This window comes from Bombina bombina, chromosome 4 (genome assembly GCF_027579735.1).
Source record: "Bombina bombina isolate aBomBom1 chromosome 4, aBomBom1.pri, whole genome shotgun sequence".
NCBI lineage: Eukaryota > Metazoa > Chordata > Amphibia > Anura > Bombinatoridae > Bombina > Bombina bombina.
The window spans coordinates 345484833-345629011 of record NC_069502.1 but is presented as its reverse complement, the minus strand read 5'-3'; positions in this window follow the sequence as shown (position 1 = coordinate 345629011).

Sequence of the window (144179 nt, the reverse complement as noted above, 5' to 3'; positions counted from 1 at the left end):
CGTGTTGAAAGAATTTGCAATTTGTTTACTACTTTTCAGTGTTGTGCCATCAGGGTTCTGGAGACTGTGGATATATGTTTTGAGTTGTTTTCCACGGGTCACTCTGGCTAGCAGTTTCCCCGGTTTATTGCCTCCCTCATAGTATTGTTGTTTTATTGCTAAGAATTTGCGCTGGCAGGACTCTCTTAGGTGGGTCTGGAGCTCCCTCCTAGTGTCTTCCAATCTAAGTTTAGCCTCCCTGTCCCACGGGGCTTTTTTATGTGCAGCTTCAAGTTGTGTAACCGTGTTCAAAAGTTGGGTATGTTTTAATCTATACTGTCTATTAAGGCGGGCTCTGTGTTTGAGAAATTCTCCCCGGATAACACACTTATGAGTCTCCCAGAAGTTTATTATTGAGGTCTGTGAGGGATTGTTATGTTGTAGATAGTCTGTAAGAGATTTTTGGATTTCAGAGCTTATTACAGGGTTGTCTAGTAGTGTATCGTCTAGTCTCCATATATATGTCGTGGGTTGGAGATCGGGCCATTGAACTTCACATGTGATTGGGGCGTGGTCTGACCAAGTAATCGGGCCTATAGTGCAAGATGTTACCATGTCAAGTCCGATGGAATCCGTAAGAAAATAATCTATTCTAGAGTATTTGTTATGTGGGGGAGAATAATATGTGTAGTCTCTAGTTGATGGATGCAATGTTCTCCATATATCGTGTAGAGCAAGACTTGAGATAGTGGATTTAACTGATTTGAGAGTTTTAGTAGGGGTACTGTCTAATCCATTGGATGTGTCTAATGACGTTTCCATGGATATGTTAAGATCACCTGAGAGGAACACTGTTCCTTTCGCGAAGTCTAATATGAGCCTCGCAACCTTTTGTAGGAATAGATGCTGTTCTGTGTTCGGGCTGTAGAGAGTAATAAGGGTGATCGGATGGTCATATAATGTTCCCGTTATCAGCAGGAATCTACCCTCTGTGTCCTTTTCTACATGTGCAATTTTTAGCGGGACTGAGTGGTGTATCAAAATCCCTACTCCTCCCTTTTTAGAGAGGCCTGACGCGAACAGGGCAGTGGGGTATTGGGCATTAAACCACTTGGGTTCCCTGCCTCTGCGGAAGTGTGTCTCTTGAAAAAAGAGTATGTGGCTATGCAAATTTTTTAGGGCTCTGAAAGCTATAGACCGCTTACCTGGGTTGTTCAAACCTTTGGCATTAATTGAGGTTAATGTGAGGCCATGTGATCCGAACTTTCTATGTTGGTGGTTCATTCTGAAAAAAAAAAAAAAAAAAAAAAAGGGGGAGGGAGGGGGGAAAGTTTTGAAGGGGGAAGGTGGCTAGGGGGGATAGAATAAAGTAGGAGTTATAGATTAGAGATATAAAGTAAATGAAGAAAGTGTCTTGTAGCGAACAAACAGAACACTGAAGGTCCGTAAATGGTTGTCTACATAAATTTAGTAACCTTCTAAATAACAAGTAACAAACAAAAGAAATTGGGGTTGTAATCCCCAGGCAATAACAACAAATAAAGTATGTAGAAACTCTTGGTGGCAAATTTGCCACATGTTCAAGAGTTGACGTAAATTTGGCACAGAACAGTGATGTATGATTGGAGGGAGGTGAGTTAGGGTAGAGAGGGTTGGGTCAGAGGGGTAAAGGAGGGTGGGGGGAAGGGATGTGGTGTAAAAGGGGTCCACAGATAAGAGGACACAGGAATTTTAGAAAGTTATATAACATTGAATCTACAGGTTGAATAACATTTTGAATAGGCTGGCTGGGTAAAGGAGTTAAAAAGCATTAGACAGATACTCATTGACTACAGGTATGTCTCCATACCGATATGTAGTTATTTTTATCCTAAAAATCATACAGAGGCATATATCAATGAAAACATAAGTGTAAAGAGGAGCTTACCCAGTGTCCCGGAAACTTCAAACGAAAATTTAAACTCAGCAATTAGCTTTTCTAAACAATATTTAATCTATGAGTTGAGTAACATTTTAATTAAACAAATTGGGTGGTTAGTCCAGATATCAGTCCATGGCTAATAATAAGCCGGAGTCACATAGGTTAAAGGGCCCGACTGGAGGATCCAGGGGTTACTTCTTGGGGGTGACGCAGATTTTCTAGTGCTAAGCATTCGTAGAATGATTGGACATCTTCTCCTGCTTTGTATATTGCTGTCTTGTTGTTATGAGTTGCCACTATGGAGACTGGGAAGCCCCAGCGGTAAGGAACCTTGTGGGCTCTCAGGTTAGATGTTATGTGTCCTAAGTCTCTCCTTTTCTGTAAGGTTGTTGGAGATAGATCTGAGAATATCTGAAGCTCCTCACCCGCATGTTGTACCGGGTGATTGGTACGGGCGCACCTTAGAATTTCTTCCTTGTCTTTGTAGTTTAGGAAACGGACAATAATGTCTCTAGGGGGCGCTTTGGGGGGTGGTTTCGCCCTAAGCGCTCTGTGAGCGCGTTCTAGCATTATGTCTGGAGAGGAAGGGGTGTTTTTCAGGGTGCGGAACAAACTCTGCAGGTATCCTTCTATAGCAGGGGGGTGTACAGATTCTGAGGCCCCCCTGATGCGCAGGTTGTTCCTGCGCCCTCTATTGTCCAGGTCCTCTAGCTTGTCAGATAGTTGCTGCAGCGCATCTGCTTGGTCTTTGATTTCAGTATCCATGAGCTGAGTGGTGGCCAGGGTTGAAGCTTGGGTGGTTTCAACCTGAGTGACTCTGGTGTCCAGAGTGTTAATGTCCTTTTTAAGTTCATTAAAGAGGGTGCGCATTTCTAAAACAGCATTTTTTATGTCATCTTTTGAGGAAAGGTGGCGCAGATCCTCTTTTGTGATTTGTTGTGATGCCTGCATCTCTATTTCTTGTGTTGTATCCCCTTTATCAGGCTTTGTAGCTCCCTCTGTGTCAGATGGGGGGGTAGTATTCAGACCCACTTGTTTCAGGTATTTGTTTAAGGTGCGCACTGGGGTATGTGTGGTAGCCTTGTTTTGCTTCTTACAGGGCATCCCTCAGGTTACTCCCTATCAGTGAATAGGGGTTTAGGAGAACCAGTTGTGCAGGCCCACTTTTGGCAGTTTTGCTAGGGAAAGCAGTAAGATGTGAGAGTAATGAGGCAAATTAGTGGCAGTCTGGGCCCTGCTCAATGGCAATTTTCAGATGCTGCTGAGGTGCAGTGAGCAAAAGGAAGATGCGGTATAAAATTATCCTATGCTCCGCTAGCAGAAATAGTGATATTATGAAAAATTTGTTGAGAAGGGGTGCACTAAAAGTGGCGTGGGAGTACTATCGATGTTGTGCAGGATGTACTTCAGCTTAAGTTTCTCATATTGAAACCTTTTATGGCCTTTCGTGGGTAGATCTAGTCCCAAGCCAGTCCTGGCTTCTGATTGCGTCTTTAAAGTTCTATGAGTAGCGTAGCAGGTATGAGTGCAGCGGGGCCTACCTCTCTGGGCTGGATGTGGGCAGGTGATATCTGTGCGGTGTATCGCTGCTTAGGTTATATGGAGCAAGGTGGGGTTAAAAGGTCCGAGCACTTGGCGATATGTAAGTTCCCAGATCTCTAATCAGGATTAATACCTCTACTTATCCCTCGGTCGCCGTGGCCATGCAAAAAAGTGTGCAAGCAGAGGGACTATTTGCTTACCGGGTTTACTCTGTATCGCGGCACCCGATGTCCCGAGGCCGGGGGGCTTGATATCGGCGATCCTTTACTTGGCAAGCACTTGGGCGTGCAAGCGGTAGGTGATATGGTCCTTGTAATCCACCCGGTCTCCGGTGTTAAGAGCTCCGTATATTTATGTGTCACTGACGGCCTTCACGCTGCCAAGTGGGAGTAGAAATGGCGCGGTTGCGCTCTCTTCGTCTGTCCCCTATAAGATGTCCAGAATCAGGATATTGGGGATTGTTTTCGGTTGTGGGGTACTTTAAGATGTAATATCCTCCTTTATGGGTCTAATTTGAGTCGTTCTGTGCCTTTTATTTTAGTTGTTATGCCTGAGGGTTTAAGAGCTCTCCTTCTACACAGCCATCTCCCAGCGTGGCTTGGCTCCGCCCCCCTGTCTCCACATTATTTAAGTCTCATTATTTATTGCTTCTGGTTGCTAGAAGCTTGTTCACTGGCATTTTTTCCCATTCCTGAAACTGTCATTTAAGGAATTTGATAAATTTTGCTTTATATGTTGTTTTTTTCTATTTCATATCGCAAGATGTTCCACGTTGCTACTGAGTCAGAAGATACTTCAGGAAAATCGCTGCCCGGTGCTGGAGCTACCAAAGCTAAGTGTATCACTTTTGGTATCTGTTCCTCCAGCTGTTGTTTGTATTAAATGTTATGACAAACTTGTTAATGCAGATAAAATTTCCTTTAGTACTGTTACATTACCTGTTGCTGTTCCGTCAACATCTAATACTCAGAGTGTTCCTGATAACATAAGAGATTTTGTTTCTAAATCCATTAAGAAGGCTATGTCTGTTATTTCTCCTTCTAGTATACATAAAAGTCTTTTAAAACTTCTCTTTTTTCAGATGAATTTTTAAATGAACATCATCATTCTGATACTGATAATGGTTCTTCTGGTTCAGAGGTTGATGCTGATAAATCTTTGTATTTGTTCAAGATGGAATTTATTCGTTCTTTATTTAAAGAAGTATTAATTGCATTAGAAATAGAGGATTCTGGTCCTCTTGATACTAAAACTAAACGTTTAAATAAGGTTTTTAAATCTCCTGTAGTTATTCCAGAAGTGTTTCCTGTCCCTGATGCTATTTCTGAAGTAATTTCCAGGGAATGGAATAATTTGGGTAATTCATTTACTCCTTTTAAAACGTTTTAAGCAATTATATCCTGTGCCATCTGACAAATTAGAGTTTGGGACAAAATCCCTAAGGTTAATGGGGCTGTCTCTACTCCTGCTATATTTTTAGCGGATGTTGCTGCAGCTTCAACTTTTAGGTTAGAAGCTTTAGCGCAACAAGTAACAGATCATAATTCTCATAGCATTTATTATTCTATAACATGCTGATTATTTTATTTGTGATGCCATCTTTGATATCATTAGAATTGATGTCAGGTATATGTCTCTAACTATTTTAGCTAGAAGAGCTTTATGGCTTAAAACTTGGAATGCCGATATGTCTTCTAAGTCAACTTTGCTATCCCTTTCTTTCCAGGGTAATAATTTATTTGGTTCTCAGTTGGATTCTTTTATTTCAACTGTTACTGGAAGGAAGGGAACTTTTTTACCACAGGATAAAAAATCTGAGGTAAATTTAGGTCTAATAATCGTTTTCGTTCCTTTCATCACAACAAGGAACAAAAGCCTGATCCTTCATCCTCAGGAGCGGTATCAGTTTGGAAACCATCTTCACTTTGGAATATATCCAAGCCTTATAGAAACCCAAAGCCAGCTCCTAAGTCCCCATGAAGGTGCGGCCCTCATTCCAGCTCAGCTGGTATGGGGCAGTTTACGTTCTTTTCAAAGAAATTTGGATCAATTCCGTTCACAATCTCTGGTTTCAGAACATTGTTTCAGAAGGGTACAGAATTGGCTTCAATTTAAGGCCTCCTGCAAAGAGATTTTTTTCTTTCCCGTGTCCCAGTACACCCAGCAAAGGCTCAAGCATTTCTAAAATGTGTTTCAGATCTAGAGTTGGCTGGAGTAATTATGCCAGTTCCAGTTCTGGAACAGGGGCTGGGGTTTTATTCTATCTCTTCATTGTACCAAAGAAGGTTAATTCCTTCAGACCAGTTCCGGATCTATCAATATTGAATCGTTATGTAAGGATACCAACATTCAAGATGGTAACTGTAAGGACTATCCTGCCTTTTGTTCAGCAAGGGCATTATATGTCTATAATAGATTTACAGGATGCATATCTGCATATTCCGATTCATCCAGATCACTTTTAGTTTCTGAGATTCTCTTTTTTAGACAAGCATTACCAGTTTTGTGGCTCTACCGTTTGGCCTAGCATCAGCTCCAAGAATTTTTACAAAGGTTCTCGGTGCCCTTCTGTCTGTATTCAGAGAACAGGGTATTGGTATTTCCTTTTTTGGACGATATCTTGGTACTTGCTCAGTCTTCATATTTAACAGAATCTCATACGAATCGACTTGTGTTGTTTCTTCAAGATCATGGTTGGAGGATCAATTTACCAAAAAGTTAATTGATTCCTCAGACAAGGGTAACCTTTTTAGGTTTCCAGATAGATTCAGTGTCTATGACTCTGTCTTTGTCAGACAAGAGAAGTCTAACATTGATATCAGCTTGTCAAAACCTTCAGTCACAATCATTCCCTTTGGTAGCCTTATGCATGGAAATTTTAGGTATTATGACTGCTGCATCGGACCCAATCTCCTTTGCTCATTTTCACATGCGACCTCTTCAGCTCTGTATGCTGAACCAATGGTGCAGGGATTACACAAAGATATCTCAATTAATATCTTTAAAACCGATTGTACGACACTCTCTGACGTGGTGGACAGATCACCATCGTTTAGTTCAGGGGGCTTCTTTTGTTCTTCCGACTTGGACTGTAATTTCAACAGATGCAAGTCTTACAGGTTGGGGAGCTGTGTGGGGGTCTCTGATGGCACAAGGGGTTTGGGAATCTCAGGAGGTGAGATTACCGATCAATATTTTGGAACTCCGTGCAATTTTCAGAGCTCTTCAGTCTTGGCCTCTTCTGAAGAGAGAGTCGTTCATTTGTTTTCAGACAGACAATGTCACAACTGTGGCATACATCAATCATCAAGGAGGGACTCACAGTCCTCTGGCTATGAAAGAAGTATCTCGAATTCTGGTTTGGGCGGAATCCAGCTCCTGTCTAATCTCTGGGGTTCATTTCCCAGGTATAGACAATTGGGAAGCGGATTATCTCAGTCGTCAAACGTTGTATCCGGGCGAATGGTCTCTTCACCCAGAGGTATTTCTTCAGATTGTTCAAATGTGGGAACTTCCAGAAATAGATCTGATGGTTTCTAAACAAGAAACTTCCCAGGTATCTGTTCAGATCCCGGGATCCTCAGGCGGAGGCAGTGAATGCATTATCACTTCCTTGGAAGTATCATCCTGCCTATATCTCTCCGCCTCTAGTTCTTCTTCCAAGAGTAATCTCCAAGATTCTGAAGGAATGCTCGTTTGTTCTGCTGGTAGCTCCAGCATGGACGGATTCTTTTTCGGATGGCCTCTTGCCAACCGTGGGCTCTTCCATTAAGACCAGACCTTCTGTCGCAAGGTCCTTTTTTCCATCAGGATCTCAAATCTTTAAATTTAAGGGTATGGAGATTGAACGCTTGATTCTTGGTCAAAGAGGTTTCTCTGACTCTGTGATTAATACTATGTTACAGGCTCGTAAATCTGTATCTAGAGAGATATATTATAGAGTCTGGAAGACTTATATTTCTTGGTGTCTTTCTCATCATTTTTCCTGGCATTCTTTTAGAATTCCGAGAATTTTACAGTTTCTTCAGGATGGTTTAGATAAAGGTTTGTCCGCAAGTTCCTTGAAAGGACAAATCTCTGCCCTTTCTGTTCTTTTTCACAGAAAGATTGCTAATCTTCCTGATATTCATTGTTTTGTACAAGACTTGGTTCGTATAAAACCTGTCATTCAGTCAATTTCTCCTCCTTGGAGTTTGAATTTGGTTCTGGGGGCTCTTCTAGCTCCTCCTTTTGAACCCATGCATTCATTTGGACATTAAACTTCTTTCTTGGAAAGTTTTGTTTCTTTTGGCCATCTCTTCTGCCAGAAGAGTCTCTGAATTATCTGCTCTTTCTTGTGAGTCTCCTTTTCTGATTTTTCATCAGGATAAGGCGGTGTTGCGAACTTCTTTTGAATTTTTTCCTAAGGTTGTGTATTCTAACAACATTAGTAGAGAAATTGTGGTTCCTTCATTATGTCCTAATCCTAAGAATTCTAAGGAGAAATCATTGCATTCTTTGGATGTTGTTAGAGCTTTGTAATATTATGTTGAAGCTACTAAGTCTTTCCGAAAGACTTCTAGTCTATTTTTCATCTTTTCTGGTTCTAGAAAAGGCCAGAAAGCTTCTGCCATTTCCTTGGCATCTTGGTTGAAATCTTTAATTCATTATGCCTATGTCGAGTCGGGTAAAACTCCGCCTCAAAGGATTACAGCTCATTCTACTAGGTTAGTTTCTACTTCCTGGACGTTTAGGAATGAAGCTTCGGTTGATCAGATTTGCAAAGCAGCAACTTGGTCCTCTTTGCATACTTTTACTAAATTCTACCATTTTGATGTGTTTTCTTCTTCTGAAGCAGTTTTTGGTAGAAAAGTACTTCAGGCAGCGGTTTCAGTTTGAATCTTCTGCTTATGTTTTCATTAAACTTTATTTTGGGTGTGGATTATTTTCAGCAGGAATTGGCTGTCTTTATTTTATCCCTCCCTCTCTAGTGACTCTTGCGTGGAAAGATCCACATCTTGGGTAGTCATTATCCCATACGTCACTAGCTCATGGACTCTTGCTAATTACATGAAAGAAAACATAATTTATGTAAGAACTTACCTGATAAATTAATTTCTTTCATATTAGCAAGAGTCCATGAGGCCCACCCTTTTTGTGGTGGTTATGATTTTTTTTTTTTTGTATAAAGCACAATTATTCCAATTCCTTATTTTATATGCTTTCACACTTTTTTCTTATCACCCCACTTCTTGGCTATTCGTTAAACTGATTTGTGGGTGTGGTGAGGAGTGTATTTATAGGCATTTTAAGGTTTGGGAAACTTTGCCCCTCCTGGTAGGAATGTATATCCCATACGTCACTAGCTCATGGACTCTTGCTAATATGAAAGAAATGAATTTATCAGGTAAGTTCTTACATAAATTATGTTTTTTCAAGGATTTTTGGATAAAATCTGTCAAAAATCATTGGATTCAGAGCATTGTCTCTCAAGGGTATCAAATAGGATTCAGAGTAAGACCTCCTGTGAGAAGATTTTTTCTCTCATGTATCCCTGTAAATCCAGTAAAAGCTCAGGCTTTTCTGAAGTGTGTTTCAGACCTGGAGTCTTCAGGGGTAATCATGCCAGTTCCTCCTCACGAACAAGGTTTGGGGTTTTATTCAAACCTATTCATTGTACCAAAGAAAGAAAATTTATTCAGACCAGTTCTGGATCTGAAAATTTTGAATCGTTATTTAAGAGTACCAACTTTCAAGATGGTGACTATAAGGACTATTCTGCCTTTTGTTCAGCAAGGACATTATATGTCCACAATAGACTTGCAGGATTCATCCAGAACACTATCAGTTTCTGAGATTCTCTTTTCTAGACAAGCATTACCAATTTGTTGCTCTTCCATTTGGCCTAGCAACAGCTCCTAGAATCTTTTCAAAGGTTCTGGGTGCCCTACTATCTGTAATCAGAGAACAGGGTATTGCGGTGTTTCCTTATTTGGACGATATCTTAGTACCAGCTCAGTCTTTACGTACTGCAGAATCTCACACGAATCAACTAGTGTTGTTTCTTCGGAAACATGGTTGGAGGATCAATTTATAAAAAAGTTTCTTGATTCCTCAGACAAGGGTCACCTTTTTAGGCTTCCAGATAGATTCAGTGTCCATGACTCTGTCTCTAACAGACAAGAGACATTTAAAATTGGTCGCAACATGCCGGCACCTTCAGTCTCAGTCATTCCCTTCAGTGGCTATGTGCATGCAAGTTTTAGGTCTCATGACTGCAGCATTGGACGCGATCCCCTTTGCTCATTTTCACATTAGACCTCTACAGCTTTGTATGCTGAATCAATGGTGCAGGGATTATACAAAGATATCACAATTAATATCCTTGAATCCCAATGTACGACACTCTCTGACATGGTGGATAGATCACCATCGTTTGGTTCAAGGGGCTTCTTTTGTTCAGCCAACCTGGACTGTGATCTCAACAGATGCAAGTCTTTCAGGTTGGGGAGCTGTTTGGGGATCTCTGACAGCACAAGGGGTTTGGAAATCTCAAGAGGCGTGATTACCAATAAATATTTTAGAACTCCGTGCAATTCTCAGGGCTCTTCAGTTCTGGCCTCTGCTAAAGAGAGAACCGTTCATTTGTTTTCAGACAGACAATATCACAACTGTGGCTTATGTCAATCATCAGGGTGGGACTCACAGTCCCCAAGCTATGAAAGAAGTATCTTGGATACTTGCTTGGGCGGAATCCAGCTCCTGTCTAATCTCTGCGGTGCATATCCCAGGTGTAGACAATTGGGAGGCGGATTATCTCAGCCGCCAGACTTTACATCCAGGGGAGTGGTTTCTCCATCCAGATGTGTTTTTTCAGATGTGGGGTCTTCCAGAGATAGATCTCATGGCCTCTCATCTAAACAAGAAACTTCCCAGATACCTGTCCAGGTCCAGGGATGTGCAGGCGGAAGCAGTGGATGCACTGACACTTCCTTGGTGTTATCATCCTGCTTACATCTTCCCGCCTCTAGTTCTCCTTCCAAGAGTGATCTCCAAGATCATCATGGAACAGTCTTTTGTGTTGCTGGTGGTTTCAGCATAGCCACACAGGTTTTGGTATGCGGATCTGGTTCGGATGTCCAGTTGCCCGCCTTGGCCACTTCCGTTACGGCCGGACCTACTATCTCAAGGTCCGTTTTTCCATCAGGATCTCAAATCATTAAATTTGAAGGTATGGAAATTGAACGCTTAGTTCTGAGTCATAGAGGTTTCTCTGACTCAGTGATTAATACTATGTTACAAGCTCGTAAATCTGTCTCTAGAAAGATTTATTATAGAGTTTGGAAGACTTACATTTCATGGTGTTCTTCTCATAAATTCTCCTGGCATTCTTTTAGAATTCCTAGAATTTTACAGTTTCTTCAGGATGGTTTAGATAAGGGTTTGTCTGCAAGTTCCTTGAAAGGACAAATCTCCGCTCTTTCTGTTTTATTTCACAGAAAGATTGCTATACTTCCTGATATACACTGTTTTGTACAGGCTTTAATTCGTATTAAGCCTGTCATTAAGTCAATTTCTCCTCCTTGGAGTCTTAGTTTGGTTCTGAAGGCTTTACAGGCTCCTCCATTTGAACCTATGCATTCTTTAGACATTGTGATATTCTGTGTTTACTCTGTTACAATTATGAATATAGTTTTGGATCTCAATTGCAGTGTTGCATAAAATGAGTTTGTTCCACCTAAGTCTCTGTATTCAATGTGGATGAATACAGATTAACTATCAGTGAAAAGTTATTAAAGGTTAAAGTTCAACTGGGCACAATGTAACAACACAAAGGCTCTGTTGTTATAGTAAACAAAGTTTCTTTCATGTAATTAGCAAGAGTCCATGAGCTAGTGACGTATGGGATATACATTCCTACCAGGAGGGGCAAAGTTTCCCAAACCTTAAAATGCCTATAAATACACCCCTCACCACACCCACAAATCAGTTTTACAAACTTTGCCTCCTATGGAGGTGGTGAAGTAAGTTTGTGCTAGATTCTACGTTGATATGCGCTCCGCAGCAGGTTGGAGCCTGGTTTTCCTCTCAGAGTGCAGTGAATGTCAGAGGGATGTGAGGAGAGTATTGCCTATTTGAATGCAATGATCTCCTTCTACGGGGTCTATTTCATAGGTTCTCTGTTATCGGTCGTAGAGATTCATCTCTTACCTCCCTTTTCAGATCGACGATATACTCTTATATATATACCATTACCTCTGCTGATTTTCGTTTCAGTACTGTTTTGGCTTTCTACAACATGTAGATGAGTGTCCTGGGGTAAGTAAGTAAGCTTATTTTCTGTGACACTCTAAGCTATGGTTAGGCACTTTTTTATAAAGTTCTAAATATATGTATTCAAACATTTATTTGCCTTGACTCAGGATGTTCAACATTCCTTATTTTCAGACAGTCAGTTTCATATTTGGGATAATGCATTTGAATCAATCATTTTTTCTTACCTTAAAAAATTTGACTTTTTCCCTGTGGGCTGTTAGGCTCGCGGGGGCTGAAAATGCTTCATTTTATTGCGTCATTCTTGGCGCGGACTTTTTTGGCGCAAAAAATCTTTTCTGTTTCCGGCGTCATACGTGTCGCCGGAAGTTGCGTCATTTTTTGACGTTTTTTTGCGTCAAAAGTGTCGGCGTTCCGGATGTGGCGTCATTTTTGGCGCCAAAAGCATTTAGGCGCCAAATAATGTGGGCGTCTTATTTGGCGCTAAAAAATATGGGCGTCATTTTTTTCTACACATTATTTAAGTCTCATTATTTATTGCTTCTGGTTGCTAGAAGCTTGTTCACTGGCATTTTTTTCCCATTCCTGAAACTGTCATTTAAGGAATTTGATCAATTTTGCTTTATATGTTGTTTTTTCTATTACATATTGCAAGATGTTCCACGTTGCAACTGAGTCAGAAGATACTTCAGGAAAATCGCTGCCCGGTGCTGGAGCTACCAAGCTAAGTGTATCTGCTATAAACTTTTGGTATCTGTTTCTCCAGCTGTTGTTTGTATTGCATGTCATGACAAACTTATTAATGCAGATAAAATTTCCTTTAGTACTGTTACATTACCTGTTGCTGTTCCGTCAACATCTAATTTTCAGAGTGTTCCTGATAACATAAGAGATTTTATTTTTAAATCCATTAAGAAGGCTATGTCTGTTATTTCTCCTTCTAGTATACATAAAAGTCTTTTAAAACTTCTCTTTTTTCAGATGAATTTTTAAAAGAACATCATCATTCTGATACTGATAATGGTTCTTCTGGTTCAGAGGTTTCTGTCTCAGAGGTTGATGCTGATAAATCTTTGTATTTGTTCAAGATGGAATTTATTCGTTCTTTACTTAAAGAAGTATTAATTGCATTAGAAATAGAGGATTCTGGTCCTCTTGATACTAAATCTAAACGTTTAAATAAGGTTTTTAAATCTCCTGTAGTTATTCCAGAAGTGTTTTTTCTCCCTGATGCTATTTCTGAAGTAATTTCCAGGGAATGGAATAATTTGGGTAATTCATTTACTCCTTCTAAAACGTTTTAAGCAATTATATCCTGTGCCATCTGACAGATTAGAGTTTTTTGGGACAAAATCCCTAAGGTTAATGGGGCTGTCTCTACTCCTGCTATATTTTTAGCGGATGTTGCTGCAGCTTCAACTTTTTGGTTAGAAGCTTTTAGCGCAGAGCTTTCCAAACTTTTCATGTTGGTGACACACTTTTTAGACCTACATCATTTCGCGACACAGTAATTAATTCAGTTGTACTAGCAAAAAGGAGGTTAAACTAACTTGTTTTAAGATATACGTACACATACATAAATTATATAATAATTAAATGTTTTTACAAGTAACAGTATATATGTGCAAGAATTAAAAATAAGTTTAATATCACCAATAGCTACTTACTATTTTAATGGGATGTATGAGGTTGATAGGATGAACACAGTTTCTGAATATTTAGTGAAATATTAGATAAAGACACTCGCATTTTATCAGCAAGCATTTTTAAGCTTCAACTTCCTATCCATATATCAAGAGCAGGAGCAGCAATGCACTACTGGGAGCTAGCTGCAAAAATACCCCACTGTGACTTCTGACTTCAGCTCAGCGTTTAAGCTGCCGCCCTCAGAGCTCCGTGTGTCTGACTGAATACTGCCCACGCTGCAAACACACTGCTGTCCCACTCACTAACTATACATGCAGTCACGAGCCAATTAATGAGACTTCACGTGCAGTCAGGAGCCAATGTCCCGCCAAAGCCGCCAATGGGAATAGTTTCAGTTCCCACTGAGCTGCGCCAATTGGTTAAGATGATCTGTGACCCACTAGGTATCAATCACGTGTCAACCATGTGATATGCGTAGCAGGCAGGCAGAAAGTCGGAAACCAAAAAAATAAAAATTTAAAAAAATTTGTGCTGAAGCAGGGACACACCTACACACTGCTGCCGACACACTAGTGTGTCCCGACACACAGTTTGGAAAGCACTGTTTTAGCGCAACAAGTAACAGATCATAATTTTATAGCATTATTATTATTCTATAACATGCTAATAATTTTATTTGTGATACCATCTTTTGATATCATTAGAGTTGATGTCAGGTATATGTCTCTAGCTATTTTAGCTAGAAGAGCTTTATGGCTTAAAACTTGGAATGCTGATATGTCTTCTAAGTCAACTTTGCTTTCCCTTTCTTTCCAGAGTAATAAATTATTCGGTTTTCAGTTGGATTCTATTATCTCAACTGTTACTGGAGGGAAGGGAACTTTTTTACCAAAGGATAAAAAATCGAAGGTAAATTTAGGTCTAATAATCGTTTTCGTTCCTTTCCTCACAACAAGGAACAAAAGCCTGATCCTTCATCCTCAGGAGCGGTATCAGTTTGGAAACCATTTCCAGTTTGGAATATATCCAAGCCTTATAGAAACCTAAAGCCAGCTCCTAAGTACCCATGAAGGTGCGGCCCTCATTCCAGCTCAGCTGGTATGGGGCAGATTACGTTTTCTTCAAAGAAATTTGGATCAATTCCGTTCACAATCTCTGGTTTCAGAACATTGTTTCAGAAAGGTACAGAATTGTCTTCAAGTTAAGGCCTCCTGCAAAGAGATTTTTTTCTTTCCCGTGTCCCAGTAAACCCAGCAAAGGCTCAGCATTTCTGAAATGTGTTTCAGATCTAGAGTTGGCTGGAGTAATTATGCCAGTTCCAGTTCTGGAACAGGGGCTGGGGTTTTATTTTATCTCTTCATTGTACCAAAGAAGGTCAATTCCTTCAGACCAGTTCCGGATCTATCAATATTGATTCGTTATGTAAGGATACCAACATTTAAGATGGTAACTGTAGGACTATCCTGCCTTTTGTTTAGCAAGGGCATTATATGTCTACAATAGATTTACAGGATGCATATCTGCATATTCCGATTCATCCAGATCACTTTTAGTTTCTGAGATTCTCTTTTTAGACAAGCATTACCAGTTTTGTGGCTCTACCGTTTGGCCTAGCATCAGCTCCAAGAATTTTTTCAAAGGTTCTCGGTGCCCTTCTGTCTGTAATCAGAGAACAGGGTTTTGGTATTTCCTTATTTGGACGATATCTTGGTACTTGCTCAGTCTTCACATTTTCGCAGAATCTCATACGAATCGACTTGTGTTGTTTCTTCAAGATCATGGTTGGAGGATCAATTTACCAAAAAGTTCATTGATTCCTCAGACAAGGGTAACTTTTTTAGGTTTCCAGATAGATTCAGTGTCTATGACTCTGTCCTTGTCAGACAAGAGAAGTTTAACATTGATATCAGCTTGTCAAAACCTTCAGTCACAATCATTCCCTTTGGTAGCCTTATGCATGGAAATTTTAGGTCTTAGGACTGCCGCATCGGATGCGATCTCTTTTGCTCGTTTTCACATGCGACCTCTTCAGCTCTGTATGCTGAACCAATGGTGCAGGGATTACACAAAGATATCTCAATTAATATCTTTAAACCGATTATACGACACTCTCTGACGTGGTGGACAGATCACCATCGTTTAGTTCAGGGGGCTTCTTTGTTCTTCCGACCTGGACTATAATCTCATCAGATGCAAGTCTTACAGGTTGGGGAGCTGTGTGGGGGTCTCTGACGGCACAAGGGGTTTGGGAATCTCAGGAGGTGAGATTACGATCAATATTTTGGAACTCCGTGCAATTTTCAGAGCTCTTCAGTCTTGGCCTCTTCTGAAGAGAGAGTTGTTCATTTGTTTTCAGATAGACAATGTCACAACTGTGGCATACATCAATCATCAAGGAGGGACTCACAGTCCTCTGGCTATGAAAGAAGTATCTCGAATTTTGGTTTGGCCAGAATCCAGCTCCTGTCTAATCTCTGCGGTTCATATCCCAGGTATAGACAATTGGGAAGAGGATTATTTCAGTCGCCAAACGTTGCATCCGGGCGAATGGTCTCTTCACCCAGAGGTATTTCTTCAGATTGTTCAAATGTGGGAACTCCCAGAAATAGATCTGATGGCTTCTAATCTAAACAAGAAACTTCCCTGGTATCTGTCCAGATCCCGGGATCCTCGGGCGGAGGCAGTGGATGCATTATCACTTCCTTGGAAGTATCATCCTGCCTATATCTTTCCGCCTCTAGTTCTTCTTCCAAGAGTATTCTCCAAGATTCTAAAGGAATGCTCGTTTGTCCTGCTGGTAGCTCCAGCATGGCCTCACAGGTTTTGGTATGCGGATCTTGTCCGGATGGCCTCTTGCCAGCTGTGGACTCTTCCGTTAAGACCAGACTTTCTGTCGCAAGGTCCTTTCTTCCATCAGGATCTCAAATCCTTAAATTTTAAGGTATGGAGTTTGAACGCTTGATTCTTGGTCAAAGAGGTTTCTCTGACTCTGTGATTGATACTATGTGACAGGCTCGTAAATCTGTATCTAGAGAGATATATTATAGAGTCTGGAAGACTTATATTTCTTAGTGTCTTTCTCATCATTTTTCTTGGCATTCTTTTTGAATACCGAGAATTTTTCAGTTTCTTCAGGATGGTTTAGATAAAGGTTTGTCCGCAAGTTCCTTGTATGGACAAATCTCTGCTCTTTCTGTTCTTTTTCACAGAAAGATTGCTAATCTTCCTGATATTCATTGTTTTGTACAAGCTTTGGTTCGTATAAAACCTGTCATTAAGTCAATTTCTCCTCCTTGGAGTTTGAATTTGGTTCTGGGGGCTCTTCAAGCTCCTCCTTTTGAACCCATGTATTCTTTGGTCATTAAATTACTTTCTTGGAAAGTTTTGTTTCTTTTGGCCATCTCTTCTGCCAGAAGAGTCTCTGAATTATCTGCTCTTTCTTGTGAGTCTCCTTTTCTGATTTTTCATCAGGATAAGGCGGTGCTGCAAACTTCTTTTGAATTTTTTTACCTAAGGTTGTGAATTCTAACAACATTAGTAGAGAGATTGTGGTTCCTTCATTATGTCCTAATCCTATGAATTCTAAGGAGAAATCATTGCATTCTTTGGATGCTGTTAGAGCTTTGTATTATTATGTTGAAGCTACTAAGTCTTTCCGAAAGACTTCTAGTCTATTTGTCATCTTTTCCGGTTCTAGAAAAGGCCAGAAAGCTTCTGCCATTTCTTTGGTATCTTGGTTGAAATCTTTATTTCATCATGCCTATGTCGAGTCGGGTAAAACTCCGCCTCGAAGGATTACAGCTCATTCTACTTGGTCAGTTTCTACTTCCTGGGCGTTTAGGAATGAAGCTTCGGTTGATCAGATTCGCAAAGCAGCAACTTGGTCCTCTTTGCATACTTTTACTAAATTCTACCATTTTTTATGTGTTTTCTTCTTCTGAAGCAGTTTTTGGTAGAAAAGTACTTCAGGCAGTGGTTTCAGTTTGAATCTTCTGCTTATGTTTTCATTAAACTTTATTTTGGGTGTGGATTATTTTCAGCAGGAATTGGCTGTCTTTATTTTATCCCTCCCTCTCTAGTGACTCTTGCGTGGAAAGATCCACATCTTGGGTAGTCATTATCCCATACGTCACTAGCTCATGGACTCTTGCTAATTACATGAAAGAAAACATAATTTATGTAAGAACTTACCTGATAAATTCATTTCTCCATGAGTCCATGAGGCCCACCCTTTTTTGTGGTGGTTATGATTTTTTTGTATAAAGCACAATTATTCCAATTCCTTATTTTTTATGCTTTCGCACTTTTTTCTTATCACCCCACTTCTTGGCTATTCGTTAAACTGATTTGTGGGTGTGGTGAGGGGTGTATTTATAGGCATTTTAAGGTTTGGGAAACTTTGCCCCTCCTGGTAGGAATGTATATCCCATACGTCACTAGCTCATGGACTCTTGCTAATATGAAAGAAATGAATTTATCAGGTAAGTTCTTACATAAATTATGTTTTCTGTTTGTTAGTTCAGGCAAGGTGTTACCTTATATCAGATAGTGTAGAGATGAACAATCCTATTCAGACTTGCTGACAGGCTGCTGACACACTGAATCAGAGTAGGCTGCACTGAAGCTGAATGAACAGACAGTGATGTCACAAAAGGGGGCGTGGCTAAACTCCGGTTTTACAATCCAGTTTTCCTCTTTGTAATTGCTTTGGTTTTCTTCTGGTTAGTTGACTTGTACTCAGGAAACAACCACTAAGTGCCAGTGGAGTTGTGGCAAGAAGGAAGCGCAATATTTTGTAATAGGAAGGTGTGCTGTGAAATATGTTGCGGTCCAATGTAGCTTCAGAAACTGCAGGGACAATAAATGCTGCAGTAGTAGAGAGGAGTTTTAATCCTTAGTTTAGATGTCCAAGTGGCTTAGAGAAAGGAGATTATGTTAGGTTTGTATCCTAAGAAACAACTGCACATACACCTGCTAGGAAACAGTTTCAATACTAAGCACCTGTTTACAGGAAACAGGATACTCTTAAAGACAAAGTGGGAAGGGCTATGAAATGACTGACAGGAGACCTGACAGACATTAAACTACTTTCTTGGAAAGTGTTGTTTCTTTTGGCCATCTCTTCTGCTAGAAGAATTTCTGAGTTATCTGCTCTTTCTTGTGAGTCTCCTTTTCTGATTTTTTCATCAGGATAAGGCAGTTTTGCAGACTTCTTTTCAATTTTTACCTAAGGTTGTGAATTCTAACAACATTAGTAGAGAAATTGTTGTCCCTTCCTTACGTCCTAATCCTAAGAATTCTTTGGAGAGATCCTTACATTCTTTGGATGTGTTAAGAGCTTTGAAATATTATGTGGAAGCTACTAAATATTTCAGGAAGACTTCCAGTCTATTTGTTTTATTTTCTGACCCTAGGAAAGTCAGAAGGCTTCTGCTATTTCCTTGGCTTCTTGGTTGAAACTTTTGATTCATCAAGCTTATTTGGAGTTGGGTCAGGCCCCGCCTCAGAGAATTACAGCTCATTCTACTAGATCGGTCTCCACTTCGTGGGCTTTTAAGAATGAAGCTTCAGTTGATCAGATTTACAAAGCGGCAACTTGGTCCTCTTTGCATACATTTACTAAATTCTACCGTTTTTATGTATTTGCTTCTTCGGAAGCAGTTTTTGGTAGAAAAGTTCTTCAGGCAGCTGTTTCAGTTTGATTCTTCTGCTTTTGATTTAAGTTTTTTTCTTTCAAAAATGAAAATAAACTTATTTTTTTGGGTTGTTGATTAATTTTTTCAGCGGAATATGGCTGTTTTTATTTTTATTCCCTCCCTCTCTAGTAACTCTTGAGTGGAAGATCCACATCTTGGGTATTGATATCCCATATGTCACTAGCTCATGGACTCTTGCCAATTACATGAAAGAAAACATAATTTATGTAAGAACTTACCTGATAAATTCATTTCTTTCATATTGGCAAGAGTCCATGAGGCCCACCCTTTTTATGGTGGTTATGATTTTTTGTATAAAGCACAATTATTTCCAAATTTCCTTTGTTGATGCTTTCTATTCCTTTCTTATCACCCCACTGCTTGGCTATTCGTTAAACTGAATTGTGGGTGTGGTGAGGGGTGTATTTATAGGCATTTTGAGGTTTGGGAAACTTTGCCCCTCCTGGTAGGATTGTATATCCCATATGTCACTAGCTCATGGACTCTTGCCAATATGAAAGAAATTAATTTATCAGGTAAGTTCTTACATAAATTATGTCTTTCTTTCATAAAGGTGGTGAGAGTCCAGAATCTTGGCGAGACCAAACATACTATTCAATTTGTTTTCTCTTGTTTTATTTTTTTAAATATTCTTTATTTTCTTTATTTTTAAATATTTTTCTTTTATTGAGGATTTTAGAAATTACATCAATTGATATTTGCCAGATTGCAACAAAAATTTATGTCAGACTTACAGAATACTTTCCAGATAATATAGCAAAAATATGGATATAGACATACGATTTTGATTACAGCCACTGTCTTTAAATACTGTGAAGAAACAGCCAACTAGTAAACAATGTAAATAAAAATAATTAGCTTAATATCTTGGCAAACTGAGAAATTATTAATGCAGACAGTGGTTATATTAGCAAAACAGTAATGGTCCAGCACAAGAATACACAATAAAGATATTATCAGTGAAGAAAGAAAAGACAATGGGGCCTATTTATTAATGTGCGTGCGGACATGATCTGATATTGCAGATCATGTCCGCTGCACATTGATAAATGCTGACAGTATACGCTCTCTGCATTTATCATTGCACCAGCAGTTCTGGTGAACTGTTGGTGCAATGCCGCCCCCTGCATATTTGCGGCCAATCAGCCGCTAGCAGGGGGTGTCAATCAACCCGATCGGGTTGATTTCTGTCCGCCACCTCAGAGCAGGCGGACAGGTTATGGAGCAGCAGTCTTTAGACAGCGGTCTTTAAACACGGGGCATCAAGCTCCATACAGAGCTTGATAAATATGCCCCAATGCGTCTATAACAAAAATATACCGACATAAATGAAACCTCAGTTTTTAAAAAAATGAGTTTCTCCAAATGATCAGTGGGTCACTCTTGGACCCCAATATTCTCATATGAGTTGGTAGAGGAAAACTAGTAATTCTCAAAGGTCACTCTTGGACCTTAGCATCCTATAAAATAAGAACACAACAATATTTGATATATGAAAGAATTGGACCTTAGCATACTATAAAATTAGAACACAACAATATATTAAGAGTGGAAGAAATGTAAAAACCGAGCTGGCTCAAGACTATATGTAGGGGAAAATAGATGATATCTTATTTAGCTAAAAAACAAGTTTACCCTATCAGTAAATTATATTTTCTTCATACTTTTGTAAAATAGATTTAGGCACAATAGTACTATAAAATATATATAGCCAATATAGGGGATACAATATATAAAAGCTTTGCAGGATGTAGTCATTAGCAGCCAAACATAAGTATTTCAATAATCTGCATAGTTAGGGCTACTTTATCAAGCTTGAGGGGAGAGCTGGTCACTATCCCAAATACCAAAGCACCAGAATAAGGCTATATTAAGTGTGCAGATAAGGTGCTAGATTTAAGGGGAACCTTGTAACTAGGGCCATTCAAGCTGTAATTCTTGACTACAGGTGACCTAAAATTGTATTATAGGTCCTGTCACATATGACGTTTTATGCTAATCAACAGCTAAACATGTCCTTGTTGCCTTGGCCACAGACAGCTAGACAGCCGCCATATATATCTTACAGAAATGAATGACATCAGATGACTTATAGAGTATATTAAATAATGCTATTCAAACCAATTATGAGAAATTAGGTCAAAGTCAAGAAAGCAGATGAAAAGTAAAGCAACTAAGAGCTTCAGTGTAACTAAACTTGACTGAAATAGTCATATCTGATATCAATATTTAACACATACAAACTGTTGTGATTCTGCTATTCTCTAGAATTTTCAATATCTAGGTAAAAAGGTTCCTCCTCCAATACAGTGAAAAAGAATAATTAATTATAAAATAGTGCCTCTACAAACCTCCAATCACAAGTAATCTTATAAGAATAAAAGATAGGGGACGCCCTTGGTTGATATCAAAACAGGTGATAAATATCTCAGAGTAACTGACAATGCTTAATAGGCAATAATACTATCTGTCTGGTTTTAGACAATGTAATACATTGCAATACAGTGTGTCAACAAACAAATGTAGCAAAGTCCCATATGATGAGATAGGGTAGTGAAAAAATCCTCAGAAACAATTATTAATGGCAGGTCCAGGCAGCTATCTGTGGATGGATCAAGGTCTCAATCCAAGTTCAGCAATCTGTGAATAATATAGGAAAACAGAAGAGCCACATGGCCTAGTATTGCATAACTAGATGAAAAATCATATATAATATATAGCACTCACATTTAGTGGAGCTCGCCTTCAGTACTAGAAAAACAGGCTGGGATCAAACAGTCACCCAGCAGACTGGCCTCCGGTGTTGGAACAGCAATTTCTAGGTGAAAATGGAAGCACAAAAACGCCAATATGGCCTAGTACTGTATGACTTAAACAGAGAGTAATAATAAAGATAAGGTTGAACTCACATGTGGTAAAGCACCCCTCTTGGTGCAGATGTAGCAGGCTGGGATTAAACCAGTCACCCAGCAGACTGAGCTCCGGTGTATCAGGAAGCTTCAGGATACTTTCAAAGGCTCAGATGGTAAGTCCCGAAATGTAGTACATCAATAAGATGTCAATTAAAGTATGGCAGCAAGTGGTAAGTAAAAACTTACTTTAATAAAAATAATAAAAACATGCAACGCGTTTCTCAACCAAAGAATGGTTGTTTCATCAGGCTTAATTTCTTCGACAGGCTAATAGACTTATGGACAGACTGATTGCTTGGGGTATGATTCACAAACACTATAACATGTTCTGAAAGAAGTCAAAAGAGGTCCTTTACAAGCAAACACTAATCTAGACAATAGTTCAAAGCAGAGGAACTCATTTAACAATGAGAGAGTTGTTTTTTCAACTGAGTTTTCATTTCAATATAGCGATCTTTGCAACATTGTTAGAAATAACTTTTTCCATATTGAAGGGAGATGACTTGTTGGCTAGTGTGGTTGAAAATATTAGATTTGTACTAAAGAAAGCAACCACTCTTGCTAATAGGTTATCACCCAGCTTAATTACAAGCAATACAAGGAAACTAGATGGTAACATTTAAAAGGGTACTTTTAAATGTGGGTCACAGAATTGTGTTACTTGTGAAGTAATGTCATCGGGAGAAGAGTTTAAAAGCACTGTTACTAATAAAAAATTGAGCACTATGCTAATTGCAGTACGAGCTTTGTGGTCTATCTCTTGGAGTGTGAATTTTGCAAAGATCAGTATGTAGGACAAACCTTGCATTGCCTACGATCAAGAATAGGGGAACACAAGAGAGAGATTAAGAATTACAGCAAAGACTCAAGTGTAGCAAGGCATTTTTATGGTATTCATTTTACTAAAAAGTCAAAATTCATTGTTAGGGTTATAGATATTTCAAGAAAACCACTGAAGGGTGAAAATATATATAAAATTCTCACCAGGAAAGACTAGATTTGTAAACTAGATACTAGGGTACCCTTAGGACTAAACAAGAAATGGGATATTAGTTATTTTGTGGAGTAGGTCCTTTTTTTAGATTGTATTGATCCTTTTGCTTAGGTATTGGTATTTTCTTTAAAGGGAGTCCTATTGTTCAATGATAAAAACTTACAAAGTGATATCTCCTACCATACTTTATATATATATATATATATATATATATATATATATATATATTTATTTATTTATTTTTTAAATATTTTTATTCAGATTCATTCAGGGTATACAAAACATGTATGTCAATATAAGTCATATAGGCAAGGTTACACAACGTAAAATGAATGTCATGAAACAAACTATCTTGAAACATGGACACAAGACAACTGCAAACGTTGATATGCACAATTAATACCCACCAAACTGTACGCCTTCTAAAAATAAACCTTTTAAGGCCACTCTTGGACCTCATAATATCATAGAATAAAATGTAACAATATAGAAGGCAACTATAATCAGTAAGAGACCACTCTTGGATCTCAGATTGTGAATCTGTATTTTTTAACTATATATAATAGGATTATATGAAACTAGTAATATCAACACTTTATCAAGATTACTGGGACTGAAATGATGAAACAAATGAATATGTTGGGAGCCAAATTATCAATGTATTATGGAAATTATAGAGGGAAATGTGCTGGGGGAGACTACATATAGTCAGATCTCTGGAAGGGTATACCCATTTCCTGAGAGGGTCGACAGTAAGATATCAGCAGTACTAATAAGAACTGGTCATCCAGTGGTTTAAGGGAGGACCCACTATAGCCAGGTGGAGTATTATATATCTTGAAACAAGCATCTAAGGAGAACTAATATGCTATAGGGCTTGACCATATAGTACATAAACAAGTTTTTGTAAATTGTGCCACAGATTCATGGAACATATCTCATAAGAAGAGCTTAATTCTGTTTCCAACAACAGGAATAACTGACTTAGCTCCACAATACCCCAGTATGATAAAAAAAAAGTAATAACATTCTAATGTTAAGTAGGTTACAACTAATAATATCTTCATTAGGGCCCATCTATCAGATCATACGTTCGACAGGGACACTTTCAATAAGAGGCATCAGTTTAGGGCTTTTGGGCATAAGATTTGAGGCATTATAAACTATGGTGTAGAAATTCCCCAAAGGACGCTATCAATTAGCGAGTCACTTTTCTTAAGTTATCTATGACCCTTATGTCAGAGATAGCTAGGGTAAATGTTCATTAGTATAGTATTTTGTTGGCTAAGAACTGTGCCAGAACCATTGTTAGTAAGGAGCCTTCCTCTACATTACCATGTCTCATACTGTCTTACTGGGGGATTAGGTCTACTTAATACAAATGCAGATAAAGGGGGTCAGTATATTACTAAGCGGGTAAATAGTCGCCCTACAGGTATATCTTAGATAATTTATATATATGTAGGGGGCTTATATCGCTCAGATTAGAAAAGTGGGCATCAAAATGGGCATCGTATAAGGGGGCTCTACATCACAGTCGGGAAAAGGAAGTCGTGTTAGTGTAGGTTACTCTGCAGGGATATATTCTAAGAAGTTGCAAACAATGTTTGCAGGTAACCTAGATTACTATAGAAGACTCATGTCTAGCAAGTTACAACTAAGCTTTGAGGTGGCCTTATTGTGGATGTGCTTCTGTTATCTGAATCCCCAAACAATTTTTTATATACTGGAATTAAATCAAAGGGCTTACATATTAACTGCCTGTATGTTGACCCCTATGCCATACCATGCCACCACGGCCGCTGGCAACACAGTATAAGCACAATGAGCAAACTGGAAAGTATGAGTAATATTAGACACTGAACTGAGCGCCCCCTAAAGGAAAAAAAAAACAAGACATACTATAAAACAATGGTGTAGACTAGAAAATAAGCAGTACTATGCCGGTATACTCATTTAGCACTGGGGAAAATTCTCATAAACCTAATTTGCCCTACATGGCATGTCACCACTGTAAAGTCTTAATCGTGGATCAAAGGCCAATATGGCTATAACTCTCAGCCATGTCAGACCAAGTCTCTCCCCCTGGATCAAAAAGTCTCCGCTGCTGTTCATAGTTTATTATGGGAGGCATTAGGCATAATCCTTCTTTTAGCTTGCTACAGTCCCCTGGGGTAAAGTCCGGTATCCAACTAACTAACATGTAGCCCCCATAGCTGTAGGTGTGGGACCTCTTACCACTCTTCAGGTATCTCTTTGCAGCCTTAAATGAAACTGGGATCCCCCTGTTCAGAGTAGGGGACCTTGCATCCCCAAGAAGAGACTCAACCCGTTTCCTTTCTGCTCTCAGCACTTGGGTGTCTAGTGAAGTGCCCAGTGCCTCCGCTAGGAACTGCTGTGGACCTCACATCCGCTTCTGTCACCGGTCCGCTCTGCCAACGGTGATGCGCTAGCACCCAACTGCATGTCGGATCATCCTGTGCAATATGTCTTCCTTGACAGCCATCCATGACAGGTGAGGGTTCCAAAGAGTAGGGATCATCTGTTGGACTGTAGCGGGTAGGCGACGTTGAGTCAGACAAGCCGGAACTAAAAGCAACAGGGTCACAGTAAACATGTCTCTTAGAAACTATAGTGACTCCTGAGCTGAACAGAATTTTGCACCAGGCTCCGGAAGTGGTGATTTAGAAGCTGCGTCACTGTGTGTTCCCACTTATCCAGGGCCTCCATTTGTGGGTCAATGTTTGTGCAGTGCCCCCCAGCACACGAAAATCTTGTAAGTGTTTGGCAAGTTGGCCCCCTTATGCAGTATAAAGGACAGTCTGTAGAAGACTGCTGTACCCCAATCACGGGGGGGGGGGTTGTCAGGATCTTGTGTAGAGGCCGCCACCTAAGATCTCAACGGGCCAGATGTGGGCCCCATAGACCATTAGCTCTGCTGCGTTAAGGCAGTGATATGTAGTGCTCTTTAATCTAGTGAAAGATGGGCTATTTACCTTTATACGGTGCAGAATTACTGCCTAAATCGGCGGATTAAGCAGTTCACTTTGGGAGCCTCAGATGTTGCGACCATTCATGGCCGCTGCCTAGCCACGCCCCCCTTTCATATATATTTTTATATATATATTTTCTCCTTTCCAATTCTGGGATTGATATTTATATGTATTTATGTCTCTTGCTTTCTAAGATTAATTCCCTACAAAACTCCTAAAATTCCTAAAACAAAGTTCCTAATAGTAATTCCTTATTACGGATAAATTAAAAATGTATTGGTCAACAATTTTAAATACTCATTATCAGTGGTTTCTCTTTATCCTACTGATGCAGTTTTCCTGTTTTGTGTTTTGATTAAATTGGTATTAGAATTGATAAGAACTGATATATAATATGAATAACAACAAAAACATTAAGTATAGAATATGTATTATCGCTATGATAAACTGATTTAATTTTTAAGATCAAATTGAACGGCATGAAACATGTTAGGACTCCTCCTCCTCCGGACGATTTTTTAATCAAGATTCCTTAAGTGCTGCCGGCATTTTTTCTTCTCTCTCCAGTCGAACCTTATCGTAATTTCTCCACCGGAGCATTAAACATCACCTCAAGAGTTTGCTGCTAGAGACCTTCAGATCCAGTGAAGGTGTTCAACTGATTGAGTGCTTTGCAGGAGGGAGAGCTATCTGGACGAATCTTAAGGGTCCAGGAGGCACTTGTAGCTCTTCTCAAGTGCTTGATACTCAGTGATTATAATGGTATCTGCGTGTGTGCGTTACCTATCCCACTGATTGTGCACTATTGTGGTGCCTTCTTCTTTTTGCTATCTTTTAGATTTATCTCCCTTGGCTAACCATCAAGTTTTGGAAGGAGTGGACTGTGTTTGTGAAGAGTTTTAGAACCCTTTGAACTCTTTGGGACTTGTCACATTCCTTATTACAAGTTTATGTAATTATATAAGAGATTCATTTCTTAGTGTGGTTTGTTATATATATATATATATATATATATATATATATCTTTTTTTCACTGCATTTTTGTATTTTTTTCACTGCCACATTTACACTTATCTAGTGTTTGATTTTTCATAGGTTTTGTTATTTCTCTTTAGGTGATATTAACACAGTTGAATAACATAATTTATGTAAGAACTTACCTGATAAATTCATTTCTTTCATATTAGCAAGAGTCCATGAGCTAGTGACGTATGGGATATACATTCCTACCAGGAGGGGCAAAGTTAACCAAACTTTAAAATGCCTATAAATACACCCCTCACCACACCCACAATTCAGTTTATCGAATAGCCAAGAAGTGGGGTGATAAGAAAGGAGCGAAAGCATCAAAAATAAGGAATTGGAATAATTATGCTTTATACAAAAAAATCATAACCACCACAAAAAGGGTGGGCCTCATGGACTCTTGCTAATTTGAAAGAAATTAATTTATCAGGTAAGTTCTTACATAAATTATGTTTTCTTTCATGTAATTAGCAAGAGTCCATGAGCTAGTGACGTATGGGATAGCAGATACCCAAGATGTGGAATTTCCACGCAAGAGTCACTAGAGAGGGAGGGATAAAATAAAGACAGCCAATTCCGCTGAAAAATGAATCCACTACCCAAATCAAAAGTTTCAATTTTTATAATGAAAAAAACTGAAGTTATAAGCAGAAGAATCAAAACTGAAACAGCTGCCTGAAGTACTATTCTACCAAAAACTGCTTCTGAAGAAGAGAAAACATCAAAATGGTAGAATTTAGAAAAGTATGCAAAGAAGACCAAGTCGTTGCTTTGCAAATCTGATCAACAGAAGCTTCATTCTTAAAAGTCCAGGAAGTAGAAACTGACCTAGTAGAATGAGCCGTAATCCTCTGAGGCGTGGATTAACCCGACTCCAAATAAGCAAGATGAATCAAAAAGCTTTAACCAAGATGCCAGAGAAATGGCAGAAGCCTTCTGACCTTTCCTAAAACCAGAAAAGATAACAAATAGATTTCAGAAAGACTTCTAGTCTGAGTAGCTTCAACATAATTTCAAAACTCTTACCACATCCAAAGAATGTAAGAATCTCTCCAAAGAATTCTTAGTATTAGGACACAAGGAAGGGACAATAATTCCTCTACTAATGTTGTTAAAATTCACAACTTTAGGTAAAAATTGAAAAGAAGACAGCAAAACCACCTTATCCTGATGAAAAATCCGAAAAAGGAGACTCACAAGAAAGAGCAGATAATTAAAAAACTGTTCTAGCTGAAGAGATGTCAAAAAGGAACAATACTTTCCATGAAAGTAATTTAAATGTCCAAAGAAAGCATATGCTCAAACGGAAGAGCCTGTAAAGCCCTCAGAACCAAATTAAGACTCCAAGGAGGAGAAATTGGCTTAAATGACAGACTTGATATGAACCAAAGCCTGAACAAAACAATGAATAACAGAAAGATTAGCAAATTTTTCTGTGAAAACAGCACAGAAAAAGCAGAGATTTGTCCTTGCAAGGAACTTGCAGACAAAAAACCCTTATCTAAACCATCCTGAAGAAACTATAAAATCCTAGGAATTCTAAAAGAATGCCAAGAGATTTGAGAAGAGCATCAAGAGATGTAAATCTTTCAAACTCAATAATAAATCTTACTTGACACAGATTTACGAGCCTGCAACATAGTATTAATCACTGAGTCAGAGAAACTTCTATGACTAAGTACTAAGCGTTAAATCTCCATACCATCAAATTAATAATTTGAGATCCTGATGGAAAAAATGAATGTTAAGATATAAGGTCTGGCCTTAATGGAAGTGACCAAGATTGGCAACTGGACATCCAAACAAGAACCATATACCAAAACCTGTGCAGCCATGCTGGAGCCACCAGCAACACAAAAGATTGCTCCCTGATGATTTTGAAAATAACTCTAAAAAGAACAACCAGAGGCGAAAAAATATAGGCAGATTGATAACTCCAAGGAAGTGTCAATGCATACACTGCTTCCCCCAGAGGATCCCCGGACCTGAATAGGCCCCTGGGAAGTTCCTTGTTTAGATGAGATGCCATCAGATCTAGTTCTGGAAGCCCTCACATCTGAACAATTTGAAAAAAACATATCTGGGTAAAGAGACCATTCTCCCGGATGAAAAGCTTGATTGACAGAGATAATCCGCTTCCCAATTGTCTATACCTGGGAAATGGACCGCAGAAAATAGACAGGAGCTGGATTTAGCCCAAGCAAGTATCCGAGACACTTCTTTCACAGCCTAAGGACTGAGAGTCCCACCCTGATTTTTGACATACGCCACAGTTGTGACATTGTCTGTTTGAAAAACAATAAACGTCTCTTTCTTCAAAAAGAAGCCAAAACTGAAGAAAAAATGCACGGAGTTCCAAAATATCGAATGGTAATCTCGCCTCCTGAGATTTCCAAACCCCTTGTGCTGACAGAGATCCCCAGACAGCCTCCCAACCTAAAAGACTCGCATCTGTAGTGATCATGGTCCAGGTTGAATGAACCGAAGAGACCCGTAGAACTATATGATGGTGATCTAACCACCAAATCAAAGATAGTTGAACATTGGGATTCAAAGATATAAAAAGTGATATCCTAGAATCCCTGCACCATTAATTCAGTATAAAAAACTGGAAAGGTTTCTTATGAAAATGAGCAAAAGGGGAATCAAATCCAATGCTGCAGCCATAATACCAAAAACTTCCATGCATATAGCAACTGAAGGAAATAATAGAGACTGAAGGTTCCGACAAACGGAACCCAATAAAATTGTCACTTGTCTGCTAGAGACAAAGACATTGACACAATCTATCTGGAAACCTAAAAAAAAAAAAAAAAGGTGACCCTTGTCTGAGGAATCAAGGAGCTTTTGATAAAAAGATCCTCTAACCATGTCTTGAAGAAACAACAAAAGTTGAATCATATGATTCCGCAGAACGAAAAGACTGAGCCAGTACCACGAGACCGTCCAAATAAGGAAACACTGAGAACCTTGAAAAGATTCTTAGAGCTGTCGCTAGACCAGAAGGAAAAGCAACAAATTGGTAATGCTTGTCAAAAAAAGAGAATCTCAGAAAATGAAAATAATCTGAATGAAAACAGAAAATGAAGATATGCATCTATTGTATCTATTGTAAACAAATAATGCCATCACTGACCAAAAAGACAGAATAGACCATATAAACACCATTCTAAAAGATGGTATACTTATATGACAATTTAAAAAGATTTTCTATCTTTGGGATAATGAATAGTTTTGAATAAAACCCCCAAACCCTGTTCCTGAAAAGGAACTGTTATAAATACCCCAGAAAACTCCAGGTCTGAGCAGCGCCTTGAGCCCCAACGGGTGACCAGCCGTGCTTCACAAGTACCCAATACATACAGGACTGAAACACACTTCAGGAAAGTGTGAGCCTTACTGGAATAGCTGGAATATGTTAGAGAAAAAAAAATACTTCTCACAGACGGTTTTACTCTGAATCCAAATCTAAGAAGTTCGGACCGAATTGAACCAAACAAATTTTTAAAAAAAGTCTTAACCTGCCCCTTACCAGCTAAGCTGGAAAAAGAACTGCACCTACATGCAAATTTGGGGAGCTCACTTTGATTTTTTAAATGGCTTAAATTGAATGAAGAAAACTTCCAATTATAAACATGTTACTTGGGGAAGAATTTAGAATTCCGTTCCTTAGTAAGAACAAAAACTAATAAAGGCTTAAAATTTAGCCTTAGAACTCAATCTTGAAGCCCAGAGTAACAGTTGAAGAATTGAATCCAATTGTGAACCAAATAATTGATTACCTTGGAAAAAAAGAAATATGGAATTGAAATCAAATTAGCATTCCAAGATTGAAATCACAAAGTTCTTCTAGCTAAAATAGCTAAAGACATAGATTAAATCTCATTTGCAAAAATATCAAAAAAATGACGACACAAATGAAATTATTAGCATGTTGATCAACTTAACAATGCTAAACAAATCATAATCCGATACTTGTTGCACTAAAGTATCCAATCAGAAAGTTGAAGCAGTTGCAACATCAGCCAAATAAATTACAGGTTTAAGAGAAGTACCTGAAAATAAATAATTTTCCTTAAATAAGATACAAGTTTCCCAAGGAAAAAAATAAATACTATTTGCTATAGGAATAGTAGTATGTTTAGCAAGAGTAGAGATAGCCCCATTAACTTGGGGGATCTTCCTCAAAACTTAAAACTAACTGCCGGCAAAGGATACAATTTAAAAACCTTAAAGAAGGAATAAAAGAAATTCCCGGCCTATTCCATTCCCTAGTATCAGGAACTGGAAAAAAACCTCTGAAGAAACCACAGAAGGTTAATAAGCAGAATTTAAATGGTAGCTAGTCTTAAAATCAAAAGAACTAGTTACTTCAATATCCAATATAATCAACACCTTTTCAACAAAGAACGAATGTACTCTATTTAAAAATAAAAAAGTAGATTTGTTAGTGTCAATATCTGATGAAGAATATTCTGAATGAGAAAAAACACCATCAGAGAAGGATAATTTAGTATGTTGTTGGTCATTTGAAACTTCATCAACTAAATGAGAAGTTTAAAAAAAGACCTAAAAATTTTATTAGAAGGCGGGATAGCAGACAAAGCCTTTATAATAGAATCAGAAAAATATTCTTATAAATTCCTAAGTATATCTTGTACATAAGATGTAAAAATAATAGCAATAGATAATGCATAAATACTAATGGACTCTGCATGTAAAAGTTTATCATAAAAACTTATTACAAAGCATAGCTAAAGATAAACATTCATAACAATAAAATAAATGAACTTTGGTAGGACTGATATCAGTCATCAGGAATCCCTCAGTATTTTCTAATACAGGAACAGTTTTTGAAATATCTTGCAATATGTAATAGAAAAAAACAACATATAAAGCAAAATTATCAAATTCCTTAAATGACAGTTTCAGGAATGGGAAAAAATGCTAAACAAACAAGCCTCTAGCAACCAGAAGCAACAAAAAAGTGAGACTGAAATAATGTGAAAAAAACTGGCGCCAAGTATGACGCCCACATTTTTTGGCGCCAAGTATGACGCCCATATTTTTTGGCGCCAAAAATGACGCCCACATTTTTTTGCGCAAAAACGTCTAACACACATGCGTCAAAAAATGACGCAACCACGTGAAAAATTCCAGCGTCAACTATGACGCTGGAAATGACGAAATTTTGCGCCAAAAAAGGTTGCGCCAAAAATGACGCAATAAATTGAAGCATTTTCTGCACCCGCGAGCCTGACAGCCCGCAGAAAAGTCAAATTGAAATTTTTAAGGTAATAAAAAATATTTATTCATATGCATTTTCCCCAAAAAATGAAACTGACAGTCTGAAAGAAGGAATACTGATTATCCTGAATCATGGCAAATATAAGTTTAAAACATATATTTAGAACTTTACATATAAAGTGCCCACCCATAGCTTAGAGTGTCATAAATAAAATAAGACTTACTTACCCTAAGACACTCATCTACATATAGTATATAGCCAAACCAGTACTGAAACGAGAATCAGTAGAGGTAATGGTATATAAGAGTATATCGTCGATCTGAAAAGGGAGGTAGGAGAAGAAATCTCTAAGACCGATAACAGAGAACCTATGAAATAGATCCCCTAGGGGAAGACCATGGTATTCAAATAGGCAATACTCTCTTCACATCCCTCTGACATTCACTGCACTCTGAGAGGAAAACCGGGCTTCAGCCAGCTGCGAAGCACATATCAACGTAGAATCTAACACAAACTTACTTCACTACCTCCATGGGAGGCAAAGTTTGTAAAACTGAATTGTGGGTGTGGTGAGGGGTGTATTTATAGGCATTTTAAGGTTTGGGAAACTTTGCCCCTCCTGGTAGGAATGTATATCCCATACGTCACTAGCTCATGGACTCTTGCTAATTACATGAAAGAAATATATTTTTACACCTATATTGTTTTTTTTTTTTTTTTTTAAATAATTTTTATTGAGGTGGAACAAGACAATAACAACAATAATAGGTACAATGAATAAAATAGTAGACATATTTTAAGTTAGACTGGCTATGTCACTTAGACCTGAAATAAAACATGGCGAAACTGCAAAGTTAACAGAGTATATAAGGTCAGGTCATCTTAATTACAAAAGGTGTGTACCCAACTGAGTGAATGAAACCTCTCTTTTAATTTATCTAAGGGATAATACTATTATTGGATCCTCTGAAGACAATATGGGTCGCTCATGGACCTGGTAACACTTTGTGGTATAAAATAGAGGATTACTGGCTTATGGAATGGCCGCTCATGGGCCTAAATTATTATAGGTGAAAGTATAACTGATAACGAAATTCGCATGCAAACTGTGGAGTGGGTTAGGTGTTAGAAAGTACAAGCTGCTTATAGCTATTGTCAAAAATACGGGAGACATACCCTGCGTATGAGAGCAACTTGTGATTGACTAGGTAGGTCAGGTTGGAGCAAGCATAGTAACTGCCTAACAAGGGAATAATACCAATGAGTCTCAATGTATATGAGTATAGTAAGATAGTACTTGCAGCGAAGGGTTACATATGTTAAAAACAGTAAACAGAAGAAACAAAGACAAAACAGAGAACAAGTTATGGGTTAGGCAGCTCATTTTTTAGGACCTGGAGACTTAATAAGATATATCAGGATGAGGGCAACAGGATCATAAAACTTGGCAAGGAGCAGTATTTAGGTGTGTTGTTGTTCCCAGCCAAATGTAAGTTAATTAGATAGATCTCTTATGGTAACTAGTGAGTGTCACATTGCTGCCGAGACACTTCTGGTGGGTTAATTAATTACAGTACACACATCACAATAAACAGCATAGGGAGAGAGTAACAAGCTATAATCAGTATACAATATGCCACTCTTCCCGACAGTATCCATGTAGTTTCCCTCAGGGCTGCATTACAAAAAACATGACATTCCCGAGGAGTAAAGGGGTTCTCCGGCAGTTATTGTCATAAAGCATATCCCCAACACATATTTCAGTGTAGAGTCTCATCCGGCACCTATCTCAGTGTGGCTAGTGTCCTATTGAAAAGTTATTTGGACATTTGTATTTAAAACGGCCCCCAGCCAAGTATCTGATCTCTCCTGATATACACAGTGTAACAATTCAGACATAAACATTTCAATATTGTTGTCTTGATATACATGAATAGCTGAAGTCATGCAGTAAATAAATATGTTATCCAAATTTGCACATATAAATAATGACTTGTATATATATGTATAACATATCGGGATGTTAATATAGTTAATGATAGCCAAGCATATAGGTCTATAAATATGATTGGCTATCTGGTAACTTTAGATATAAATATGTAAAACAGTATGAAATAGGTAAATATTAGGTAAACGAATAATGCTAAATCGTATGTAATTCAAATAGGTAAATGTTACAGGACAATGAAGCAAATGGAGACGCTTACCAAGCGTAGATAAAGGATATGTAGAAATGTTGAAGTTTGTTTTAGTAATAAGCAGATACTTGCAGAGCTGGTTTAAGCAGCGGTAGCGGCAGAGAGGAAGTCAGTAGCGTGGCGTGAGCGGAGGAACACAACAGCCGTCGGTGACGTCACCCGCCTGTCAGCTGAGATCTCGGAAGCTTGTACAGAAGAGCCGGGAGAAAGGAGAGTCGGATTAGGATGCAGCAGAGGAGAAGTTTCAAGACACTGACAGATTCAGTATACACGGAGTCCTGGAGGCAGAAACTGAGTGGCTAGTACTTAGAGTTAGATCATCAATACCAAGCAAGGAAAAGATGCAGAGGTGTGCCTTATAAAGCATAATGAGATTGAGAGAGAGGCTACAGACGTTAACCCTATAGTGCAGAGAAAGGATGTTACAGAGGGCCCCCTTAAAATGAACCACTCCGAGGTTCAAGGATGAGGCCGGTCCGGATTCCGACGATGGAACAGTGACACCAACCTTGGTGCAGACAGGTTAACAGCTGGCTCCCAAGAGTCATCATCAGACGAGTAACCCTTCCAATGAATCAGGTATTGTAACCTGCCAGATACTATCCTAGAATCCAGTATCTTCTCAAACTCACAGTCCGGGACAATGGGTATCTGAGGGTAAGAACCTGATGAACTTTTCCTAAGTTCTTTATAAGGTTTGAGTAAGGTAACATGGAAGGTGGGATGTATTCTATATTTATCAGGTAGGTCCAAAGTGACAGCATTGGAATTTATAATCCTTTTAATTGGGAACGGACCGATGTAATACCTGTTCAGCTTCTTAGTCGGTGTACTGAGACGAAGATTCTTTGTTGACAACCATACAAGATCTCCAATCATATAATTAGGTGCTGGTCCTCTTCTGAGGTCGTAGCATACCTTTTGTCTGTCTTGGGCTACCTTGATGTTGTCAGCAAGAATGGAGAAAGTTTCTGAAATGCTGTTAGTGGTGTCGTTGACGACAGGGCATTGACTGTCATGTTGAGGGTTAACATGAAAGATTGGGTGAAACCCATAATTCGCAAAGAACGGGGTGGTCTTGATCGTGGAATGATAGGCATTGTTGTGAGCGAATTCTGCCAGAGGTAACAGAGATGACCAGTTATCTTGATTTTTTGTTATGAAGCATCTGAGATATTCTTCCAACCACTGGTTCGTCCTCTCTGTCTGACCATTCGTTTGGGGATGGTAAGCAGTACTCAAACGTTGTTCGATATTTAATGAGATACGGAGCTCTTTCCACATCCGAGACGTAAACTGGGTACCCCTATCCGTGGTAATGGAAAGAGGTAACCCATGTAATTTGATGACATTGTTGATCAATAATGTTGCAGTTTCCAAAGATGTTGGAAGTTTGTGAAAGGGAATAAAATGTGCTAATTTCGTGAATAAATCAACGACTACCAGAATAGTGTTATAGCCAGTTGATTTAGGTAGTTCCACTATAAAATCAGCAGCTATGTGAGTCCAAGGTTTTTCAGGTATGGGTAATGACAATAGATAACCTACCGGCTTGTTTCTTCCAATTTTACAAGTAGTGCAAATCTCACAAGATTGTACATACTTTTGTATATCAGTGATCACATGTGGCCACCAATAATACCTCTTAGTTAATTCTAGGGTCTTTTGTATTACTGGATAACCTGTGAGGCATGACTCATGCATAGACTTGAGAATGTTCGGTCTCAATGAAGGTGGTACATACAAATTGTTCCCCTTATAGTACGTTCCATCAGTGCCTTTGGTTAGCAGTGATTTTGGTAAGGTATTATCACTGTTTTGTTCCTTTTGGAATTGAAAATCCTCATTAAAGGCAATACCTAGAGTTTCTTGGAAACAATGTTCAGGTATTATGGTACCATAAGGAGTCGGTTGTTTAGGTTTTTCAGGGAGTCTTGAGAGAATGTCAGCTTTGGTGTTCTTTGATGCGGGTCTGTAGGTTATGTTATATGAAAACCTTGAAAAGAAAACACTCCACCTGACTTGTCTGGAAGTTAGTGTTCGGTGAGTCTTAAGGTATTGGAGGTTTCTATGGTCTGTATATATTTGTATGGGTAAGTCAGTACCCTCTAATAGGTGTCTCCAATGTTCCAGAGCTGACTTCATTGCAAGCAGTTCCTTCTCCCCTACATGATAATTGAGCTCTGAAGCTGTTAAGACTCTGGAGAAAAATGCTATAGGATGAATAGGTTCTTGGAGTGATGGTCTTTGTGAGAGTATGGCACCGATGGCATAGTGTGATGCGTCAACTTCTAAAATGTATTGAAGATTGGATTTGGGAAAAGACAATATAGGTGCAGTAGTGAAACATCTTTTTAAGTATTGGAACACCTCGTTTGTTGAGTGTGTCCAAGTGAAAGAAGTGTTGTTTTTCGTCAATTCAGTTAGAGGCTTTGCTATGCGTGCAAAATCTCTTATGAATTTCCGGTAAAAGTTGGAAAAACCGAGAAACCTCTTTCTTTGATTTAGGAGTCAGCCAATCCTGAATAGCAGAGACCTTATCATTTTGCATGGATATGCCTTGTGGAGTTATGTGGTAACCCAAGAATGTGATATCCTGTGAATGAAAAATAAATTTTTCTATTTTCACATACAATTGATGTGCTTGTAACCTGGAAAGTACTGTTCGAACTTGTCTGACATGGTCTTCCATATTGGATGAATATATCAATATATCATCTAGATATATGACCATAGAGGTATCAAGTAAATCTCGGAATATGTCGTTAATATATCTTTGAAAGGTGGCAGGGGCGTTACAAAGCCCGAAAGGCATCACCGTATATTCATACAGCCCATATCGGGTTCTGAATGCGGTGAGCCATTCATCACCAGGTCTAATTCTGATAAGGTTATACGCCCCCCTTAGGTCAAGTTTTGTAAATATTGTTGCACCTCTAAGCCTTTCGATTAATTCAGGGATCAAGGGAAGGGGGTAGCGATTCTTTATGGTTCTTTTATTTAATTCCCTATAATCCACAATCGGTCGTAAGGAATGGTCTTTGTTCCTAACGAAAAAGATACCTGCCCCAGCTGGAGAGGTTGAAGGTCTTATAAAGCCTTTTCGCAGGTTATCATTGATGTATGTTTTTAAATGTGACAATTCTGATTCAGATAGCGGGAATATGTGCCCATAAGGTATGTCAGAACCAGGAATTAAGTCAATTGGGCAATCATATGGCCGATGAGGTGGAAGAGATTCAGCCTCTTTTTTACAAAAGACTAATTCAAAATCTGTGTACTGTTTTGGAATTTTGGTTTCAGTGAGTGCAAGCAATGGTATATGTGGAATACATGTGGACTTACAGTAACTGGATGTAAAATGTATGTTATTAGAATCCCAGAATATCGTAGGATGATGGAGTCTAAGCCATTTTAGCCCTAAGACTAGGGGAAATATGGGAGAGGACAACACATCAAATGTGATAAATTCATGATGGTTATTTTGTGATGAAACCTTTATGGGGATAGTTTGATGTGTTATAGGTCCAGATTCTAATGGTTTACCATCAATGAGACGCACTAATACTGGCTTTTGCTTTTTAACAAGTGGAATTTTATTTAACAATACAAGTGCTGAATCAATATAACAAGAATATGCCCCAGAATCTATGACAGCTTCAGAGCAGAGGCGGTGGTGGTCCCACTGTAAAGAGAGAGGAATGAGACAGTTTGTTACCTGAGTATTAGTAAATTTCAAAGTTAACTCAGTGTCTGTTTCCTTACCCCTTTTAGCTCTTTTGAGTATTGGGCAAGTAGAGACATCATGGTCATTTGAAGCGCAATACAGACATAGATGATTAAGTCTACGTCTGATCTTTTCCTCAGGGGTCAAAAGTCCTTTGATGGCCCCTATGTCCATAGGCTCCTCTGCTCCCTTTGCACTCTGAGTTGTTGTTCTTGCGTCATGATATCTGATGTTAGTGTCATGGGAAACTTTTTCCTGTTTTCTCTCTCTGATTCTGTGATCTATCTTAATACTCAGGTGCATTAAAGCTTCTAAGTCATCAGGCAAATCCAGTCTGGCGAACTCATCTTTGATAGGTTCAGATAAACCTAATCTGAATTGACTCTTTAAGGAAACCTGATTCCAACCGGAGTCCAATTGCCAGATTTTGAACTCGGAGATATAATCCTCCACAGCCCTCTTATTTTGTCTTAACCTTCTAAGTTTATGTTCAGCAGTACTTTGCCTGTGGGGATCTTCATAAAGGGAAGAAAGTGAGCTAAGGAAAGTTTCCAAAGAGTTAATTACAGGGCTGTTTTGCTCATAAAGAGAATCAGCCCAGACACGAGGTTCCCCTCTTAAGTATGATATCATTGTTAAAACCTTGATCTTATCATTAGGGAAGGTTTTAGGTTTTAGAAAAAAAAATAAAGTGCATGCATTTATAAATTGTCTGAATTGCATCCTGTCTCCACTGAATTTGTCAGGTGGACTAACAGGTGGTTCTGGATGAGACTCAGTGTTTTGTGGTGCAGGAGTCAGGCCTTCTTTGATTATATTTTTTAAGGTCTGATTTTCTACCTGTAGATCTCTGAGGCCTTGATTTAGCTGATCTACCTTTTGGCCTAATGTAACCACATAATTGGAGAACTCCACAGGGTTCATCACACCTTTTTTGTTTGGCTTGGTATTCTGTAACAATTCAGACATAAACATTTCAATATTGTTGTCTTGATATACATGAATAGCTGAAGTCATGCAGTAAATAAATATGTTATCCCAATTTGCACATATAAATAATGACTTGTATATATATGTATAACATATCGGGATGTTAATATAGTTAATGATAGCCAAGCATATAGGTCTATAAATACGATTGGCTATCTGGTAACTTTAGATATAAATATGTAAAACAGTATGAAATAGGTAAATATTAGGTAAACGAATAATGCTAAATCGTATGTAATTCAAATAGGTAAATGTTACAGGACAATGAAGCAAATGGAAACGCTTACCAAGCGTAGATAAAGGATATGTAGAAATGTTGAAGTTTGTTTTAGTAATAAGCAGATACTTGCAGAGCTGGTTTAAGCAGCGGTAGCGGCAGAGAGGAAGTCAGTAGCGTGGCGTGAGCGGAGGAACACAACGGCCGTCGGTGACGTCACTCGCCTGTCAGCTGAGATCTCCGAAGCTTGTACAGAAGAGCCGGGAGAAAGGAGAGTCGGATTAGGATGCAGCAGAGGAGAAGTTTCAAGACACTGACAGATTCAGTATACACGGAGTCCTGGAGGCAGAAACTGAGTGGCTAGTACTTAGAGTTAGATCATCAATACCAAGCAAGGAAAAGATGCAGAGGTGTGCCTTATAAAGCATAATGAGATTGAGAGAGAGGCTACAGACGTTAACCCTATAGTGCAGAGAGAGGATGTTACACACAGGAATACTCAACTGTGTTATAATGGGAGACGAGGAGTCTAACCTATTCCAGTCTTTTGGAGCCTTATGACCAATGTTGCGGTGCTTATATAGCCGTGTGGCCGCAAGAGGTTCCGAGCCAAGTTCCCGTCTGTGAGAACAGTGTCAGGTTTGCGTAGGTGTAGGGAGTATTGGCTACAAACCCCCGATGTGTCCCGAGTTCCCAAGGAAGCTGTGTTTAGCAGCGCGGGTGTCGGCGACCCATATTGGGCTCCTCTAAATGAGATCTGAGTGTCCGCTCCCCTCTGCTTCCTCGCAGTGCGGCAAGAGCTATGGACTGGGTTCCTCCATAGCAGTGGTGAGAGGGGAGTAGCCCGGGCCTGTCTATGCGGGGGTCGCTGCTGCGTTGTCGCGGCTCCAGGAACGCCTGATGCGGCCTCTGCAGCAATGGTGCAAATTCTCTGCCCATATTGGCACGAATCATCCTTGGTCTCCACACCATTGTCGGCAGCCGCAGCATCACTCTCTCCATCCATGAAAGTCTCCTGAAGACAGCAAGGAGGGCTTACTGCTTGCGAGTGCTCCTCTGTATTTACGTGGCAGTCAAAATCGGCTCGGAGTGCCCTCTCTATATGGTCACAAAACTGGGTCCGGTAGGTCTCCAAAGTTGAACTGAGCATGGCAATAAACTGCTTATTCATCAATGTCTGCATGGTGCTTCGTGGTAGTGAAAGTTTCAGTGATATGACACTGCGTACCCGGCTTACAAGATACCAAGGGGGGGGGGGGGTGTTGAGAGCCTCTCGCTATGGAGCCTGCCTTTAGGCCTCAACGTTCCGGATCGGCTGTTCAGAGTGATATTCCTAATACTGTGGTACCATTCAATTCAGCTTGATATGTATTTCTTAGGTATTAGGATGAGGTAGTTGGATGAACTTCTTAGACACAAATAAAAGGCATATTATTAGTGTTTCACCCAGAGCAACCAATATTGCATCCACTTAAGGTGCTGCCCAGAGACACGCCCCCACCTATATTGTTTTTTATCACTACCACACAGATTTTTGGCGCATCCAACATTTTTTGCATTTTATAAATCCCTGGTAAGACCTCACCTTGAGTATGGAGTGCAGTTCTGGGGACCGATCTCAAAAAAAGACATTGCAGACCTAGAAAAAGTTCGTAGAAGGGCCACAAAGCAAATAAGGGGAATGGAGAATTTAAGCTATGAGGGGAGGTTAGCCAAACTGGGTCTGTTTTCTCTAGAAAAAAGGCACTTGAGAGGTGACATGATTACTTTATATAAATATAATCAATCTGTAAAGAGAGGCAGAAGTTAAATCCCTACGACCGAATTTACAGAGAGCCCATTAAAAGATTTCCCGTGAGGCGAAAGATTTCCCGTACTCCCTTTACATCCCTCTGACAAGCACTGTATTTTGAGGAGAACCAGGCTTCAATATGCTCTGAAGCACCTTTCACTTTCTGTTAGATTTAGTGTCCATGACTCTTTCCCTATCTGGAAACCTAAAAAGGTGATCTATGTCTGAGGAATCAAGGAACTCTTTGGTAAATTGATCCTCCAACCATGTCTTCGAAGAAAGAGCAATAGTTGTTTTGTGTGAGATTCTGTTAATTTAAAATATTGAGCAAGTACCAAGATATTGTCCAAATAAGGAAATACTGCAATACCCTGCACTCTGATTACAGCTAAAAGGGCACCGAGAACCTTTGTAAATATTTTTGGAACTGTTGCTAGGCCAAACGGGAGAGCAACAAACTGGTAATGCTTTTCCAGAAAGAGAACCCGAGGAACTGGTAGTGTTCTGGGTGTATCTATGTGAAGGTAAACATCCTGTAAATCTGTAAATCAAAAAGTGACCTTGCAGAATAGTCCATATAATTTCCATTTTGAAAGTTGGTATTCTTACAAATTTGTTTAGAGTTTTCAGATCCAGAATTGGTCTGAAAGAATTTTCTTTCTTTGGAACAATGAAGAGATTTTAATAAAATCCCATCCCTTGTTCCTGTAAAAGAACTGGAACACTTACTCCCATATTTTCCAGGTCTTAGACAAATTTTAGAAAGGCCTGATATTTTTGGAATATGGGCGAGAAAAAACCTCCCCATTGGAGGTTGTATTCTGAATCCAATTCGATATCCTGGGAAATAATGTTTTGAATCCAGGGATTTTGGACAGATTCTAAGCAAAATTTTAGATTATTTTTAAAATCTGCCCCCTATCAGTAATACTGGGTTTGGGGCTCCATGAGGCCTAAGAGCCAGGATTAGGTTTCTTATTTTGCTTGGATTTATTCCAGTTTGAAGATGGTCTTTAGACTGGGCCAGAGGGTTTAGGGGAGGACTTAGTTTCAGGGATCAAGTCGAGCGGGAACGCATGGGATCGGAGTTCCTGCACTATTTTTGCAGGAGGAACTAAATTTCCTCTGGACAAAGAACAGAAATGCTTCAGTAAACACTACTGCTGCTGATGGGAGGAACTAGAGGATAGAATTTTATCAGCCAATCGGAATTCAAGGAACGCCATCTTGGATGATGTCCCTTAAAGTAACCTTCATTCTTCAGTCGCCGTGGAATGTCTTGATGGATGAAGATAGAAGATGCCGTCTGGATGAAGACTTCTGCCTGTCTGGAGGACCACTTCGGCCCGCTTGGATGAAGACTTCTCCCGGCTTCATTGAGGATGGATGTCCGGTCTTCAAAAACTGTAAGTGGATCTTTGGGGGTTAGTGTTAGTTTTTTTTAAAGGTTTATTGGGTGGGTTTTATTTTTAGCTTAGGGTTTGGGCTGAAAAAGAGCTAAATGCCCTTTTAAGGGCAATGCCCATCCAAATGCCCTTTTCAGGGCAATGGGGAGCTTAGGTTTTTTTAGATAGGATTTTATTTGGGGGGGTTGGTTGTGTGGGTGGTGGGTTTTACTGTTTGGGAGTGTTTGTATTCTTTTTTTACAGGTAAAAGAGCTGATTTATTTGAGGCAATGCCCCGCAAAAGGCCCTTTTAAGGGCTATTGGCAGTTTTGTGTAGGCTAGGTTTTTTTTATTTGGGGGAGGGGGGGCTTTTTTATTTTGATAGGGCTATTAGATTAGGTGTAATTAGTTTAAAAATTTCTTTTTTATTTTCTGTAATTTAGTGTTTTTTATTTTTTGTAATTTAGTTAATTGTATTTAATTAATGTACTTTAGTTAACTTTATTGTAATGTTAGGTGTTAGTGTAGGGCAGGTTAGGTTTTATTTTACAGGTAACTTTGTATTTATTTTAACTAGGTAGTTAGTAAATAGTTAATATCTATTTACTTACTAGTCTACCTAGTTAAAAAAAATACAAACTTGCCTGTGAAATAAAAATAAAACCTAAGATAGATACAATGTAACTATTAGTTATATTGTATCTAGCTTAGGGTTTATTTTATAGGTAATTATTTAGTTTTAAATAGGAATTATTTAGGTAATAATTGTAATATTTATTTAGATTTATTTTAATTATATTAAAGTTAGGGGGTGTTAGGGTTAGACTTAGGGTAGGGTTTAATATGTTTATTATAGTGTCAGCGATGTCTTGAGCGGCAGATTAGGGGTTATTAAGTGTAATGTAGGTGGCGGTGATGTCGGGGTTGGCAGATTAGGGGTGTTTAGATGTGGTTTTTATGTTAGGTGTAAACATAACTTGTTCTTTCCCCATAGGAATCGATGGGGCTGCGTTCCGAAGCTTTACGCTGTTTTTTTTGCAGGTGTTAGGCTTTTTTTTTTAGCCGGCTCTCCCCATTGATGTCTATGGGAAAATCATGCACGAAGACACATAAAACCAGCTCTCAGCAGCGCTGGTATTGGTGTGCGGTATGGAGCTTAACGCAACCATATTTCCAGCTAACACAGGCTTTTTATAAACCTGTAATAGCAGCACAAGAGAAAAATGAGCGGTGCAATAACATGCAAGTTATTACCGCACCGCTCATAAAGCAAAACTCGTAATCTAGCCAAATCTTTTTTAAACATTGAAGAATGGTTAAAAGAGACACCTGGTTTAGACCATTACTTAACAATCATGTCAGAGACAGCATCAGGTATAGGGAAAATCTCAGAGAGATTAACAACAGTTTTATATACTGAGTTTAAACGATTGCAGGGTTTATCACCAGAAGGTTTAGCTTCTTTAATCCCTAATGTGACTAAGACTTCCTTTAAAAGAGAAAGAATATGTTCAATTTTGAAAAAAAGGAGGGATTATCAGGTTCTACGTCCAATGAGGAACTGTTAGAGGAATCTTCATCAATCAAAGATACTTCAGTATTTTGTTAATCAGTACTAATATTACTAGTAGAAGGTACAATTTAAACTGACTTTTCAGTTTATTTGTAGGCGGTAGTGCAGCGATAACCTTTGAAATGGCAGTAGCAATAAACTATTTTGTTGTTGGGGGTATGCCATCTGCATCCATTTGTAAGGAAAAACACAGTAGGTGCATCAGTACGCATAGAAACATTATTAGATTGATCAACACACGATAAGTAATCTAAGCATGAGTCACATAAATGAGCTGAAGAAGCTACTTCAGTTGTTTTACAATAAGCACACTTAGCTGTGGTAGAAAGGTGCTCAACAGACTCTGTTTCTATGGTAAATTTAGAGATAGATTGGTGCTGCTCCATTATGGCAAAAATAAAAATAATGCAATAATACTATTATCCCCCCCTTAAGGCAAGCTTTTGAGGAAAGGAAGAAATTGCCGCCTTTTATATAGCGTTGCAAGGACATTAAAAGCACTAAGCATAATGCCTAGGAAAGCAATTAATGTCAGTTTGCGCAAATTTTACAAGTGCAAATTTATAGTGAAAAAAAGGGTGCATTAAAGGATGCATCTATGATGCACCGCCTCACCTGACAGCACGTCCCTTCTTTAGAGTACAGTGTTTGTCAGAGGGATGTATTTGGGTTATGGTTTGTGACTCTCTTTTTCACCTCATAGGAAATGTTGTCACAAACCTTCCATAGTGCTCGTAGAGACTTGTCTTTTGCCTCGTCTTATGGATCTACAATATATTCCTATTCCATAACCTCTGCTGATATGTTTTAGTACTGGTTTGGCTATATACTTTACTAGTAGATGAGTGTCTGTTAGTAAGTATCATATTTTTAATGATATGACACTTTGTATCCTATTTGGGCATTTATAGTTATAGATTTATTTTTTTAATGTTTTTATTGAGGTTCAGTTCCAGGCATACAAATTGCATATTTTCAAGAAACATACAAAAAAAATAATTTGTCTTAGTATACAACCAGTGTAGATGAACAAAACAAAGTAAAATTTAATCCTGTGTAGTTTAGAACTAGTCATATTGATGCTAAGTAATCTTATTTGCTCGATACATTTCATATCTCTAAGTCAGGCTTATTATTGTAAGTAAATCTCTCTGGTGTTTATTAAGTTATTTGCAGCTATTGTGAGATATTTTAAAATGGGTTATTGTATTTAAATCTCTGATTGTGGTAAATTAAGCAGAGTAAGTTTGTAATCAATATTGGGCATTGAATTAGAGTTATTGGCTAATTATAGAAGATTCTGGTATTTTATTGTGATATTTTTATGTGATTCATTGTAAGTAAGATCCATTTTAGAGATATATTTTTGATTTACTTTGTAAAGAATATTATAACAGCATAAGCGTGTTTAGTTGATTCATAATCTATTTTAGTTTATATAAATATATTTCAATGTGTTTATAAATTTAACTAATTTTAAGAATTTAGGAATACATATTTTCAATTGTTTTGTATATATACTTTTTAATTGGAGGTTATATTAAAGAATACTAATAAATTGTATTATAACCCTGGTATATACTGACAAGCCTTCTTATCCTGAGGCAAGAAGGCACCCGTGACCATAGATATAATGGAATCCAGGCCCGGGCCATACAAAACTTTTCCCTTGAACGGGAGGGAAAGCAGTCGAGACTTGGAAGTCATGTCAGCAGACAGAGAGCCCTGCGAGCTAAAACAGAAAAACCTGATGTCTTAGCATTCAGGCGACTAATCTGCATGTTAGCATCACAAATGAACGAATGCGCTACCCTTAAGGCCTAATTCTTTCTAGAATCTCGTCGAGGGCAGTCTCCACCTTGACCATTGCGGATAGAGTGTCACACCAGTAGGTAGCGAACCCCGTGAGCTGTAACATCTTCCGCAACATGGACATCTTTTTATTCATGGGTTGCTTGAAAGAGGAGCTATCCTCTAGCGGAATAGTCGTTCTCTTAGCGAGTGTGGATATAGCACCATCCACCTTAGGGACGGTTCCCCACAGTTCAAGCTGCTCTTCTGGAACGGGGAATAGCTTTTTTTTAAAGAAGTAGTGGGGGAAAAGGACGTCTGTAACTGATCGGTGAAGTCTAGCGGCCAAAGAGCCCCTCCCGCGGGAGGATTAGTAGTGCCCTGGGGAACTGCTTGTGTAATCGAAGATGATTGCAGGGAACGCACCTCGCAGGGCGGAGAACCCTCAGAGGTGGACGGCTCAGTCGTACTAAATATTTTATTCTTCTTAGATATAGCAATATTGTCAAAGCATGTGGAACAGAGTTGAACAGGCGGTTCAACTGGAACCTCCTCACAATATACACAGTTAATAGGTTTAGATAAAGAGGGAGTATCTCCAACATATCAGAGTCCTCCATAGCTTGCGCCTTTATTGCAGACTTGATTAAAAGTTAAATGGCACCTTTTTATCCCAATAGCTTGGGCACTCACCACCTCCTATGACCCGGACTACAAGAAACAGCTTTTGTCTCCAAACGCAGTTCGAGAAAGAGGAAGTAACAGAGGCTACAACCGGTCACATGGAGTGCCATGCAGGACCGCCCCTGCACTCGAGAAACGTGCCAAAAAAGCCCGCCTCAAACTCTCGCGAAGTGAACTGACTGTTCCACACAAACAGAGCCTCATCTCACACAAATGCAGCAGAAACACAATAAACAATATTATTTACCATAAAATCCCCCTGTTCAATAACCCCCTTCCGAGGGTATTACCCTAGATTATATAAAGATAAAGGAGCCACACTGCCACCCTGTCTTCTTACGTTATCAAATATATATATATATATATATATATATATATATATATATATATATATATATATGAAAAAATCTTACCACAATCAACACCGTGGAACAGGAACACGGCCTTTAAAGTGTGACAGGGTAGTAGCATCACTCCTGACATGGACTTGAGAGAAGAAAAGCAGACAGTGAAACTCGTCAACGCTGATTGCTAATGAAGCTGTTAAACTGAGTTGGGATGGGTTTGCAGAAAGACTCTCCCTGCATCTCCGGACTCTAACATTCACCCATGCTCTCACTGAGAGGCTGACAGGGCTACTTAAAACTCCAGTCCCATTTCGAAGAGTACTACCCTCCATAAGAGACTATCGAAAACTTCTGACACTTCTCTGCCAACCTCCTGTGATGAAAGGCAAAGAATGACTGGGGGATGAGGGGAGTGGGGAGGTATTAAAGCCTTTGGCTGGGGTGTATTTGCCTCCTCCTGGTGGCCAGGTTCTTAATTCCCACAAGTAATGAATGAATGAAGCAGTGGACTCTCCTCCCATTAAGATGGAAAAACTTAAATTATGCTTACCTGATAATTTTCTTTTCTTCAGATGGAAAGAGTCCACAGCTGCATTCATTACTTTTGGGAAATAAGAAACTGGCCACCAGGAGGAGGCAGACACCCCAGCCAATGGCTTAAATACTCCTCCCACTTCCCTCATCCCCCAGTCATTCTGCCGAGTAACAAGGAACAGTAGAAGAAATACCAGGGTGAAAAGGTGCCAGAAGAATAAAAAAGAAAGGACGCCCCACAGAAAAAAATACGGGTGGGGAGCTGTGGACTCTTTCCATCTGAAAAAAATAAAATGATCAGGTAAGCATAATTTATGTTTTTCTTTATAAATGGAAAGAGCCCACAGCTGCATTCATTACTTTTGGGAAAACAATACCCAAGCTATAGAGGACACAGAATGCAAAAACGGGAGGGTACAGTAGGCGGCTCATTCTGAGGGCACCAGGCCTGAAAAAACCACAACCCAACCAAACCACGCTTCGCCAGAGCCAGGCAAAACACAAACTAGAAGGAAAAGACTGCAAGCAGACGCACTTCAGGAGAACCATCGCCCAGCAGTCGGTCCTCACACAACCCTTCCTAGTACAGTACCAAAATCACAAAAAGGGAGAGAACAAGGGTAAGCCAAAAGGATACCCAAGGTACAGCAAAATCCCTAAAGAAAAAAAAAAATCTTCAAAGGAAGGCAAAGTCCACAGAGACCCGAATGGATCCCAAGAACAAGTGGAGACGACGCCCAACCCACAAAGAGCCACCGGCATCATCAGGGAGAACAACATCTCCCGAATACCAGGCAACAGCACCGAAAAAAGACAGCTGAATACAAAGTCCTCAGACGTCAGAACTCAGAATCTGAGTAAATAGAATTACAAGTAACAAACTCAGAATAAAGATCCGAGTCCAGCAATACGCTGCCATCCGTAGGAGGACAGGGAGAAAACACTATCCGTAAGGAAGAAGCGGCCCAACTAAATTTTAGCAAATTGCCCAACCTCCATAGACAGAGGACACTCTCCAAGCAATCCAGGCGGCCAAGCCTACTCACAGACCACAAAGGGGGAAAGGCACAGAACCTCTAAAAAAGGTCCACAGTCATCCCCAAGACCTGAGGATGAACAACAGATCTCAGATCTTATACCTAGCCGGACCAGCCCAAGCAGCGGCAGATCTGAAAACAAGGGAACCCCAAAACTGGCCCCCAAAAGGGCAGAAGAATGGACACAGTCACTTCAATCTAAAGACAATCGAGCATGCGATAGACCCAAGGAATCTAGCAATGCCGCCTGACTAAGTCTCAAAGTGAAGCGAGCAGCTCCCCAGATGGAAAGGAACAACTCAAAGGGCAGACCAATCCCCGAACCAGAACACCAGAGAGGCCCCTAAAAAAGGAACCACACCTCTGCAAGTAGGACAACGAGCCCCCTGAAAAGGAGAGCGTTGATAAACACCTGTCCATAAGACAGGAAGTCGTAGAAAGAACAGAGAACACAAGGCCACGTCACTGACGAACACGGAAGAACCCCTTAAAACACCATCGTGCTAGCACACATACAAGGGGCAAAAGTGACAGCTGAGCAACTGCAAAACTTCCATTTGCTAAGCAGGAAAATCCACCATCAGGTCACGTATGTTGGCTGTCCCCAGGGAACCGTATCGTCCGGCACAAGACAAGCCCCAAGGAGCCCCGGCTCTCTGTAAATCTGGCCAAGTTGTAAAACAGAACAGCCAGAACAAGGGCTAAGCCCAAGTACCACAGAAACTGGAACCCCCAGGCCAGTCCTAGGATCATAAGGTCCGGTTACATCCCACAGCGGGATCCTCACAGAGAAAAATGCAGAGTAAAATCCTCGACAACCGGAAGATCCGGACAAGAAGCCCGGGCCCCACCAATGTTTAGATTAAACAATCTTCCAGGAAAATAAATCCCTTGTCTGGTATAAAAAAACAGACATCCCAGGGAAAAATCCAGAATAACCCGGATAACAAGAGCAAGAAGCCCTTGCAAGTTCTGACCCAAAGGGAAGAGACCACCCCTAGCAGAAGCCCAAAACTTCAAAGAGCCAGGGTCATAAAAGGACACTAGAGCTAACAGGTGTCCAAGCAACATTAACATGATTGTGCTTGAAACGTGCAGCTATTCCCCCTTAAGGGACACAAGGCGCTGCACCCTTTATTAACCTCGAAAGGAGGAAAGGCTAAGTAGACCTCGCTGGGGATCGAACTAGCAACCCTCGGTTTGCTACAGTACAGAGTAGCCACAGAGCATTAGTATGCTGAACTAGCTGTCCAGCTAGCCCGAACTCCAGACACAAGGGGAACAGTAAGGATAAGTCACCCGAACAGAGCAACATCACGCCTCCACATCACCTCAGATTCAAAGTCAGAGGACAGAAAAGACATGGGTTTGGATGCCACCTGAATGGCAATACCTGAACCATATGAGTGGAAAACCACTAGGACCTCTTCTATCCCAAGAAGGAGATGCAGAGCATTCCCAACACTGGGGAAGGACCCCTAACCGGAGCCCAAAAAGACCTCACTGTCTAATGTCCCAAAAAAGGAACAACCAACTCCCGAAGGGAATCCAAGTCCCCCGAAGGTGCCCCATCCCCAAGGAGAAACGGACAAAATCCAAGAGGTCTCAATGAAGAAGAGAACAACTAAAGGAACAAGTCCAAAAAAGGACAATTTCCTAATGTAACACCACCCCGACCGGCGGAAAAGAGGCGCTAAACCCTCTAATTTTCCCACCACGTGGGAAGGAGTACTATAGGTTCCGAGGTTATCAGAAGCAACAGAGAGTGACGCAGCAAAATTCACTGACCCAGTGAGAGAGCCGCACAAACCCGCAAGTCCTCTTGAGAATGCTTAGCTGAAACTTGTAAAACAACAAGAAACATAAAGAATGTTAAGAACACTCTGCACCCCAACCTGATCAGCAAGGTATATTAGGCGCCACGTGTCTCAATAAGCCATGAGACAGAAGATCTGAGCCCTAGCAGGACCAGCCTGCAACTAGGGTCATAACTGCCAAGCTGGCTAAATCCGCACTCAGAGAGGGAGGAAGAAAAACAGACAAACATGGTACTAACGTGTCCCGAACAACTTCCGTAGAAGCAAACAGCGAGTATCGATCCCAGAAAAATATAAGTTGCCACAGGAAATATAGTATGAAAAAGAAACTAAGATTCATCCTAACCGGATAAAATAACAGGCAATCCGAGGGTTAACGCCCAAGACCAGCCTAATGGAAACCTATTCTTCCAACAAAACTGGGAAGGCTCTCGATAACAAGACTTAAAGGAGATTACTTCATCCCCCCATGTCTAGCAAAGTGAGCCATTCGAAAGGAGACTGATGAGTCCCATAACCGAGAAGTATAGGGTCCCCAAACAGCTTGAAAACGTGCCTGAGTAAGAAACAAAGGCAAGCCTGTCTGTTCCTGAGTGTTGTGCCTTTCGTTACAGTTACACCCACAGGGAAATGCACATGCCCTCCAGTGGCCGAGGGACCTGGGGCAATCGGGCACGAGCACAGTCGCAAACATCTGGACTTTGTAGACGCTCAAGTGCCAAAAGTATGTAAAAGCGAAAACGTGCCACAACCTCCGGGGAAACAATCCACCCTCCGAGGAGGAAAACACATAACCTGGGTTATCAGCATGTGTAGTAGTAGTAGTAGGGAACGGTAGGGAGCAGTCCTTTACATCCCCAAACCCGTAGGACAGCCCAAAGAACATAACTGACTGACCTGAGTCAATGAAGCCAATTCGCATTCTTCACAGGACGAAGAATCTGAATCAGAAAGTTGAACAATCTCAATATCAGCATCCTCCATAACTGGATAAAGGATACCCCCCCAAAAAATGGACTATATATATAAAACAATTTAAACGGCACCTGACACCCACAATGGCTGGGGCACTCACCACCTCCTAGGAACCAGACACCAGTGGACTAGAATTCTCCGTTGCCAGACAGTCAGGAATGCGAAATGGGAGACCAAAACATAGACACACCCGGTCACAAGGTGAACCGTACAGTCCAAAGAAAGCGCGCCCAACCGTAAGGTCGTGTCACTTTGAAAGGCCGTTATGTTCCAAAAGCCACGAGCCCAGTTAACACTACACATAAGCAAATTGAATCACATAAACATGATTAAAACAAATCTTGTTCAATAATCCCCCTCAGGAGATATTAACCCTTGATTCCAAGATACTAAAGGAGTCCCACTGAGACCCTGAAACAATCTTACCGGAATCTACGCCGTGGAACAAGAACACGGCCCTTCAAGTGTGGTGAATAGTAGCCTCGCCTCAGCCATGGACGTGAGAGAAGAAAGCAGGCAGCGATGCGAAGTTCGACAACGCCGATTGCTTGTGGAGTTGTTAAAATGAGTCGGGATGGTTTCGCAGAAAGACTCTTCCTGCATCTCCAGACTAACTTTCATCCAAACCATCACTGATAGACTGACAGGATTACTTAAAACTCCTTTCCCGTGTCGAACAGTACTACCCTCCATAAGAGACAAAAAACAAGCTTCTTACACTTCTCTGCCAACCTCCTAGGACAAAAGGCAAAGAATGACTGGGGGATGAGGGAAGTGGGAGGAGTATTTAAGCCTTTGGCTGGAGTGTCTTTGCCTCCTCCTGGGTGCCAGGTTCTTATGTCCCAAAAGTAATGATTGCAGCTGTGGACTCTCTTCATTTATGAAGAAAAACATAATTTATGTAAGAACTTACCTGATAAATTCATTTCTTTCATATTAACAAGAGTCCATGAGCTAGTGACGTATGGGATATACATTCCTACCAGGAGGGGCAAAGTTTCCCAAACCTTAAAATGCCTATAAATACACCCCTCACCACACCCACAAATCAGTTTAACGAATAGCCAAGAAGTGGGGTGATAAGAAAAAAGTGCGAAGCATATAAAATAAGGAATTGGAATAATTGTGCTTTATACAAAAAAATCATAACCACCACAAAAAAGGGTGGGCCTCATGGACTCTTGTTAATATGAAAGAAATGAATTTATCAGGTAAGTTCTTACATAAATTATGTTTTCTTTCATGTAATTAACAAGAGTCCATGAGCTAGTGACGTATGGGATAATGAATACCCAAGATGTGGATCTTTCCACACAAGAGTCACTAGAGAGGGAGGGATAAAATAAAGACAGCCAATTCCTGCTGAAAATAATCCACACCCAAAATAAAGTTTAATGAAAAACATAAGCAGAAGATTCAAACCGAAACCACTGCCTGAAGTACCTTTCTACCAAAAACTGCTTCAGAAGAAGAGAATACATCAAAATGGTAGAATTTAGTAAAAGTATGCAAAGAGGACCAAGTCGCTGCTTTGCAAATCTGATCAACTGAAGCTTCATTCCCAAACGCCCAGGAAGTAGAAACTGACCTAGTAGAATGAGCTGCAATCCTCTGAGGCGGAGTCTTACCCGATTTAACATAGGCAAGATGAATTAAAGATTTCAACCAGGATGCCAAAGAAATGGCAGAAGCTTTCTGGCCTTTTCTAGAACCAGAAAAGATGACAAATAGACTAGAAGTCTTTCGGAAAGATTTAGTAGCTTCAACATAATATTTCAAAGCTCTAACAACATCCAAAGAATGTAACGATTTCTCCTTAGAATTCTTAGGATTAGGACATAATGAAGGAACCACGATTTCTCTACTAATGTTGTTGGAATTCACAACCTTAGGTAAAAATTGAAAAGAAGTTCGCAACACCGCCTTATCCTGATGAAAAATCAGAAAAGGAGACTCACAAGAAAGAGCAGATAATTCAGAAACTCTTCTGGCAGAAGAGATGGCCAAAAGGAACAAAACTTTCCAAGAAAGCAATTTAATGTCCAATGAATGCATAGGTTCAAACGGAGGAGCTTGAAGAGCTCCCAGAACCAAATTCAAACTCCATGGAGGAGAAATTGACTTAATGACAGGTTTTATACGAACCAAAGCTTGTACAAAACAATGAATATCAGGAAGAATAGCAATCTTTCTGTGAAAAAGAACAGAAAGAGCAGAGATTTGTCCTTTCAAGGAACTTGCGGACAAACCCTTATCTAAACCATCCTGAAGAAATTGTAATATTCTCGGAATTCTAAAAGAATACCAAGAAAAATGATGAGTAAGACACCAAGAAATATAAGTCTTCCAGACTCTATAATATATCTCTCTAGATACAGATTTACGAGCCTGTAACATAGTATCAATCACAGAGTCAGAGAAACCTCTTTGACTAAGAATCAAGCGTTCAATCTCCATACCTTTAAATTTAAGGATTTCAGATCCGGATGGAAAAAAGGACCTTGCGACAGAAGGTCTGGTCTTAACGGAAGAGTCCATGGTTGGCAAGATGCCATCCGGACAAGATCCGCATACCAAAACCTGTGAGGCCATGCCGGAGCTATTAGCAGAACAAACGAGCATTCCCTCAGAATCTTGGAGATTACTCTTGGAAGAAGAACTAGAGGCGGAAAGATATAGGCAGGATGATACTTCCAAGGAAGTGATAATGCATCCACTGCCTCCGCCTGAGGATCCCGGGATCTGGACAGATACCTGGGAAGTTTCTTGTTTAGATGAGAGGCCATCAGATCTATCTCTGGAAGCCCCCACATTTGAACAATCTGAAGAAATACCTCTGGGTGAAGAGACCATTCGCCCGGATGCAACGTTTGGCGACTGAGATAATCCGCTTCCCAATTGTCTACACCTGGGATATGAACCGCAGAGATTAGACAGGAGCTGGATTCCGCCCAAACCAAAATTCGAGATACTTCTTTCATAGCCAGAGGACTGTGAGTCCCTCCTTGATGATTGATGTATGCCACAGTTGTGACATTGTCTGTCTGAAAACAAATGAACGATTCTCTCTTCAGAAGAGGCCAAAACTGAAGAGCTCTGAAAATTGCACGGAGTTCCAAAATATTGATCGGTAATCTCACCTCCTGAGATTCCCAAACTCCCTGTGCCGTCAGAGATCCCCACACAGCTCCCCAACCTGTGAGACTTGCATCTGTTGAAATTACAGTCCAGGTCGGAAGAACAAAAGAAGCCCCCTGAACTAAACGATGGTGATCTGTCCACCACGTTAGAGAGTGTCGAACAATCGGTTTTAAAGATATTAATTGAGATATCTTCGTGTAATCCCTGCACCATTGGTTCAGCATACAGAGCTGAAGAGGTCGCATGTGAAAACGAGCAAAGGGGATCGCGTCCGATGCAGCAGTCATAAGACCTAGAATTTCCATGCATAAGGCTACCGAAGGGAATGATTGTGACTGAAGGTTTCGACAAGCTGTAATCAATTTTAGACGTCTCTTGTCTGTTAAAGACAGAGTCATGGACACTGAATCTATCTGGAAACCCAGAAAGGTTACCCTTGTTTGAGGAATCAAAGAACTTTTTGGTAAATTGATCCTCCAACCATGATCTTGAAGAAACAACACAAGTCGATTCGTATGAGACTCTGCTAAATGTAAAGACTGAGCAAGTACCAAGATATCGTCCAAATAAGGAAATACCACAATACCCTGTTCTCTGATTACAGACAGAAGGGCACCGAGAATCTTTGTGAAAATTCTTGGAGCTGTAGCAAGGCCAAACGGTAGAGCCACAAATTGGTAATGCTTGTCTAGAAAAGAGAATCTCAGGAACTGAAAATGATCTGGATGAATCGGAATATGCAGATATGCATCCTGTAAATCTATTGTGGACATATAATTCCCTTGCTGAACAAAAGGCAATATAGTCCTTACAGTTACCATCTTGAACATTGGTATCCTTACATAACGATTCAATAATTTTAGATCCAGAACTGGTCTGAAGGAATTCTCCTTCTTTGGTACAATGAAGAGATTTGAATAAAACCCCATCCCCTGTTCCGGAACTGGAACTGGCATAATTACTCCAGCCAACTCTAGATCTGAAACACAATTCAGAAATGCTTGAGCTTTCACTGGATTTACTGGGACACGGGAAAGAAAAAATCTCTTTGCAGGAGGTCTCATCTTGAAACCAATTCTGTACCCTTCTGAAACAATGCTCTGAATCCAAAGATTGTGAACAGAATTGATCCAAATTTCTTTGAAAAAACGTAACCTGCCCCCTACCAGCTGAACTGGAATGAGGGCCGTACCTTCATGTGAACTTAGAAGCAGGCTTTGCCTTTCTAGCAGGCTTGGATTTATTCCAGACTGGAGATGGTTTCCAAACTGAAACTGCTCCTGAGGACGAAGGATCAGGCTTTTGTTCTTTGTTGAAACGAAAGGAACGAAAACGATTGTTAGCCCTGTTTTTACCTTTAGATTTTTATCCTGTGGTAAAAAAGTTCCTTTCCCACCAGTAACAGTTGAAATAATAGAATCCAACTGAGAACCAAATAATTTGTTTCCCTGGAAAGAAATGGAAAGTAGAGTTGATTTAGAAGCCATATCAGCATTCCAAGTTTTAAGCCATAAAGCTCTTCTGGCTAAGATAGCTAGAGACATAAACCTAACATCAACTCTAATAATATCAAAAATGGCATCACAGATAAAATTATTAGCATGCTGAAGAAGAATAATAATATCATGAGAATCACGATTTGCTACTTGTTGCGCTAGGGTTTCCAACCAAAAAGTTGAAGCTGCAGCAACATCAGCCAATGATATAGCAGGTCTAAGAAGATTACCTGAACACAGATAAGCTTTTCTTAGAAAGGATTCAATTTTTCTATCTAAAGGATCCTTAAACGAGGTACCATCTGACGTAGGAATGGTAGTACGTTTAGCAAGGGTAGAAATAGCCCCATCAACTTTAGGGATTTTGTCCCAAAATTCTAACCTGTCAGGCGGAACAGGATATAATTGCTTAAAACGTTTAGAAGGAGTAAATGAATTACCCAATTTATCCCATTCTTTGGAAATCACTGCAGAAATAGCATTAGGAACAGGAAAAACTTCTGGAATAACCGCAGGAGCTTTAAAAACCTTATCCAAACGTATAGAATTAGTATCAAGAGGACTAGAATCCTCTATTTCTAAAGCAATTAGTACTTCTTTAAGTAAAGAGCGAATAAATTCCATCTTAAATAAATATGAAGATTTATCAGCATCAATCTCTGAGATAGAATCCTCTGAACCAGAAGAGTCCAAAGAATCAGAATGATGGTGTTCATTTAAAAATTCATCTGTAGAGAGAGAAGATTTAAAAGACATTTTACGTTTACTAGAAGGAGAAATAACAGACAAAGCCTTCTTTATGGATTCAGAAACAAAATCTCTTATGTTATCAGGAACATTCTGCACCTTAGATGTTGAGGGAACTGCAACAGGCAATGGTACATTACTAAAGGAAATATTATCTGCTTTAACAAGTTTGTCATGACAATTATTACAAACAACAGCTGGAGGAATAGCTACCAAAAATTTACAGCAGATACACTTAGCTTTGGTAGATCCAGCAGGCAGTGATTTTCCTGTAGTATCTTCTGGCTCAGATGCAACGTGAGACATCTTGCAATATGTAAGAGAAAAAACAACATATAAAGCAAAATAGATCAAATTCCTTATAAGACAGTTTCAGGAATGGGAAAGAATGCCAAATATCAAGCTTCTAGCAACCAGAAGCAAATGAAAAATGAGACTGAAATAATGTGGAGACAAAAGCGACGCCCATATTTTTTAGCGCCAAATAAGACGCCCACATTATTTGGCGCCTAAATGCTTTTGGCGCCAAAAATGACGCCACATCCGGAACGCCGACATCTTTGGCGCAAAATAACGTCAAAAAATGACGTAACTTCCGGCGACACGTATGACGCCGGAAACGGAAAAGAATTTTTGCGCCAAAAAAGTCCGCGCCAAGAATGACGCAATAAAATGAAGCATTTTCAGCCCCCGCGAGCCTAACAGCCCACAGGGAAAAAAGTCAAATTTTTGAGGTAAGAAAAATATGATAATTCAATGCATAATCCCAAATATGAAACTGACTGTCTGAAAATAAGGAAAGTTGAACATTCTGAGTCAAGGCAAATAAATGTTTGAATACATATATTTAGAACTTTATAAATAAAGTGCCCAACCATAGCTTAGAGTGTCACAGAAAATAAGACTTACTTACCCCAGGACACTCATCTACATGTTTGTAGAAAGCCAAACCAGTACTGAAACGAGAATCAGTAGAGGTAATGGTAAATATAAGAGTATATCGTCGATCTGAAAAGGGAGGTAAGAGATGAATCTCTACGACCGATAACAGAGAACCTTATGAAATAGACCCCGTAGAAGGAGATCACTGCATTCAATAGGCAATACTCTCTTCACATCCCTCTGACATTCACTGCACGCTGAGAGGAAAACCGGGCTCCAACTTGCTGCGGAGCGCATATCAACGTAGAATCTAGCACAAACTTACTTCACCACCTCCCTTGGAGGCAAAGTTTGTAAAACTGATTTGTGGGTGTGGTGAGGGGTGTATTTATAGGCATTTTAAGGTTTGGGAAACTTTGCCCCTCCTGGTAGGAATGTATATCCCATACGTCACTAGCTCATGGACTCTTGTTAATTACATGAAAGAAATTATGCTAGCTAAACTTAACCAACTGGTGTCTTCAGTGCCCAAAAGCTTAGCAAGTGTTATTAAAAGGTGATGTTACACAGTGTGTCCCAACATTTTTGGAGTGTGTTGCAGTGACCAGATTTGAAAAAAGTGTATATTTTTAAAAATACATTAAACTCTCAAAGTAAAATATCAAATAATGTGTTTTCAATATAGTACAGGGTGAATTGAATTTTCAAATGTTTCTTTCATGTAATTGGCAAGTCCATGAGCTAGTGACGTATGGGATATACAATCCTACCAGGAGGGGCAAAGTTTCCCAAACCTCAAAATGCCTATAAATACACCACTCACCACACCCACAATTCCGTTTTACAAACTTTGCCTCCTATGGAGGTGGTGAAGTAAGTTTGTGCTAAGATTTCTATGTTGACATGCGCTTCTCAGCATTGTTGAAGCCCGATTCCTCTCAGAGTACAGCGAATGTCAGAGGGACGTGAAGTGAGTACCACTTATTGAATACAATGATTTCCCTAACGGGGGTCTATTTCATAGGTTCTCTGTTATCGGTCGTAGAGATTCATCTCCTACCTCCCTTTTCAGATCGACGATATACTCTCAATTTACCATTACCTCTGCTGATAACCGTTTCAGTACTGGTTTGGCTATCTGCTATATGTGGATGGGTGTCTTTTGGTAAGTATGTTTTTTATTACTTAAGACACCTCAGCTATGGTTTGGCACTTTATGCATTTATATAAAGTTCTAAATATATGTATTGTACTTATATTTGCCATGAGTCAGGTTCATGTATTTCCTTCTGCAGACTGTCAGTTTCATAGTTGGGGAATATAAACATTTTTTTTAAGAAAAATTTTTCTTACCTGGGGTTTAGTCTTTTTTTTTCAATTGACTACTTCTTGCAAATTGCGGGCGGTATTAAGCCAGCGGGTGCGCCAAATGCTAAACTTTATTGCGTCATTCTTAGCGCGAGAATTTTTTTTGCACGAAAAAACAGAATTTATGCTTACCTGATAAATTACTTTCTCTTGTGGTGTATCCAGTCCACGGATTCATCCTTTACTTGTGGGATATTCTCCTTCCTAACAGGAAGTGGCAAAGAGAGCACACAGCAGAGCTGTCCATATAGCTCCCCCTCTAGCTCCACCCCTCAGTCATTAGACCGGAGGTTAGGAAGAAAAAGGAGAAACCATAGGGTGCAGTGGTGACTGTAGTTTAAACAAAAAAATCTACCTGACTTAATAGCCAGGGCGGGCCATGGACTGGATACACCACAAGAGAAAGTAATTTATCAGGTAAGCATAAATTCTGTTTTCTCTTGTAAGGTGTATCCAGTCCACGGATTCATCCTTTACTTGTGGGATACCAATACCAAAGCTTTAGGACACGGATGAAGGGAGGGAACAAGACAGGTACCTTAAACGGAAGGCACCACTGCTTGTAAAACCTTTCTCCCAAAAATAGCCTCCGAAGAAGCAAAAGTATCGAATTTGTAAAATTTGGAAAAAGTATGCAGCGAAGACCAAGTCGCTGCCTTACAAATCTGTTCAACAGATGCCTCATTTTTAAAAGCCCATGTGGAAGCCACTGCTCTGGTAGAATGAGCAGTAATTGTTTCAGGAGGCTGCTGGCCAGCAGTCTCATAGGCCAGACGGATGATGCTTTTCAGCCAAAAGGAAAGAGAGGTAGCAGTCGGCTTCTGACCTCTCCTCTTACCAGAATAGATGACAAACAATGAAGTTGTTTGTCTGAAATCCTTAGTTGCTTGTAAATAGAAGTTTAAGGCACGAACCACATCAAGATTGTGTAACAGACATTCCTTCTTGGAAGGATTAGGACACAGAGAAGGTACAACAATTTCCTGATTAATATTCTTATTAGACACAACCTTAGGAAGAAAACCGGGTTTGGTACGCAAAACTACCTTATCTGCGTGGAACACCAAATAAGGTGAGTCACACTGCAAAGCAGATAACTCTGAAACTCTTCGAGCAGAAGAGATAGCTACCAAAAACAAAACTTTCCAAGATAAAAGCTTAATATCTATGGAATGTAAAGGTTCAAACGGAACCCCTTGCAGAACTGAAAGAACTAAATTCAGACTCCATGGCGGAGCCACAGGTCTATAAACAGGCTTGATTCTGACTAAAGCATGACTAAACGCTTGAACGTCTGGTACCTCTGCCAGACATTTGTGTAAAAGAATAGACAAAGCAGATATCTGTCCTTTTAAGGAACTAGCTGAGAATCCTTTCTCCAATCCTTCTTGGAGAAAGGACAATATCCTGGGAATCCTAATCTTACTCCATGAGTAACCCTTGGATTCGCACCAACAAAGATATTTTCGCCAAATCTTATGGTAGATTTTCCTGGTGACAGGCTTTCTAGCCTGAATCAGGGTATCGATAACCGACCCAGAGAAACCACGCTTAGATAGAATTAGGCGTTCAATCTCCAAGCAGTCAGACGCAGAGAAATTAGATTTGGATGTTTGAAAGGACCTTGAAGTAGAAGGTCCTGCCTCATTGGCAGAGTCCATGGTGGCAACCAGACGAGGAAGGAGAGGAAACACATAGGCCAGATTGAAGGACCAAGGCGCTGCTAGAGCATCACGCCATCAGATCCAATTCTGGAGTGCCCCATAGCTGAGTCAGCTGGGCAAATACCTCCGGGTGGAGTTCCCACTCCCCCGGATGAAAAGTCTGACGACTTAGAAACTTAGTTGTCTACTCCTGGGATGTGATTGCTGAGAGGTGGCAAGAGTGATCCTCCGCCCACCTGATTATTTTGGTTACTTCCATCATTGCTAGGGGACTCCTTGTTCCCCTTGATGGTTGATGTAAGCTACAGTCGTGATGTTGTCCGACTGAAATCTGATGAATTTGGCCGCAGCTAGCTTGAGGCCATGTCTGAAGAGCGTTGAATATCGCCCTCAGTTCCAAAATGTTTATCGGGAGAAGAGCTTCTTCCCGAGACCATAAGCCCTGAGCTTTCAGGGAGTCCCAGACAGCACCCCAGCCCAACAGACTGGCGTCGGTCGTTACGATGATCCACTCTGGTCTGCGGAAACACATTCCCTGAGACAGGTGATCCTGAGACAACCACCAGAGAAGAGAATCTCTGGTCCCCTGGTCCAACTGTATTTTAGGAGATAAATCTGCATAATCCCCATTCCACTGTTTGAGCATGCATAGTTGCAGTGGTCTGAGTTGTATCCGTGCAAAAGGGACTATGTCCATTGCCGCTACCATTAGTCCAATTGTCTCCATGCACTAAGCTACAGACGGCCGAGGAATGGAATGAAGAGCTCGGCAAGTAGTTAAGAGTTTTAACTTTCTGACCTCCGTCAGAAATATTTTCATTTCTACCGAGTCTATTAGTGTTCCTAGGAAGGGAACTCTTGTGAGGGGGGAGAGAGAACTCTTTTTGATGTTCACTTTCCACACGTGAGACCTCAGAAAGGCCACTACGATTTCCGTGTGAGACTTGGCTCTTTGGAAAGTTGACGCCTGAATTAAGATGTCGTCCAGATAAGGCGCCACTGCTATGCCCCGCGGTCTTAGCCCCGTCAGGAGGGACCCTAGCACCTAAAAGATATCCCTTGGATACAATCCCTACGGCCCAGGGATCGTGTACGTCTCTTGCCCAGGCCTGAGCGAAGAGAGAGAGTCTGCCCCCTACTAGATCCGGTCCCGGATCGGGGGCTACCCCTTCATGCTGTCTTGGGGGCAGCTGCAGGCTTCTTGGCCTGTTTACCCTTGTTCCAGCCCTGGTAAGGTTTTAAGGCTGCCCTGGGTTGTGAAGTGTTACCCTCTTGCTTTGCAGCAGGGGAGGATGAAGTGAGACCGCTCCTGAAATTTCGAAAGGAACGAAAATTATTTTGTTTGTTCTTTGTCTTAAAGGACTTGTCCTGAGGGAGAGCATGGCCTTTTCCCCCAGTGATTTCTGAGATAATCTCTTTCAATTCAGGCCCGAAAAGGGTCTTTCCTTTGAAAGGGATGTTCAGCAGTTTGGATGTTGACGACACATCGGCCGACCAGGACTTGAGCCATAGCGCTCTGCGCGCCAGAATGGCGAAACCTGAATTCTTTGCTGCTAACTTAGCTAGTTGGAAAGCGGCATCTGTGATAAAAGAATTAGCCAGCTTAAGATCCTTAATTCTGTCCATAATATCCTCATATGAGGTCTCCGTCTGGAGCGCATCTTCTAGCGCCTCGAACCAGAAAGCAGCTGCAGTAGTTACAGGAACAATGCACGCTATAGGTTGGAGAAGAAAACCTTGATGAACAAAAATTTTCTTAAGTAAACCCTCTAACTTTTTATCCATAGGGTCTTTAAAAGCACAACTGTCCTCAATTGGTATGGTTGTGCGTTTAGCAAGTGAAGAAACAGCCCCCTCCACCTTAGGGACCGTCTGCCACGAGTCCCGCGTGGTGTCAGATATGGGGAACATTTTCTTAAAAACAGGAGGGGGAACAAACGGAATACCTGGTCTATCCCACTTCCTAGTTACTATATCCGCAATCCTCTTAGGGACTGGGAACACATCAGTGTAAACAGGAACTTCTAGGTACTTGTCCATTTTACACAATTTCTCTGGAACCACCAAAGGTTCACAGTCATCCAGAGTAACTAATACCTCCCTGAGTAATAAACGGAGGTGTTCTAGTTTAAATTTAAAAGCCAACGTATCTGAGTCTGTCTGAGGAGCAACCTTTCCCGAATCGGAAATTTCTCCCTCAGACAGCACCTCCCTCGCCCCCATTTCAGAGCGTTGTGAGTGTATATCGGATACGGCTACTAAAGCGTCAGAATGCTCATAATCTGTTCTTAAAACAGAGCTATCACGCTTTGCAGGTAACACGGGCAGCTTAGATAAAAATACTGAGAGGGTATTATCCATAACTGCCGCCAAATCTTGTAAGGTAAAAGAGTTAGACGCGCTAGAGGTGCTAGGCGTCGCTTGAACGGGCGTAACTGGTTGTGACACTTGGGGAGAGGTCAACGGGCTAACCTCATTATCTTCTGTCTGAGAATCATCTTGGGCCACATTTTTAAGTGCAACAATATGGTCTTTAAAATGTATAGACATATCAGTACACGTGGGACACATTTTGAGAGGGGATTCCACCATGGCTTCTAAACACATTGAACAAGGATTTTCCTTGGTGACAGACATGTTTAACAGACTAGTAGTAAGACAAACAAGCTTAGAAATCACATTAATCAAGCAAAAAAACGTTACTGTGCTTTTAAGAAATAAAAAAGGCACACAATTTTCCAAAACAGTGAAAAATGCACCAAACTTTCTGAAATTTTCACAGTATGTACCTAAAGCATTGGTAAGATTGCACAACTAGTAAAAAAATTGATTAACCCCATAATGCCCAAACCAGATCAATAGTAAGCCAACAGACCGGTTAAAACAAATTTAGCACCTTGCCACAGCTCTGCTGTGGCCCTACCTTCCCTTAGGAGTCGGATTTATGGGGAAAAAGCTTCTTATGGGTCCTCAAACTGTAGCAGGAGCCACCATGTGAACACAGCCTGAAGATCTAGTCAATCTAACTGCGCATCTGAGGCGCAAAATTAGGCCCCTCCCACCTTACTCTGGTGCTGTGAGGCCTAAAGAAACACTCCTAGGAGTTATAATATTAGCCATGTGGGTAACAACCCCTGAAAGAAACCCAAAGGGACCTTCTAAGTGTCTCAAAAACGATATTTATAAGTAAAAACCGTTTGCCATAAAAAAGTGTCAACCCATAAAATAGTGTCAACCAGCATAAATTAGCCCTGTCATGTAAGCTTGTAATTCCATACTTAGTCTCTGAATAAAGCTTACCCTTCCCTCATGGGGATCTTATCAGTCCTTTTCTAGCATTATCACAGTCTTGTCTAGAAATAAATGACTGAACATACCTTATTGCAGCCTAATCTGCAAACCGTTCCCCCCAACTGAAGTTTTCTTGTAGTCCTCAGTCCTGTGTGGGAACAGCAGTGGATTTTAATTACAACATGCTAAAATCATTTTCCTCTCTGCAGAAATCTTCATCCCTTTTCTGCTGGAGAGTAAATAGTACAAACCGGTACCATTTAAAAATAACAAACTTTTGCTTGTAGAACAAAAACTACAAATCTAACACCACATTCACTTTACCCTTCCGAGAGAGACCCTATTGCTTAGAGCCGGCAAAGAGAATGACTGGGGGGTGGAGCTAGAGGGGGAGCAATATGGACAGCTCTGCTGTGTGCTCTCTTTGCCACTTCCTGTTAGGAAGGAGAATATCCCACAAGTAAAGGATGAATCCGTGGACTGGATACACCTTACAAGAGAAATACGTCTATGACGCAACTTCGTCATTTCCGGCGTCATAGTTGACGCCGATGCCTTACACACGGTTGCATCATTAGTGATGCGAGTGTGTCATTTACAGTTATTATTGGCGCCAAAGAAATTTTCAGTTACGTTGTGCGTCATACTTGGTGCCAAACTTTTTCATTATTTATTATGTTTGCCTCTTGCCTTTTTCTCTATCAGAGGGCTATGCTATTTGCATTTTTTCCCATTCCTGAAACTGTCATATAAGGAAATTGATCATTTTGCTTTATATGTTGTTTTTTCTTTTACATTTTGCAAGATGTCTCAATCTGATCCTGACTCAGAAGTTTCTGCTGGAACATTGCTGCATGACATCGGTTCTACCAAAGCTAAGTGCAATTGTTGTAAGATTGTGGAAATTATTTAGCCGAATGTCATTTGTAATAGTTATCATGATAAACTTTTACATGCAGATAGTGTGTCCATCAGTAATAGTACATTGCCAGTTGCAGTTCCTTCAACTTCTAATGTACATGAAATACCTATGAATTTTAAAGAATTTGTTTCTGATTCTATCCAGAAGGCTTTGTCTGCATTTCCACCTTCTAATAAACGTAAAAGGTCTTTTAAAACTTCTCATTCAGTTGATGAAATTTCAAATGACCAAAAACATAATAATTTATCCTCTTCTGATGAGGATCTATCTGATACAGAAAATCCTTCCTCAGACATTGACACTGACAAATCTACTTATTTATTTGAAATAGGAGTATATGCGTTCTTTATTAACAGAAGTGTTAATTACTTTGGATATTGAGGTAACCATTCCTCTTGACGTTCAGTCTAATAAACGTTTAAATTCGGTTTTTAAACCTCCTGTGGTTTCTCCAGGTGTTTTTCCTATTCCTGAGGCTATTTCTGATATGATTTCCAAGGAATGGAATAAGCCAGGTACTTCTTTTATTCCTTTTTCAAGGTTTAAAAAATTGTATCCTTTACCAGCAAATTCTATAGAGTTTTGGGAAAAAATCCCCAAAGTTGATAGGGCTATTTCTACTCTTGCTAAACGTACCACTATTCCTATGGAAGATAGTACTTCCTTTAAGGATCCTTTAGATAGGAAGCTTGAATCTTATCTAAGGAAGGCCTATTTATTTTCAGGTCATCTTCTCAGACCTGCAATTTCTTTGGCTGATGTTGCGGCTGCATCAACTTTCTTGTTGGAGAATTTAGCACAACAAGAATTGGATTCTGACATATCTAGCATTATTCGCTTTCTGCAATATGCTAATCATTTTATTTTTTATATCAAAATTGATGTTAGATCCATGTCTTTAGCTATATTAGCTAGAAGAGCTTTGTGGCTTAAATCTTGGAATGCTGATATGACATCTAAATCTAGATTACTATTTCTTTTTTTCCAAGGTAATAAGTTATTTGGTTCTCAGTTGGATTCTATTATTTCAACTGTCACTGGGGGAAAGGGAGTTTTTCTGCCTCAGGATAAAAAACCTAAGGGTAAATCTAAGGCTTCTAACTGTTTTCGTTCCTTTCGTCAAAATAAGGAACAAAAACTTAATCCTTCCCCCAAGGAATCTGTTTCCAATTGGAAGCCTTCCTCAAATTGGAATAAATCCAAGCCATTTAAGAAACCAAAGTCAGCCCCTAAGTCCGCATGAAGGTGCAGCCCTCATTCCAGCACAGCTGGTAGGGGGCAGATTAAGGTTTTTCAAGGATATTTGGATAAATTCTGTCCAAAATCAATGGATTCAGAGCATTGTCTCTCAAGGGTATTGAATAGGATTCAGGGTAAGACCTCCTGTGAGAAGATTTTTTCTCTCACATATCCCAGCAAATACAGTAAAAGCTCAGGCTTTCCTGAAGTGTGTTTCAGACCTGGAGTCTTCAGGGGTAATCATGCCAGTTCCTTTTCAGGAACAAGGTTTGGGGTTTAATTCAAATCTGTTCATTGTCCCAAAGAAGGAAAATTTATTCAGACCAGTTCTGGATCTGAAATTTTTGAATTGTTATGTAAGAGTACCAACTTTCAAGATGGTGACTATAAGGACTATTCTGCCTTTTGTTCAGCGAGGACATTATATGTCCACAATAGACTTGCAGGATGCATACCTTCATATTCCGATTCATCCAGAACATTATCAGTTCCTGAGATTCTCTTTTCTAAACAAGCATTACCAATTTGTTGCTCTTCCATTTGGCCTAGCAACAGCTCCAAGAATCTTTTCAAAGGTTCTAGGTGCCCTACTCTCTGTAATCAGAGAACAGGGTATTGCGGTGTTTCCTTATTTGGATGATAGCTTGGTACTAGCTCAGTCTTTACGTTCTGCAGAATCTCACACGAATCAACTAGTGTTGTTTCTTCGGAAACATGGTTGGAGGATCAATTTACCAAAAAGTTTCTTGATTCTTCAGACAAGGGTCACCTTTTGTAGGCTTCCAGATAGATTCAGGTGTCCATGACTCTGTCTCTAACACACAGGAGACGTTTAAAATTGGTTGCAGCCTGCCGGCACCTTCAGTCTCAGTCATTCCCTTCAGTGGTTACGTGCATGAAAGTTTTAGGTCTCATGACTGCAGCATCGGACGCGATCCCGTTTGCTCGTTTTCACATGAGACCTCTACAGCTTTGTATGCTGAACCAATGGTGCAGGGATTATACAAATATATCACAATTAATATCCTTAAATCCCAATGTACTACACTCCCTGACGTGGTGGATAGATCACCATCGTTTAGTTCAAGGGGCTTCTTTTGTTCGGCCAACCTGGACTGTGATCACAGCAGATGCAAGTCTTTCAGGTTGGGGAGCTGTTTGGGGATCTCTGACAGCACAAGGGGTTTGGAAATCTCAAGAGGCGAGATTACCAATAAATATTTTATAACTCCGTGCAATTCTCAGAGCTCTTCAGTTTTGGCCTCTGTTAAAGAGAGAACCGTTCATTTGTTTTCAGACAGACAGTATCACAACAGTGGCATATGTCAATCATCAGGGTGGGACTCACAGTCCCCAAGCTATGAAAGAAGTATCTTGGATACTTGCTTGGGCAGAATCCAGCTCCTGTCTAATCTCTGCGGTGCATATCCCAGGAGTAGACAATTGGGAGGCGGATTATCTCAGTCAGACTTTACATCCAGGGGAGTGGTCTCTCCATCCAAATGTGTTTTCTCAGATTGTTCAGATGTGGGGTCTTCCAGAGATAGATCTCATGGCCTCTCATCTAAACAAGAAACTTCCCAGATACCTGTCCAGGTCCAGAGATGTTCAGGCGGAAGCAGTGGATGTGCTGACACTTCCTTGGTGTTATCATCCTGCTTACATTTTCCTGCCTCTAGTTCTCCTTCCAAGAGTGATCTCCAAAATCATCATGGAACAATCATTTGTGTTGCTGGTGGCTCCAGCATGGCCACACAGGTTTTGGTATGCAGATTTGGTTCGGATGTCCAGTTGCCAGCCTTGGCCACTTCCGTTAAGGCCAGACCTACTGTCTCAAGGTCCGTTTTTCCATGAGGATCTCAAATCATTAAATTTTAAGGTATGGAAATTGAACGCTTAGTTCTAAGTCACAGAGGTTTCTCTGACTCAGTGATTAATACTATGTTACAAGCTCGTAAATCTGTCTCTAGAAAGATTTATTATAGAGTTTGGAAGACTTACATTTCATGGTGTTCTTCTCAAATTCTCTTGGCATTCTTTTAGAATTCCTAGAATTTTACAGTTTCTTCAGGATGGTTTGGATAAGGGTTTGTCTGCAAGTTCCTTGAAGGGACAAATCTCTGCTCTTTCTGTTTAATTTCACAGACAGATTGCTATACTTTCTGATATTCACTGTTTTGTACAGGCTTTAGTTCGTATTAAGCCTGTCATTAAATAAATTTCTCCTCCTTGGAGTCTTAATTTGGTTCTGAAGGCTTTACAGGCTCCTCCATTTGAGCCTATGCATTCTTTGGACATTAAATTACTTTCTTGGAAAGTGTGGTTCCTTTTGGCTACCTCTTCTGCTAGAAGAGTTTCTGAGCTGTCTGCTCTTTCTTGTGAGTCTCCTTTTCTGATTTTTAATCAGGATAAGGCAGTTTTGCGGACTTCTTTTCAATTTTTACCTAAGGTTGTGAATTCTAACAACATTAATAGAGAAATTGTTGTCCCTTCCTTATGTCCTAATCATAAGATTCCTTTGGAAAGATCCTTACATTCTTTGGATGTGGTAAGAGCTTTGAAATATTATGTGGAAGCTACTAAAGATTTCAGGAAGACTTCCAGTCTATTTATTTTATTTTCTGGTTCTAGGAAGGTCAGAAGGCTTCTGCTATTTCCTTGGCTTCTTGGTTGAAACTTTTGATTCATCAAGCTTATTTGGAGTCGGGTCAGGCCCCGCCTCAGAGAATTACAGCTCATTCTACTAGATCAGTCTCCACTTCGTGGGCCTTTAAGAATGAAGCTTCAGTTGATCAGATTTGCAAAGCGGCAACTTGGTCCTCTTTGCATACATTTACTAAATTCTACCGTTTTGATGTATTTGCTTCTTGAGAAGCAGTTTTTGGTAGAAAAGTTCTTCAGGCAGCTGTTTCAGTTTGATTCTTCTGCTTTTGATTTAAGTGTTTTTCTTTTATTTATGAGAATAAATTTATTTTTTTGGGTTGTGGATTATTTTTTTCAGCGGGAAATGGCTGTTTTCATTTTTATCCCTCCCTCTCTAGTGACTCTTGCGTGGAGTTCCACATCTTGGGTATTGCTATCCCATACGTCTCTAGCTCATGGACTCTTGCCAATTACATGAAAGAAAACAATTTATGTAAGAACTTACCTGATAAATTCATTTATTTCATATTGGCAAGAGTCCATGAGGCCCAGCCTTTTTCTGGTGGTTATAATTTTTTGTATAAAGCACAATTATTTCCAAATTTCTTTTGTTGATGCTTTCTACTCCTTTCTTTATCACCCCACTGCTTGGCTATTCGTTAAACTGAGGAAAGAAAGGAACAGATGACCGTCCTATGACATTTATCCACATTTGCTTATTATTTACAACATATATATATTTTTTTTTTTTGACTTTTTGATTGATTGCCTCATTTTGTTATGGTGTTATAGTTATCAGGAAGTGCCCCTTATGAGTGTGGTATACGTTTGTGTACACCACACTCTATATTTTGCTATTCGTTAAACTGAATTGTGGGTGTTAGGGGTGTATTTATAGGCATTTTGAGGTTTGGGAAACTTTGCCCCTCCTGGTAGGATTGTATATCCCATACGTCACTAGCTCATGGACTCTTGCCAATATGAAAGAAATGAATTTATCAGGTTCTTACATAAATTATGTTTTTTTTTTTGCATTTTTCAATACTATCCCAACTTTACCACAATTGGGGTTGTAAATTAAAGGGACACTGAACCCAAGTTTTTTATTTTGTGATTCAGATAGAGCATTACATGTTAAGCAATTTTCTAATTTACTTCTATTATCAATTTTTCTTCATTCTCTTGGTATCTTTGAAATGCAAGAATGTAAGTTTAGATGCCAGCCCATTTCTGGTGAACAACCTGGGTTGTTCTTGCTGATTGGTGGATAAATTCATCCACCAATAAAAAAGTGCTGTCCAGAGTTCTGAACTAATAAAAAAGCTTGATGCCTTCTTTTTAAATTAAAGATAGCAAGAGAGCGAAGAAAAATTGATAATAGGAGTAAATTAGAACGTTGCTTAAAATTGCATGCTCTATATGAACAATGAAAAAAAAATTGGTTTCAGTGTCCCTTTAAGAATTTAAGGAGGAGATATAACAGGTTTAATCTGGATTAAAGCCTGAACAAAACAATGAACACTATTTTCCTATGAAACAAAAACAGAAAGGGCAGATATTTGGCCTCTCAGAGAACTGGCAGATAAACCTTTATCTAAACCATTCTGTAGAAATTGAAGAATCCTAAGAATTCTAAAAGAATGCTAGGAATAATCATGGAAATACACCATGAAATATAAGTTTTCCAAATTTTGTGATAGATCTTTCTAGAAACAGGCTTGCGGGTCTGAATCATAGTGTTAACCACAGTGTCAGATAATCCTCTATGACTAAAAACTAAGCTTTCAAATTCCATGCCAGTAAGTTTACATGGAATAAGGGACCTTGAAACAGGTCTAGCCTTAGAGGAAGAGGCCACGGCAGGCAACTGGGCATTCGGACCAGATACGCATACCAAATCCTGTGGGGCCATGCTGGGGCTGGCTATTAGGATTACAAATGACTGCTCCATTTTTTATTTTGGAAATTACTCTGGGAAGCAGCATCAGAGGGGGGAATATATAAGCAGGCTGGTAATACCAAGGAAACTGCTAAAACATCCAACACCTCTGCCTGAGGATCCCTGGACCTCGCAAGGTACCTGGAACGTTTTTTGTTGTAAACAAGAGGCCATAAGGTATATTTCTGGTAGGCCCCAAAGTTGTAAAATCAGATAGAACACATCTTGGTGAAGAGACCACTCTCCTGGATGTAGCGACTGATGACTGAGGTAATAGCAGTGATGAGGCAGGAATGGGATTCAACCCAATAAAGGATTTGAGATACCTCTATCATGGCTAAAGTTCCACCTTGATGATTGAAATAAGCTACTGCTGTAATATTGTCTGTCTGAAAACAGGGATAAGGCTCCCCCTTTTAAATAGAGGCCAAGCCTGAAGGACCCTAAAGAGAGAATGAAGTTCCAAAATATTGATTGGTAACCTCACTTCCTGAGGATTCTAAACCCCTTGTGCTGTCAGAGACCCCCAGACAGCTCCCCAACCTGAAAGACTTGCATCTGTGGTAAGCACAGACCAGGCAGTGTGAACAAATGAAGCCCCCTGAATAATAAATTGGTGATTTAGCCACCAAGTCAGAGATAGTTGTGTGTTGGGAACCTAAGAATATCTGTTGAGATAGAGTATAATCCTTACACCATTGGTGCAGCTTACAAAGCTGGAGAGGTCTCATATGAAATCGAGCAAATGGAATTGCGTCCGAAGATGAGGCCTAGTACTTCCATACCCAGAGTCACTGAAGGGAATAAAGAGAAACTGAAGGTTCAGACAAGCTGAAATCATTTGTATTTGTCTCTTTTCTGTTAGGGAAAGAGTCATGGACACAGAATTCATCTGGAAACCTAAAAAGGTGACCTTTGAGGAATCAAGGAACTCTTTGGTAAATTGATCCTCCAACCATGTCTTTGAAGAAACAACAATAATTGTTGTGTGAGATTCTACTAAATGAAAAGATTGAGATAGTACCAAGATATTATCCAGGTAAGGAAAAACTGCAATACCCTGCTTACAGATAAAAGGACACTGAGAACCTTGGTAAATATTCTTGGAGCTATAATTAGACCAAATTGAAAAGCAACAAACGGATAATGATTTTCCAGAAAAAAGGACCTCAGGAACTGGTAATGTTCTGGGTGTATTGTAAACAATGAGGACATCCCTCTGTCCAGACTATAGCCCTCTGAGGGGCAACTGGGCCTCAAATCAGTCTGAGAAACCTTCTTACAAACACCGGACAAAGACAAGACTAGTTTCCAGTAAGGTGGGAGAGGTTTTAAAGACTATTGGAGTTTTGGGATCTTTGCCTCCTCCTAGTGGCCAGGAGTATAATTCCCAGGAGTAATGGATCGTAGACTCAACATCTTTATGAAATAAATTTTTCCTTGAAAGGGTAAAGACAAGTCTGCTCATTTAAACCATATTTGCAGACTAAGATTTCAACCAAAAGGCCCATCTAGTGAAAACAGCAAGTGCCATGTTTATCATAAATGAAGGGATTAGCTAGTTTTAGAAACCTTATAAGTTCCTGAATTAATCTGAAACAACTCAAATAAGGAATTGCACCAAAGTGATGTAGCACCAGCAATACCTACAGTTGTCTTGAACAAAACTCTCCCTACATAAAATCTGGAATAAGAAAGCATTTCAACTTCTTATTCATAGGATCTTTTAATGAAGTGCTGTCTTCCAGGGAAAGAGTTTTTTTTTTTTGCCAAAACCAAAAGAGCTCCATCCACTTTCAGAAAGGTATCCCAAAGTTCTAAATTTGAAACAAGAACCAGAAACATCATCTTGAATTTAAGAGGAGAAATAAAAATAACCTTAGGAATGTCTTATTTCCTTAGATATAAATGCAGACACAGCCTTTTGAACAGGAAACACTTCCACAGACTTAGTTGCAGTCTTAAACATTAAATCAAGGTATTTTACAGATTTAACTCCATTTGCGTAAGGCCCTGACCCCTAAAGTCTGCAATACTTCCTTACAAAGACAATGTAGATGCTCCACCTTAAAGTTAAAGCCTCAAAATCCTGATCTTGATTCAAGGACATATCCTCAGGACAATTTACCATCCTATGAGGAGTCAGAATCCTTGGTCTTGGCTGAAGCAGACAAATTATGTAAATTACCTCTAGACTAATTAGAGGAAATACATATATGCTTACTTGAAGGCGGCATAGCTGCCAAAACCTCAGAAATAGTGGACCTTAAATAGTCCTTGAAACCTAGGGAAAAATCCAGAACTCACTAACAGAGGACATACCACCTTGTAGACAACAGTACTCATTTTAGATCAGTGTTTCTCAACTCCAGTCCTCAGGACCCTTAACAAGCCAGATATTTATTAAATCTTAAAGGGATAGTTAACACCAAAAACATTATTGTTTAAAAAGATACATAATCCCTTTATTACCATTCCCCAGTTTTGCATAACCAACACTATTATAGAAATATACTTTTTACCTCTGTAATTACCTTGTATCTAAGCTTCTGCTGACTGTCTCCTTATCTCAAATCTTTTGACAGACTTGCATTTCAGGCAATTAGTGCTGACTCTTAAATAACTTCACGTGCATGAGCACAATTTTATCTATATGAAACACATGAACTAACGCTCTCTAGCTGTGAAAAACTGTCAAACACATTTAAATTAGAGGCGGCCTTCAAGGGCTTAAAAATTAGCATATGAGCCTACCTAGTATTAGCCTTCGACTAAGAATATCAAGAGAACAAAGCAAATTTGATGATAAAAGTAAATTAGAAAGTCGTTTAAAAGGACATGTCCCAATTTTTTATTCGGCAGAACAAAAAACCTAGAATTTCACTACCTAAACTTTCTCTTCCTAGGAAATATGGTGGGCTTGCTTTGCTAGATCTCCGACTATATAATTATGTTTTTCTTGTGCGTATAGTAACAGACTGGATTTTTTCAAGAGATTATGTCACAGATAATGAGCTGGAAAGAAGTATAACTTATCCGTTTCTTCCTGTAGGATTAATTCATTGTAATTCTAGTTCAATACCTCGAAGTGAAAAAACTGTCAGGGTTTTTTCCATGTTTTGTTTGCCATGTGCTGCTGGCAGCCATTTTACTCACCTCTCTTCCTGACTATGGTGCATTGTGGGGGATGCTGCTCATTTCCTGCACTTCCTTTTATGGCCACACTGGTGTGCAACATCCGTGTGAGACAGGATGCAGTCTCAGAATTGTGATGTCATCACTTATTATTTAAAGGGCCTCTGTTCAGTATGCTTTGCCTTTGTGAGAGTTCCTGTGTATTACCAGGCTGCCTGACATCCTTCCTGGCTTGTTCCTGACTCTGCTGTTTTCCTTGTTGCTGATTCCGGCTCATCTGACTATTCGCTTTGGCTCCTGACTCGGCTCGTCTGACTACCAGCTCTGGTTTTGACTCCTGGCTTGTTATATGACTTGTGGACTTTTTATTAATAAAGGTGTGATTATTTTTGCACTTCTCGTCTCAGTCTGATTCCTGGTACCCTGACAAAAACTTAGAACTATTTTCAATCCGATACAGGCTTGGAGGAAGATCTGTAATTCTTTAGATTTAGAGTATAGGGTTTCTAAATATATGCTGATGCCGGGTAACCCCCCAATTTCAAGCAGGGCTACATTCTAAACTTTTTCAAAAGTTTAATAATTTAGGTCTCGGTAATGTCTCTCATATGGTAGATTTAGATAGGTTTATCAAAACTTTTGGCTCCCTCAGGGGGGAATTCAATCTCCCCCAAAAGGACTTATTTGCCTATTTACAAGCCAGACATTTTGCGCATAAATTAAAAAGTAACTTAGGCTGGAACTGGTCCCTGGGGAGCATTGAGAACTGGCTTGTCCTAATAACCAAAAGAAATTGACATATGCCCATTTTTTATCAAACTCAGAGCTCTCTCAAGGGCGCACTCAATATGGAAAAGATCTCTTCCAAATGGGCTGTAGTAACATTGCTAAATAGTTTGGAGGTGAGTCTTGCCCAATCTTCTATCTTAGAAGTTATGCAAGTTACCCTCTCCTCCTCTTGGAGAGAGTCACACATCAAATTACTCTTTATGACTTATTTTACGCCGGATAAAGACTTTAAATGCAGGAATCCCAACTTCAATAGATGCCCTAATTGTTTGCTTATGCCAAGGGAACAAGGAACAGTAGGAAAAATATCAGGATGAAAAAAGGTGCCAGAAGATAAAATAAAAACGAATTTAAGGCCGCCCACAGAATAAAACGGGCAGGGAGCTGTGGACTCTCCCAGTAAAGAAGAAAGAAAATTATAAGAAAACCATAATTTAAGTTTTTCTTAAAACAGGGAGAGCCCACAGCTGCTTTCATTACTTTTGGGAAATCAATACCTGTAGAATCTGCAAACTTTTAGTTACTATTTCCACACTAATAACATAATTTATGTAAGAACTTACCTGATAAATTCATTTCTTTCATATTAGCAAGAGTCCATGAGCTAGTGACGTATGGGATATACATTCCTACCAGGAGGGGCAAAGTTTCCCAAACCTTAAAATGCCTATAAATACACCCCTCACCACACCCACAATTCAGTTTAACGAATAGCCAAGAAGTGGGGTGATAAGAAAAAAGTGCGAAAGCATATAAAATAAGGAATTGGAATAATTGTGCTTTATACAAAAAAATCAAAACCACCACAAAAAAGGGCGGGCCTCATGGACTCTTGCTAATATGAAAGAAATGAATTTATCAGGTAAGTTCTTACATAAATTATGTTTTCTTTCATGTAATTAGCAAGAGTCCATGAGCTAGTGACGTATGGGATAATGATTACCCAAGATGTGGATCTTTCCACACAAGAGTCACTAGAGAGGGAGGGATAAAATAAAGACAGCCAATTCCTGCTGAAAATAATCCACACCCAGAATAAAATTTTAATGAAAAAACATAAGCAGAAGATTCAAACTGAAACCACTGCCTGAAGTACGTTTCTACCAAAAACTGCTTCAGAAGAAGAAAACACATCAAAATGGTAGAATTTAGTAAAAGTATGCAAAGAGGACCAAGTTGCTGTTTTGCAAATCTGATCAACCGAAGCTTCATTCTTAAACGCCCAGGAAGTAGAAACTGACCTAGTAGAATGAGCTGTAATCCTTTGAGGCGGAGTGTTACCCGACTCAACATAGGCATGATGAAATAAAGATTTCAACCAAGATGCCAAAGAAATGGCAGAAGCTTTCTGGTCTTTTCTAGAACCGGAAAAGATGACAAATAGACTAGAAGTCTTTCGGAAAGACTTAGTAGCTTCAACATAATATTACAAAGCTCTAACAGCATCCAAAGAATGCAATGATTTCTCCTTAGAATTCATAGGATTAGGACATAATGAAGGAACCACAATTTCTCTACTAATGTTGTTAGAATTCACAACCTTAGGTAAAAAATTCAAAAGAAGTTCGCAGCACCGCCTTATCCTGATGCAAAATCAGAAAAGGAGACTCACAAAAAAGAGTAGATAATTCAGAGACTCTTCTGGCAGAAGAGATGGCCAAAAGAAACAAAACTTTCCAAGAAAGTAATATAACGACCAAAGAATGCATGGGTTCAAAAGGAGAAGCTTGAAGAGCCCCCAGAACCAAATTCAAACTCCAAAGAGGAGAAATTGACTTAATGACAGGTTTTATACGAACCAAAGCTTGTACAAAACAATGAATATCAGGAAGATTAGCAATCCTTCTGTGAAAAAGAACAGAAAGAGCAGAGATTTGTCTTTCAAGAAACTTGCGGACAAACCTTTATCTAAACCATCCTGAAGAAATATAAGTCTTCCAGACTCTATAATATATCTCTCTAGATACAGATTTACGAGCCTGTCACATAGTATCAATCACAGAGTCAGAGAAACCTCTTTGACCAAGAATCAAGCGTTCAAACTCCACACCTTAAAATTAAGGTTTTGAGATCCTGATGGAAAAAAGAACCTTGAGACAGAAAGACTGGTCTTAACGGAAGAGTCCACAGCTGGCAAGAGGCCATCCGGACAAGATCCGCATACCAAAACCTGTGAGGCCATGCTGGAGCTACCAGCAGGACAAACGAGCATTCCTTTAGAATATTAGAGAATACCCTTGGAAGAAGAACTAGAGGCGGAAAGATATAGGCAGGATGACACTTGTAAGGAAGAGATAATGCATCCACTGCCTCCGCCCGAAGATCCCTGGATCCGGACAGATACCAGGGAAGTTTCTTGTTTAGATGAGAAGCCATCAGATCTATTTCTGAGAGTTCCCACATTTGAACAATCTGAGGAAATACCTCTGGGTGAAGACCATTCGCCCAGGTGCAACGTTTGGCGACTGAGATAATCCGCTTTCCAATTGTCCATACCTGGGATATGAACCGCAGAGATTAGACAGGAGCTGGATTCCGCCCAAACCAAAATTCGAGATACTTCTTTCATAGCCAGAGGACTGTGAGTCCCTCCTTGATGATTGATGTATGCCACAGTTGTGACATTGTCTATCTGAAAACAAATGAACAACTCTCTCTTCAGAAGAGGCCAAGACTGAAGAGCTCTGAAATTGCACGGAGTTCCAAAATATTGATTGGAAATCTCACCTCCTGAGATTCCCAAACCCCTTGTGTCGTCAGATACCCCCACACAGCTCCCCAACCTGTAAGACTTGCATCTGTTGAGATTATAGTCCAGGTCGGAAGAACAAAGAAGCCCCCTGAACTAAACGATGGTGATCTGCCCACCATGTCAGAGAGTGTCGTATAATCGGTTTAAAGATATTAATTGAGATATCTTTGAGTAATCCTTCCACCATTGGTTCAGCATACAGAGCTGAAGAGGTCGCATGTGAAAACGAGCAAAGGAGATCGCATCTGATGCGGCAGTCCTAAGACCTAAAATGTCCATGCATAAGGCTACCAAAGGGAATGATTGTGACTGAAGGTTTTGACAAGCTGATATCAATGTTAAACTTCTCTTGTCTGACAAGGACAGAGTCATAGACACTGAATCTATTCTAGAAACCTAAAAAGGTTACACTTGTCTGAGGAATCAATGAACTGATTGGTAAATTGATCCTCCAACCATGAACTTGAAGAAACAACACAAGTCGATTCGTATGAGATTCTTCGAAAATGAGAAGACTGAGCAAGTACCCAGATATTGTCCAATAAGGAAATACCAAAAAACCCTGTTCTCTGATTACAGAAAGAAGGGCACCGAGAACCTTTGAAAAAAATTCTTGGAACTGAGGCTAGGCCAAACGGTAGAGCCACAAAACTGGTAATGCTTGTCTAAAAAGAGAATCTCAGACACTAAAAGTGATCTGGATGAATCGGAATATGTAGATACACATCCTGTAAATCTATTGTAGACATATAATGCCCTTGCTAAACAAAAGGCAGGACAGTCCTACAGTAACCATCTTGAATGTTGGTATCCTTACATAACGATTCAATATTGATAGATCCGGAACTGGTCTGAAGGAATTGACCTTCTTTGGTACAATGAAGAGATAAAATAAAACCCCAGCCCCTGTTCCAGAACTGGAACTGGCATAATTACTCCAGCCAACTCTAGATCTGAAACACATTTCAGAAATGCTGAGCCTTTGCTGTGTTAACTGGGACACGGGAAAGAAAAAAATCTCTTAGCAGGAGGCCTTAACTGAAGCCAATTCTGTACCTTTCTGAAACAATGTTCTGAAACCAGAAATTGAGAACGGAATTGATCAAAATTTCTTTGAAGAAAACGTAATCTGCCCCATACCAGCTGAGCTGGAATAAGGTCCGCACCTTCATGGGTACTTAGGAGCTGGCTATAGGTTTTCTAAAAGGCTTGGATATATTCCAAACTGGAAATAGTTTCCAAACTGATACCGCTCCTGAGAATGAAGGATCAGGCTTTTGTTCCTTATTGTGAGGAAAGGAACGAAATGATTATTAGACCTAAATTTACCTTAGATTTTTTATCCTTTGGAAAAAAAGTTCCCTTCCTTCCAGAAACAGTTGAAATAATAATTTATTACCCTGGAAAGAAAGGGAAAGCAAAGTTGACTTAGAAGACATATCAGTATTCCAAGTTTAATCCATAAAGCTTTTCTAGCTAAAATAGCTAGAGACATATACCTGACATCAACTCTAATGATATCAAAAGATGGTATCACCAATAAAATTATTAGCATGTTATAGAATAATAATAATGCTATAAAATTATGATCTGTTACTTGTTGCACTAAAGCTTCTAACCAAAAAGTTGAAGCTGCAGCAACATCCGCTAAAAATATAGCAAGTCTAAGAAGATTACCTGAACATAAGTAAGCTTTTCTTAGAAAGGATTCAATTTTCCTATCTAAAGGATCCTTAAATGAATTACTATCTGCCGTAGGAATAGTAGCACATTTAGCAGGAGTAGAGACAGCCCCATAACCTTAGGGATTTTGTCCCAAAATTCTAATCTGTCAGATGGCACAGGATATAATTGCTTAAACGTTTAGAAGGAGTAAAAGAATTACCCAAATTATTCCATTCCCTGGAAATTACTTCAGAAATAGCATCAGGGAGATTAAACACTTCTGGAATAACTACAGGAGATTTAAAAACCTTATTTAAACGTTTAGATTTAGAATCAAGAGGACCAGAATCCTCTATTTCTAATGCAATTAATACTTCTTTAAATAAAGAACGAATAAATTCCATCTTGAACAAATACAAAGATTTATCAGCATCAACCTCTGAGACAGAAACCTCTGAACCAGAAGAACCATTATCAGTATCAGAATGATGATGTTCATTTAAAAATTCATCTGAAAAAAGAGAAGTTTTAAAAGACTTTTATGTAAACTAGAAGGAGAAATAACAGACATAGCCTTCTTAATGGATTTAAAAAATAAAATCTCTTATGTTTATCAGGAACACTCTGAAAATTAGATGTTGACGGAACAGCAACAGGTAATGTAACAGTACTAAAGGAAATTTTATCTGCATTAATAAGTTTGTCATGACATGCAATACAAACAACAGCTGGAGAAACAGATACCAAAAATTATAGCAGATACACTTAGCTTGGTAGCTCCAGCAGTAGACAGCGATTTTCCTGTAGTATCTTCTGACTCAGATGCAACGTGAGACATCTTGCAATATGTAAGAGAAAAAACAACATATAAAGCAAAATTGATCAAATTCCTTAAATGACAGTTTCAGGAATGGGAAAAAATGCCAAAGAACAAGCTTCTAGCAACCAGAAGCACTGAAAAAATAAGACTTAAATAATGTGGAGACAAAAGCGACGCCCTTATTTTTTAGCGCCAAATAAGACGCCCACATTATTTGGCGCCTAAATGCTTTTGGCGCCAAAAATGACGCCACATCCGGAACGCCGACATTTTTGGCGCAAAATAACGTAAAAAAATGACGCAACTTCCGGCGACACGTATGACGTCGGAAACGGAAAAGAATTTATGCACCAAAAAAGTCCGCGCCAAGAATGACGCAATAAAATGAAGCATTTTCAGCCCCCGCGAGCCTAACAGCCCACAGGAAAAAAAGAGTCAAATTTTTGAAGGTAAGAAAAAATGATTAATTCAAATACATTATCCCAAATATGAAACTGACTGTCTGAAAAATAAGGAAAGTTGAACATTCTGAGTCAAGGCAAATAAATGTTTGAATACATATATTTAGAACTTTATAAACAAAGTGCCCAACCATAGCTTAGAGTGTCACAGAAAATAAGATTTACTTACCCCAGGACACTCATCTACATGTTTGTAGAAAGCCAAACCAGTACTGAAACGAGAATCAGCAGAGGTAATGGTATATATAAGAGTATATCGTCGATCTGAAAAGGGAGGTAAGAGATGAATCTCTACGACCGATAACAGAGAACCTATGAAATAGACCCCGTAGAAGGAGATCACTGCATTCAAATAGGCAATACTTTCCTCACATCCCTCTGACATTCACTGCACACTGAGAGGAAAACCGGGCTCCAACTTGCTGCGGAGCGCATATCAACGTAGAATCTAGCACAAACTTACTTCACCACCTCCATCGGAGGCAAAGTTTGTAAAACTGAATTGTGGGTGTGGTGAGGGGTGTATTTATAGGCATTTTAAGGTTTGGGAAACTTTGCCCCTCCTGGTAGGAATGTATATCCCATACGTCACTAGCTCATGGACTCTTGCTAATTACATGAAAGAAATTACCTTTAGCTTAGGAAATCAGGACGCTGCTTGATGAAATTATTTCTTTTATTATACAGAAAATAAGTATTTACATAGAAACACGTTGCTAACTAATGTAAGGGAAGGAAAGGGAAGTTGGAAAAGGGGAGAGGGAGAGATGGAAGGGGAGAGGGAGAGATGGAAGGGGAGAGGTGAGTGAGAAGAGAGAGAGCTTAGCCTACAATGGCAGCTAACTTATATAGTCATTCATTCTTTCTCACAGCCCAGCCCACACTCTATAAATTCTTCAGAGACCAGATGACATCATTAGATCAGGGGGGTTGAATATGACGTCCTTAGGCTATTGGTGATAGGAACTGAGATAAAATCAGGGCCTTGTACACCATCTGTGATGAAACGGCCATCTGTGCTGAAATGCTAAATATTGGGTTGTAAAATGTCTTAGTGAATCCTGTGGTATCCTTTTGATCTATTGTTTATATACAGTGGTTCATCAGATTTCCACTTATCTCTGCCTTGTCACCTCTGAACTGGATAAACTGGTAACTGTAGGTCAGTGTGCATTTAACCCTTTGTATCCTTGATGTTGTAGACAAATGTCCCTTAGCATTTCATTATTCAATAATGTCCATGGAAATAACAGTCTGATATTAAAGTTAGGTGTGTTAATAAAATACAACATTCCCCTCTTTGATCATTAAATTATTTATGATGATAACGTTTTACTGCTCACTTTATAGTTTCTTCTGTGAGTGGGGCAACCTGAAATAAAACCATTCATTCACATCCATACTCTACATATGAACTAAATATTACAATACAATTCCCTTACAATGTGAAGCACATTCTATCAATCACATTATGAATAGGATGATTAAATCAATTTTACAAATACAATATATATTTTTCCCGGTTAGAATTAACAATAATCTGAGATGTATATCAAATCATCAGCATATTTAGAATAATTATACATATGATACAAATGAATTGTTACATATCACACACAATCTTAATGACTACTGCTAGGAGTAGTGCTCGAACTTTGCAAATTATTTTCTAGCACATTGTGAGATTTGAATGTTATACATATGTGACAGATTATAATTTATTAATACAAAATACTTGCTATCTGAGGTCATAAACAAAACGTAGCCTATAGCTTTGCAAAACATGTATACTAATGTCATTTTAACATTAAATCATAGTATCATTATCTGCTTCAAGGCATGCACACAGTCTTATAATCTACTGGTCAGCACTTAAAAACCTATAAGTAGACAATGTTATACTCTTTAAACATAACTGGCTTATGAAAAAAAAATTACTGAAAAACATTGCCCAGTGTGGCAAAACAGATTTAAAAATAAAAAAACTAATACGGAAGCATTTAAAAAAATGTTACCTATTGTGATAGAAAAAGGCAAAAAGAGAAAAAAATAAAAACAGAATTTATGTTTACCTGATAAATTACTTTCTCCAACGGTGTGTCCAGTGGCGTCACTAGGGGGGGGCGGGGGGGGGCGGGCCGCACCCGGGTGACACCCTCCAGGGGGTGACACCAAAAAAAAAAAAAAAAAATTTTTTTTTTTTTTTTTTAAATTTTATTGAAATTCAAAGAAATACAATGTTGAGATGCATAGATTATTTTATTAGAGGCTGGCATTTGTGAACATTAGTGGGACTGGGGAAGTTGTAGACACACAATTTTTTTGCCCCTTGAGCCAGTGCTGCAATTTCAACAAATAGTTTTCCCGGCTGCTTTTGCTTGTTTGTACTTTGCTCCTCCCCTGCCCAATTTCACTATGAATGTTGTGGGTGTGCTGTGGGGCTTGCAAAGTTGCGCTGCTAGCCTAAACCTGCCTGTCTATCTGTGCTCACTGCTCAGTGACATGCGGCCCAGGGCTGTGCATTGACAGACTTGGAACAGAGTCAGAGAGCAGAATTTTCATAGTTTGCGCGCCTAAACCTTTTCTTCAGTGATTTATTTTAGAGTGCTCTGTTTATCTTTCATTTGATGTTCTGCTGAGCCAGGGAACAGCTCTAGGCATGAGCTTTATAATTAATGCAGTGCAGTTTACATATTTTGTATGTGTGTGTCTGAGTTTTTGTGTGTCTCAGTGTTTTTGTGTGTGTGTTTTTGTGTGTGTGTCTGAGTGTGTTTCCGAGTGTTTGTGTGTGCATCTGAGTATGTTTTTAAGTGTGTCTGAGTGTTTGTATGTGTGTGTGCCTGTGTTTTTGTGTGTGTCTGCTTTCTGGGGGGGGGGGTGACACCATGACTTACCGCACCGGGTGACACCAACCCTAGTGACGCCACTGGGTGTGTCCGGTCCACGGCGTCATCCTTACTTGTGGGATATTCTCCTCCCCAACAGGAAATGGCAAAGAGCCCAGCAAAGCTGGTCACATGATCCCTCCTAGGCTCCGCCTTCCCCAGTCATTCGACCGACGTAAAGGAGGAATATTTGCATAGGAGAAACCATATGATACCGTGGTGACTGTAGTTAAAGAAAATAAATTATCAGACCTGATTAAAAAACCAGGGCGGGCCGTGGACCGGACACACCGTTGGAGAAAGTAATTTATCAGGTAAACATAAATTCTGTTTTCTCCAACATAGGTGTGTCCGGTCCACGGCGTCATCCTTACTTGTGGGAACCAATACCAAAGCTTTAGGACACGGATGAAGGGAGGGAGCAAATCAGGTCACCTAGATGGAAGGCACCACGGCTTGCAAAACCTTTCTCCCAAAAATAGCCTCAGAAGAAGCAAAAGTATCAAACTTGTAAAATTTAGTAAAAGTGTGCAGTGAAGACCAAGTCGCTGCCTTACATATCTGATCAACAGAAGCCTCGTTCTTGAAGGCCCATGTGGAAGCCACAGCCCTAGTGGAATGAGCTGTGATTCTTTCAGGAGGCTGCCGTCCGGCAGTCTCGTAAGCCAATCTGATGATGCTTTTAATCCAAAAAGAGAGAGAGGTAGAAGTTGCTTTTTGACCTCTCCTTTTACCAGAATAAACAACAAACAAGGAAGATGTTTGTCTAAAATCCTTTGTAGCATCTAAATAGAATTTTAGAGCACGAACAACATCCAAATTGTGCAACAAACGTTCCTTCTTTGAAACTGGATTCGGACACAAAGAAGGCACGACTATCTCCTGGTTAATGTTTTTGTTAGAAACAACTTTCGGAAGAAAACCAGGTTTAGTACGTAAAACCACCTTATCTGCATGGAACACCAGATAAGGAGGAGAACACTGCAGAGCAGATAATTCTGAAACTCTTCTAGCAGAAGAAATTGCAACCAAAAACAAAACTTTCCAAGATAATAACTTAATATCAACGGAATGTAAGGGTTCAAACGGAACCCCCTGAAGAACTGAAAGAACTAAATTGAGACTCCAAGGAGGAGTCAAAGGTTTGTAAACAGGCTTGATTCTAACCAGAGCCTGAACAAAGGCTTGAACATCTGGCACAGCTGCCAGCTTTTTGTGAAGTAACACAGACAAGGCAGAAATCTGTCCCTTCAAGGAACTTGCAGATAATCCTTTCTCCAAACCTTCTTGAAGAAAGGATAGAATCTTAGGAATTTTTACCTTGTCCCAAGGGAATCCTTTAGATTCACACCAACAGATATATTTTTTCCATATTTTGTGGTAAATTTTTCTAGTTACAGGCTTTCTGGCCTGAACAAGAGTATCAATGACAGAATCTGAGAACCCTCGCTTTGATAAGATCAAGCGTTCAATCTCCAAGCAGTCAGTTGGAGTGAGACCAGATTCGGATGTTCGAACGGACCTTGAACAAGAAGGTCTCGTCTCAAAGGTAGCTTCCATGGTGGAGCCGATGACATATTCACCAGGTCTGCATACCAAGTCCTGCGTGGCCACGCAGGAGCTATCAAGATCACCGATGCCCTCTCCTGATTGATCCTGGCTACCAGCCTGGGGATGAGAGGAAACGGCGGGAATACATAAGCTAGTTTGAAGGTCCAAGGTGCTACTAGTGCATCTACTAGAGTCGCCTTGGGATCCCTGGATCTGGACCCGTAGCAAGGAACCTTGAAGTTCTGACGAGAAGCCATCAGATCCATGTCTGGAATGCCCCACAATTGAGTAAATTGGGCAAAGATTTCCGGATGGAGTTCCCACTCCCCCGGATGAAATGTCTGACGACTCAGAAAATCCGCTTCCCAATTTTCCACTCCTGGGATGTGGATTGCAGACAAGTGGCAGGAGTGAGTCTCCGCCCATTGAATGATTTTGGTCACTTCTTCCATCGCCAGGGAACTCCTTGTTCCCCCCTGATGGTTGATGTACGCAACAGTCGTCATGTTGTCTGATTGAAACCGTATGAACTTGGCCTTTGCTAGCTGAGGCCAAGCCTTGAGAGCATTGAATATCGCTCTCAGTTCCAGAATATTTATCGGGAGAAGAGATTCTTCCCGAGACCAAAGACCCTGAGCTTTCAGGGGTCCCCAGACCGCGCCCCAGCCCACCAGACTGGCGTCGGTCGTGACAATGACCCACTCTGGTCTGCGGAAGCTCATCCCCTGTGACAGGTTGTCCAGGGACAGCCACCAACGGAGTGAATCTCTGGTCCTCTGATCTACTTGTATCGTCGGAGACAAGTCTGTATAGTCCCCATTCCACTGACTGAGCATGCGCAGTTGTAATGGTCTTAGATGAATTCGCGCAAAAGGAACTATGTCCATTGCCGCTACCATCAAACCTATTACTTCCATGCACTGCGCTATGGAAGGAAGAGGAACAGAATGAAGTATTTGACAAGAGTTTAGAAGTTTTGATTTTCTGGCCTCTGTCAGAAAAATCCTCATTTCTAAGGAGTCTATTATTGTTCCCAAGAAGGGAACCCTTGTTGACGGAGATAGAGAACTTTTTTCTACGTTCACTTTCCACCCGTGAGATCTGAGAAAGGCCAGGACAATGTCCGTGTGAGCCTTTGCTTGAGGAAGGGACGACGCTTGAATCAGAATGTCGTCCAAGTAAGGTACTACTGCAATGCCCCTTGGTCTTAGCACCGCTAGAAGGGACCCTAGTACCTTTGTGAAAATTCTTGGAGCAGTGGCTAATCCGAACGGAAGTGCCACAAACTGGTAATGCTTGTCCAGGAATGCGAACCTTAGGAACCGATGATGTTCCTTGTGGATAGGAATATGTAGATACGCATCCTTTAAATCCACCGTGGTCATGAATTGACCTTCCTGGATGGAAGGAAGAATTGTTCGAATGGTTTCCATTTTGAACGATGGAACCTTGAGAAACTTGTTTAGGATCTTGAGATCTAGGATTGGTCTGAATGTTCCCTCTTTTTTGGGAACTACGAACAGATTGGAGTAGAACCCCATCCCTTGTTCTCCTAATGGAACAGGATGAATCACTCCCATTTTTAACAGGTCTTCTACACAATGTAAGAATGCCTGTTTTTTTATGTGGTCTGAAGACAATTGAGACCTGTGGAACCTCCCCCTTGGGGGAAGCCCCTTGAATTCCAGAAGATAACCTTGGGAGACTATTTCTAGTGCCCAAGGATCCAGAACATCTCTTGCCCAAGCCTGAGCGAAGAGAGAGAGTCTGCCCCCCACCAGATCCGGTCCCGGATCGGGGGCCAACATCTCATGCTGTCTTGGTAGCAGTGGCAGGTTTCTTGGCCTGCTTTCCTTTGTTCCAGCCTTGCATTGGTCTCCAGGCTGGCTTGGCTTGAGAAGTATTACCCTCTTTCTTAGAGGACGTAGCACTTGGGGCTGGTCCGTTTCTGCGAAAGGGACGAAAATTAGGTTTATTTTTGGCCTTGAAAGACCTATCCTGAGGAAGGGCGTGGCCCTTGCCCCCAGTGATATCAGAGATAATCTCTTTCAAGTCAGGGCCAAACAGCGTTTTCCCCTTGAAAGGAATGTTAAGCAATTTGTTCTTGGAAGACGCATCCGCTGACCAAGATTTTAGCCAAAGCGCTCTGCGCGCCACAATAGCAAAACCAGAATTTTTCGCCGCTAACCTAGCCAATTGCAAAGTGGCGTCTAGGGTGAAAGAATTAGCCAATTTGAGAGCATGAATTCTGTCCATAATCTCCTCATAAGAAGAAGAATTATTATTGAGCGCCTTTTCTAGTTCATCGAACCAGAAACACGCTGCTGTAGTGACAGGAACAATGCATGAAATTGGTTGTAGAAGGTAACCTTGCTGAACAAACATCTTTTTAAGCAAACCTTCTAATTTTTTATCCATAGGATCTTTGAAAGCACAACTATCTTCTATGGGTATAGTGGTGCGTTTGTTTAGAGTAGAAACCGCCCCCTCGACCTTGGGGACTGTCTGCCATAAGTCCTTTCTGGGGTCGACCATAGGAAACAATTTTTTAAATATGGGAGGAGGGACGAAAGGTATACCGGGCCTTTCCCATTCTTTATTTACAATGTCCGCCACCCGCTTGGGTATAGGAAAAGCTTCGGGGGGCCCTGGGACCTCTAGGAACTTGTCCATTTTACATAGTTTCTCTGGAACGACCAAATTCTCACAATCATCCAGAGTAGATAACACCTCCTTAAGCAGAGCGCGGAGATGTTCCAATTTAAATTTAAATGTAATCACATCAGGTTCAGCTTGTTGAGAAATTTTCCCTGAATCTGAAATTTCTCCCTCAGACAAAACCTCCCTGGCCCCCTCAGACTGGTGTAGGGGCACTTCAGAACCAATATCATCAGCGTCCTCATGCTCTTCAGTATTTTCTAAAACAGAGCAGTCGCGCTTTCGCTGATAAGTGGGCATTTTGGCTAAAATGTTTTTGATAGAATTATCCATTACAGCCGTTAATTGTTGCATAGTAAGGAGTATTGGCGCACTAGATGTACTAGGGGCCTCCTGTGTGGGCAAGACTGGTGTAGACGAAGGAGGGGATGATGCAGTACCATGCTTACTCCCCTCACTTGAGGAATCATCTTGGGCATCATTTTCTCTAAATTTTGTGTCACATAAATCACATCTATTTAAATGAGAAGGAACCTTGGCTTCCCCACATTCAGAACACAGTCTATCTGGTAGTTCAGACATGTTAAACAGGCATAAACTTGATAACAAAGTACAAAAAACGTTTTAAAATAAACCGTTACTGTCACTTTAAATTTTAAACTGAACACACTTTATTACTGCAATTGTGAAAAAGTATGAAGGAATTGTTCAAAATTCACCAAAATTTCACCACAGTGTCTTAAAGCCTTAAAAGTATTGCACACCAAATTTGGAAGCTTTAACCCTTAAAATAACGGAACCGGAGCCGTTTTTATATTTAACCCCTTTACAGTCCCTGGTATCTGCTTTGCTGAGACCCAACCAAGCCCAAAGGGGAATACGATACCAAATGACGCCTTCAGAAAGTCTTTTCTATGTATCAGAGCTCCTCACACATGCATCTGCATGTCATGCTTCCCAAAAACAAGTGCGCAATAGAGGCGCGAAAATGAGACTCTGCCTATGATTAGGGAAAGCCCCTAGAGAATAAGGTGTCCAATACAGTGCCTGCCGGTTATTTTACATAATTCCCAAGATTAAAATAATTCCTCAAGGCTATGGAGTATAAAATATGCTTATATATAAATCGATTTAGCCCAGAAAATGTCTACAGTCTTAAAAGCCCTTGTGAAGCCCTTTTTTTCTTTCTGTAATAAAAATGGCTTACCGGATCCCATAGGGAAAATGACAGCTTCCAGCATTACATCGTCTTGTTAGAATGTGTCATACCTCAAGCAGCAAAAGTCTGCTCACTGTTCCCCCAACTGAAGTTAATTCCTCTCAACAGTCCTGTGTGGAAACAGCCATCGATTTTAGTAACGGTTGCTAAAATCATTTTCCTCTTACAAACAGAAATCTTCATCTCTTTTCTGTTTCAGAGTAAATAGTACATACCAGCACTATTTTAAAATAACAAACTCTTGATTGAATAATAAAAACTACAGTTAAACACTAAAAAACTCTAAGCCATCTCCGTGGAGATGTTGCCTGTACAACGGCAAAGAGAATGACTGGGGAAGGCGGAGCCTAGGAGGGATCATGTGACCAGCTTTGCTGGGCTCTTTGCCATTTCCTGTTGGGGAGGAGAATATCCCACAAGTAAGGATGACGCCGTGGACCGGACACACCTATGTTGGAGAAAATGTGCTTAAAATTACAAAAATGGTAGTGAATACAAAATGTCCTTAATAAAAAAATGGTAGTGAATAAAAAATGTCCTTAAAATACAAAAATGGTAGTGAATAAAAAATGTCCTTCAAAATACAAAAATGTCCTTAAAATACAAAAATGGTAGTGAATAAAAAATGTCCTTAAAAATACAAAAATGGTAGTGAATAAAAAATGTCCTTAAAAATTCAAAAATGGTAGTGAATAAAAAATGTCCTTAAAATACAAAAATGGTAGTGAAGGGATCCCCCGTTTGGTTCCTTGATAGAAAAGGAACCATATTACAAAAAAGTAACAATAATTCATTTTACACATATAAAACAGAGACAACACAGAACAAACACAACATAAAAACAGTACGTCACACAAAACATGTTGCTGTTCTCTTTCAATATAACAGCTTTCTTAAATAACTAAATTTGGATTTTGCATTAAATTATCCAATTTAAAATATCTAGTCTTCTCTACAGTAAATGATTTGTGCTTCTTTGGGTGATGGTATAGGTTGCTTCTGTAAGTAATCAGAATTGTTAGTTCATGACATTAATAACACAAACAAAATAACATACATATAAAACAGTACTTGAAACCATGACTTTTAAAATAAACTGGTTATGATCAAATGTTTGCAAACAATTCATTGTGGCTATATTACATTTATGTAACTGATGAGCTCATCATAAAGTACCACGTGGTCTTTAAGAAAAAGGGGGAAATGCATTTCTTTATACTATAAACATTCTATTCATGAATAGCAACAACCTGTGAATAAAAATAAACAATTACAAAATTATTAATTCCTAGAAGTAGACTGTACAAAGTTCACTTCTCTTCAAGTAATAGCCCTAAAAAAAAGAAACATAGCATTAATATAGACATATATACAAAGTAAATAAATGAAACAAAATAAATCTCTACTTGCCTAAAGTAAAATTCTACCATCACTATACATGGAATACAGGGTAATAGAATGTAGAGAATAGAGACAGATTTCTGCAATTAATTGGCAATATACACAGGCTGAGCTAAATTGTATATCAATAGATGCATTGCCAATTGTGTATAATTAAACAGTGCCCAAAATGGCCAGTTTATGTAAGGCAACTGAAATGGAACATTTGTCCCTTCTTTTTTAGATGGGGGCTCTTTGCAATTTTGCTGAAAGTCTTTTTTGGATGGGGGCTCTTTGCAAGTTTCCTCCCTAGTAGGTTCTTCTATTATTTCTTTCTTTGTTAAAGAAGATATATTCTGTTCCTTTTCACCTTCAAATATAGCACTGTATTTTCCTTCCTTACTTAAATATGATATTTTGTTCTGCCTCATAATGTAATTTTTATTCCTGATATCTCTCATTGATGTCACACATTCCCTCATGATGTGCCCAAACTTTCCACATTTAAAACAACGTCTCAAAAATCTCTGCTTTCCCTGACTCTCAGTTAGCATAGATATATTATTATGAGTAGCATTCTTATGCTTTGAGTCTTTAAACCAGTCTTTAAGTATGTTAACAAAGTTTGTATAGGAGCTGGCATTTCTAAGAGTGATTCTTGTACTACTGTCAATTAATGTGCATTTATTTGCCATAGAATACAGAAAATCTGCATCATCTGGGGACATGTTAGGGCAGTTATAAGTTATCTTATACAGTGCAAGGTACTCAGTGCAAAACAAAATCGGGTCATCTCCTTCCTTTAAAATTGCATTTGCTATGGCACTGGTACCTCTGGCATCACGACAACACATAACATACTGTAATTCCTTTAATCTGTCCCCTGAATTTCCCCAGTTTGCATCAATATCAGGAGACACTCCTTTATGGGTGCCTACTGGTGCCCTTAGCTGTGCAGCTACTTGTGATGGCAACCAGGCCCGAAGCAAAGCACAGGCATCTCTGTTGCCTAAATTATACTGAGTAATAACAGCTTCTAACTTATTAGAAAGGATTACAGGTGGTGTGGAGGTATCAAAGTGACCTAAAATATGGCACAAATTATTACGGTCTTGTATTGTAAGGGGGGCAGAGTTACTATGATTATTTACTTTAGTTTGTAATTGGGGGTTACTTTGTCTGCATTCTATTTGAGGAGTTAGAGTAGAGGGGACCTGGTTTAAAGTTAACAAAGAACTGTCAGAAATGTTAGGGGTTTGTCCATCTAGTTCTATAGTTTGACTTTCATTACCATCTACTTCTAAAGGACACACATGTGCTAGACTACTCCTGTAACAGTTGCATTTGTCTTGTATCCCCTGTGCTTTAAGAGACAAGATACATTGTTCCTTATTTAAAAGCTGTGATTCAGACTCCCATAAATCTGCCTTAAGTGATGCAATAACATTCTCTCTCTGCATTTCCTTTTGTTCCATACATGTTACTAATTGTTCTCCCATGCCACAACTCACTTCACATTCATTAAGCCTCTCTTGTAGCTCAGCATTCAGTTTAGTAAGTTTGTCTATCTCTTCACTCAGTGTATCACACTCACATCTCTTTTCAGAGTGACTAGCAACAGCCATAATAGATTGACCAAGTTTATCCAGCTGTTCTATGATATCAGTTCTTTCTGCCTTCCATTCCAAATCTTTCTGTTCAGCAATCTCTTTTATTCTTAGAAACATACTTAGTAAATTACTTAGCTCTCTTTTTTCTATGTCTTTCTGAAACAGTTTTCTACTTAGTTCATTATTGTGCTTTTCACATTGTTTAATTACATTATAAAACTGACGTGTCAATGGATCTTCTGCACATGTAATAAATGTGACAGAGGCATATTTCTTGATGTATTTCTCAACCAGTTCCATTCTTACTAACAATACACACACCAGATTCACACAACACACTATACACAGTACAGATGTACACAATGATCACACAACAAACTATACACAGTACAGATGTACACACTGATCACACAACACACTATACATAGTACAGATGTACACACTTATCACACAACAAACTATACACAGTACAGATGTACACACTGATCACACAACACACTATACACAGTACAGATGTACACACTGATCACACAACACACTATACACAGTACAGATGTACACACTGATCACACAACACACTATACACAGTACAGATGTACACACTCACAAGTACACATCTAACATCAACAAACGTTTTGCATTATTAGCCTAAAATCTAGACCTAGAGGGATCTCCTTTTGAGCTGCATGTAAAACTGGGCTATGCCTATTACACTTTACCCTCAGAGATGTCTGGTTACTCTCTTGTTTTCAGATTTTAGTAAACTTAATTCAGCAAGAAACAATTAATACATTTACTTTTCTGTAGCATACAGGAACATAACATAAACATAAAGAAACATATACTTACGGTACTTGCAGCTTTCTCTTTACACAGTGTCTTGTAGATCTGCACACTTCCCACACAGATAGGTCCGGTCTGGCCTCTATTCACAAAGAATTCTTGCAGCTCCCGCACCTCAGTTTAGCAAATTCAGCTGTAGTTCAACGTGGAATTAGTGATTTATCCACGTCCCATCTGGGGTGCCAAATGTAGAATCTGCAAACTTTTAGTTACTATTTCCACACTAATATTACCTTTAGCTTAGGAAATCAGGACGCTGCTTGATGAAATTATTTCTTTTATTATACAGAAAATAAGTATTTACATAGAAACAAGTTGCTAACTAATGTAAGGGAAGGAAAGGGAAGTTGGAAAAGGGGAGAGGGAGAGATGGAAGGGGAGAGGTGAGTGAGAAGAGAGAGAGCTTAGCCTACAATGGCAGCTAACTTATATAGTCATTCATTCTTTCTCACAGCCCAGCCCACACTCTATAAATTCTTCAGAGACCAGATGACATCATTAGATCAGGGGGGTTGAATATGACGCCCTTAGGCTATTGGTGATAGGAACTGAGATAAAATCAGGGCCTTGTACACCATCTGTGATGAAACGGCCATCTGTGCTGAAATGCTAAATATTGGGTTGTAAAATGTCTTAGTGAATCCTGTGGTATCCTTTTGATCTATTGTTTATATACAGTGGTTCATCAGATTTCCACTTATCTCTGCCTTGTCACCTCTGAACTGGATAAACTGGTAACTGTAGGTCAGTGTGCATTTAACCCTTTGTATCCTTGATGTTGTAGACAAATGTCCCTTAGCATTTCATTATTCAATAATGTCCATGGAAATAACAGTCTGATATTAAAGTTAGGTGTGTTCATAAAATACAACAATACCCAAGCTTATAGAGGACACTGAATGCAAACGTGCAGGAATAAAAAAGGTTGCCCAATATGATGGCATCACAACCTGCTAAAAAAAAACTACTTCAACAGAAGCAGAAAGAACAAAAATATGGAAAGAGGACAACGTAACTGCCCAACAATTAGAATCATATGGATCCCAATTAGAGATAACTCTAAATTCTGGACTCCACTGATCGCAATAAGCTCTGAGGAGACAAAAGTCCCACTCACTAGAGGCACCCACATAAACACCTGTCTATGAACATTTACAAGGGATAGCAACAAACAAACCCCCACACCTCATTCTCCCTAACTAAAAGAAGGGAAGAATCAGATAAGGTCTGAAAGAACCTCCAGAAACAATCCCTAAAGAGACAAGGACAAAACAGAGAGAGAAGCCCCTAGCATAACTCGAAAAAGAGCGGCTTCCAGGCTGCAAGAGGACAAATCCCTGTAAAAAATACTCTACCGACAGAGAGCAAAGAACAGGAAAAAAATCCAGATCACCTCTTACATGGATCCAAAAGGAGCCAATGTAAAGCCTTAACCAGAACCGAAGTCCCAGAAGGACAAAAGGTAGAAAAAGACTACCGTACCATAGACCGTGAACTAGTACAAAGCACTGAACACCTGTAGGACAGAAACCCCGGGAGCAGAACAGGAACGGAATAGTAACTGTTTACGATACAAACAAAAGCCGCAGGCTTCCATTAGATAGACAGTCAGACTAAACGTCAAACCCTTGTAACTAGCCAACCAAGGAGCTAGCAACTTGCACCAGGACATTCCTGGAAAAGAACAAGAGAAAAAACTCCCCCCCAACTAGAAAACGGGGTAAAGGAGGACAACACCCTGACCAATAAGGAAGAACCAACTACCCGCTAAGGGAAGGTTCCCAAATCAACTGCAAGGCCAAGGCCTCCCAACCAAAGTAAGGATCCTTCGGAAAACCGGATACATGGTCGATGCTCAAACACCAGTCAGAATTCCTGACCCCTACTCCGATCGAACAGTCCCATCACAGAAGCAACTTTCAATGTCCCAAAGGACAAGAGAGATTAAAATTTCCCAATATCAACAAGGTCTGGAGATCAGATGATTAATCTCAAACCACAAGATCCTAAGGGAACAAGCAGAAAAGAGGCACCAGCACCCAGAGAGACTAACTCGGGATCCAGAATACCTATCCTCATTACCCCTTAGAAAACCCGAAGGGAGGGTACACTGCAGACCCACTAAACTCCTAGAGTCAGATATGGAAACTACCTCAGGAGGAGCCAACTGTATAGGCACAGTAGACCAGATCCTCCCAAATAGAAGGAAAATGAAGGAATATTCCAGTAAATAAATAGCCAGAAAAACTTCCTCCATCTCTCCAGAAGAGAGAAAAAGGACCGCCCCAGTAGGAACAAGGAGATTTCCCCAGGACCGGGAAAACAATACTACTACTGAACGCCAGACAGATCCAAGACTATTAAAATCTGGAAAACCAGATCAACCAAATGCCAAGTAAAAGACAAGGACTAGGTGAAAAAAACGGACCCCCAAAACCAGGTGCCGGATCAAGACTAAAAACCTTGCGGAACAACCCCAAAGTTTACATGGAATTGAAAATTTCCAAACCCTTTAAAGGGTCTTGAACTCTGATCTCTCAATATGTATCCCAGTGGCTGCCCACTCAGCCCCAAAAAGGCCTCTAAGACAACACCCACAAAGTCCGAAGACCAAGGAAGGACCTAAAAGAGATCAGAACTCCATGATTGAGAGAATATAACAGTGTATAAGGATCTAGTCTAGATCAGCCCTCAGAAAATCTACAGCTCAAGGATTTAACTAATTAACGAGCATACTAAAAACTATCGGTTGACGGTAAGAGAGACTGCATAACAATCCCCCAGATCCCCAAGTATATAGGATCAAAAAGGGGGATACTGCAAGGACAAAAAACGGTCCCTAAGAACAGAGTCTCCACAACCAGATGACCGAAAGACCTACCCCAAAAGGCAAGGGGAAGCGAAAAAGTATAGCAATCCTCAAAAAAGAGGAGAGAAACACTGGCGAAAAGAGATCTGAAACTCTGACAATCCAATCCACAAGGAGTACCAATAGGGGGGAATCATCGCCCCCTACACCAGGTACTGGAGATCTCCAAGCAGTCATCTGATCCTCCCTCCTCGGAAGGGAGGAGTCTAGCTCCTGTACCTCAGGAACTACAAATATACTGCCATAGCAGAATTCATAATCACAGCAAACCACGTAAGCTATGCAGGGACAAAAACACTTAGTATCGACTACGACCAACATTGGATGCCCCACCAAGACGAAATAAAGTAGGACCAGCCTGATATCTAGGATAGAAGGGCCTCCTATAATTTGTAGCAACAAGAAAAACAACCTTGTAACAAGAGGTAAGCAAACTTAGTACACTAGTGAAAAAGGTAAAAAAGCGCTGTAAAAGGAGGGTCCGCCACAAAAGGAAAACAGAAAGTTAAATAAAATCCCCAAGATAATATTAACAAGATTTATAGAAAGAAATAATCTTCCTGCGCTAAAGGTAAAAAGTTGTGCGCTAAAGGTAAAAAGTCTTACACTAAAGCTGAATCAAAAATGGGCGGTCCTCTTTATTGAAGCTATCTGGATGAGAATATATGGAATGTATTTGTTTAAAATATCAACAAAAAAAATCAATCAAAAAAAGAAAATTTATGCTTACCTGATAAACGTATTTCTTTTTAGAGACGATGAGTCCACGGATGTCATCCTTACTTGTGGGATATCGCCTCCTGGCCAGCAGGAGGAGGCAAAGAGCACCACAGCAGAGCTGTATAAATAGCTCCTCCCTTCCCTCCCACTCCAGTCATTCGACCGAAGTTTGGAAGAGAAAGGAAAAGCCAAGGCGCAGAGGTGTCTGAGGTTAAACCAAACTAATAACCTGTCTCATGGTTCAGGGCGGGCCGTGGACTCATCGTGTCTAAAAAGAAATACATTTATCAGGTAAGCATACATTTTCATTTCTTTTTAAAAGACACAATGAGTCCACGGATTTCATCCTTACTTGTGGGATACAATACCAAAGCTATAGTACATGGATGAAAAAGGGAGGGACAAGACAGGAAACCTAAACAGAAGGCACCACTGCTTGAAGAACTTTCCTCCCGAAAGCAGCCTCAGCCGAGACAAAAGTATCAAATTTGGAAAAAGTGTGAAGAGACGACCAAGTTGCAGCTTTGTAAATCTGTTCAACAGAAGCATCATTTTTGAATGCCCATGAGGAAGCCACAGCCCTAGTGGAATGAGCCGTACTTCGTTCAGGAGGTTGCCGTCCAGCAGTCTCATATGCAAAACGGATGATACTGTTCAGCCAAAAAGAAAGGTAGCCGTAGCTTTCTGACCCCTACGTTTCTCTGAAAAAAAACAATAAAGAAGACGATTGTCGAAAATCCTTAGTCACTTGTAAGTAAAACTTTAAAGCACGGACTACGTCTAAATTATGCAACAGACATTCCTTCTTAGGAGGAGGATTAGGACACAAAGAAGGAAACAATGTCTTGATTAATATTCTTGTTTGAAACAACCTTAGGAAGAAAACCAGCTTTAGTACGTAACACCACCTTATCTGCATGGAAAATAAGATGAGGAGAATCATATTGTAATGCCGAAAGCTCAGATACTCTTCAAGCAGCAGAAATAGTAACCAGAAATAAAACTTTCCAAGATAATAACTTAATATCTATGGAATGCATAGGTTCAAACGGAACCCCTTGAACACTAAGAACTAAATTTAAACTCCAAGGAGGAGCAATTGGTCTAAATACAGGCTTGATTCTAGTAAGAGCCTGACAAAAAGATTGTACATCAAACGTCTGCCAGACGCTTGTGTAACAAAATAGATAAAGCAGAAATCTGTGCCTTTAAGGAACTTGCTGACAACCCTTTCTCCAATCCCTCTTGAAGAAAAGACAAAATTCTGGGAATCCTAACCCTACTCCATGAGTAGCCCTTGGATTCACACCAATAAAGATATTTACGCCATATCTTATGGTAAATTTTCCTTGTAACAGGCTTAAGTGCCTGAATTAAGGTATCTATGACCGAATCAGAAAAACCTCGCTTAGATAACATTAAGCGTTCAATCTCCAAGCAGTCAGCTGCAGAGAAACTAGATTCGGATGATGAAAGAGACCCTGAATGAGAAGGTCTCTCCTCAATGGGAGCTTCCATGGGGGTTGAGATGACATGTCCACCAGATCGGCATACCAAATCCTGCGAGGTCACTGAGGGGCGATGAGAATCACCGACACCCTCTTCTGTTTGACTTGAGCAAACACCCGCGGAAGGAGAGCAAACGGAGGGAATAAGCTATGCTGAAAAACCAAGGCTCGCCAAGGCATCTATCAGCTCTGCCTGAGGATCCCTGGACCCGTATCTCAGAAGTTTGGCATTCTGGCGAGATGCCATGAGATCCAACTCTGGCCTGCCCCATCTGAGAATCAGGTTGGAAAATACCTCCGGATGGAGTTCCCACTCCCCTGGATGAAACGTCTGTCTGCTTAGAAAATCTGCTTCACAGTTTTCCACCCCTGGGATGTGGATCGCTGACAGATGACAAGAATGAGACTCCGCCCACTGTATTATCTTGGCTACTTCCGTCGTCGCTAAGGAACTCCTTGTTCCTCCCTGATGATTGATGTAAGCTACCGTCGTTATGTTGTCCGACTGGAATCTGATGAATTGGGCCAAAGTCAACTGAGGCCAAGCTTGAAGCGCATTGAATATTGCTCTCAAGTCTAGGATATTGATGGGAAGTAGAGACTCCGTCTGAGTGCATACCCCGAGCCCTTAGGGAGTTCCAGACTACTCCCCATCCTTACAGGCTGGCATCCATTGTCACTATCACCCATGAGGGTCTGCGGAAGCATGTCCCCTGGGATAGATGATCCAGCGACAACCACCACAGAAGAGAGTCCCTTGTCTCCTGATCTAGATTTATTCGAGGAGACAAATCTGTATAATCTCCATTCCACTGCCTGAGCATGCTTAACTGCAGAGGCCTGATGAAAACGAGCAAATGGGACGATGTCCATTGCCGCCACCATCAATCCGATTACCACCATGCACTGAGCCACTGATGGCCAAGGATTGGACTGAAGGGCTCAACATGTATTCAGAATCTTTAACTTTCTGACTTCCGTCAGAAAAATCTTCATTGAAACAGAGTCGATTAGAGTTCCCAGAAAAGATACTCTTGTCTGAGGAACTAACGAAGGTTAGCTTCCACCCGTGGGTCCTTAGGAAGGAAAGCACCATGTCGGTATGGGACCTTGCCAGTTGAAAAGATGACGCCAGGATCAGTATATCATCCAGATAAGGCGCCACCGCGATGCCCCGTGGCCTTAGAGCCGCCAATAAAGACCCCAGAACCTTTGTGAAAATTCTGGGCGCCGTGGCCAGACTGAAAGGGAGAGCCACAAACTGAAAATGTTTGTCCAGAAAGGCAAACCTAAGGAACTTTTGATGATCTTTGTGGATAGGAACATGAAGATATGCATCCTTTAGATCCACTGTTATCATAAATTGACCCTCCTGGATCAATGGAAGAATGGTACGAACAGTTTCCATCTTGAAAGATGGAACTCTGAGAAACTTGCTTAGACTCTTGAGGTCTAAGATAGGTCTGAAAGTTCCCTCTTTTTTGGGAACTACAGATTTGAATAAAACCCTTGTCCCTGTTCCTGAATTGGAACGGGACAAATTACTCCCATGGAAAAAAGGTCTCTTACACAACGTAAGAACGCCTCTTTTTATCTGGTCTACAGACAATCGAGAAAGAAGATACCTTCCTCTGGGGGAAGAATTTCTGAATTCCAGCTTGTATCCCTGAGACACTCTCTCTAATGCCCAGGGATCCTGAACATCTCTTATAAAAGCCTGGATGAAGAAAGACAGTCTGCCCCCTACTAGATCCGGTCCCGGATCGGGGGCCAACCCTTCATGCTGACTTGGGAGCGGCAGAAGGCTTCTTGGATTGTTTACCCTTGTTCCAAGACCGATTGGGTTTCCAGGTAGACTTGGTTTGCGAATAGTTACCTTCCTGTTTAGAGGAAGAGGAAGGGGGGATACCCTTGAAGTTTCGAAAGGAAAATTACTCTGTCAACTCTATTTGGATTTCTTATCCTGAGGGAGGAGATGACCCTTGCCTCCCGTGATGTCAGAAATAATTTCCTTCAAGTCAGGTCCGAACAGGGTCTTCCCCTTGTAAGGAATAGCCAAAAGCTTACACTTAGATGACATCTGCAAACCAAGACTTCAACCATAAAGCTCTGCCTGCTAAGATGGAAAACCCCGAACTCTTAGCCGCTAATTTGGTAATCTGTAGAGAAGTATCCGTAATAAATGAATTCGCTAATTTAAGAGCTTTAATCCTATCCTGTATCACTTCCAAATAAGTCTCAGTTTTAAGAGATTCCTCCAGAGCATCAAACCAATAAGCAGCAGCACTTGTAACCGTAACAATGTAGGCCGCAGGTTTCAACAGCAACCCCTGATGAACCTAAATCTAAGAAGACCCTCCAATTTTTTATCCATAGATTCTTTGAAAGCACAACTATACTCGATAGAAATAGTTGTACGCTTAGCCAAGGTGGAAATGGCACCTTCCATCTTAGGGACCGTCTGTCAAGAGTCCCTAATAGCATTGGCTATAGGGTACATTTTCTTGAAGACAGGAGAAGGCGAGAATGGAATACCAGGTCTCTCCCATTCTTTAGCAATAATTTCTGAAGTTCTCCTTAGGTACTGGAAAAAAGTCAGAATAAGAAGGGACTTCTAGGTATCTGTCCAACTTACTCAATTTCTCTGGCGGAACCACTATTGAATGACAATCGTCCAGAGTCACCAAAACCTCCCTCAATAACAGGCGGAAGTGTTCAAGTTTAAATCTGAAGGAAACCACTTCTGAATCCGTCAGTGGTAAGACACCTCCTGAGTCTGAAAGTTCACCTTCGGATAGGACCTACAGACCCTCCAATTCAGAGCCCTGCGAGGGCACATCTGAGATCACCATCAAAGCATCAGAAGCTGTATTAACCAAGTGGTTTTCCTTCCTTTTGCGTTTGCCTTGAAAAACTGGAAAGGCAGATAACGCCTCTGAAGGTGTAGATGACATAACAGCTGCAATATCCAAAAAGCACGCAAAACTAACCCCGCCCTTCGTGGGCATTACTGCAAACTATTTCCGGCAAAGTAAATCACTATACAAACGCCGGACAAAACAAAAAGCATCTCAAATAAAAATACTACTGCCACAGAAAAATCTATAACTGAGCATTAGCTACCGTAATCAGTCTCCCCAGCGTCTTATACAGGACCATGCAAATACACATTTCGTCACAGTAGGGGACCCATATGAAATCATAGCCCCTAAACGTGACATACACCCACTGCATAACTTAGAACCGAGTGTAAAAAAGAAATAAGGGTAGCTCTATTATTAAAGGTCTAATTTCCCCCATATACAGAAAGGTAACAGATACAGCCTTGCCTGAGGTAATGAATGTCCCAGAACATAAAAAAACTGCACATACCTTTATGTTGAGCGACAGCATGAACAGTCCCACATGTCAAGAGGTCCTTCTCCCTCCTGTAGTTCTGTGAAGACATACCGGGTCTTAGTTAATATATGCTAAGACCATCATCTGAAGGGCAGCACACAGTATGGGAGGCGCAGTGAAAATTTAATCCCACCAGTTCCCATTGCTTTAAAGCCACCTGTAGCTCTACTCTAGAGGCTGACAAGGAATACGGCTACACCCTGAATAAAATTGCACTCACTGGTACTATTTTAAAAATAAACTCTGGATCGAAGAATCTAAACTAACACCTCACTTTACCTCTTCCTATCACTAACACAGGCAAAGAGAATGACTGGAGTGGGAGGGAAGGGAGGAGCTATTTATACAGCTCTGCTGTGGTGCTCTTTGCCTCCTCCATCTGGCCAGGAGGCGATATCCCACAAGTAAGGATGAAATCTGTGGACTCATCGTGTCTTTTAAAAAGAAATAAAAAACGCAGGAAACTAGCCTGTAATGGTCCCATAGGTAAGGAGATAGCACTTGCCCTGTTGCTGTATTTTCAAGTATTCCAAGACATTGGACCTGCATTAGTGTGCAAGACCAGGCCCACTGTCACGATCCATATGAGAATACAGCACTGATTGTAAAGAGAGGCAAAGTAACTTCCCTGTGACCCCATGTTAGTTTAGTCCTATACTCATGAGATTGACAAGGATAGCTGTAGTTTCCCTAGCCTCTTTTCTAGGAACTTTCCTTTGAGGCTTTGAAATTGAATGACATCTTCTGCAGAGCACCTTTCTGCATACCTCCTAGACGAGGCAAAGAACTGCTGGGAGGGAAGGGGAAGTACGAGGGATAGTTGAATGCTCTTGTTGGGGTGTCTGCCTCCTCCTGGTGGCCAGGTAATGTATTCCCATAGGTAAGAATGGATTTTGTGGACTCTAACTACCATTAGAAAGAAAAGGTGAACTGCAACCCAAATGTCATTGAAACGCATATAGTAAATACAAATCTTGGAATTCACTTGTATTTCATTTGAACCTGAGCACAAACCCAAAGAAATTCTTGTACAGCAGAGGCTCTGTATCAATTTAACTATGCTGCCTGCAGGGGACAATGATAGAGGTAAGGGAGAGAAAAACTACAAATATGTGCTGTAATGAGAGGTCATTTTTATTTACCCATTGCAAAAAGTAAATTTATGCTTACCTGATAAATTAATTTCTTTTACGATATGACGAGTCCACGGATTTCATCCTTACTTGTGGGATATTAACCTCCTGCTAACAGGAACTGTCAAAGAGCACCACAGCAGAGCTGTATATATAGCCCCTCCCATCCCCTTCACCCTCAGTCATTCGGCCGAAGGTATAGGAAGAGAAAGGGAAAGGCTAAAAGGTGCAGAGGTGACTGAAGTTTACAAAAAATATAAAGAAAAACTGTCTTAAAAAGAACAGGGTGGGCCGTGGACTCGTCATATCGTAAAAGAAATTAATTTATCAGGTAAGCATAAATTAACTTTTCTTTTACAAAGATATGACGAGTCCACGGATTTCATCCGTAATTGTGGGAAACAAATACCAAAGCAATAGGACACGGATGAAAGGGAGGGACAAGACAGGAACCTAAACAGAAGGCACCACTGCTTGAAGAACCTTTCTCCCAAAAACAGCCTCAGAAGAAGCAAATGTATCAAATTTGTAAATTTGTAAAAAGTGTGAAGGGACGACCAAGTCGCAGCCTTACAAATCTGTTCAACAGATGCATCGTTTTTAAAAGCCCATGTGGAAGCCACAGCCCTAATAGAATGAGCCGAAATTCTTTCAGGAGGCTGCTGTCCAGCAGTCTCATATGCCAGGCGGATGATACTTCTCAGCCAAAAAGAAAGAGAGGTAGCCGTAGCGTTCTGACCCCTACGATTTCCAGAATAAACAATGAATAATGAAAATGATTGACGGAAATCCTTAGTTGCCTCTAAGTAAAACTTTAAGGCACGGACCACATCCAAATTATGCAACATACGCTCCTTCTTTGAAGAAGGGTTAGGACATAAGGAAGGAACAACAATTTCCTGATTAATATTCTTATTTGAAACAACCTTAGGAAGGAAACCAGGTTCGGTACGTAACTCCACCTTATCAGAATGAAAAATAAGAGAAGGGGAATCACACTGGAGTGATGAAAGCTCAGAAACTCTTCTAGCAGAAGAAATAGCAACTAAAAACAGAACTTTCCAGGATAACAATTTGATATCCATGGAATGCATGGGTTCAAACGGAACCCCTTGAAGAACTCAAAGAACTAAATTCAAACTCCAGGGAGGAGTAATTGGTCTAAATACAGGCTTAATTCTAGATAGCGCCTGACAAAAAGACTGAACATCTGGCACATTTGCCAAACGTTTGTGAAACAGAATTGACAAAGCTGAAATTTGTCCCTTTAAGGAACTCGCTGATAACCCTTTCTCCAATCCTTCTTGGAGAAAAGAGAGAATCCTAGGAATCCTAATTTTACTCCATGAGTAACCCTTGGATCCACACCAATAAAGATATTTACGCCATATCTTATGATAGATTTTTCTAGAGACAGGCTTTCTAGCCTGTATCAAAGTATTGATAACTGAGTCAGAGAAAATCAAGCGTTCAATCTCCACGCAGTCAGCTGCAGAGAAATTAGATTTGGATGTTGGAATGGAGCTTGAATGAGAAGGTCCTGTCTCAATGGAAGTTTCCACGGTGGCAGAGAGGACATGTCCACTAGATCTGCATACCAAGTCCTGTGTGGCCACGCAGGAGCTATAAGGATCACTGAAGCTCTCTCCTGTTTGATTCGAGCAATCACACGTGGGAGGAGAGGAAACGGCGGAAACACATAAGCTAGGCTGAACAATCAAGGCATCTATCAGTTCGGCCTGGGGATCCCTTGACCGGGATCCGTATCTTGGAAGCTTGGCATTCTGTCGATATGCCATCAAATACAATTCCGGTCTGCCCCATCTGAGAATCAATGAGGCAAATACCTCTGGGTGAAGTTCCCACTCCCCCGGATGAAAAGTCTGTCGAGTTAGAAAATCTGCTTCCCCGTTCTCTACTCCTGGGATGTAGATCACTGACAGATTACAAGAGTGGGCTTCCGCCTAACTGATTATCTTGGATACTTCTATCATCGCTAAGGAACTCCTTGTTCCCCCTGATGATTGATATATGCCACAGTTGTGATGTTTTCCGACTGGAATCTGATGAATTTGGCCGAAGCCAACTGAGGCCATGCCTGAAGCGCATTGAAAATTGCTCTCAGTTCCAGAATATTGATTGGAAGTAGAGACTCCACTTGAGTCCAAACACCCTGAGCCTTCAGGGAGTTCCAAACTGCACCCCAGCCCAAAAGGCTAGCATCTGTTGTCACTATCACCCATGAGGGTCTGCGGAAACAAGTACCTTGGGACAGATGATCCGGCGACAACCACCAAAGAAGAGAGTTTCTGGTCTCTTGATCCAGATTTATTTGAGGAGATAAATCCGCATAATCCCCATTCCACTGTCCGAGCATGCACAGTTGCAGTGGTCTGAGATGAAAGCGAGCAAACGGAATGATGTCCATTGCCGCTACCATTAATCCAATTATCTCCATACACTGAGCCACTGATGGCCGATGAATGGACTGAGGTGCTCGGCAAGTATTTGGAATCTTTGATTTTCTGACCTCCGTCAGAAATATCTTCATGGCTACCGAGTCTATCAGAGTTCCCAAGAAGGGAACCCTTGTCTGTGGGACAAGTGAACTCTTCTCTTTGTTCACCTTCCAGCCGTGAGTTCTCAGAAAAGATAACACTGTGTCTGTGTGAGATTTTGTCAGATGAAATGTTGACGCCTGAATAAGAATGTCGTCTGACATCCGACAAAAGAGATCCTAGAACATTTGTGAAGATTCTAGGTGCTGTGGCCAACCCAAAGGGAAGAGCCACGAACTGATAATGTTTGTCCAAGAAAGCAAAGCTTAGAAACCGATGATGATCTTTGTTGATTGGAATATGAAGGTAAGCATCCTTCAAATCCACAGTAGTCATATATTGACCCTCCTGGATCATTGGTAAAATTGTTTGAATTGTCTCCATCTTGAATGATGGAACTCTTAGAAATGTTTAGACACTTGAGGTCTAAGATGGGTTTACCCTGCAACACTGGTAATTTAGATAATACCTCTGTAAGGGTAGTTGACATAACTGCAGCTATCTCCTGCAGAGTAAAAGAATTAGACGCACTAGAAGTACTTGGCGTCGCTTGTGTGGGCATAAAAAGTTGTGACACTTGGGGAGAATTGGATGGCATATCCTGATTCTCTTCAGACTGAGAATCATCCTTAGGCACACTTTATTTAGAATATGCTTTTTACATTGTAAGGCCCTTTCAGTACAAGAGTTACACAATGTTAGAGGGGGTTGCACAAAAGCTTCTAAACACATAGAACAATGAGAATCCTTAATGTCAGACATGTTGAACAGACTAGTAATACCATAAAAGTCATTTAAACACTTATTTATTGCAAAAAATAAACATTTGAAAAAACATGTACTGTGCCTTTAAGAAAAGAAAAAGAACAATTTTTCCAAAAAGCTCAAATAACGTTAAATAATCTCCAAATTTAACTAAAATCGTTGGTTAATCCAAAAATTACTGCACCCAAAAGCAAGAGCAGAAATAAAGCTTTAAAGTACTTATATTCAACAACTAGTCAAAATATAAACAAAAAACTAAATGTATGCTTACCTGATAAATTTCTCTCTTTTGCGATGTACCGAGTTCACAGATTCATCCTAACTTGTGGGATATTGTCCTTCCTGACAGGAAGTAGCAAAGAGAGCACCACAGCAGAGCTGTCTATATAGCTCCCCCCTTAACTGCACCCCCCAGTCATTCGACTGAAGGCCAAGGAAGAAAAGAAGAAACTATAAGGTGCAGAGGCGACTGAAGTTTACATAAAAGAATACTATCTGTCTTGAATAGACAGGGCGGGCCGTGGACTCGGTACATCGCAAAAGAAAGAAATTTATCAGGTAAGCATACATTTTGTTTTCTTTTGCATGATGTACCGAGTCCAAAGATTCATCCTAACTTGTGGGATACCAATACCAAAGCTTTAGGACACGGATGAAGGGAGGGACAAGACAGGAACCTAAATGGAAGGCACCACTGCTTGCAAAACCTTTCTCCCAAAAATAGCCTCCGAAGAAGCAAAAGTATCAAATTTATAACATTTTGGAAAGGTATGAAGCGACGACCAAGTCGCATCCTTACAAATCTGTTCAACAGAAGCATCATTTTTAAAAGCCCATGTGGAAGCTACCGCTCTAGTAGAATGAGCTGCAATCCTTTCAGGAGGCTGCTGTCCAGCAGTCTCATAAGCCAAACGGATGATGCTTTTCAGCCAAAAGGAAAGAAGTCGCCGTAGGCTTTTGACCCCTACGCTTTCCAGAATAGACAACAACAAACAAGATGTTTGACGAAAATCTTTGGTTGCCTGCAAATAAAATTTCAAACCACGAACCACGTCCAAGTTGTGCAACAGACGTTCCTTCTTACAAGGATTAGGACACAGAGAAGGAACAACAATTTCTTGATTGATATTCCTGTTAGTAACAACCTTAGGTAGGAACCCAGGCTTGGTACGCAAAACAACCTTATCAGCATGGAACACAAGATAAGGAGAGTCACATTGTAATGCAGATAGTTCAGAAACTCTTCGAGCTGAAAAGATAGCAACTAGGAACAAAACTTTCCAAGATAAAAGCTTAATATCTATGGAATGCATGGGTTCAAACGGAACCCCCTGAAGAACTCTAAGAACTAAATTTAGACTCCATGGCAGAGCAATAGGTTTAAACACAGGCTTAATTCTGACTAAAGCCTGACAAAAAGCCCGAACGTCTGGAACATCTGCCAGACGCTTGTGCCACAAAATAGAGCAGATATCTGTACCATTAGGGAACTAGCTGATAATCCTTTCTCCAATCCCTCTTGGAGAAGAGACAAAATCTTAGGAATCCTGATTTTACTCCAGGAGAAACCTTTGGATTCGCACCAAAAAGAAATATACGCCATATCTTATGATAAATTTTCCTGGTAACAGGCTTGGATGCTTGAATGGACCTTGAATCAGAAGGTCGTGTCTCAATGGCAGAAACGCACGCAGGCGCTATCAAAATCACTGATGCTCTCTCCTGTTTGATTCTGGCAATCAGACGTGGAAGGAGAGGGAAAGGTGGAAACAAATAAGCCAGGTTGAACGACCAGGGTACTGCTAGAGCATCTATCAGTACAGCCTGAGGATCCCTTGACCTGGAGCCGTAACGAGGAAGTTTGGCGTTCTGACCAGACGCCATCAGATCCAACTCTGGTGTGCCCCATAGCCGAACCAGCTGAGCAAACACCTCCGGATGGAGTTCCCACTCCCCCAGATGAAAAGTCTGACGACTTAGAAAATCTGCCTCCCAGTTCTCTACACCTGGGATATAGATCACTGACAGATGGCAAGAGTGAGCCTCTGCCCATTGGATTATCCTTGAGACCTCTATCATCGCTAAGGAACTCTTTGTTCCGCCCTGATTGATATAAGCCACAGTCGTGATGTTGTCCGACTGAAACCTGATGAATCTGGCCGAAGCCAGCTGAGGCCATGCCTGGAGAGCATTGAATATCGCTCTTAATTCCAGAATATTTATCAGTAGGAGAGCCTCCTCCCGAGTCCACAAACCCTGAGCTTTCAGGGAATTCCAGACTGCACCCCAGCCCAGAAGACTGGCGTCTGTCGTCACTATAACCCATTCTGGCCTGCAGAAACACATTCCCTGGGACAGATGATCCTGTGACAACCACCAAAGAAGAGAGTCTCTGGTCTCTTGATCCAGATTTATCTGAGGAGATAAATCCACATAATCCCCATTCCACTGATTGAGCATGCATAGTTGCAGTGGTCTGAGATGCAAGCGAGCAAACGGAACTATGTCCATTGCCACTACCATTAGTCCGATTACCTCCATACACTGAGCCACTGACGGCCGAGGAATGGAATGAAGAGCTCGGCAGGTGGACAAAATCTTTGATTTCCTGACCTCCGTCAGAAATATTTTCATGTCCACCAAGTCTATCAGAGTCCCTAGAAATGAAACACTTGTGAGGGGGGAAAGAGAACTCTTTTTTTACGTTCACTTTCCACCCGTGAGACCTTAGAAAGGCCAACACTAAGTCTGTGTGAGACTTGGCTAGTTGGAAGGACGACGATTGAATTAGAATGTCGTCTATATAAGGCGCCACTGCTATGCCCCGTGGCCTTAGAACCGCCAGAAGGGACCCCAGCACCTTCGTGAAGATTTGCGGGGCCGCAGCCAACCCGAAAGGAAGAGCCACAAACTGATAATACTTGTCCAGAAAGGCGAACCTGCGGAACTGGTGATCTTTGTGGATAGGAATGTGCAGATACACATCCTTTAAGTCCACGGTGGTCATATACTGATCTTAAAAACAGGAAGGGGAGAGAACGGAATACCTGGTTTATCCCACTCCTTAGTAACAATGTCCAAAATCCTCTTAGGGACCGGAAACACATCAGTGTAAACAGGAACCTCTAAATATTTGTCCATTTTACACAATCATCCAGAGTAGCTAAAACCTCCCTGAGCAATAAGCGGAGGTGCTCTAGCTTAAATTTAAATGTCGTCATATCTGAATGTCTGAGAGAACATCTTTCCTGAATCAGAAATCTTTCCCTCAGACAGCAAATCCCTCATCCCTACTCCAGAACATTGTGAGGGAATATTGGATACGGCTACTAAAGCGTCAGAAGGCTCAGCATTTGTTCTTAACCCAGAGCTACTGCGCTTCCCTTGCAACCCAGGCAGCTTAGATAAAACCTCTGTGAGGGTAGTATTCATAACTGAAGCTATATCTTGCAAGGTGAAAGAATTAGACGCACTAGAAGTACTTAGCGTTGCTTGTGCGGGCGTTACTGGTTGTAACACTTGGGGAGAACTAGATGGCAAAACCTGATTTCCTTCTGTCTGAGAATCATCCAGTGCCAAACTCTTATAAGTCAAAATATGCTGTTTGCAATTTATAGACATATCAGTACAAGTGGGACACATTCTAAGAGGGGGTTCCACAATGGCTTCTAAACAAATTGAACAATGAGTTTCTTCAGTGTCAGACATGTTTAACAGACTAGTAATAAAGCAAGCAAGCTTGGAAAACACTTTATTTAATGGAAAAAAACAATTTATGCTTACCTGATAAATTTATTTCTCTTGTGATGTATCGAGTCCACGGATTCATCCTTACTTGTGGGATATTCTCCTCCCCTACAGGAAGTGGCAGAGAGAGCACCCACAGCAGAGCTGCCTATATAGCTCCCCCCCCATTCATTCGACCGAAGGCTAGGAAGAAAAAGGAGAAACTATAGGGTGCAGTGGTGACTGAAAGTTTAAAAATAAAAATATATATATATGCCTGTCTTAATAAACAGGGCGGGCCGTGGACTCGATACATCACAAGAGAAATAAATTTATCAGGTAAGCATAAATTATGTTGTTTTCTCTTATACGATGTATCGAGTCCACGGATTCATCCTTACTTGTGGGATACCAATACCAAAGCTTTAGGACACGGATGAAGGGAGGGACAAGACAGGGACCTTAAACGGAAGGCACCACTGCTTGTAGAACCTTTCTCCCAAAAATAGCCTCCGAAGAAGCAAAAGTATAAAATTTGTAAAAAGTATGAAACGAAGACCAAGTCGCCGCATTACAAATCTGTTTAACAGAAGCCTCATTTTTAAAAGCCATGTGGAAGCCACAGCTCTAGTAGAATGAGCAGTAATTCTTTCAGGAGACTGTTGGCCAGCAGTCTCATATGCCAGGCGGATGATACTTCTCAGCCAAAAAGAAAGAGGTAGCCGTAGCCTTCTGACCTCTCCGCTTACCAGAATAAACCACAAACAATGAAGATATTTGACGGAAATCTTTAGTTGCCTGTAAGAAGAACTTTAAAGCCCGAATCACATCAAGATTGTGCAACAGATGTTCCTTCTTTGAAGAAGGATTAGGGCACAGTGAAGGAACAACAATCTCTTGATTGATATTCTTCTAAGAAACAACCTTAGGAAGAAACCCAGGTTTGGTACGCAAAACCACCTTATCTGCATGGAAAATAAGATAAGGGGAATCACACTGTAAAGCATACAGCTCAGAAACTCTTCGAGCCGAAGAGATAGCTACTAAAAACAAAACTTTCCAAGATAGAAGCTTAATATCCATGGAATGCATAGGTTCAAACGGAACCCCTTGAAGAACTAAATTTAGGCTCCATGGCGGAGCAACAGGTGCTTGATTCTGACCAAAGCCTGCCAGACGTTTGTGTAGAATAGACAAAACAGATATTTGTCCTTATAAGGAACTAGCTGATAATCCCTTCTCCAAACCTTCTTGGAGAAAATACAATATTCTAGGAATCCTAATCTTACTCCACGAGTAACCTTTGGATACACACCAATAAAGATATTTGCACCAAATCTTATGATAGATCTTCCTGGTGACAGGCTTTCTAGCCCGAATCAGGGTATCAATGACCGACTCGGAGAAACCACGCTTTGATTGAATCAGGCGTTCAATCTCCAAGCAGTCAGACGCAGAGAAATTAGATTTGGATGCGTGAACAGACCTTGGATTAGAAGGTCCTGCCTCATTGGCAGAGTCCATGATAGAACTGAGGACATGTCCACTAGGTCTGCATACCAAGTCCTGCGTGGCCACGCAGGTGCTATTAGAATCACCAAAGCTCTCTCCTGCTTTATTCTAGCAACCAGACATAGGAGAGGAAATACATAGACCAGATTGAAGGACCAATGCACTGCTAGAGCACCTATCAGTACCGCCTTGGGATCCCGGGACCTGGACCCGTAACGAGAAAGTTTGGCATTCTGATGGGACGCCATCAGATCCAATTCTGGTGTGCCCCATAGCTGAATCAGCTGGGCAAATACCTCCGGATGGAGTTCCCACTCCCCCAGATGAAAAGTCTAACGACTTAGGAAATCCGCCTCCCAGTTCTCTACTCCTGGGATGTGGATTGCTGAGAGATGGCAAGAGTGATCCTCTGCCCATCAGATTATTTTGGTTACCTCCATCATCGCTAGAGAACTCCTTGATGACTGATATAAGCTACAGTCGTGATGTAGTGCGACTGAAACCTGATGAATTTGGCCGCAGCAAGCTGAGGCCACGCCTGAAGCGCATTGAATATCGCTCTCAGTTCAAGAATATTTATCGGGAGAAGAGATTCCTCCCGAGACCATAAGCCCTGTGCTTTCAGGGATTTCCAGACTGCATCCCAGCCTAGCAGGCTGGTATCTGTCGTTACAATGAGCCACTCTGGCCTGCGGAAACACATTCCCTGAGACAACCACCAGAGAAGAGAATCTCTGGTCTCCTGGTCCAGATGCAGTTGAGGAGATAAATCTGCATAATCCCCATTCCACTGTTTGAGCATGCATAGATGTAGTGGTCTGAGGTGTAGGCGGGCAAAAGGAACTATGTCCATAGCCGCTACCATGAGTCCGATTACCTCCATATACTGAGCCACTGATGGCCGAGGAATGGAATGAATAGCTCGGCAAGTGGTTAAGAGCTTTGATTTTCTGGCCGCCATCAGAAATATTTTCATTTCTACCGAGTCTATCAGAGTCCCTAGGAAGGAAACTCTTATAAGAGGGAAGAGAGAACTCTTTTTTTTATGTTCACCGTCCACCAGTGAGATCTCAGAAAAGCCAACACAATGTCTGTGTGAGACTTGGATAGCTGGAAAGTTGACGCCTGAAATAAGATGTCGTCTAGATAAGGCGCCACTGCTATGCCCCGTGGTCGTAGAACCGCCAGAAGGGACCCTAGCACCCTTGTGAAAATTCTGTGAATAGGGATGTGTAGATACGCATCCTTTAAGTCCACGGTGGTCATATATTGACCCTCCTGGATCAGAGGTAGAATAGACCGAATAGTCTCCATCTTGAATGATGGAACTTTGAGGAACTTGTTTAGAATGTTAAGATCCAAGATTGATCTGAAAGTTCCCTCTTTTTTGGAAACCACAAACAGGTTTGAGTAAAAACCTAGCCCCTGTTCCTCTTTTGGGACTGGGCGGATCATCTCCATGGTATGTAGGTCTTCTACACAGCGTAAGAACGCCTCTCTCTTTGTCTGTTTACAGACAATCGAGAAATGTGAAAAGTCCCCCTTGGAAGAGAGCCTTTGAATTCCAGAAAATATCACTGGGACACAATTTCTAAAACCCAGGGATCGTGAACATCTCTTGCCCAAGCCTGAGCGAAGAGAGAGTCTGCCCCCTACTAGATCCGGTCCTGGATCGGGGGCTACCCCTTCATGCTGTCTTAGAGGCAGCTGCAGACTTCTTGGCCTGTTAACCCTTGTTCCAAGCCTGGTAAGGTCTCCAGACTGACTTGGATTGGGCAAAATTCCCCTCTTGCTTTGCAGCAGAGGAAGCTGAAGCGGGACCACTCTTGAAATTCCAAAAGGAACGAAAATTATTTTGTTTGGTCCTCATCTTATTTGATCTATCCTGAGGGAGGGCATGACCTTTCCCTCCAGTGATGTCTGAAATAATCTCTTTCATTTCAGGCCCGAATAGGGTCTTTCCTTTGAAAGGGATGTTCAAAACTTTAGTTTTAGATGACACATCAGCAGACCAGGATTTAAGCCATAACGCCCTGCGTGCTAAAATGGCAAAACCTGAATTCTTTGCCGCTAATTTAGCCAGTTGAAAAGCGGCATCTGTAATAAAAGAATTAGCCAATTTAAGGGCCTTAATTCTGTCCAAAATTTCTTCTAATGGAGTCTCCATCTGAAGAGCCTCTTCTAGAGCCTCAAACCAGAAAGCAGATGCACTAGTTGCAGGAACAATGCACGCAATAGGTTGAAGAAGAAAACCTTGATGAACCAAACTTTTCTTCAGGAGACCCTCTAATTTTTTATCCACAGGATCTTTGAAAGCACAACTGACTTCAATAGGTATAGTTGTACGCTTAGACAGAGTAGAAATAGCTCCCTCCACCTTAGGAACTGTCTGCCACGAGTCCCGCATGGTGTCAGATATGGGAAACATTTTCTTAAAAACAGGAGGGGTAATGAACGGAATACCTGGTCTATCCCCCTCCGTAGCAATAATATTCACAATCCTCTTAGGGACTGGAAAAAAACATCAGTGTAAACAGGAACCTCTAAGTATTTATCCATCTTACACAATTTCTCTGGGACCACTATAGGGTCACAATCATCTAGAGCCGCTAATACCTCCCTGAGCAATAAGCGGAGGTGTTCAAGCTTAAATTTAAAGGTTGTCATATCAGAATCTGTCTGAGGAAGCGTCTTTCCTTAATCAGAAATTTCTCCCTCAGATAACAAATCCCTCACCCCTACCTCAGCATTGGGAGGGCATATCAGATACGGCCACTAAAGCGTCAGACTGCACAGCATTTTATCCTTAACCCAGAGCTGTCCCGCTTTCCTTGAAAACCAGGCAGTCAGGATAAAACCTCTGTGAGGGTTGTATTCATAACTGTGGCCATGTCTTGTAAAATAAATGAATTTGACGCACTAGAGGTACTTGGCGTCACTGGTTGTGACACTTGGGGAGAGCTAGATGCTAAACCCTCATTTACTTCTGACTGAGAATCATCTATTGCTCTATTTTAAGTGCTAATATATGTTCTTTATAGTTTATAGACATATCAGTACAATTGGGACACATTCTAAGAGGGGGTACCACAATGGCTTCCAAACATATTGAACAAGGATTTTCCTTGGTGTCAGACATGTTAAACAGGCTAGTAATGTAACAAGCAAGCTTGGAAAACACTGTAATCAAAGTAAATAACACTTAGAAATAAAACGGTACTGTGCCTTTAAGAGAAAAAAAGCTGCACAAATTCTGCAGAACAGTGTAAAAAAGCAGTAAACTTAACAAAATTTTTACAGTAGTATCATATAGCCTTAGTAACTTTGCACAGCTATGCAAATAAACAATTAACCCCTTAATGGCAAAACCGGATTGAAAAAACATCAAAACCAGTAAAAAAGAGACTTTCAGCACCTTGCCACAGCTCTGCTGTGGCGCCTACCTGCCCTTCAGAACAATTTGTGGGGAAAAAACATAATTTATGTAAGAACTTACCTGATAAATTCATTTCTTTCATATTAGCAAGAGTCCATGAGCTAGTGACGTATGGGATATACATTCCTACCAGGAGGGGCAAAGTTTCCCAAACCTTAAAATGCCTATAAATACACCCCTCACCACACCCACAATTCAGTTTAACGAATAGCCAAGAAGTGGGGTGATAAGAAAAAAGTGCGAAAGCATATAAAATAAGGAATTGGAATAATTGTGCTTTATACAAAAAAATCATAACCACCACAAAAAAAGGGCGGGCCTCATGGACTCTTGCTAATATGAAAGAAATGAATTTATCAGGTAAGTTCTTACATAAATTATGTTTTCTTTCATGTAATTAGCAAGAGTCCATGAGCTAGTGACGTATGGGATAATGACTACCCAAGATGTGGATCTTTCCACACAAGAGTCACTAGAGAGGGAGGGATAAAATAAAGACAGCCAATTCCTGCTGAAAATAATCCACACCCAAAATAAAGTTTAATGAAAAAACATAAGCAGAAGATTCAAACTGAAAACGCTGCCTGAAGTACTTTTCTACCAAAAACTGCTTCAGAAGAAGAAAATACAACAAAATGGTAGAATTTGGTAAAAGTATGCAAAGAGGACCAAGTTGCCGCTTTGCAAATCTGATCAACCGAAGCTTCATTCCTAAACGCCCAGGAAGTAGAAACTGACCTAGTAGAATGAGCTGTAATCCTATGAGGCGGAGTCTTACCCGACTCAACATAGGCAAGATGAATTAAAGATTTCAACCAAGATGCCAAAGAAATGGCAGAAGTTTTCTGGCCTTTCTAAAACCGGAAAAGATAACAAATAAACTTGAAGTCTTTCGGAAAGACTTAGTAGCTTCAACATAATATTTCAAAGCTCTAATAACATCCAAAGAATGCAACGATTTCTCCTTAGAATTCTTAGGATTAAGACATAATGAAGGAACCACAATGTCTCTACTAATGTTGTTGGAATTCACAACTTAGGTAAAAATTCAAAAGAAGTTCGCAACACCGCCTTATCCTGATGAAAAATCAGAAAAGGAGACTCACAAGAAAGAGCAGATAATTCAGAAACTCTTCTGGCAGAAGAGATGGCCAAAAGGAACAAAACTTTCCAAGAAAGTAATTTAATATCCAATGAATGCATAGGTTCAAATGGAGGAGCTTGAAGAGCCCCCAGAACCAAATTCAAACTCCAAGGAGGAGAAATTGACTTAATGACAGGCTTTATACGAACCAAAGCTTGTACAAAACAATGAATATCAGGAAGAATAGCAATCTATCTGTGAAAAAGAACAGAAAGAGCAGAGATTTGACCTTTCAAGGAACTTGCGGACAAACCCTTATCTAAACCATCCTGAAGAAACTGTAATATTCTCGGTATTCTAAAAGAATGCCAAGAAAAATGATGAGAAAGACACCAAGAAATATAAGTCTTCCAGACTCTATAATATATCTCTCTGGATACAGATTTACGAGCCTGTAACATAGTATTAATCACAGAGTCAGAGAAACCTCTTTGACCAAGAATCAAGCGTTCAATCTCCATACCTTTAAATTTAAGGATTTCAGATCCTGATGGAAAAAAGGACCTTGAGACAAAAGGTCTGGTCTTAACGGAAGAGTCCACGGTTGGCAAGAGGCCATCCGGACAAGATCCGCATACCAAAACCTGTGAGGCCATGCCGGAGCTACCAGCAGAACAAACGAGCATTCCTTCAGAATCTTGGAGATTACTCTTGGAAGAAGAACTAGAGGCAGAAAGATATAGGCAGGATGATACTTCCAAGGAAGTGATAATGCATCCACTGCCTCCGCCTGAGGATCCCGGGATCTGGACAGATACCTGGGAAGTTTCTTGTTTAGATGAGAAGCCATCAGATCTATTTCTGGAAGTTCCCACATTTGAACAATCTGAAGAAATACCTCTGGGTGAAGAGACCATTCGCCCGGATGCAACGTTTGGCGACTGAGATAATCCGCTTTCCAATTGTCCATACCTGGGATATGAACCGCAGAGATTAGACAGGAGCTGGATTCCGCCCAAACCAAAATTCGAGATACTTCTTTCATAGCCAGAGGACTGTGAGTCCCTCCTTGATGATTGATGTATGCCACAGTTGTGACATTGTCTATCTGAAAACAAATGAACAACTCTCTCTTGAGAAGAGGCCAAGACTGAAGAGCTCTGAAAATTGCACGGAGTTCCAAAATATTGATCGGAAATCTCACCTCCTGAGATTCCCAAACCCCTTGTGCCGTCAGATACCCCCACACAGCTCCCCAACCTGTAAGACTTGCATCTGTTGAGATTATAGTCCAGGTCGGAAGAACAAAGAAGCCCCCTGAACTAAACGATGGTGATCTGTCCACCATGTCAGAGAGTGTTGTAAAATCGGTTTAAAGATATTAATTGAGATATCTTTGAGTAATCCCTGCACCATTGGGTCAGCATACAGAGCTGAAGAGGTCGCATGTGAAAACGAGCAAAGGAGATCGCATCTGATGCGGCAGTCCTAAGACCCAACATTTCCATGCATAAGGCTACCAAAGGGAATGATTGTGACTGAAGGTTTTGACAAGCTGATAACAGAATTTATGTTTACCTGATAAATTACTTTCTCCAACGGTGTGTCCGGTCCACGGCGTCATCCTTACTTGTGGGATATTCTCTTCCCCAACAGGAAATGGCAAAGAGCCCAGCAAAGCTGGTCACATGATCCCTCCTAGGCTCCGCCTACCCCAGTCATTCGACCGACGTTAAGGAGGAATATTTGCATAGGAGAAACCATATGGTACCGTGGTGACTGTAGTTAAAGAAAATAAATTATCAGACGTGATTAAAAAAACCAGGGCGGGCCGTGGACCGGACACACCGTTGGAGAAAGTAATTTATCAGGTAAACATAAATTCTGTTTTCTCCAACATAGGTGTGTCCGGTCCACGGCGTCATCCTTACTTGTGGGAACCAATACCAAAGCTTTAGGACACGGATGAAGGGAGGGAGCAAATCAGGTCACCTAAATGGAAGGCACCACGGCTTGCAAAACCTTTCTCCCAAAAATAGCCTCAGAAGAAGCAAAAGTATCAAACTTGTAAAATTTGGTAAAAGTGTGCAGTGAAGACCAAGTCGCTGCCCTACATATCTGATCAACAGAAGCCTCGTTCTTGAAGGCCCATGTGGAAGCCACAGCCCTAGTGGAATGAGCCGTGATTCTTTCGGGAGGCTGCCGTCCGGCAGTCTCGTAAGCCAATCTGATGATGCTTTTAATCCAAAAAGAGAGAGAGGTAGAAGTTGCTTTTTGACCTCTCCTTTTACCGGAATAAACAACAAACAAGGAAGATGTTTGTCTAAAATCCTTTGTAGCATCTAAATAGAATTTTAGAGCGCGAACAACATCCAAATTGTGCAACAAACGTTCCTTCTTTGAAACTGGTTTCGGACACAGAGAAGGTACGATAATCTCCTGGTTAATGTTTTTGTTAGAAACAACTTTTGGAAGAAAACCAGGTTTAGTACGTAAAACCACCTTATCTGCATGGAACACCAGATAAGGAGGAGAACACTGCAGAGCAGATAATTCTGAAACTCTTCTAGCAGAAGAAATTGCAACTAAAAACAAAACTTTCCAAGATAATAACTTAATATCAACGGAATGTAAGGGTTCAAACTGAACCCCCTGAAGAACTGAAAGAACTAAGTTGAGACTCCAAGGAGGAGTCAAAGGTTTGTAAACAGGCTTAATTCTAACCAGAGCCTGAACAAAGGCTTGAACATCTGGCACAGCTGCCAGCTTTTTGTGAAGTAACACAGACAAGGCAGAAATCTGTCCCTTCAGGGAACTAGCAGATAATCCTTTTTCCAATCCTTCTTGAAGGAAGGATAGAATCTTAGGAATCTTAACCTTGTCCCAAGGGAATCCTTTAGACTCACACCAACAGATATATTTTTTCCAAATTTTGTGGTAAATCTTTCTAGTTACAGGCTTTCTGGCCTGAACAAGAGTATCGATAACAGAAACTGAGAACCCTCGCTTCGATAAGATCAAGCGTTCAATCTCCAAGCAGTCAGCTGGAGTGAAACCAGATTCGGATGTTCGAACGGACCCTGAACAAGAAGGTCTCGTCTCAAAGGTAGCTTCCAAGGTGGAGCCGATGACATATTCACCAGATCTGCATACCAAGTCCTGCGTGGCCACGCAGGAGCTATCAAGATCACCGACGCCCTCTCCTGATTGATCCTGGCTACCAGCCTGGGGATGAGAGGAAACGGCGGGAACACATAAGCTAGTTTGAAGGTCCAAGGTGCTACTAGTGCATCCACTAGAGCCGCCTTGGGATCCCTGGATCTGGACCCGTAGCAAGGAACTTTGAAGTTCTGACGAGAGGCCATCAGATCCATGTCTGGAATGCCCCACAGCTGAGTGACTTGGGCAAAGATTTCCGGATGGAGTTCCCACTCCCCCGGATGCAATGTCTGACGACTCAGAAAATCCGCTTCCCAATTTTCCACTCCTGGGATGTGGATAGCAGACAGGTGGCAGGAGTGAGACTCCGCCCATAGAATGATTTTGGTCACTTCTTCCATCGCTAGGGAACTCCTTGTTCCCCCCTGATGGTTGATGTACGCAACAGTTGTCATGTTGTCTGATTGAAACCGTATGAACTTGGCCCTCGCTAGCTGAGGCCAAGCCTTGAGAGCATTGAATATCGCTCTCAGTTCCAGAATATTTATCGGTAGAAGAGATTCTTCCCGAGACCAAAGACCCTGAGCTTTCAGGGATCCCCAGACCGCGCCCCAGCCCATCAGACTGGCGTCGGTCGTGACGATGACCCACTCCGGTCTGCGGAATGTCATCCCTTGTGACAGGTTGTCCAGGGACAGCCACCAACGGAGTGAGTCTCTGGTCCTCTGATTTACTTGTATCTTCGGAGACAAGTCTGTATAGTCCCCATTCCACTGACTGAGCATGCACAGTTGTAATGGTCTTAGATGAATGCGCGCAAAAACATAATTTATGTAAGAACTTACCTGATAAATTCATTTCTTTCATATTAACAAGAGTCCATGAGCTAGTGACGTATGGGATATACATTCCTACCAGGAGGGGCAAAGTTTCCCAAACCTTAAAATGCCTATAAATACACCCCTCACCACACCCACAAATCAGTTTAACGAATAGCCAAGAAGTGGGGTGATAAGAAAAAAAGTGCGAAGCATATAAAATAAGGAATTGGAATAATTGTGCTTTATACAAAAAAATCATAACCACCACAAAAAAGGGTGGGCCTCATGGACTCTTGTTAATATGAAAGAAATGAATTTATCAGGTAAGTTCTTACATAAATTATGTTTTCTTTCATGTAATTAACAAGAGTCCATGAGCTAGTGACGTATGGGATAATGACTACCCAAGATGTGGATCTTTCCACACAAGAGTCACTAGAGAGGGAGGGATAAAATAAAGACAGCCAATTCCTGCTGAAAATAATCCACACCCAAAATAAAGTTTAACAAAAAACATAAGCAGAAGATTCAAACTGAAATCGCTGCCTGAAGAACTTTTCTACCAAAAACTGCTTCAGAAGAAGAAAATACATCAAAATGGTAGAATTTAGTAAAAGTATGCAAAGAGGACCAAGTTGCTGCTTTGCAGATCTGGTCAACCGAAGCTTCATTCCTAAACACCCAGGAAGTAGATACTGACCTAGTAGAATGAGCTGTAATTCTCTGAGGCGGAATTTTACCCGACTCAACATAGGCAAGATGAATTAAAGATTTCAACCAAGATGCCAAAGAAATGGCAGAAGCTTTCTGGCCTTTCCTAGAACCGGAAAAGATAACAAATAGACTAGAAGTCTTACAGAAAGATTTCGTAGCTTCAACATAATATTTCAAAGCTCTAACAACATCCAAAGAATGCAACGATTTCTCCTTAGAATTCTTAGGATTAGGACATAATGAAGGAACCACAATTTCTCTACTAATGTTGTTGGAATTCACAACTTTAGGTAAAATTCAAAAGAAGTTCGCAACACCGCCTTATCCTGATGAAGAATCAGAAAAGGAGACTCACAAGAAAGAGCAGATAATTCAGAAACTCTTCTGGTAGAAGAGATGGCCAAAAGGAACAAAACTTTCCAAGAAAGTAATTTAATATCCAATGAATGCATAGGTTCAAATGGAGGAGCTTGAAGAGCCCCCAGAACCAAATTCAAACTCCAGGAGGAGAAATTGACTTAATGACAGGCTTTATACGAACCAAAGCTTGTACAAAACAATGAATATCAGGAAGAATAGCAATCTTTCTGTGAAAAAGAACAGAAAGAGCAGAGATTTGACCTTTCAAGGAACTTGCGGACAAACCCTTATCTAAACCATCCTGAAGAAATTGTAATATTCTCGGTATTCTAAAAGAATGCCAAGAAAAATGATGAGAAAGACACCAAGAAATATAAGTCTTCCAGACTCTATAATATATCTCTCTGGATACAAATTTACGAGCCTGTAACATAGTATTAATCACAGAGTCAGAGAAACCTCTTTGACCAAGAATCAAGCGTTCAATCTCCATACCTTTAAATTTAAGGATTTCAGATCCTGATGGAAAAAAGGACCTTGAGACAAAAGGTCTGGTCTTAACGGAAGAGTCCACGGTTGGCAAGAGGCCATCCGGACAAGATCCGCATACCAAAACCTGTGAGGCCATGCCGGAGCTACCAGCAGAACAAACGAGCATTCCTTCAGAATCTTGGAGATTACTCTTGGAAGAAGAACTAGAGGCGGAAAGATATAGGCAGGATGATACTTCCAAGGAAGTGAAAATGCATCCACTGCCTCCGCCTGAAGATCCCGGGATCTAGACAGATACCTGGGAAGTTTCTTGTTTAGATGAGAAGCCATCAGATCTATTTCTGGAAGTTCCCACATTTGAACAATCTGAAGAAATACCTCTGGGTGAAGAGACCATTCGCCCGGATGCAACGTTTGGCGACTGAGATAATCCGCTTTCCAATTGTCCATACCTGGGATATAAACCGCAGAGATTAGACAGGAGCTGGATTCCGCCCAAACCAAAATTCGAGATACTTCTTTCATAGCCAGAGGACTGTGAGTCCCTCCTTGATGATTGATGTATGCCACAGTTGTGACATTGTCTTATCTGAAAACAATGAACAACTCTCTCTTCAGAAGAGGCCAAGACTGAAGAGCTCTGAAAATTGCACGGAGTTCCAAAATATTGATCGGAAATCTCACCTCCTGAGATTCCCAAACCCCTTGTGCCGTCAGAGACCCCCACACAGCTCCCCAACCTGTAAGACTTGAATCTGTTGAGATTATAGTCCAGGTCGGAAGAACAAAGAAGCCCCCTGAACTAAACGATGGTGATCTGTCCACCATGTCAGAGAGTGTCGTAAAATCGGTTTAAAGATATTAATTGAGATATCTTTGAGTAATCCCTGCACCATTGGTTCAGCATACAGAGCTGAAGAGGTCGCATGTGAAAACGAGCAAAGGAGATCGCATCCGATGCGGCAGTCCTAAGACCCAACATTTCCATGCATAAGGCTACCAAAGGGAATGATTGTGACTGAAGGTTTTGACAAGCTGATATCAATGTTAAACTGCTCTTGTCTGACAAGGACAGAGTCATAGACACTGAATTTATCTAGAAACCTAAAAAGGTTACCCTTGTCTGAGGAATCAATGAACTGAATGGTAAATTGATCCTCCAACCATGAACTTGAAGAAACAACACAAGTCGATTTGTATGAGAAGACTGAGCAAGTACCAAGATATCGTCCAAATAAGGAAATACCAAAACCCTATTCTCTGATTACAGAAGAAGGGCACCGAGAACCTTTGAAAAAAATTCTTGGAACTGAGGCTAGACCAAACAGTAGAGCCACAAAACTGGTAATGCTTGTCTAAAAAGAGAATCTCAGACACTAAAAGTGATCTGGATGAATCGGAATATGCAGATACACATCCTGTAAATCTATTGTAGACATATAATGCCCTTGCTAAACAAAAGGCAGGATAGTCCTACAGTAACCATCTTGAATGTTGGTATCCTAACATAACGATTCAATAATGATAGATCCAGAACTGGTCTGAAGGAATTGACCTTCTTTGGTACAATGAAGAGATAAAATAAAACCCCAGCCCCTGTTCCAGAACTGGAACTGGCATAAATACTCCAGCCAACTCTAGATCTGAAACACATTTCAGAAATGCTGAGCCTTGCTGTGTCAACTGGGACACGGGAAAGAAAAGAATCTCTTAGCAGGAGGCCTTAACTTGAAGCCAATTCTGTACCTTTCTGAAACAATGTTTCTGAAACCAGAGATTAAGAACGGAATTGATCCAAATTTCTTTGAAGAAAACGTAATCTACCCCATACCAGCTGAGCTGGAATAAGGGCCGCACCTTCATAGGTACTTAGGAGCTGACTATAGGTTTCTATAAGGCTTGGATATATTCCAAACTGGAAATAGTTTCCAAACTGATACCGCTCCTGAGGATGAAGGATCAGGCTTTTGTTCCTTGTTGTGAGGAAAGGAACGAAATGATTATTTACCCTGGAAAGAAAGGGAAAGCAAAGTTGACTTAGAAGACATGTCAGCATTCCAAGTTTAATCCATAAAGCTTTTCTAGCTAAAATAGCTAGAGACATATACCTGACATCAACTCTAATGATATCAAAAGATGGTATCACCAATAAAATAATTAGCATGTTATAATAATAATGCTATAAAATTATGATCTGTTACCTGTTGCGCTAAAGCTTCTAACCAAAAAGTTGAAGCTGCAGCAACATCCGCTAAAAATATAGCAGGTCTAAGAAGATTACCTGAACATAAGTAAGCTTTTCTTAGAAAAGATTCAATTTTCCTATCTAAAGGATCCTTAAATGAAGTACTATCTGCCATAGGAATAGTAGTACATTAGCAGGAGTAGAGACAGCCCCATAACCTTAGGGATTTTTGTCCCAAAAAACTCTAATCTGTCAGATGGCACAGGATATAATTTGCTTAAACGTCTAGGAGGAGTAAATAAATTACCCAAATTATTCCATTCCCTGGAAATTACTTCAGAAATAGCATCAGGGAGATAAAACACTTCTGGAATAACTACAGGAGATTTAAAAACCTTATTTAAACGTTTACATTTAGTATCAAGAGGACCAGAATCCTCTATTTCTAATGCAAATAACACTTCTTTAAGTAAAGAATGAATAAATTCCATCTTGAACAAATACAAAGATTTATCAGCATCAACCTCAGACAGAAACCTCTGAACCAGAAGAACCATTATCAGTATCAGAATGATGATGTTCATTTAAAAATTCATCTGAAAAAAAAGAGAAGTTTTAAAAGACTTTTATGTATACTAGAAGGAGAAATAACAGACATAGCCTTCTTAATGGATTTAAAAAATAAAATCTCTTATGTTATCAGGAACACTCTGAAAATTAGATGTTGACGGACAGCAACAGGTAATGTAATAGTACTAAAGGAAATTTTATCTGCATTAATAAGTTTGACATGACATGCAATACAAATAATAGCTGGAGAAACAGATACCAAAAGTTTATAGCAGACTTAGCTTGGTAGCTCCAGCACTGTGCAGTGATTTTCCTGTAGTATCTTCTGACTCAGTTGCAACGTGGAACATCTTGCAATATGTAAAAGAAAAAAACAACATATAAAGCAAAATTGATCAAATTCCTTAAATGACAGTTTCAGGAATGGGAAAAAAATGCCAGTGAACAAGCTTCTAGCAACCAGAAGCAATAAATAAAGAGACTTAAATAATGTGGAGACAAAAATGACGCCCATATTTTTTAGCGCCAAAAAAGACGCCCACATTATTTGACGCCTAAAATGTTTTTGGCGCCAAAAATGACGCCACATCCGGAACGCCGACATCTTTGACGCAAAATAACGTCAAAAAATGACGCAACTTCCGGCGACACGTATGACGCCGGAAACGGAAAAGAATTTTTGCGCCAAAAAAGTCTGCGCCAAGAATGACGCAATAAAATGAAGCATTTTCAGCCCCCGCGAGCCTAACAGCCCACAGGGAAAAAAATCAAATTTTTGAGGTAAGAAAAAATATGATAATTCAATGCATAATCCCAAATATGAAACTGACTGTCTGGAAATAAGGAAAGTTGAACATTCTGAGTCAAGGCAAATAAATGTTTGAATACATATATTTAGAACTTTATAAATAAAGTGCCCAACCATAGCTTAGAGTGTCACAGAAAATAAGACTTACTTACCCCAGGACACTCATCTACATGTTTGTAGAAAGCCAAACCAGTACTGAAACGAGAATCAGTAGAGGAAATGGTAAATATAAGAGTATATCGTCGATCTGAAAAGGGAGGTAAGAGATGAATCTCTACGACCGATAACAGAGAACCTTATGAAATAGACCCCGTAGAAGGAGATCACTGCATTCAATAGGCAATACTCTCTTCACATCCCTCTGACATTCACTGCACGCTGAGAGGAAAACCGGGCTCCAACTTGCTGCGGAGCGCATATCAACGTAGAATCTAGCACAAACTTACTTCACCACCTCCCTTGGAGGCAAAGTTTGTAAAACTGATTTGTGGGTGTGGTGAGGGGTGTATTTATAGGCATTTTAAGGTTTGGGAAACTTTGCCCCTCCTGGTAGGAATGTATATCCCATACGTCACTAGCTCATGGACTCTTGTTAATTACATGAAAGAAAGGAACTATGTCCATTGCCGCTACCATCAAACCGATCACTTCCATGCACTGCGCTATGGAAGGAAGAGGAACGGAATGAAGTATCCGACAAGAGTCTAGAAGTTTTGTTTTTCTGGCCTCTGTCAGAAAAATCCTCATTTCTAAGGAGTCTATTATTGTTCCCAAGAAGGGAACCCTTGTTGACGGAGATAGAGAACTCTTTTCCACGTTCACTTTCCATCCGTGAGATCTGAGAAAGGCCAGGACAATGTCCGTGTGAGCCTTTGCTCGAGGAAGGGACGACGCTTGAATCAGAATGTCGTCCAAGTAAGGTACTACAGCAATGCCCCTTGGTCTTAGCACAGCTAGAAGGGACCCTAGTACCTTTGTGAAAATCCTTGGAGCAGTGGCTAATCCGAAAGGAAGCGCCACGAACTGGTAATGCTTGTCCAGGAATGCGAACCTTAGGAACCGATGATGTTCCTTGTGGATAGGAATATGTAGATACGCATCCTTTAAATCCACTGTGGTCATGAATTGACCTTCCTGGATGGAAGGAAGAATAGTTCGAATGGTTTCCATCTTGAACGATGGAACCTTGAGAAACTTGTTTAAGATCTTGAGATCTAAGATTGGTCTGAACGTTCCCTCTTTTTTGGGAACTATGAACAGATTGGAGTAGAACCCCATCCCTTGTTCTCTTAATGGAACAGGATGAATCACTCCCATTTTTAACAGGTCTTCTACACAATGTAAGAATGCCTGTCTTTTTATGTGGTCTGAAGACAACTGAGACCTGTGGAACCTCCCCCTTGGGGGAAGCCCCTTGAATTCCAGAAGATAACCTTGGGAGACTATTTCTAGCGCCCAAGGATCCAGAACATCTCTTGCCCAAGCCTGAGCGAAGAGAGAGAGTCTGCCCCCCACCAGATCCGGTCCCGGATCGGGGGCCAACATTTCATGCTGTCTTGGTAGCAGTGGCAGGTTTCTTGGCCTGCTTTCCCTTGTTCCAGCCTTGCATTGGTCTCCAAGCTGGCTTGGCTTGAGAAGTATTACCCTCTTGCTTAGAGGACGTAGCACTTTGGGCTGGTCCACTTCTACGAAAGGGACGAAAATTAGGTTTATTTTTTGCCTTGAAAGGCCGATCCTGAGGAAGGGCGTGGCCCTTACCCCCAGTGATATCAGAGATAATCTCTTTCAAGTCAGGGCCAAACAGCGTTTTCCCCTTGAAAGGAATGTTAAGTAGCTTGTTCTTGGAAGACGCATCAGCTGACCAAGATTTCAACCAAAGCGCTCTGCGCGCCACAATAGCAAACCCAGAATTCTTAGCCGCTAACCTAGCCAATTGCAAAGTGGCGTCTAGGGTGAAAGAATTAGCCAATTTGAGAGCATTGATTCTGTCCATAATCTCCTCATAAGGAGGAGAATCACTATCGACCGCCTTTATCAGCTAATCGAACCAGAAACATGCGGCTGTAGCTACAGGGACAATGCATGAAATTGGTTGTAGAAGGTAACCCTGCTGAACAAACATCTTTTTAAGTAAACCTTCTAATTTTTTATCCATAGGATCTTTGAAAGCACAACTATCCTCTATGGGTATAGTGGTGCGTTTGTTTAAAGTGGAAACCGCTCCCTCGACCTTGGGGACTGTCTGCCATAAGTCCTTTCTGGGGTCGACCATAGGAAACAATTTTTTAAATATGGGGGGAGGGACGAAAGGAATACCGGGCCTTTCCCATTCTTTATTAACAATGTCCGCCACCCGCTTGGGTATAGGAAAAGCTTCTGGGAGCCCCGGGACCTCTAGGAACTTGTCCATTTTACATAGTTTCTCTGGGATGACCAACTTGTCACAATCATCCAGAGTGGATAATATCTCCTTAAGCAGAATGCGGAGATGTTCCAACTTAAATTTAAACGTAATCACATCAGGTTCAGCTTGTTGAGAAATGTTCCCTGAATCAGTAATTTCTCCCTCAGACAAAACCTCCCTGGCCCCATCAGACTGGGTTAGGGGCCCTTCAGAACCATTATTATCAGCGTCGTCATGCTCTTCAGTATCTAAAACAGAGCAGTCGCGCTTACGCTGATAAGTGTTCATTTTGGCTAAAATGTTTTTGACAGAATTATCCATTACAGCCGTTAATTGTTGCATAGTAAGGAGTATTGGCGCGCTAGATGTACTAGGGGCCTCCTGAGTGGGCAAGACTCGTGTAGACGAAGGAGGGAATGATGCAGTACCATGCTTACTCCCCTCACTTGAGGAATCATCTTGGGCATCATTGTCATTGTCACATAAATCACATTTATTTAAATGAATGGGAATTCTGGCTTCCCCACATTCAGAACACAGTCTATCTGGTAGTTCAGACATGTTAAACAGGCATAAACTTGATAACAAAGTACAAAAAACGTTTTAAAATAAAACCGTTACTGTCACTTTAAATTTTAAACTGAACACACTTTATTACTGCAATTGCGAAAAAACATGAAGGAATTGTTCAAAATTCACCAAATTTTCACCACAGTGTCTTAAAGCCTTAAAAGTATTGCACACCAAATTTGGAAGCTTTAACCCTTAAAATAACGGAACCGGAGCCGTTTTTTACTTTAACCCCTTTACAGTCCCTGGTATCTGCTTTGCTGAGACCCAACCAAGCCCAAAGGGGAATACGATACCAAATGACGCCTTCAGAAAGTCTTTTCTAAGTATCAGAGCTCCTCTCACATGCGACTGCATGTCATGCCTCTCAAAAACAAGTGCGCAACACCGGCGCGAAAATGAGGCTCTGCCTATGATTTGGGAAAGCCCCTAAAGAATAAGGTGTCTAAAACAGTGCCTGCCGATATTATTATATCAAAATACCCAGAATAAATGATTCCTCAAGGCTAAATATGTGTTAATAATGAATCGATTTAGCCCAGAAAAGGTCTACAGTCTTAATAAGCCCTTGTGAAGCCCTTATTTACGATCGTAATAAACATGGCTTACCGGATCCCATAGGGAAAATGACAGCTTCCAGCATTACATCGTCTTGTTAGAATGTGTCATACCTCAAGCAGCAAGAGACTGCTCACTGTTCCCCCAACTGAAGTTAATTGCTCTCAACAGTCCTGTGTGGAACAGCCATGGATTTTAGTGACGGTTGCTAAAATCATTTTCCTCATACAAACAGAAATCTTCATCTCTTTTCTGTTTCTGAGTAAATAGTACATACCAGCACTATTTCAAAATAACAAACTCTTGATTGAATAATAAAAACTACAGTTAAACACTAAAAAACTCTAAGCCATCTCCGTGGAGATGTTGCCTGTACAACGGCAAAGAGAATGACTGGGGTAGGCGGAGCCTAGGAGGGATCATGTGACCAGCTTTGCTGGGCTCTTTGCCATTTCCTGTTGGGGAAGAGAATATCCCACAAGTAAGGATGACGCCGTGGACCGGACACACCTATGTTGGAGAAATCAATGTTAAACTTCTCTTGTCTGACAAGGACAGAGTCATAGACACTGAATTTATCTAGAAACCTAAAAAGGTTACCCTTGTCTGAGGAATCAATGAACTGAATGGTAAATTGATCCTCCAACCATGAAATTGAAGAAACAACACAAGTCGATTCGTATGAGATTCTTCGAAATGAGAAGACTGAGCAAGTACCAAGATATCGTCCAAATAAGGATATACCAAAACCCTATTCTCTGATTACAGAAAAAAGGGGCACCGAGAACCTTTGAAAAAAATTCTTGGAACTGAGGCTAGGCCAAACGGTAGAGCCACAAAACTGGTAATGCTTGTCTAAAAAGAGAATCTCAGACACTAAAAGTGATCTGGATGAATCGGAATATGCAGATACACATCCTGTAAATCTATTGTAGACATATAATGCCCTTGCTAAACAAAAGGCAGGATAGTCCTACAGTAACCATCTTGAATGTTGGTATCCTAACATAACGATTCAATAATGACAGATCCGGAACTGGTCTGAAGGAATTGACCTTCTTTGGTACAAATGAAGAGATAAAATAAAACCCCAGCCCCTGTTCCAGAACTGGAACTGGCATAAATACTCCAGCCAACTCTAGATCTGAAACACATTACAGAAATGCTGAGCCTTTGCTGTGTTAACTGGGACACGGGAAAGAAAAGAATCTCTTAGCAGGAGGCCTTAACTTGAAGCCAATTCTGTACCTTTCTGAAACAATGTTTCTGAAACCAGAGATTAAGAACGGAATTGATCCAAATTTCTTTGAAGAAAACGTAATCTGCCCCATACCAGCTGAGCTGGAATAAGGGCCGCACCTTCATAGGTACTTAGGAGCTGGCTATAGGTTTCTATAAGGCTTGGATATATTCCAAACTGGAAATAGTTTCCAAACTGATACCGCTCCTGAGGATGAAGGATCAGGCTTTTGTTCCTTGTAAGGAAAGGAACTAAAATGATTATTTACCCTGGAAAGAAAGGGAAAGCAAAGATGACTTAGAAGACATGTCAGCATTCCAAGTTTAATCCATAAAGCTTCTCTAGCTAAAATAGCTAGAGACATATACCTGACATCAACTCTAATGATATCAAAAGATGGTATCACCAATAAAATTATTAGCATGTTATAGAATAATAATAATGCTATAAAATTATGATCTGTTACTTGTTGCTCTAAAGCTTCTAATCAAAAAGTTGAAGCTGCAGCAACATCCGCTAAAAATATAGCAGGTCTAAGAAGATTACCTGAACATAAGTAAGCTTTTCTTAGAAAGGATTCAATTTTCCTATCTAAAGGATCCTTAAATGAAGTACTATCTGCCGTAGGAATAGTAGTACATTAGCAGGAGTAGAGATAGCCCCATAACCTTAGGGATTTTTGTCTCAAAAAACTCTAATCTGTCAGATGGCACAGGATATAATTTGCTTAAACGTCTAGAAGGAGTAAATAAATTACCCAAATTATTCCATTCCCTGGAAATTACTTCAGAAATAGCATCAGGGAGATAAAACACTTCTGGAATAACTACAGGAGATTTAAAAACCTTATTTAAACGTTTACATTTAGAATCAAGAGGACCAGAATCCTCTATTTCTAATGCAAATAACACTTCTTTAAGTAAAGAACGAATAAATTCCATCTTGAACAAATACAAAGATTTATCAGCATCAACCTCTGAGACAGAAACCTCTGAACCAGAAGAACCATTATCAGTATCAGAATGATGATGTTCATTTAAAAATTCATCTGAAAAAAGAGTTTTAAAAGACTTTTATGTATACTAGAAGGAGAAATAACAGACATAGCCTTCTTAATGGATTTAAAAAATAAAATCTCTTATGTTATCAGGAACACTCTGAAAATTAGATGTTGACGGAACAGCAACAGGTAATGTAACAGTACTAAAGGAAATTTTATCTGCATTAATAAGTTTGACATGACATGCAATACAAATAACAGCTGGAGAAACAGATACCAAAAGTTTATAGCAGATACACTTAGCTTGGTAGCTCCAGCACTGTGCAGTGACTTTCCTGAAGTAACTTCTGACTCAGTTGCAACGTGGAACATCTTGCAATATGTAAAAGAAAAAAAAAACAACATATAAAGCAAAATTGATCAAATTCCTTAAATGACAGTTTCAGGAATGGGAAAAAATGCCAAAGAACAAGCTTCTAGCAACCAGAAGCAATAAAAAATGAGACTTAAATAATGTGGAGACAAAAGTGACGCCCATATTTTTTCGCGCCAAATAAGACGCCCACATTATTTGGCGCCTAAATGCTTTTTGGCGCCAAAAATGACGCCACATCCGGAACGCCGACATTTTTGGCGCAAAATAACGTCAAAGAATGACGCAACTTCCGGCGACACGTATGACGCCGGAAACGGAAATAGAATTTTTGCGCCAAAAAAGTCTGCGCCAAGAATGACGCAATAAAATGAAGCATTTTCAGCCCCCGCGAGCCTAACAGCCCACAGGGAAAAAGTCAAATTTTAAGGAAAAAAAAAAAATGTTAAATTAAAATGCATTATCCCAAATATGAAACTGACTGTCTGAAAAATAAGGAAAGTTGAACATTCTGAGTCAAGGCAAATAAATGTTTGAATACATATATTTAGAACTTTATAAACAAAGTGCCCAACCATAGCTAGGAGTGTCACAGAAAATAAGACTTACTTACCCCAGGACACTCATCTACATATAGCAGATAGCCAAACCAGTACTGAAACGAGAATCAGCAGAGGTAATGGTATATATAAGAGTATATCGTCGATCTGAAAAGGGAGGTAAGAGATGAATCTCTACGACCGATAACAGAGAACCTATGAAATAGACCCCTTAGAAGGAGATCACTGCATTCAAATAGGCAATACTCTCCTCACATCCCTCTGACATTCACTGCACGCTGAGAGGAAAACCGGGCTCCAACTTGCTGCGGAGCGCATATCAACGTAGAATCTAGCACAAACTTACTTCACCACCTCCATCGGAGGCAAAGTTTGTAAAAACTGAATTGTGGGTGTGGTGAGGGGTGTATTTATAGGCATTTTAAGGTTTGGGAAACTTTGCCCCTCCTGGTAGGAATGTATATCCCATACGTCACTAGCTCATGGACTCTTGCTAATTACATGAAAGAAAAAACTTCTTTTACAGCCCTCAAACATGGCAGGAACATCTGGAAAAGCAGTTAGAAGTCTCAGACGAAAAGAAACTGCACAACTGAGGCGTGAAAATTGGCCCCTCCCACCTCACTCAATGTTTTGAGGCCTAACAGACAAACACTAGAGTGTCTCTAAATTAACCATGTGGGTTAACAAAACCTAAAACAAGCCACAATGACCCCTTTAGTCCCTTCAAAAAAACGTTATAATTGCATCATTCACTGAATAAACAAAAACGTTTTTACCAAACAGTGTCACCAGTAACTAATGAGCCCTTCATGCAAGCTGAAATTCCTATCCAAGTGTCTCAATACAGCTTACCCTTCCCTCATGGGGATATTGCCAGCCTTTTCTAGAAATAACATAGTCTGTCTAGAAAAAAATAGACTGAACATACCTTAATGCAGTTTAGCCTACAAACTGTTCCCCCAACTGAAGTTTTCCTGTACTCTTCAGCCCTTGTGAGAACAGCAGTGGATCTTAGTTACAAAATGCTAAGATCGTCATCCTCCTTGCAGAAATCTTCATCCCTTTTCTGCCAGAGAGTAAATAGTACACACCGGTACCATTTAAAATAAACTTTTGCTTGAGAAAAACATAATTTATGTAAGAACTTACCTGATAAATTAATTTCTTTCATATTGGCAAGAGTCCATGAGCTAGTGACGTATGGGATATACATTCCTACCAGGAGGGGCAAAGTTTCCCAAACCTCAAAATGCCTATAAATACACCCCTCACCACACCCACAATTCAGTTTAACGAAAAGCCAAGAAGTGGGGTGATGAGAAAGGAGCGAAAGCATCAAACAAGGAATTGGAATAATTGTGCTTTATACAAAAAAATCATAACCAACACAAAAAGGGTGGGCCTCATGGACTCTTGCTAATATGAAAGAAATGAATTTATCAGGTAAGTACTTACATAAATTATGTTTTCTTTCATGTAATTAGCAAGAATCCATGAGCTAGTGACGTATGGGATAGAAGATACCCAAGATGTGGAACTTCCACGCAAGAGTCACTAGAGAGGGAGGGATAAAATAAAGACAGCCAATTCCGCTGAAAAATTAATCCACTACCCAAATCAAAAGTTTCAATTTTTATAATGAAAAAAACTGAAGTTATAAGCAGAAGAATCAAAATTTAAACAGCTGCCTGAAGTACTATTCTACCAAAAACTGCTTCTGAAGAAGAGAAAACATAAAAATGGTAGAATTTAGAAAAGTATGCAAAGAAGACCAAGTCCTTGCTTTGCAAATCTGATCAACAGAAGCTTCATTCTTAAAAGTCCAGGAAGTAGAAACTGACCTAGTAGAATGAGCCGTAATCCTTTGAGGTGGGGATTCACCCAACTCCACATAAGCATGATGAATCAAAGACTTTAACCAAGATGCCAAAGAAATGGCAGAAGCCTTCTGACCTTTCCTAGAACCAGAAAAGATAACAAATAGACTAGAAGTCTTTCGGAAATTTTTAGTAGCTTCAACATAATATTTCAAAGCTCTAACTACATCCAAAGAATGCAACGATCTTTCCTTAGAGAATACATAATTTATGTAAGAACTTACCTGATAAATTCATTTCTTTCATATTAGAAAGAGTCCATGAGCTAGTGACGTATGGGATATACATTCCTACCAGGAGGGGCAAAGTTTCCCAAACCTCAAAATGCCTATAAATACACCCCTCACCACACCCACAAATCAGTTTAACGCATAGCCAAGAAGTGGGGTGATAAGAAAAAAGTGAGAAAGCATAAAAAATAAGGATTTGGAATAATTGTGCTTTATACAAAAAAATCATAACCACCACAAAAAAGGATGGGCCTCATGGACTCTTGCTAATATGAAAGAAATTAATTTATCAGGTAAGTTCTTACATAAATTATGTTCTCTTTCATGTAATTAGCAAGAGTCCATGAGCTAGTGACGTATGGGATAATGAATACCCAAGATGTGGATCTTCCACGCAAGAGTCACTAGAGAGGGAGGGATAAAATAAAAACAGCCAATTCCGCTGAAAATAATCCACACCCAAAACAAAGTTTAAATCTTATAATGAGAAAAACTGAAATTATAAGCAGAAGAATTAAACTGAAACAGCTGCCTGAAGTACTTTTCTACCAAAAACAGCTTCAGAAGAAGAAAACACATCAAAATGGTAGAATTTAGTAAAAGTATGCAAAGAAGACCAAGTTGCTGCTTTGCAAATCTGATCAACCGAAGCTTCATTCCTAAACGCCCAGGAAGTAGAAACTGACCTAGTAGAATGAGCTGTAATCCTTTGAGGCGGAGTTTTACCCGACTCGACATAAGCATGATGAATCAAAGACTTTAACCAAGACGCCAAAGAAATGGCAGAGGCCTTCTGACCTTTCCTAGAACCGGAAAAGATAACAAATAGACTAGAAGTCTTTCGGAAATTTTTAGTAGCTTCAACATAATATTTCAAAGCTCTAACTACATCCAAAGAATGCAACGATCTTTCCTTAGAATTCTTAGGATTAGGACACAATGAAGGAACCACAATTTCTCTACTAATGTTGTTAGAATTCACAACCTTAGGTAAAAATGTAAAAGAAGTTTGCAACACCGCCTTATCCTGATGAAAAACCAGAAAAGGAGACTCACAAGAAAGAGCAGATTATTCAGAAACTCTTCTAGCAGAAGAGATGGCCAAAAGAAACAACTTTCCAAGAAAGTAATTTAATGTCCAGCGAATGCATAGGTTCAAATGGAGGAGCTTGAAGAGCCCCCAGAACCAAATTCAAACTCCAAGGAGGAGAAATTGATTTAATAACAGGTTTTATACGAACCAAAGCTTGTACAAAACAATGAATATCAGGAAGACTAGCAATCTTTCTGTGAAAAAGAACAGAAAGAGCAGAGATTTGTCCTTTCAAGGAACTTGCAGACAAACCTTTATTCAAACCATCCTGAAGAAACTGTAAAATTCTAGGAATTCTAAAAGAATGCCAAGAAAAATGATGAGAAAAACACCAAGAAATGTAAATCTTCCAGACTCGATAATATATCTTCCTAGATACAGATTTACGAGCCTGTAACATAGTATTAATCACAGAGTCAGAGAAACCTCTATGACTGAGAATCAAGCGTTCAATCTCCATACCTTCAAATTTAAGGATTTGAGATCCTGATGGAAAAAAGGACCTTGCGATAGAAGGTCTGGTCTTAACGGAAGAGTCCACGGTTGGCAAGTGGCCATCCGGACAAGATCCGCATACCAAAACCTGTGAGGCCATGCTGGAGCCACCAGCAGAACAAACGAGCACTCCTTTAGAATCTTGGAAATCACTCTTGGAAGAACTAGAGGCGGAAAGATATAGGCAGGATGATACTTCCAAGGAAGTGACAATGCATCCACTGCCTCCGCCTGAGGATCCCTGGATCTGGACAGATACCTGGGAAGCTTCTTGTTTAGATGAGAAGCCATCAGATCTATTTCTGGAAGTCCCCACATTTGAACAATCTGAAGAAATACCTCTGGGTGAAGAGACCATTCGCCCGGATGTAACGTTTGGCGACTGAGATAATCCGCTTCCCAATTGTCTATACCTGGGATATGAACCGCAGAAATTAGACAGGAGCTGGATTCCGCCCATACCAGTATTCGAGATACTTCTTTCATAGCCAGAGGACTGTGAGTCCCTCCTTGATGATTGACATATGCCACGGTTGTGACATTGTCCGTCTGAAAACAAATGAACGACTCTCTCTTTAGAAGAGGCCATGACTGAAGAGCTCTGAAAATTGCACGGAGTTCCAAAATGTTAAATGGTAATCTCACCTCCTGAGATTCCCAAACCCCTTGCGCTGTCAGAGACCCCCAAACAGCTCCCCAACCTGTCAGACTTGCATCTGTTGAAATCACAGTCCAGGTCGGAAGAACAAAAGAAGCCCCCTGAACTAAACAATGGTGGTCTCTCCACGTCAGAGAGTGTTGTATAATCGGTTTTAAAGATATTAATTGAGATATCTTTGTATAATCCCTGCACCACTGGTTCAGCATACAGAGCTGAAGAGGTCGCATATGAAAACGAGCAAAGGGGATCGCGTCCGATGCAGCAGTCATAAGACCTAGAATTTCCATGCATAAGGCTACCGAAGGGAATGATTGAGACTGAAGGTTTCGACAAGCTGAAACCAATTTTAGACGTCTCTTGTCTGTCAGAGACAGAGTCATGGACACTGAATCTATCTGGAAACCTAAAAAGGTTACCCTTGTCTGAGGAATCAATGAACTTTTTGGTAAATTGATCCTCCAACCATGTTCTCGAAGAAACAATAGAAGTCGATTCGTATGAGATTCTGCTAAATGTGAAGACTGAGCAAGTACCAAGATATCGTCCAAATAAGGAAATACCACAATACCCTGTTCTCTGATTACAGACAGAAGGGCACGAGAACCTTTGTAAAAATCCTTGGAGCTGTTGCTAGGCCAAACGGCAGAGCCACAAACTGGTAATGCTTGTCTAGGAAAGAGAATCTCAGAAACTGATAGTGATCTGGATGAATCGGAATATGCAGATATGCATTCTGTAAATCTATTGTGGACATATAATGCCCTTGCTGAACAAAAGCCAGAATAGTCCTTATAGTTACCATTTTGAATGTTGGTATCCTTACATAATGATTCAATATTTTTAAATCCAGAACTGGTCTGAAGGAATTCTCCTTCTTTGGTACAATGAAGAGATTTGAGTAAAACCCCAGCCCCTGTTCCAGAAATAGAACTGGCATAATTACTCCAGCCAACTCTAGATCTGAAACACATTTCAGAAATGCTTGAGCCTTCACTGGATTTACTGGGACACGGGAAAGAAAAAATCTTCTTGCAGGAGGCCTTATCTTGAAGCCAATTCTGTACCCTTGTGAAACAGTGTTCTGAATCCAAAGATTGTGAATCGAATTGATCCAAATTTCTTTGAAAAATCGTAATCTGTCCCCTACCAGCTGGGCTGGAATGAGGGCCGCACCTTCATGTTGACTTGGGAGCTGGCTTTGGCTTTCTAAAAGGCTTGGATTTATTCCAGACTGGAGATGGTTTCCAAACTGATACCGCTCCTGTAGGGGAAGGATCAGGCTTTTGTTCCTTATTGTGAAGAAAGGAACGAAAACGATTATTAGATCTAAATTTACCTTTAGATTTTTTTATCCTGTGGTAAAAAAGTTCCTTTCCCCCCAGTAACAGTTGAAATAATAGAATCCAACTGTGAACCAAATAATTTATTACCCTGGAAAGAAAGGGAAAGCAAAGTTGACTTAGAAGACATATCAGCATTCCAAGTTTTAAGCCATAAAGCTCTTCTAGCTAAAATAGCTAGAGACATATACCTGACATCAACCCTAATGATATCAAAGATGGCATCACAAATAAAATTATTAGCATGTTGAAGAAGATTAACAATGCTATGAGAGTTATGATCTGTTACTTGTTGCGCTAAAGCTTCCAACCAAAAAGTTGAAGCTGCAGCAACATCCGCTAAAGATATAGCAGGTCTAAGAAGATTACCTGAACATAAGTAAGCTTTTCTTAGAAAGGATTCAATCTTCCTATCTAAAGGATCCTTAAAGGAAGTACTATCTGCCGTAGGAATAGTAGTACGTTTAGCAAGAGTAGAGATAGCCCCATCAACCTTAGGGATTTTGTTCCAAAACTCTAATCTGTCAGATGGCACAGGATATAATTGCTTAAAAGTTTAGAAGGAGTAAATGAATTACCCAAATTATTCCATTCCCTGGAAATTACTTCAGAAATAGCATCAGGGACAGGAAAAACTTCTGGAATAACTACAGGAGATTTAAAAACCTTATTTAAACGTTTAGATTTAGTATCAAGAGGACCAGATTCCTCTATTTCTAATGCAATTAAGACTTCTTTAAGTAAAGAACGAATAAATTCCATTTTGAATAAATATGAAGATTTATCAGCATCAACCTCTGAAACAGAATCTTCTGAACCAGAGGAATCATTATCAGAATGATGATGTTCATTTAAAAATTCATCTGAAAAATGAGAAGTTTTAAAAGACCTTTTACGTTTACTAGAAGGAGGATTAACAGACATAGCCTTCTTAATGGATTTAGAAACAAAATCTCTTATGTTAACAGGAACACTCTGAGTATTAGATGTTGATGGAACAGCAACATGTAATGTAACATTACTAAAGGAAATATTATCTGCATTAACAAGTTTGTCATGCCATTCATTACAAACAACAGCTGGAGGAACAGATACCACAAGTTTACAGCAAATACACTTAACTTTGGTAGATCCAGCATAAGGCAGCGATTTTCCAGAAGTATCTTCTGATTCAGGGTCAATCTGAGACATCTTGCAATATGTAATAGAAAAAACAACATATAAAGCAAAATTGATCAAATTCCTTAAATGACAGTTTCAGGAATGGGAAAAATGCCAGTGAACAAGCTTCTAGCAACCAGAAGCAAATAAACAATGAGACTTAAATAATGAGGAGACAATAATGACGCCCATATTTTTTAGCGCCAAAAAAAGACGCCCACATTATTTGGCGCCTTAATGCTTTAAGCGCCAAAAATGACGCCACATCCGGTAACGCCGACACTTTTGGCGCAAAAACGTCAAAAAAATGATGCAACTTCCGGCGACAAGTATGACGCCGGAAATAACAAAAATTTTTTTTTTGCGCCAAAAAAGTCAGCGCCAAGAATGACGCAATAAAATGAAGCATTTTCAGCCCCCGTGAGCCTAACAGCCCACAGGGAAAAGTCAAATTTTAAGGTAAGAAAAAAATTGATTATTCAAATGCATTATCCCAAATAATGAAACTGACTGTCTGAAATAAGGAATATTGAACATCCTGAATCAAGGCAAATAAATGTTTAAACACAACTATTTAGAACTTTATATAAAAGTGCCCAACCATAGCTTAGAGTGTCACAAAAATAAGACTTACTTACCCCAGGACACTCATCTACATGTAGTAGAAAGCCAAACCAGTACTGAAACGAGAATCAGTAGAGGTAATGGTATATATAAGAGTATATCGTCGATCTGAAAAGGGAGGTAAGAGATGAATCTCTACGACCGATAACAGAGAACCTATGAAATAGACCCTGTAGAAGGAGATCATTGAATTCAAATAGGCAATACTCTCCTCACATCCCTCTGACATTCACTGCACGCTGAGAGGAAAACCGGGCTCCAACCTGCTGCAGAGCGCATATCAACGTAGAATCTAGCACAAACTTACTTCACCACCTCCACGGGAGGCAAAGTTTGTAAAACTGATTTGTGGGTGTGGTGAGGGGTGTATTTATAGGCATTTTGAGGTTTGGGAAACTTTGCCCCTCCTGGTAGGAATGTATATCCCATACGTCACTAGCTCATGGACTCTTGCTAATTACATGAAAGAAAGGAGATTCACAAGAAAGAGCAGATAACTCAAACTCTTCGAGCAGAAGAGATGGCCAAAAGGAATAAAACTTTCCAAGAAAGTAATTTAATATCCAGAGAATGCATAGGTTCAAACGGAGGAGCCTGTAAAGCCCTCAGAACCAAATTAAGACTCCAAGGAGGAGAAATTGACTTAATGGACAGGCTTAATACGAACCAAAGCCTGTACAAAACAATGAATATCAGGATGATTAGCAATCTTTCTGTGAAAAAACATAATTTATGTAAGAACTTACCTGATAAATTCATTTCTTTCATATTAGCAAGAGTCCATGAGCTAGTGACGTATGGGATATACATTCCTACCAGGAGGGGCAAAGTTTCCCAAACCTCAAAATGCCTATAAATACACCCCTCACCACACCCACAATTCAGTTTAACGAATAGCCAAGAAGTGGGGTGATAAGAAAAAAAGTGCGAAAGCATATAAAATAAGGAATTGGAATAATTGTGCTTTATACAAAATCATAACCACCACAAAAAAAGGGCGGGCCTCATGGACTCTTGCTAATATGAAAGAAATGAATTTATCAGGTAAGTTCTTACATAAATTATGTTTTCTTTCATGTAATTAGCAAGAGTCCATGAGCTAGTGACGTATGGGATAATGACTACCCAAGAAGTGGATCTTTCCACACAAGATTCACTAGAGAGGGAGGGATAAAATAAAGACAGCCAATTCCTGCTGAAAATAATCCACACCCAAAATAAAGTTTAACGAAAAACATAAGCAGAAGATTCAAACTGAAACCGCTGCCTGAAGTACTTTTCTACCAAAAACTGCTTCAGAAGAAGAAAATACATCAAAATGGTAGAATTTAGTAAAAGTATGCAAAGAGGACCAAGTCGCTGCTTTGCAGATCTGGTCAACCGAAGCTTCATTCCTAAACGCCCAGGAAGTAGAAACTGACCTAGTAGAATGAGCTGTAATTCTCTGAGGCGGAGTTTTACCCGACTCAACATAGGCAAGATGAATTAAAGATTTCAACCAAGATGCCAAAGAAATGGCAGAAGCTTTCTGGCCTTTTCTAGAACCGGAAAAGATAACAAATAGACTAGAAGTCTTACGAAAAGATTTCGTAGCTTCAACATAATATTTCAAAGCTCTAACAACATCCAAAGAATGCAACGATTTCTCCTTAGAATTCTTAGGATTAGGACATAATGAAGGAACCACAATTTCTCTACTAATGTTGTTGGAATTCACAACTTTAGGTAAAAATTCAAAAGAAGTTCGCAACACCGCCTTATCCTGATGAAAAATCAGAAAAGGAGACTCACAAGAAAGAGCAGATAATTCAGAAACTCTTCTGGCAGAAGAGATGGCCAAAAGGAACAAAACTTTCCAAGAAAGTAATTTAATGTCCAATGAATGCATAGGTTCAAACGGAGGAGCTTGAAGAGCTCCCAGAACCAAATTCAAACTCCAAGGAGGAGAAATTGACTTAATGACAGGTTTTATACGAACCAAAGCTTGTACAAAACAATGAATATCAGGAAGAATAGCAATCTTTCTGTGAAAAAGAACAGAAAGAGCAGAGATTTGTCCTTTCAAAGAACTTGCGGACAAACCCTTATCTAAACCATCCTGAAGGAACTGTAAAATTCTCGGTATTCTAAAAGAATGCCAGGAAAAATGATGAGAAAGACACCAAGAAATATAAGTCTTCCAGACTCTATAATATATCTCTCGAGATACAGATTTACGAGCCTGTAACATAGTATTAATCACAGAGTCAGAGAAACCTCTTTGACCAAGAATCAAGCGTTCAATCTCCATACCTTTAAATTTAAGGATTTCAGATCCTGATGGAAAAAAGGACCTTGTGACAGAAGGTCTGGTCTTAACGGAAGAGTCCACGGTTGGCAAGAGGCCATCCGGACAAGATCCGCATACCAAAACCTGTGAGGCCATGCCGGAGCTACCAGCAGAACAAACAAGCATTCCTTCAGAATCTTGGAGATTACTCTTGGAAGAAGAACTAGAGGCGGAAAGATATAGGCAGGATGATACCTCCAAGGAAGTGATAATGCATCCACTGCCTCCGCCTGAGGATCCCGGGATCTGGACAGATACCTGGGAAGTTTCTTGTTTAGATGGGACGCCATCAGATCTATTTCTGGAAGTTCCCACATTTGAACAATCTGAAGAAATACCTCTGGGTGAAGAGACCATTCGCCCGGATGCAACGTTTGGCGACTGAGATAATCCGCTTCCCAATTGTCTACACCTGGAATATGAACCGCAGAGATTAGACAGGAGCTGGATTCCGCCCAAACCAAAATTCGAGATACTTCTTTCATAGCCAGAGGACTGTGAGTCCCTCCTTGATGATTGATGTATGCCACAGTTGTGACATTGTCTGTCTGAAAACAAATGAACGATTCTCTCTTCAGAAGAGGCCAAAACTGAAGAGCTCTGAAAATTGCACGGAGTTCCAAAATATTGATCGGTAATCTCACCTCCTGAGATTCCCAAACTCCTTGTGCCGTCAGAGATCCCCACACAGCTCCCCAACCTGTGAGACTTGCATCTGTTGAAATTACAGTCCAGGTCGGAAGCACAAAAGAAGCCCCCTGAATTAAACGATGGTGATCTGTCCACCATGTTAGAGAGTGTCGAACAATCGGTTTTAAAGATATTAATTGAGATATCTTCGTGTAATCCTTGCACCATTGCTTCAGCATACAGAGCTGAAGAGGTCGCATGTGAAAACGAGCAAAGGGGATCGCGTCCGATGCAGCAGTCATAAGACCTAGAATTTCCATGCATAAGGCTACCGAAGGGAATGATTGTGACTGAAGGTTTCGACAAGCTGTAATCAATTTTAAACGTCTCTTGTCTGTTAAAGACAGAGTCATGGACACTGAATCCATCTGGAAACCCAGAAAGGTTACCTTTGTCTGAGGAATCAAAGAACTTTTTGGTAAATTGATCCTCCAACCATGATCTTGAAGAAACAACACAAGTCGATTCGTATGAGATTCTGCTAAATGTAAAGACTGAGCAAGTACCAAGATATCGTCCAAATAAGGAAATACCACAATACCCTGTTCTCTGATTACAGACAGCAGGGCACCGAGAACCTTTGTAAAAATTCTTGGAGCTGTAGCTAGGCCAAACGGCAGAGCCACAAACTGGTAATGCTTGTCTAGGAAAGAGAATCTCAGAAACTGATAGTGATCTGGATGAATCGGAATATGCAGATATGCATCCTGTAAATCTATTGTGGACATATAATTCCCTTGCTGAACAAAAGGTAAGATAGTCCTTACAGTTACCATCTTGAACGTTGGTATCCTTACATAACGATTCAATATTTTTAGATCCAGAACTGGTCTGAAGGAATTCTCCTTCTTTGGTACAATGAAGAGATTTGAATAAAACCCCATCCCCTGTTCCGGAACTGGAACTGGCATAATTACTCCAGTCAATTCTAGATCTGAAACACATTTCAGAAATGCTTGAGCTTTTACTGGATTTGCTGGGACATGGGAAAGAAAAAATCTCTTTGCAGGAGGTCTCAACTTGAAACCAATTCTGTACCCTTCTGAAACAATGCTCTGAATCCAAAGATTGTGAACAGAATTGATCCAAATTTCCTTGAAAAAACGTAACCTGCCCCCTACCAGCTGAGCTGGAATGAGGGCCGCACCTTCATGTGGACTTAGAAGCAGGCTTTGCCTTTCTAGCTGGCTTGGATTTATTCCAGACTAGAGATGGTCTCCAAACTGAAACTGCTCCTGAGGATGAAGGATCAGGCTTTTGTTCTTTGTTGAAACGAAAGGAACGAAAACGATTATTAGCCCTGTTTTTACCTTTAGATTTTTTATCCTGTGGTAAAAAAGTTCCTTTCCCACCAGTAACAGTTGAAATAATGGAATCCAACTGAGAACCAAATAATTTGTTACCCTGGAAAGAAATGGAAAGTAAAGTTGATTTAGAAGCCATATCAGCATTCCAAGTTTTAAGCCATAAAGCTCTTCTAGTTAAAATAGCTAGAGACATAAACCTGACATCAACTCTGATAATATCAAAAATGGCATCACAGATAAAATTATTAGCACGCTGAAGAAGAATAATAATATCATGAGAATCACGATGTGTTACTTGTTGCGCTAAAGTTTCCAACCAAAAAGTTGGAGCTGCAGCAACATCAGCCAAAGATATAGCAGGTCTAAGAAGATTACCTGAACACAGATAAGCTTTTCTTAGAAAGGACTCCATTTTCCTATCTAGAGGATCCTTAAACGAAGTACCATCTGACGTAGGAATAGTAGTACGTTTAGCAAGGGCAGAAATAGCCCCATCAACCCTAGGGATCTTGTCCCAAAATTCTAATCTGTCAGGCGGCACAGGATATAATTGCTTAAAACGTTTAGAAGGAGTAAATGAATTACCCAAATCATCCCATTCTTTGGAAATTACTGCAGAAATAGCATCAGGGACAGGAAAAACTTCTGGAATAACTACAGGAGTTTTAAAAACCTTATTTAAACGTTTAGATTTAGTATCAAGAGGACCAGAATCCTCTATTTCTAAAGCAATTAGGACTTCTTTAAGCAAAGAACGAATAAATTCCATTTTAAATAAATATGAAGATTTATCAGCATCAACCTCTGAGACAGAATCCTCTGAACCAGAGGAATCATCAGAATCAGAATGATGATGTTCAGTTAAAAATTCATCTGTAGGGAGAGAAGTTTTAAAAGATTTTTTATGTTTACTAGAAGGAGAAATAACAGACATAGCCTTCTTTATGGATTCAGAAACAAAATCTCTTATATTATCAGGAACATTCTGCACCTTAGATGTTGAAGGAACTGCAACAGGCAATGGTACTTTACTAAAGGAAATATTATCTGCTTTAACAAGTTTGTCATGACAATCAATACAAACAACAGCTGGAGAAATAGCTACCAAAAGTTTACAGCAGATACACTTAGCTTTGGTAGATTCAGCACTTGACAGCGATTTTCCTGTAGTATCTTCTGACTCAGATGCAACGTGAGACATCTTGCAATATGTAAGAGAAAAAACAACATATATATAAAACAAAATTGATCAAATTCCTTAAATGACAGTTTCAGGAATGGGAAAAAATGCCAAAGAACAAGCTTCTAGCAACCAGAAGCAATAAAAAATGACTTAAATAATGTGGAGACAAGAGTGACGCCCATATTTTTTCGCGCCAAATAAGACGCCCACATTATTTGGCGCCTAAATGCTTTTTGGCGCCAAAAATGACGCCACATCCGGAA